At 45.1% G+C, this 144,179-nt stretch overlaps 1 protein-coding gene, 1 long non-coding RNA gene and 1 pseudogene across 6 annotated transcripts; 1 reads left to right on the forward strand and 2 right to left on the reverse strand.

The window, feature by feature from the left end:
* Positions 1-3,922: 3,922 nt before the first annotated feature.
* LOC129395175 (immunoglobulin kappa variable 1-39-like) lies at positions 3,923-6,956 on the reverse strand (annotated as a pseudogene).
* A 21,885-nt stretch (positions 6,957-28,841) lies between these two features.
* Positions 28,842-81,092, reverse strand: GAB4 (GRB2 associated binding protein family member 4). 5 transcript variants are annotated; one of them, XM_055105554.2, is made up of 11 exons: positions 80,823-80,996; positions 61,968-62,274; positions 58,060-58,267; positions 40,015-40,265; positions 38,369-38,454; positions 36,158-36,422; positions 35,244-35,334; positions 34,832-34,928; positions 33,791-33,895; positions 33,475-33,570; positions 28,842-32,941 (listed from the first exon to the last, which is right to left on the reverse strand). In XM_055105554.2, the coding sequence occupies exons 1-11, from the start codon at positions 80,994-80,996 to the stop codon at positions 32,798-32,800; spliced, it is 1,824 nt and encodes a 607-aa protein (XP_054961529.1). In that variant the 3' UTR covers positions 28,842-32,797. The 5 variants fall into 5 exon arrangements, with proteins under 5 accessions (XP_054961529.1, XP_054961528.1, XP_003804169.1 ...); XM_055105553.2 differs by having other exon boundaries at positions 33,791-33,898; XM_003804121.4 differs by lacking the exon at positions 33,475-33,570 and having other exon boundaries at positions 80,823-81,092.
* A 23,450-nt stretch (positions 81,093-104,542) lies between these two features.
* On the forward strand, positions 104,543-124,061 carry LOC100967745 (uncharacterized). Its single transcript, XR_004668601.3, has 3 exons — positions 104,543-105,411; positions 117,255-117,357; positions 118,272-124,061. It is a non-coding gene; the product is annotated as an uncharacterized LOC100967745 (long non-coding RNA).
* Positions 124,062-144,179: the final 20,118 nt, after the last annotated feature.

A 144,179-nucleotide genomic window follows, 5' to 3' on the forward strand; every position in this document is an offset into this window, starting at 1 on the left:
ACCCTTCACACTCTCAGATTATGGCTTCTGCAGGAAGCAAGTGTCTTTGCATCAGGGCAGAATCTTCCATCCAGAAAGGGTATTTTTGGTTGGGGACTTGTCACTGTAAGAAGCCAACTGAAGGGCTGCTGGCAGGAAAACACTCCAGCATCTTCAGCTTTCACTCCATGGATGGAGAGGGAGAAGCAAAAACCAGAAACTTCCCTGGAAACTGGAAGTGGTTCCAGCAGCCTGGGAAGAAGCCCCAAAGAGCAGCAGCCTGGAAGCCTCCTGGGATCTCTGCTTGTCCTAGGTGATGGAGGTGCCTACATCTGTGCTGTTTCTGCAGGTGATAGAGACAAAGTCACCTCCAGATGCTGCTAAGGTCTCCAGAGATGGAGTTAAGATAGTCTGTCCCCTGCATCCTGCAAGGACACCCTATTCAGGCAGCACAATGCATTACTTCTCTCAAAGGATTTCTAGAAACCTGTCCTGTTCCTTAGAAGACCCTGTCATGCTTAAACATGACAGAAATTAGTACTCCTGGGCCCTCACATCTTTGCATTTGATCAGAATCAAGATAGAATTGGCTGGGGAGGGGTTCTCAGGACAAGGGCACCTATGAAAGGGGATACAAGCATGGTAGAGCCCACCCTGAGGGGCTAATGGTCAGGTCCACTCTTCACAGCCTGACCAGAACCACAGTGAGCTGTGAAGAGAGGTGGACATGGGGTGTGAGCAGGGACAGAGGATCCATGGTCCTCAGGGAGGCTGGGAACAGGTTCAGGGCTGTATGCACCTCTGCCTCCTGGTTAGCCCTGGACTCTGTGCCTCAGTTTCCTAATGAGAGTTAAGGCAAATCACTTCTATATGTTACATTATAATTTCCAAAGCACATTTGAGCTCATTGTCCCCATGTCAAGGGCTAAAGCCCCTGCATGGTCTGCAGTGGGAAATGCACTCACCCTGAAAGCCCATCACCAAGAGGCAGAGGAGCAGGGCCAGGAAGAGCATCTTGGAGTGTCCAGGGAACCTGCTGCTTCTAGACCTAAGGGCAAGGGGAGTATGGATGGGCAGGTCATTCCTGTCATGGCTCTGTATAAACAGGTTGCACATCCCAAGATTTAAATAAGCACAGATTTCCTTGGAGTCAAGGCCCGATGACCTTAAGCAGAGCCCCTCTCCAGGAGTCTCCCAGGGCAGGCAGGCTCACTCCACCTGTGGCTGCCAGGAAGTGGTGGGGGTGATGTAGATGCCTCGGGTCCCATGGTGGCTGAGGCTGGACTGAGCAGGGCCAGTGATGCTGCCCCATTCCCAGGGTTCCACTCCAGAGGCTGGGACAGAGGTCACCCCAGAGCCAGCCAGATGTCTGCAGAGAGGCCTCTGGATGTTCTATTTTTATGCCACTAAATGTTTGGCAATTTGTTACAGCAGCCCTAGAAAAATAACACAAAAAGTGCTCAGGGAAAATCCAGACTAAAGATGCAATGGCCATTTCCGATCTTCTTGTTTAACTATCAACTCTATACATAAATGGATTGGTGGGGAATTTTATGGTAGAAAAACTTGGCAAATGTGATGAAGGATCTTGAGAACTGAATACTATCTTGGAGTATCTTTTGGACCCCATGTAATCATAATTGTCTGCCTAAGAGGGAGGAAGGAGGGTCAGATTTGGAGAGGAGATGTGACTATGAAGAAGCTGAGTGATGTGAGGGAAAGGCCATGGCCAAGGAAAGACAGCAGCCTCTAGAAGATGGAAAAGGCAAGAAAACACACTCTTTCCCACAGGGAAGCTTGATTTTAGCCCAAAGAGACCTGTGTGAGATTTCTCCCTTCCAGAATTGTGAAAGAATGATTCTATGCTATTTGAAGCCAGTAATGACATAGTGATTTGTTACAGCTGCTATAGGAAACTCACACAAGGTGAAAGAATGGCATTTGCCTCTCTGAGGAGATGTTTCTCTCTGATCTCTCAGCCTTTTCTAACTTGTTAGCCTTTGGTTTCAATTTGGACAAGAGACAGAGCACAGTTTACTATAAGGAGAGCTAGCACCAGAATTCCATGTAGGGAGAAAATCTCCTGGGTAAATCCCTAGATTGAGTTTTGTACACTGCAGGTGTCTGAGAGCCTAGGGGTCAGATCTCATTACTCCTGAGGAGGGTGGGATTCCCTAGTAGGAGGACAAATTAGATTTGCAGGACACAATCTAATTAGGAAGAAAGAGGGAAGGCTGGAGTCAGAGATGGAAACTAATGGAAGAGAGGAGGAAGGCTCAGGGCAAGGAAAGATGTGACCCTTCCCCCAAGTCTGAAATAAAGCTGTTCAGAGATTTAAAGTCTTTGAGAAAGTTGCATTTCTGTAGAAGAAACTGCAGAAGGGGCTGATTTTAAGTTCCTTTTGCCATATAAGGCTAATTTTATGGTTCCAGAGGGTAGAAGGTGAACATCTTTTCATGGGGGGATAGTAACTTACTCAGACTACCAAACCCCCTAGTTGTCTGCCAACTGCCTTCCTTAAAGAAGAATCCAAAGTCTCACGGCTGGGAGAAGGGAGAACAGGGAGCAGCCAGCAGCTTTATAAAGCAAAAGAGCTGAAGGGATCTGAGTCAGGGCCCTCTGGTCTGGGTGTTTCCTGGGCTGGAAGATTCTTCTCCTGCTGCTCTAATGTGGACCTCATAGTGTGGAGCTATTTGTTAGGGGCTCCTCTAATGTTGTGACCCAGAAGAAAGGAATTGCTATTTAATCAGAATCTATGAGAGACTGATAAAACAAATTAAATGTTTTAGACATTTTCTAAATTTCTCTATCCATTATAAGAGAAGAAGTATCAACAATTTGATGACACCTCCACTAATGAGGATTTGCCTACAGTCTTAGGTTGGGTTTCTAACGACAAGGATTCCCATGTGAGCACCATAATTACAAGCTGCAGGAAACCCTGAGACGGAAGGCAGAAAGTGAGGCAGGGAAGAGATGATGGACAGTGAAAGGCCTGTCAGCCAGCAGCTACCCATGAGGACCACAAGAGCTGAAGCCCACATGGAAACATAAGAGAATGCCTCTGGGCTATTCCACCTGAGAGGTGAGGGAGTTGGGGTATTTATACACCTCACCTGTTCTCACTGATTGAGGGCTGTTCTAGGTGATGCCCATTTCAGGCCCTGAGATCTGCCACATGTGCAGGCAGAGCTGCTTCCCCAGCTTCAGAGACAGCAGGGAGGCACAGACATGGCCATGAGGGGTCAGCAGAAGTACAGTGAATGAAAAAGGCTGCGGGAAAAGTCAAAGAGGGCAACGTCCATAAAGAAAAGGTGTGGTTGTTAAATCTGGATCATCTGCATGTGCTAGTTCCCTCTGGAATAAGATGCTGGCTGTTCACTTGTAAGCAAATGCTACAGAATTCAGGCAGGCCCTCCAAGCAGAGCATCAGCAGCCCTGAACCTGGGCTTCCCAGAAATGTCTGAAGACCACATGATTGGCAATTACACCTTCTGTGGAAGATGCACTCTGGATTCTTGAGGAGATCCAAATAATCTTTCTCTTGTAGTATTTGCATCTTTGACTACCATGCCCCCAAGCCTTTTAAAAGCTGTTGTTTAGACTCTCATTCCCTATATTTAGAAAAATAATCCTACTTGGAATTTCAAGAGTGGCTTATTCTTTGAGATATTAATTCCAACTGACACCATAACTCAGACTCCTCAAGTGTAATAATCTCTTCTTAATGAAATCAGGAGAGACATTGCCATGTCTGTGCTACTGGGGATGAGGAGAAGGAAAGACTGTTAAGGTATACAGGAGACTTCATAGACCCTTCTACCAAAACTTTCCAATGACCTTCAAAGTTTGACTGCAATTTGAGAATTGCTCTTAGCAGATGAGGGCACCAGGAGGAGCAGCAGGGGCAGCCCAGCCTCACACATCTGCTTCCCTGTGTGGTTTATGCTATCACTTGCAACACAGTAGGAGGGTAACTGTAATGCTGTTGATAGTAATAAGTGGCCAAATCATCACGCTGCAGGCTGCAGGCTGCTGATGGTGAGAGTGAAATCTGTCCCAGGTTGACTGCTACTGAACCAGGATGGGACCCCCGTCTGCAGTTTTGTTGCAGCATGAATTAGGAGAGTAGGGGCTTTCCCTGGTTTCTGCTGATACCAGACTAATTACTAATGCTGTGACTCACCTGGCAAGTGATAGTGACTCTGTCTCCTACAGATGCAGACAGGGAGGATGGAGACTGGGTCATCTGGATATCACGTCTGGTACCTGAGGTTGGAAACATAAAAACAAACATCTACACAATCAATCATTTATAAGAACCCCTCCCTGAAGAGCCAGGCTGTACTGAGCACACTGGCTGAGTAAATTCCTAGTGTTCTCCTTCCTTACCTGGCAGCCAGAGCCCCAGGAGCCCCAGGAGCTGAGTGGGGGCCCTCGTGTCCGTGCTGTGTCCTGACTGGGGCTGACTCCTGCACAGGGTGTGACCAGCCTATTAAGAAGTCTTCAGGGCAGGGGGCTGTGCTCTGGGAACATGCTAATCAGCAAGGGATGGAGCAGACTGGGCATAGCTGCAGGGCTGGCTCATCTCAGTAACTCAGCATAGGAACAATGTCCCTAGGGTCCCAGGTCAAACCAGGGCAGTACAGGTATGTCTGTAAATAACGTGTTTCTTCCTGGGGACCACTTTGTAACAGAGCACATTTTTTGATACTTCTCAAAATTTGAAATACTGCTGAGTACCTGATGAAATAATATATTCCATTGGTGTATTGGGATTATTTAGGAGAATATTCTTCTCTGTAGGAAAATGATAGTAAAGTTTTAGAGGGTGTGATCATCGGGTATTTGATATACTCTGAAAGGGAAGGGGATACATTGTGGTATACTTACAACATTTCTGTGAGTGTGAAATTGTTTCTTCCCTTTAAAAAAATTTATCAAGATAATGCTAAATATATTTCAGTATTTAAATACTTTCAGTATTTTGGAATGACTTTAATTCATTATTATGATTATCACTATCTGTTCAAGCAATTCCCTGCAGATGCACAAAGATGATACCCTCAACCTCAAAGCATGTATTGCTCACAGATCTAACATTATCCAAACCTATGGACCTCTTTAACGCCAGGGATTTTATGGAATGCATCTTATTTTTGGTTTCAGGGCCTCCATATTCTATTCCTGTTTCTGTCATTGGTTATTTCTTCCCAGGATTCATCAGCATGAAGGGCTGAGTAGTGATGCTAGACCTGACTACTTAAAAAATAAAAAAAAGTCACTTGTTTCTTCCTCCAATTATAGAAGCATGGATTAGGATAAACTTGAAATTATCCAGGGATCAATTGTCTCCAAAAAAAGACTAATGCCATATTCCCTGAGTAATGGTCTGGGCTGCACTGCCCACTAGCATGTTCCTGGGGACTCAGGAGGAGCTCCTCTGGAGCCTGGATTCCTGGAGATCAGGTGACGGGGAGAGCTTGGGAAAGACCAGGACAGTGAGTCCTCCCTCCTAGTGAGGGCAGCTGCTGCTCAGGGCATATCCCTGCCTTGCACTATCAATGCCACTTTCCTCTTTTACTCTTTAGCAGTGAGGGAAGGTCATCCTAACCCAGGTGCCAGCCTCCTGTCTCACATCTAGGACAGAGAGTCTCCATCTCCTTTCCAGTAAGTACCCATGTATATGGAGAAATCACTTGGATTTGGACAAAACTGAACACAGATTCGCATCCATTATATGTCACATCTTTAACAGGGGCCAAGGCATCTCAGCCTGGTGCAGTCGCAGAGGAAGTGGATTGAACTACATCAGCATCAGTGGGCTTCAGCCTGGGGTTCTGGGGAGTATTACTGATGCCTGACTAGGAGTGGTCAAATCACTGTAGTGGAGACTCTGCATACACCCTCCTGCTGCCTATTCAGGGGCCTGAACTTGGGGGAACATACTTGTTTTGAGGGAAAAATGGAAACTTCCTACATTTATATATATACGTATATATGTGTGTGTGTATATATATATATGTGTCTGTGTATATATGTGTGTGTGTATGTATGTGTGTATACGTATAAATCTCCTGTTAGTTCTGTCCCTCTAGATGTCACTGGCTAATACAGGAAGTTTATTAAGTATTAACTCACACAATCACAAGGTCTCCCAATAGGATGTCTGCAGGCTGTGGAGCAAGGAGAGCCAGCCAGAGTTCCAAAACTGAAGAACTAGGAGTCCATGTTCAAGGGCAGGAAGCATCCAGCACGGGAGAAAGCTGTAGGCTGGGAGGCGAGGCCCGTCTCTTTTCACATTTTTCTGCCTGTTTATAGTATGGCTGTGTTGGCAGCTGACTGGATTGTGCCCACACAGATTAAGGGCGGGTCTGCCTTTCCCAGCCCACTGACTCACATATTAATCTCCTTTGGCAACACCCTCACAAACACACCCAGGACCAATACTTTACCTCCTCAATCCAATCAAGTTGACACTCAGTATTAACCATCACAAGCCCACCCCTTGTCACCTTGAACACATACACATCTCCTGAGATCATACATAATCTTAAAATAAAGACAATAATGTGGTCGTAATTACACCTAACATAATTATCCTTCCTACAACCGGAAACGCACCAATCGCCAACCCAAATACTATTACATAAAGTGAACAATGCTTAAATGCTGATATGAAGTCAATAACTCTTATGTCACCTGATAAAAAGGAAATGAAATCAAGATATTTTCTTAGTACATGTGTATACATGCACAAACATGTTTTTAAGACAAGAAGAAAGAAATACTCATGACAGTTCCAGTCCTCATTTCTGCAGCTGGTCACATGGTCACAGCTGGTATTGATTACTACCTTCTTCCATTATTCATTCTGTATTTCCTTTGCCTTTAGCAAGCACCTCAGCAGGTTGTGACCCCGGAGGGATCTGGACCATTTATGGTCTTACCTGGGTTGGGCTGTTGTAGTTTCCCATTGACCTTAATCAGAGTGCATGATAATCCCAAGAGACGCCCTAATGGATCTCCTGTATTCCACGCATACTCTTCCTCACTTCCGTTGTGGAGTAGTGGACTGACTTCATCTTGATAGTCTGGGTCAATCACCGCAGCCAACACTGTAACTCCATTCTTATCCTGTTAACTTAAAGGTAGGAGGAGCCCAAAGTGCCCAGCTGGCCATCTTAACTTCCCATTTAATGGAATCATTATTTTGTCTCTTGGTGGCAGCATTCCTCCCTCTGGAACTAAGATGTCTAGTAAAGCAGGACGTAATGTCGCGGGAACAGAAAGCAAACATTTTGCTAGTGGATCACTAGGGGTGATAGTGAGTGGTTCCGCTTTCACTTCCACCCCTTGACTCCTGGACCTGTAAGTCCTGGCTATGGGAGAAACAGTACCATACATTGGGCGCTGATTCAGAGCCTACAAGGCCTTCTGGAGTACTTTGCCCCAGCCCTGCACAGTATTGTAATTTAGTTGGCATTGTAATTGTGACTTCAAAAGGCCATTCCACCATTCTATCAATCCAGCTGTTTCAGGATGATGGGGAACATAGTAAGACCAGTGAATTCCATGAGCATGAGCCCACTGCCCCACTTCTTTACCTGTAAAGTGAGTGCTTGGTCAGAGGCAATACTGTATGGAATACTGTGATGGTGGATAAGGCATTCCGTGAGTCTATGAATAGTAGTCTTGGCAGAAGCATTGCGTGCAGGTAGGCAAACCCATATCCGGAGTAAGTGTCTATTCCAGTGAGGACAAACCTATGCCCTTTCCATGATGGAAGAGGTCTGATATAATCAACCTGCCACCAGGTAGCTGGCCACTCACCACAGGGAATGGTGCCATACAAAGGGCTCAGTGTTGGTCTCTGCTGCTGCTGGCAAATTGGGCACTCAGCAGTGGCCACAGTTCAGCCTTGGTGAGTGGAAGTCCACACTGCTGAATCCATGCATAGCCTCCATCCCTGCCACCATGGCCACTATGTTCATGGGCTCATTGGACGATGACAGGGGTGTCTAGGGAAAGAGACTGAGTGGTATCCACAGAACGGGTCATCTTATCCACTTGATTATCAAAATCCTCCTCTGCTGAGGTCACCCGTTGGTGAACACTCACATGGGATACAAATATCTTCACAGTTTTTGACGACTCAGAGAGGTCCATCTACATACCTCTTCCCCAAACTTCTTTGTCACCAATTCTCCAATCATGCTTCTTCCAAGTCCCTCACCATCCAGCCAAACCATTGTCTACAGCCAATGAATCACTATATGAAAACACATCTCGTCATTTCTCCTTCCATGCAAAGTGCACAGCCAGGTGCACTGCTCAGTGTTCTGCCCACTGGGAAGATTTCCCTTCACCACTGTCCTTCAGAGATGTCCTGGAAAGGGGCTGTAGTGCTGCAGCTGACCGCTTTTGGTGGTGCCTGAATATCATGCAGAACCATCTGTGAACCAGGCCCTAGTCTTCTCTTCCTCCCTCAACTGATCATAGGGAGCTCCCCATGAGGCCATCGGTGCAGGCTGTGGGACAGAAGGAAGGGTGGCAGGAGTAGAGACCATCAGCATTTCAGCTACTTCCTCACGTAACTTACTTGTGCCCTCAGGACTTACTCAAGCCGAGTCACATATATACCACTTCCATTTGATGATGGAATACTGCTATGCATGACCCACTTTATGGCTAGATGGGTCAGAAAGCACCCACTTCATGATAGGCAGTTCAGGTCATGATGACTTGTTGACCCATAGTCAAATGATCAGTTTCCATCAAAGCCCAGTAACAGGCCAAGAGCTGTCTCTCAAAAGGAGAGCAGTTACCTGCAGAAGATGGCAGGGTCTTGCTCCAAAATCCTAGAGGCCCTCACGGTGATTCACATGTGGGGGTCTGCCAAAGGCTCAGAACAGCATTTCTATCTGCCACGGACACCTCAAGCACCATTGGATCTGGTGGGTCATATGTCCCAAGTAGCAGAGTGGCTTGCACAGCAGCCTGGACCTATTGCAGAGCCTTCTCTTTTTCTGAACCCCAATGAATATGGGCAACCTTTTGCGTCGCTCAATAAATGGGCGGGAGTAACACTCAAATGAGGAATGTGTTATCTCCAAAATCTAAATAGGCCCACTAGGTGTTGTGCCTCTTTCTTGGTTGTAAGAGGAGCCAAATGCAGCAGCTTGTTCTTCACCTTAGAAGGAATATCTCGACAGACCCCACACCACTGTACTCCTAGCAATTTTACTGAGGTAGAAGATCCCTAAATTTTAGTCAGATTTATTTCCCATCCTCTGGCACACAAATGTCTCACCAGTAAGTCTAGTGTGTTTGCTATTTCTTGCTCACAGGATCCAACCAGCATAATGTCATTAATGTAATGGACCAGTGTGATATCTTGTGGAAGCGAAAAGCGATCAAGTTCTCTTCAAATAACATTATGACACAAAGCCAGAGAATTGACACACCCGTGAGGTAGGTCAGTAAAGGCATATTGCTGGCCTTTCCTGCTGGAGACAACTTGCTTCTGGTGGCCCTTATGGACAGGAATGGAGAAAAAGGCATTTGCCAAGTCAATGGCTGCATACCAGGTACAAAGAGATGTGTTAATTTCCTCAAGCAATGAAACCACACCCGGTACATCAACTGCAATTTGAGTTACCATTTATGTAAGCTTACAATAATCCGCAGTCATTCTCCATGATCCAAGTGCCTTCTGCACAGTCCAAACAGGAGAGTTGAATGGGGATGTGGTAGGAATCCCCATCCCTGAATCTTTCAAGTCCTTGATGGTGGCACTAATCTCCGCAGTCCCTCAAGGGGTGTATTATTGTTTTTGATTTACTATCTTTCTAGGTAGAGGCAGCTCTAATGGCTCCCATTTGGCCTTTCCCACCATAAGAGCACTCACTCTACCAGTTAGGAAGCCAATGTGGGGGTTCTGCTAGCTGCTAAGTATGTCTATGCCAAATATGCATTCTGGAACTGGGGAAATGACCACAGGATGAGTCCAGAGACCCACTGTACCCACTATGTTGGACCTCAGCTAAAACTCCATTAATTACCTGACCTCCATAAGCCCCTACTTTAGCTGGAGGACTGCAATGACGTTGTGGGTGGAATGAACATCAGCTCAGAGCCAGTGTCCAGGAGTCCCTGAAATATCTTATCATTTCCCTTTCCCCAGTGCACAGTTACCCCAGTAAAAGGCCAGAAGTCTCTTTGGGGAAGGATGGGAGAAAGATTAACTTCATAAATGGTCAGTAATGTAGTGGGTTCCTTCCTCAAGGAGACCTGGCCTCCCCTTCATTCAAGGTGTTCTGGGTCTGTAAAACTTGGTGTTCCAAGCCTGGAAATTGATGGAGGGGCCATGAATCTCTGTTTTTATAATTCCAATTAGTCTTTTGTCTGTTTGACCTAGAAATCTTCTCCTTATATAAATTAAGTAGGACTGCATTAGACTTCCTATCAATTTCACTTCTAGGAACACAATGATTAATTAGCCAATGCCACAGCTCTACATGAGTCAGACTATTCTGATTGCTGCTTTATCTCTCCTGTCCATTACTGTAGCTATGTTCACCATGCCTTTGAGGGTTGAGTGCCACCACTTGGCCCCTGCCACCTCAGGGTCCAATTATTCCCAATTGTATTTAAATTTTGTAATTGAGTGACTGCAGTTCTCTCCATTAGATTTGACATACAGAGAAGAGCCATTATAGGGCTCTTCAAAGATGCAGGTGCTTCCTCACAAATCTATTTTGCAAAGTGTTTGTCAAGGGTAATAAGTATAGAGTCACTAAACTCCTTGCCTGTCATCAGTGATGATTCAGGAGTGTCAAATGTATTTATTTTGCATAACTCTCTAAACCGTTCATGTCAAGGACTATCAGTGTTCTCTATACTATTAGAAGTTCAATCCTTAGCATTTTGGGGTCTAATCATATTACACAGCCAACTCCAGAAACCCCACAACCAACGAAACTCCAGAAACACCAAAACTAACGAAAGAACTCCTTTCTTAATATTCTATTCCTATAGAACCACTCCTGGTACCAAAATCTGTATTAGTGAGGATTCTCTAGAGGGAGAGAACTAATAGGATGCGTGTGTGTGTGTGTGTGTGTGTGTGTGCATATATTTCTATATTATATATATGACATACATAAGTTAATATGTAATATAATCAATACATAATAAATTCATATGATATATGTGAGTCTACATATAACTCATATTATATATATGGATTTATATAGAACTCACATATATGAGTTTATTACTTATTAACTTACAGGATCACAAGGCCCCACAATAGGCTGTCTGCAGGCTTGAGGAACAAGGAGAGACAGTTTGAGTCTCCAAATTGAAGAACTTGGAGTCCAATGTTCAAGGGCAGGAAGCATCCAGCACAGGAGAAAGATGTAGAAAAGTTAGGCCAGCCTCACTTTTTCATCTTTTTCTGCCTCCTTTATATTCACTGTCAGCTGAATAGATGATGCCCACCAGATTAATTGGGGGGTCTGCCTTCCCAGCCTACTGACTCAAATAATAATCTCCTTTGGCAACACCCTCACAGACACAGCCAGGAACAATACTTAACATCCTTCAATCTAATCAAGTTGACACTGTATTAACTATCACAGGATTACAGGCCTGAGCCATCATATACAGCTTTGTTGTATATTTCATACAATTTCCTGATTTTCCCATTTTATCTATGACTTAATAAAGTTTCCTTGCTATGACCCCAAACATGCTGGTAATAGTTGAAAGCACATTCAAACATATTCTGGGATAAATCGTAACTGGCAAAATTTTGAGGCTTGTGGAAAGAGTCACCTTACTTGCCTGTCAGCTGTCAATTCCCCATCATTACTATCACTTCTAGGAGCACATTTTCCAAAATCCCTTTTCTCTCTATGGTTTCTTTAGTGTTGTTCAACGAGAGGTGCTCCCATGAGATTGGGAAGTCAGAGTGGTGGATTCATGTACACTGACACCTGAAGTAAAATACATGGAGTTACCGATCCCACAGAAATACAAACTATCATCAGAGAATAATATAAACACTTCTACGCAAATAAACTGGAAAATCTAGAAGAAATGGATAAATTCCTAGACACATACACCCTCCCAAGACTAAACAAGGAAGAAGTTGAATCCTTGAATAGACCAATAACAGGCTCTGAAATTGAGGCAATAATTAATAGCCTACCAACCAAAAAAAGTCCAGGACCAGATGGATTCACAGCCGAATTCTACCAGAGGTACAAAGAGGAGCTGGTACCATTCCTTCTGAAACTATTCCGGGTCAACAGAAAAAGAAGGAATCCTCCCTAACTCATTTGATGAGGCCAGCATCATCCTGAAACCAAAGCCTGGCAGAGACATAACAAAAAAGAGAATTTTTGGCCAATATCTCTGATGAACATCAATGTAAAAATCCTCAATAAAATACTGACAAATCGAATCCAGCAGCACATCAAAAAGCTTATCCACCATGATCAAGTCAGCTTCATCCCTGGGATGCAAGGCTGGTTCAACATACACAAATCTATAAACATAATAAATCACATAAACAAAACCAATGACAAAAAACACATGATTATCTCAATAGACGCAGAAAAGGCCTTTGACAAAATTCTACAGCCTTTCATGCTAAAAACTCTCAATAAACTAGGTATCAATGGAACGTATCTCAACATAATAAGAGCTATTTATGACAAGCCCACAGCCAATATTATACTGAATGTGCAAAAACTGGAAGCATTCCCTTTGAAAACTGGCACGAGACAGGGATGCCCTCTCTCACCACTCCTATTCAACATAGTATTGGAAGTTCTGGCCAGGGCAGTCAGCCAAAAGAAAGAAATAAGGGGTATTCAAATAGGAAGGGAGGGAGTCAAATTGTCTCTCTTTGCGGATGATGTGATTATATATTTAGAAAATCCCATAGTCTCAGCCCAAAATCTCCCTCAGCTGATAAGCAACTTCAGCAAAGTCTCAGGATACAAAATCAATGTGCAAAAATCACAAGCATTCCTATACACAATAATAGACAAACAGAGAACCAAATCATGAGTGAACTCCCATTCACAACTGCCACCAAGAGAATAAAATACCTAGGAATCCAACCTACAAGGGATGTGAAGGACCTCTTCAAGGAGAACTACAAACCACTGCTCAAGGAAATAAGAGAAGACACAAACAAATAGAAAAACATTCCATGCTTATGGACAGGAAGAATCAATACCGTGAAAATGGCCATACTGCACAAAGTAATTTATAGATTCAATGCAATCCCCATCAAGCCACCATTGACTTTCTTCACATAATTAGAAAAAAACTACTTTAAATTTCATATGGAACCAAAAAAGAGCCTGCATAGTCAAGAAAATCCTAAGCAAAAATAAACAAAGGTGGAAGCATCATGCTACCTGTCTTTAAACTATACTAAAAGGCAACAGTAGCCAAAACAAGATGGTACTGGTAGCAAAACAGATACATTGACAAATGGAACAGAACAGAGGCCTCAGAAATAACACCACACATCTACAACCATCTGATCATTGACAAACCTGACAAAAACAAACAATGGGGAAAGGATTCCCTAATTAATAAATGGTGTTGGGAAAACTAGCTAGCCATATGCAGAAAACTGAAACAGGACGTCTTCCTTACATGTTATACAAATTAAAGACTTAAATGTAAGACCTAAAACCATAAAAACCTGAGAAGAAAACCAAGGCAATACCATTCAGGACATAGGCATGGGCAAAGACTTTATGACTAAAACACCAAAAGCAATGGCAACAAAAACCAAAATGGAAAAATGGGATCTAATTAAACTAAAGAGCTTCTGCACAGCAAGAGAAACTATCGTCAGAGTGAACAGGCAACCTACAGAATGGGAGAAAATTTCTGCAATCTATCCATCTGACACAGAGCTAATATGCAGAATCTACAAAGAACTTAAACAAATTTACAAGAAAAAAACAAACAACCCCATCAAAAATAGGAGAAGGATATGAACAGACACTTCTCAAAAGAAAACATTTATGCAGCCAACAAACACATGAAAAAATGCTCATCATCACTTGTCATTAGAGAAATGCAATCAAAACCACAATGAGATACCATCTCATGCCAGTTAGAATGGCAATCATTAAAAAGTCAGGAAACAACAGATACTGGAGAGGATGTGGAGAAATAGGAACACTTTTACACTGTTGGTGAGAGTGTAAATTAGTTCAACCATTGTGAAAGACAGAGTGGAGATTCCTCAAGGATCTACAACCAGAAATACCATTTGACCCAGCCATCCCATTACTGGGTATAAACCCAAAGGATTATAAATTATTCTACTTAAAGACACATGCACATGTATGTTTATTATGGCACTGTTCACAATAGCAAAGACTTGGAACCAATCCAAATGCCCATCAATGATAGACTGGATAAAGAAAATGTGGCACATATACACCATGGAATATGATGCGGTCATAAAAAGGTTGAGTTCATGTCCTTTGCAGGGACATGGATGAAGCTGGAAATCATCATTCTCAGCAAACTAACTAGAACACAAAACCAAAACCGCAGGTTTTCACTCATAAGTGGGAGTTGAACAATGAGAACACATGGACACAGGTGACAGGAAGCAGCAGAAAGGCCCTGGGAGCTCGCTGGGTCCCCAGGCAGCCCATTCCTGCCTGGTACTACACACCAGGGCAGGTTTTCTCATTTGAAAACAAGATAAGCTAAAATGTATATTTTAAATGTATAACCAATAATTTGGCAAAGTAAAATTATAAATGCTGATTTTTACATGAATACTGAAACTTAATGTTGTGTTAATATACCTTCTCTTTAATTTTTCAATACTTTTCAGCTGCCTTCATGTTATAAGATACAGTAATCATTAAACATTAAAGTGTATATATAATTGCTAGATTTTTCCCTTTCACCTTGGGATGTGTCTCAGCCAGGCACATCCAGTGTCCCCAAATATTTAAAGGTCCTGATATACAGTATTTTCATTTTACAGCTGTGTGTCCCCTTTGCCTGGGTCTGCTCCGGGACTGCTCCTCAGAAATAATCTTGAATCTGCAACAACCACCACAGCTAGCATTTCCAGCCTGCAATACTGGAAGCGCAGTCCTTTGATAAACTGAGTCTTGCTCAGATATTACCTGATGGGGAAAAATTAAGCCCTATGGGAATAGTCCAGAGAATGTAGGATTCTTCTCATGTGGGAAGCCTTGCTGTGGAGGCCCTCCTCAGCAGAACTGGATGGGAAATTTGCCTGGATCCTCACTTTTGCTGTATTTTCCTTCCTCTGAACAGGTGCTTCCCCAGGAATGGAACACACGCGCACACCGCAGGGCCCACGTGCCCCCTGCTTGCTGCTAAGAGCAGTGTAATTTCATTGTTTAACAGAGACCCTGATCCTGAATCACAGTCACTCACTCAACTGTCAGATTATTCAATCATATAATTTTCAAAGTTCAAGTAGAAATGGAGCACAGTATTCTGGGAGTTGATGACAGTGGATGATTATAACAAGAATGAAAGTACCATGTCAAGATACAAAAGTCAATTAATTTCTTTTGTAGTGGAAATAAAATTTAAAATAAAGGAAAGTAGCCATCAGATGGAAAAATAATTAACACAGATGCAGTTTCCACCTTACACAATTTATGAAAAATATTCCACAGATGTAAATGTAAACTGCAAAACTATAACAATTCTAAAAACAATCAAAGGAGAAATCTATATAACCTTGAATTTGAGGATGAGATTTCATATGCAACATTGAAAGAATGAATCTTCAGAGAAAAAAAATATGGTGGACTTTGTCAGAATTAAAAAATTCTACTCTGTGAAAGACACTGCTGAGAGAAGGAAAAGACAAGCCCCAGACAATAAGAAAATATTTTCCAGACACATATCTAAGAAACGACTTGTATGAAAAGGACCTGTAAAATCAATAAGAAAACAAACTTAAAAATATATATAAATATATAAACAGACACCTCACTAATTAAGGTACATATATAATACAGGCATAAAAAGGTGCTCAATATTACTTAACATTAAAGAAAAGCAAATTAAAACAAAAATGAGAAACGATTACTTGCACAGCAATCCCAATTGCTGATCATGTTTGAAATAGCAGGAATTCTCATTCATTGCTGTTGTTCATGCATAGTGGCACAGCAACTTTGGAGGACATTTTGGCAGTTTCTTATAAAGCTAAACACAGTCTCAAAGCAAGATTCACCAAATATGCTCATAAATATTTACTTGTGTTTTGAAAACTAATATCAAGATAAAAGCCAGCACAAAAATATATATTGCACCTTTACTTATAATGGCCAGATAGTTGAATGAAACAAGATCATTAAGCTTGAATGATCCTGCAATAAATTGAAGTGTACCTAAATGTAGTATATCCATGTAATAGAATATTATTCAGTGATAAGAATGAAAAAGGTATCAAGACATACAAAGCCATGAATGAATTGCAAATTCATATGGCTAAGTTAAAGAAGTCAGTCTAGGGAGCGTTTAATCTCATATAAATGGCATTCTGAAGAGACAAAGCTATAAATTTGGTAAAGAGATCAGTTCAGTTTACCAGGGTTGTCAGGGGATGCTAGGGGTAGAGAGGAATGCACAAGCGAATAATTCTGTATACTTTAAGGGTGGATACTTGTCATTCTGCATTTGACAAAATCCACAGATTTTTACAGCATAGAGTAAATCATAAACCATACAAATTAAAACATTAATAATCTAGGAGATAGGTGGATCCTAGAATGGAATGCAAATATGACTAAAGAATCTGTCTTGCAAATACAAAAAACAAACTCATTGTGGTGGGACAGAATCATGTCATCATCCAGTAACTCTGGAAATTAGTGGAATTTACAAGATTAAAGGCAAAAGGAAGAGTGAATAAGAAGATTCCACTTGATAAAAAAAAATTTTCCAGTGGGGTACTGGTTAACAACTGTGAAACCCTTGAGATCACAGACTGGGATTGAACAAATAAATAGTTGTCAGATGGCAGGAGCGATTTCTCACTACTGCAATGGGAAGTGACAGGGAAGTCAGGGGAGGATAAAAGGGCCTGTGTGATAATGCATTCAAGTTTGAAAGCAGTAGTTTGTACTCATGTTTAGCCTAATATAAAAAGGGATGTCTCCCTATAGAAATATGTATAGACTTAAATATTTATAAATTTATGTTGGTATACTAAACTTAACCTGTGTATATGCAGGCTAAATCTAGTATACCAACATATATTTATTTATACTATCATTGAGAGGGCCAGGAAGAAGGACACCTCAGCAGCAACAAACACACTTGGCTTCTGAATCTAGGTTTTCGAGGCCTTTCTCCAATAAAAGCAAGCACTGCTCCTTGGAAAAATAGCTAATTCTAGGTTTGGGCTAGAAAACGTGCACAAGGAGACTGGAGAGTCTTGTACTATTGAAAAGTAAAGAAGTGTAACATCAACAACTAAAACATGCATGCACACTATTTTTTGAATTACTTTCATGTTACATGAAAAATTAACCATTACTAACGAATAAGATGTGTATATAGTTGCAAACATTTCCTGTCCACCCAAGGATTTGACTTGGTTCTACCAGGCACTGGCCTATTTCCATCTCATTTGACTGGAAAATCAATATTAACACAGTTAACTACACATCTTTTAAGTAACATTCTTAGGCTGAGTGTGGTGGTTCACACCTGTAATCCCAGCACTTTGGGAGGCCAAGAGGGAAGGAGTATTTGAGGCCAGGAGTTCAAGACCAGCCTGGAAAACATAGCTTTAAAAATTAATTAGCTGGGCATAGTGGTGTGTCCCTGTAGTCCCTGCTACTCAGGAGGCTGAGGTGGGAAGACTGCTAAAGCCCAGGCATACAAGACTGTAGTAAGTGAGCTATGGTCATATTGCTTTACTTTAGCCTTGGCCACAGAGCAAGACTATTTTAAAAAATAAATAATTTTAGATGCAGTTTTTGTTTGTTTTTTTATTATACTTTAAGTTTTAGGGTACATGTGCACAATGTGCAAGTTAGTTACATATGTATACATGTGCCGCGTTGGTGTGCGGAGGGATAGCATTTGGAGATATACCTAATGTTAGATTCAGTTTTAAACCTGTATCTACAAACCCTTCACTATATGTATTACATCCACTCATTGAAACAACTAAGCCTTTACAAGTATCCCTTTAACCGGCTTTGTTGGTTCTCAAGTGGTAAACACCTAAAATCAGTGAATTAACACAGTAATGATACAACTTTTCAGTAACATTTGTCGAAGTCAAAATAAAAGATGAATCTCTAAATTTAATGTTTTATTTTTGGAAGCAACAATTGCAATTCAGGGCATACAAACAAGCCAGGTGGTCTTTGGTATATCTGAAGAACAAAGAGAAGTTTGGGGGCTTTATTTTAAAAAGAAACATTATGTATTGTTTTGAAAGAAGGCTCATTGGCACTACAGAAGCTTTTGGGAGCTGCAAAGCTCTGATTGGTGAGTGATGGTGGCAGGTAAAACTAGTCTTGGTGTCAAAGCAGGAAGTTTTGTCAGTCACTAGGTAAAACTAGTCTTAGGCTGACAGTAGGCCATTTCAGCAGCTGGATTGTGGAAAATAAAATTCTTGGAGCAAGTGCTATGTTCCCTTAGTGCTTTTACCCCCTAGTCCCTAGAGTCTGATTTAGTTGAGTATGACAAGAATTACACAATTCATAAACTTTCACACATTCTTTGATTCTATTTTTAAACACCTATCTAAAAACACTTCACTGCACACATTATATACATGTGTTGAAATAACTTGATAAAGCTAAGCCTTTAACCTTAATGGTAAGTCATATGTTTAAAGAAGTATATGTAAACACTTGATTGTTTAGTTTACAGTTAGGTAATCATATAATCATTAAATAGGCACTGTTAACAAATCATTTTTAAGCAACACTATTATAATCATCTTTTATGTATGTATGTATGTATGTATGCACAAACACTTCACCATACATTACAATGCTCTAAAATACCACACTTCAACACATTCAAGCTTTAAGTCCATATGGCACCCAAAATGTTTAAAGCAGTATTTTCAAACACTTCTTTACCTAGTTTACAGTTTGGTACACACTTAAGTTCACTCACATACCCTACCACCCCATTCCAGAAAAAAAGAGCATCATTTCTGATTTACTGTTCTGGAATTCAGTTTTCTCTTCCTTTTTGGCCCCTGGTGATTCTCCCTTACTGTCTTGCAAGTTTAGCTACATACTAAAAATGAGTTTATAAAGCAAAAATTGCCAAATACACTAAGGGCCAATTCACCATGAATTGGCAGATGCAACAAACAAACAAAACATCTGGTATTTACTTGGAACTTCTCAGCTTTTCAAACTTAACATGAGACAGAGTTGTTTAATAGTCAGAGCTACTTAAAATGGAATAGGCTGCCTAGATACCTCCTGAGCTCCCTGTCACCACAGGTGGGTGAACAGAGGAGACAGGACTTCCATTTGTTGGAAATGTAACCCAAGGGTTTGGCACCAAAAAGGAGGAAAATAAAGAGCTCTGAGCTTCTGAGACTGTTACTGTTTGTTTCCTGGTAGACTGTGAGTTTCTGGTGGGCAGGGACCACATTGTTTTGAGCTCTTTGTCCTCTGTGCCCAGTACATGTCTGCAGTGAATGAGGGAATTCGCTGTAAGAGCACTGTAAGGGAATTAATGTAAGAGCATTAATGTAGTGTGGAGAATGCTATAATGTAAGTATGAACAAAGAGGAGGGAGCATGGCCCTGTACTGGGCAGAGGGAAACCCAAGATGAATGAGACACAGGCTTTGCACTCTGGGCACAGAAGGTCTGATCTAGGAGATAAGATAATCTGCAAATACCTATTACTAGCAGAAGCAGGCAGTTAAGCTTTATAATACAAGTACAGATAGGTTAGGGAGCCAACTTGAGAAGATTCTGGAAACCATCATAGAGAGGAGATCTAGGAGTTAGGCCTTGACAGATAGGAACTGGCAAGAGGAGGTCGCTCCAGATGAGTCAGAGGAAAAGGCACAGAAGTGGGAACATCCAATTTCAGTTTGGCAGTAGTGTGTTGGCAGAGCGTAGGGAAGATCAAAAAGATCAGCAGAGTGCAGTGCTTTGAAACTAGGCTGAGTCATTCTGCATCATCCAGCAGATCTGGGCATCTCCACGTTTCCACCAAACCACTTGATGTCAGAGAAGGGGACTTACCCAAAGCAGCCTGACATGAGCTCAGAGTCCCTCTACAATCTCATTGTACCTCAGAGACTCAGCTAAGCAAGGAGGTGAAAGATTACTTTATGGAGAATTACAAAACACTGCTGAAAGAAATCAGAAATGACACAAATAAATGGAAAAACATCACATGCTTATAGATTGGAAGAAACAACATCATTAAAATGATGATACTTCCCAAAGGAATTTACAGATTCAATGTTATTCCCATCAAACTACCAACATCATTTTTCACAGAATTAGAAAAATTATTCTAAAATCCATTTGGAACAACAACAAAAAAAAACCCTGAATAGTCAAAGTAAGCCTAAGCAAAAAAAAAAAGAATACAAAACAGAACAGAAAGCAAAACAAAACAGTGGGAGGCATCACACTACCCAACTTCAAACTACGCTACAGGGACACAGTAACCTAATACTGACTGGTACAAAAATGGACACATAGACCAATGGAACAAAATATAAAAGCCAGAAATAAAGCTGCATACCTACAACCACCTGATCTTCAACAAAGTCAACAAAAATAAGCAATGGGGAAAGGACTCTCTAGGTAATAAATGGTCCTGAGTAACTGGCTATGCATACGCAGAAGAATAAAACTGGACCCCTACTGTATTAGTCAGCGTTCTCTACAGGGACAGGACTAGTAGGATAGATGTACATATGAAACGGAGTTTATTACGGATTATTAAGTCACACAATAATGAGGTGAAGTTCCACAATAAGTCATCTGAAAGCTGAGAAGCAAAAATGCCAGCCCTAGTCCCCAAACCTAAAAAGTAGGGAAGCTGATGGGGCAGCCTTCAGTCTGTGGCTGAAGGCCCGAGAGCCCCTGGCAAACCACTGGTGTAAGTCCAAGAGTCCTAAAGCTGGAGAACTTGGAGTCCAGTGTTCAAGGACAGGAAGCAGCCAGCATGGGAGACAGATGAAGGCCAGAAGACTCAGCCAGTCTAGTCCTTCCATGTTCCTCTGCCTGCTTTTATCCTAGCTGCACTGGCAGCTGATTAGATGGTGCCCACCCAGATTGAGGGTGGGCCTGCCTCTTTCAGTCCACCGACTCAAATGTTAATCTTTTTTGGCAACACTCTCACAGGCACACTGAGAAACAATATTTTGCATCCTTCGATCCAGTCAAGTTGACACTCATTATTAAACATCACATCTACCTATCACCACATACAAAAATTAATTCAAGATGTATTAAAGACTTAAGTGAAAGATCGCAAACTAATCAAAATCCTATAAGAAAACCTAGGAAATATCCTTCTAAATATAAGCCTGGGCAAATAATTTGTGGCTATGTCCTCAAAAGCAATTGCTACAAAAACAAAAATTAACAAGTGAGACCTAATTAACTAAAGAGCTTCTCCACGGCAAAGGAAACTATCAAGGAAGTAAACAGACAACCTACATAATGGAAGAAAGTATTTGCAAACCATGCATTCAACAAAAGTCAAGTATCCAGAATCTATAAGTAATTTAAACAATTGAACAAGCAAAAAGCAAATAATCCCATTAAAAAGAAGGCAAAGGACATAAACAGCCACTTCTCAAAAAAAGACATACAAGAATATTTATGAAAAAAATGCTTATCATCACTAATTATCAGGGAAATGCAAATCAAAACCATAATGAGATGTCATCTCATACCAGTCAGAATGGCTATTACTAAAAAGTCAAAAAATAACACATTGATGAGGCTGTTGAAAAAGGAGTGGGTATACACTGTTGATGGGAATTTAAGTCAGTTCAACCACTGTGGAGAGCAGTGTGGAAGTTTCTCAGAGAACTTAAAACAGAACTACCATTCAATGGTAGTTTTTTTTCACAAAAGCAAAGACATGGAATGAACCCAGGTGCCCATCAATTATGGGTAGAATAAATAAAACATGGCACATATACACTATGAAGTACTACACACCTATAAAAAAAAGAATGAAATTAAGCCCTTTGCTGCCATGTGGATGCAGCTGGAAACCATCATCCTAAACAAACAAATGCAGAAACAGAAAATCAAATATCACATGTTCTCACTTATAAGTGGGAGCTAAACATTGGGTATGCATGGTAATAAAAATGGGAGCAATAGACTTTTGGGAATACAAGAGCGAGGAGAGAGGGAGGGGTGTAAGGGTTGATAAAAACTACCTACGGGTTTCTAGGCTCACTACCTGGGTGATGGATTCACTCATGCTCCGAACCTCAGCACCATACAATACACCCATGTAACAAACCTACACATATATCTTGATTGTAAATTAAAGTTGGACAAAAAGACTCAGGCATGTAGTTCATAAACACTTGTTTTAACATAAATGCATATTTTTCTTTGTTGAATATTAGAGAATATAGCTCCAGGAAAAAATGCTACATTTTTCCTGTGGCTTTGGATACCACTTGCCAACAAGCCGGTTTGAGAGTCAAGACAGAAAAGTATAGGATTTTATTGTTTATGAAATTCTTCCACATGTGTTCTATAAGCACATTATGGTTTGGATTTATGTTCCCTTGCACACAAGCTCTGGAAAGTGCTTGTACCAAGGCACATGCATCAGGCTACACCAGTTTCTCTGGGAGCAGCAGACCTTGCTCAGGGAGCCATCGTATGTAAATTTCCAGAAGCATTAGGAGCTTAAGAGTAATTTGGGGAATTGTTATTTTCCTAAGAGTATGAAGTTCCATTCTTTGGGAAAAAATGGCATTCTATGTTCTTTTTTCTGTTGTGAATATTTTTCCATCTCTCTCTCTCTCTCTGTATGTGTGTGTATGTGTGTGTGCATGGTAGGTTCTGTCCATCTGTCTGCCTTTTTGCCCCTATTTGTTTATTGTGTGTGGGGTGAGGAAGACTTGGATAGGGCAGAATTGCAAGAAAAAAGAGGGACTAAGAGAGAAGATGCTGTTATCTCCCTCTGGCAGCTCTTTTGATTTTTTTTAATCATCTGTGGGAGGTGATTGGCTAATCTGATATATTATCTAATACACGCTCCTGGGAAATGAGTGAGTTAAACCACTGCTCAAGCAACGTCTTCTGTGGTAGTCAGAGGACATGCACTGGGGAGATGAGGGTATTGGGTGCTAAGCCAGCTCGAAGCTCTGTGGAACCTTGTACAAATCTAGGGCACTGTACTCAGGATCTCGGGACAAGAACAGGGCTAGAGTAACTCTCATAAATGCTGCTTAAATCAATTAAGAAACACTACATTGTGCTTAGGTGTTTTCTTTAAAATATATCATTATTAGAACTAGTGCTTGGTAATATTGCTGCAGGTGCAGCTGTTTAATGTGATAAACGGTAATGAGGGGAAAGCTTGCTCGTGACCACACCACAGACCCCCAGCACCCTCCCATTGTCCTGACTGTAGGATCATGTTCCAAGGGGGTGACTAATTGTCTTGCAAGTTGACTCTGCAAATCTAAAAGTAGAAGATGAAAGCAGGAACATGATTGTGGGTAAGCACCATGGAAGTATAGAATGCCAAACTAATAGAAGGTAGACATATCCTCACCTGACACATGAGGAAATCCAGGCCCAGGGAGGTTTACAGGTTGAGTCAGAGAGGCTCACTGACCATGGCCAGAGAGCAAGTGAGGACGAGCGCTGGGGCTCACACTGAGGTCTTGATGCCACTGGATTTGGCCAATGGACCAGGGCTGTAGCTGCTGGGCTCCTGTAAGAACTTATGAATCCTTCATTCACTGCCATGTGACCTGGCCAATTATTTTCTCTATCTGAATCTTAGTCATTTAATCTATAAAATGGGCACACTTTAAGGTGGTATGAAGGGAAAGGTCACATAAAAGGCCCTCACCTCAAGATGAGAAGCTGGACTGTGTTTGCAGGCAGAAGCTGTTGGCACCATTTGTAGGCAGTCTCCCAGGACTCCAGCCAGGTTGGATGTAGTGAAGACGACTTCCCAGAGGAGATGACTGTTTTCTAGCCCAGTTACTGGGCTGATTCTGGTGCCCACTGCCTTGCCTTGTTTCCTCCTCAGGACTTTCATGTTCCCAGTGAGGATTACACTAAGCAGCAATTATGGCAGAAGGCCTGGATCTCACAGGAGAGCAAGCTGACTGGTTTCTGCCCTGAGCTCATGGCCAAGTCAGTTACGGGCAACACTGTTTTTAATCAATCTGGGTGCCCCATGCTGCGTGAACAGCATCCCTCAGGCCTTGCTCATGGCTTTTGAATAGATGCTGATTTTGCACTTCCTGTCTGCCCTTGGTTCTCTGCATTACGGTCAATGATAGATGGTAGAAAGGAGTGAGAATGTAGGCTGGAGAGAGTGGGTCTTGCTTTGCATTGCTGACATGATCCCCTGAGGTCTGTGGGCACATGAAGGCCCCAGACGGCCTCAAGCCATTGCCAAGGCAGTAGGTAGCAACGGGATGAGAACTCAAGATGGGCACAAGGGACGGGGCTGCAGTGGGAGGAGGGGTCCTCACTGGGCTGGTTGATATCACTGACTTTTCTCCATGAGTCCATGGTGGTGGATTGTGTCTTCCTGTGTGGAGCTCCCATTCATTCTGGTTTCAGACATGTTTTTGTTTAACGCAACAAATGCAGTATTTATTGTCTATGGCTACCTATTCACTTCATGGCTTGCTTAAAAATCACTCAAAATTTCAGCTTTGATTCTGTGAAAGTGAGCTTTGATCCAGGTTTATAGTATGACTTCAAGTCAGTCTCTCCTCTCTGAGCTTCAGGTTCAGCAGAGAAGGTTGGATGTGATCCTTAACTTCCTAAGCTGCTGCTACTTGTTCTTCTCAAACTTCCTGGTGAAGGACTTGTTTTTTTCTAATTTTGGTCTGCTGCAGACCATTACTTTTGTAAAATACAATAAAATGACTTACCAAAAAAAAAAAATGATCCTGTGCTTATATGGCCATGGTAATATCACAATGCTTTACAGGTTTCTAAATGCTTCCTCCATCTCTTGCCTTGCATTGCCTTGGACCAGCTAAGTGGCCCACACTTTGAGAAGTGCTATTCTATGCAGTGGGCTGTTTGGAGAAATGCATGAGTGATCTTTCCAGATTGTCTAGTGAGAAGAGAAACAAAGCTGGGATCTGGAAATCAGCTTGTTCCAGGGAATATGGGCATGAAGAGGATCTCCTTCCTGTCTGCCACAGGGCCACACCTCTGCCATCAGGAGCCAGTCTACACCACCGTGTCCTCTTCTGTCAGCATAATTCTCATACTGATGCCTGCCTTTCTCATTTGAAGGCAGGGGGATAACTTTGGGTGACTCTAGGGCCAGGGTGCTGAGCAGGGGCTGCAGGAGTGAACTGGGGCCGTGTGTTGGAGCCAGATGCACTGCCCTGCATAGGTCTGAATGCCCTGTTCCGGGGAAGCAGGGAGAAAGCGGTGTGGGTGGAATAACTCATGGTGGTTCTAGGGCCAGGACCCCGAACAGGGGCTGCAGCAGTGGACTGGGACAGAGGTGGAGCTTGCTGCTTTGCAGGGGTCTGTATGTTCTTTCCTGGGGAACCACGGAGAAAGGGGTGTGGGGGCTGCTGTGGGTGGGATGATGTTGACATGAACTCTGTGGCAGACCAGAGCCCCAGCCTTAGAACCCTGGCATCACAAGATGTTAGGACACACTAATTTTTGGCTCCTGGGGCTATGGGATGTCAGAGCTAGAAGGGACTTCGGGGGTTACCTTGCTATACCGCTTATTTTCCAAACCAAGGTCATTGCTGTGTTTCTGATCCCAAACACTCTGGGCCAAGTGTTCACCTTCTCTTCCTCCAGGTCCCATGCCTCCAGCCTCACCTTGAACTAGAAATGCCTGTTCTGCCTTCGGCCTGGAGGCCATGGGTGAGGAGAAGCTCCTTTGGGGCCTTTGCTTACCCTGGGCACTCCTGCTTTTTTATGAAGCTTCAAACACACTTGGCTTCATTTGAGAACAACTCACAGCCTTTTATTTCCAGGCTGCAGTGGCTCTTTGCCTTCCTGGATCACAGCCAAGTGTGTGCAGGGGGAGGAGTGGGTGGAAAGGAAGCTCTGGTCAGGCCTCCACATTGACACCCTCCCTGCCCCAGGACCTACCTGCATCTGACTACAAGAGCCTACTTCATGGAAGAAGCTATTGAGCCCTTGTCCATGCTAGCACAGGTTCATGACAGAGCCTGTGGGGCCATGGCAGGGCCCCCTCGAGCCCCATTCTGTACTGCTGCCCACATCTCTCTCTCCAGTGATTCCACCTACTGCATTAAGTCTGGGGCCTTCATGTGCTGTAAGTATCATTCATCTACTGTGAACTCTGAGCACCCACATTGCCAGGCATCCCTGGGCTGTTGAGGGTACAGAGGTGAATGAAGAAGGTGAACAAGAAGGGGGAGAATGGCCTGGGACCAGGGACCCACAGGGACACCACTACCCTCTCTGTGAAGGCGCTGTGTGGTCTCCAGCTTTGACTTGAACCTGGTCAACTACTTCCTGTTCCCTCAGGCTGACAGCAGAGAACCGCTGCTCCAGCGAGGTGGGTGCTGTCCTGAAGGGTGTTGAACAGGCAGGGGCCTGAGCCAGGGGCCACACTACCTCATCCAGAGATTGCTGTGCTTCCCCTTCAATGCAGGAACTGCAAGATCCTGGGTGACATCACTGCCCCACTTGCTGGTGCCAGGCCAGGATTGTGGACTAGCACTGAACCAGCACTCTCTGGAGTGTCCCAGGAGAGCCGTCCCAACCACTGCTAAGCCCGCAAGGGTGCTGCCGCCCAGGCCCTATGGGAACTGCCCACACAGGTGGCCTTCTCCTGCTGTCTATCTGCAATGTCCCCTCCCTTTTACCCAAGGAAGGTCTGTGTGCTCTTTTACCAGCAGTGGCCTAGGGAGGGGCCCAAGGCTGAGCCGGGCTCTCCCAGAGTCTGGACCATGTCCACCCTCCATAGGGCTGAACGGAAGCCATTTCCAAGGACAGCAGCATCCTCACCTGTGGGAGAGCAGACACACCAGGATCCTGGATTTGATCTCCTGGGTGGAGATGCATCCAGTCCCAGCCAAGCACTGGTTCGATACAGTATTTCCCTTCACTTTGAGCCTTTTAAAAAAATCCATCCATCCATTCATTCATTGCTCAGTGCTCGGAATATATTGGTGGCCCAGACACCTAACCCCTTACTTCAGAGGAACAGACATTGAATAATGAATTATGCAGTTGTTTAGTAAGTGTGCTGTTCTACAAGTGTGAATGGCCAAGTGTCAGTGGGAGGTTAGTTCTACCTCCTAACTGTGCCTGTGACTCCACCCTTTAGAGTTAAGGGTGGTATCAAAATATTTAACAACTGGAACAGCAAAGGCTTTGGCCAGCAGGATGAGTTTCAGCCATGGACAACCAGAGCAGTAGCTGAGGGCTGAGCGAGGGCAGTCCAGTGACCTTCTTGTGCCTTGACCATGCTATAGCCTCTTTTCTATGAAGAGAAAGACCCTTGTTCTCAAGCAGTATGAAACCAGCCTCTCTGAAGCCTTTGAAAGCTGTTGCTCTTCCTGTATGCTGTACCCTCGATTTCCTCACTGCATCTGGGCAGCATGATAGGGACCCATGCTGCTCCTTGGTAAGGAGAGGACATACCCCTGTCCCCATCACTTGAGGTACAGCATGGAGTGACAGCCCTGTGTGCTGAAGGACTTGCCTAGTTCTGAGGCTGGGAGGACCTAGAGGATGGAATGGAAGAGAGAGGAAGGGTGCACAGGATGGGGGGTCCCAGTGGAATACTGTGGAGGGGACTCACCTCTCAGGTGCACTTGAAACCCAAATAAATAACTGGAGATGTTTCAGACCCAAGAATTCTGGACTGCCCACAAACACCTGTTGCAGATGCCACATCCCTCTTTCCTTGCATCTGAGAAGCTGGGGAGGTTGAGAGGGGCTTGTCACATCTCCAGAGCTGGACTTGGCACGGGTCAGGGCTAGCTGGGAGGCAGCCCCCTGTTTCTCCAGAACTCGAACCCATCTCCTTCCCATGGACACCATCCCATCCAGGAGCTGGAGAGGAGCACATGAGCAGCCACACCGGCAGGGCCCAGGACCAGCTTGTCACCACAGGGCCATGGTGCACCTACCATGCCTACACCTAGCTCCTTACCACAGGCAACAACCCAGCCTGGAGCTAGAGAAACGCAGGAGCAGCCACACTCTCAGAGCCCAGATCAGCCCTCACCACAGGTTTCCCACTCCAGAGCCCGCACCCGGCTCCTTTCCTGGGCCCCACCCCATCCTGGAGTTGAAGCAGAGAAGTGGGGCATGTACGGGGCCTGGGAGCAGCCCTTACCACAGGGTCTGCAAGCACCATTCCTACAGTGCCATTTGGGAGAACATGGAAGGTAAAAAGGCACCAGGGACCTCAAGGGCTGCCCCACTTGTGCAGTGGGTGGAGCGGTGGAGGGGAGTTGTGAGATGTCAGACCTCAGGAACCTGTTGCCAGGGGCCCAGTGGACACAGACACAGATGAAGCCCTCTCAGAACCACCTCTAGACTCCCTTCTAAGAAAGACGGATTGGCAGGTGCTAGCACAATGTCCAGTTTACAGATTAGGAAAATAGATTCTGTGATAAAGAGAATTTATTTTCTCTCTGAGCCAGGAAAAGTACCTATTTCCTATTTAAGATGAAGTGAACAGACTGGCACAGTGGCCTTCCTGGGTCATTGGAGAAATGATTCTGAAATGGTTTTCTTGTTGACAGTGTGTGTCTGTGCCTGCCCAGGGCAGCCAGGTGCTCAGGCTCAGCCTAAGGTGAGACTTGAGTGAGTGTGGGCTCCACTCCCAGAAAGACCCAAGCAGCCCACCCTGGGCTGTATTCCTCATGAACTTCACTACCGTCCTGCTCCAGTGCCTCAGTACAAAGGAGCCTGCCAGCACGAGGCCTGTCCAGTGACCACAGCAGAAATGATAGCCACTTGAGCACACTCCTGTCACCCCCAGGTGTGCTCACAGGGTAAATACACATAACAAACATTTTAAAAGAAAATGGAATAACTTCAGTGATTAGGCACCAACAGTGATTTGAAAAATGAAATGTCAATTTTAAATGGTACCAAGACAAGAACTTAAGACTGGGCTTCTTGCCCATTTTCTCTTAATGAGAAACCAAACATTCTGTACAAAATGATTCTAAACAGCAAGACACAAGTAGCCAACAAATACACAAGGACACACACCGCTGGACCAAACATACCAGCCTGACTCTGCAGTGGGCTCTCAGCAGGCAGACGGCCATCGTCCCAGGCCTCAGGGGCCTGGTGTATCCCAGAATGATGCTCTTAGTGCTCTGCAGGTCAGCCTCCCCTCCCCCACACTTCCCAGATCAAGGCCCAGGCCCAGAACGGAAGTGCTCCCTTCCCTGTCCTGCATGTCCCTGGGGGTCACAGTCATGTGGGTGATGCTGTGCCAGGGCCTGGGACCGAGATGACAGCCTCACAGCACGTTGAAGGACCACAAGGCAGACTACAGCTGAGCCTATGTTCCCATAACCAGAATGGTTGTGCTTCTGCCGTAGGAATGTGGTCTATTTTAATAGTTTGAAATGAAGAAGTTGTCCATATCAAGCCAGAAAGGGACTAATTGGCCAAAGCTCTCGTGCTGCTCATCCCTTGCGATGCAGAGCCTCCTGAGAGAAGTAACAGAGCAAGGAGCTCCGAGACCAGCAGAGCCTCAGCCTAGGAAGGGGCCAGACAACATCGAATCCAACCACCCACTCCACAGATGGGAAAGCAAAGTCCTAGGGAGATGTCCTTGCCCGTTTCTCATTGTTCCCACCTGACTGCTCTAACTTTGCAGGTGGTGGGGGTGGGTGAAGACGGCTCCCCTGGAGAGCCCAGCAGGACAAGCCCCCATGTGAGCTGCATTGGCTGAGGTGTCCCTTTTTGGGCTCTCAGTCCTGGCCAGGCCACCAGGGGAGGTGGACTTTAACCTCAAGATAGGTCCAAGGACCCCTGTATTAAGCTGAGTTGACTTTTCCTTCTGGGATGGTGGGTGGAGGGGGGGACACATGCTAGACATGGCTGGAGTCCAGGCTTGGGAGTAGAGCTCTGCTTCCAATAGGCCAGTGTCCTCTTCTCTTGTCCTTCTTTCCATCTCCACCCCTACTTTCACCCTCAGGGTTTGGTGGTCACAGGAACCAAGAGCTGGAAGGAACCCCTCTGGAGATGGAACTTGAACACCTCAGTCTCTGAAGCCTCCACCAGGTTCATGCACACCATGCACACTCAGAACATGCAGCACTTTCTTAGCAGCCTGGGATCAACAGGGAAGGTGGCTGGGCTGGGAGCTGAGATCAATACTGGGCCCCACTGTAGTCAGCTGGGGACAGGGGATGGCAGTTAAGAGCTGTGCTGTATGGGACCCCTTGTAGAGGACCTTACAGGGACACAGTCAGGGCTGGGCCAGTGAGCCAGCACCCTGCACGCTCTGCCCAGTGTGGTCACACGGCCATCACCATTCCACCCGTGGGAGCACAAAGGCCCGGCCCCTGCAGTTCTGAGCAGCTGGACCTGCCCTCCAAAGCTCCTGTGGCCCCTCAGCACAGGCTTTTCCAGTCTGTCGTTCCTTCCTCCACTGCAGCCTGGCCCTGCCCTCCTTCCCTGCAAAAATCTGACCTAACCTCTCAAGACTAATTCAGGCACCCCTTGTCCTAAAAACCACCTTCTCTGCCTCCACTCCCTGAGGAGTTTTCACTTCCTGTGCACCCCATCAGCATCTTCAGCCTATCTTGGCCATCACCACTGTCTGTGTCCTTGTTCTTTCCCTCAATGATGGGACCTTGTCACGTTTGGGAAAAGGTCTAATAGATTCCCCGTGTCCTCAGTGCCTAAGCCCGGGGCCTTGCCACCTGAGCCTTTGAGCTGCCAGGGGAGAGGGCTCCTGCTGAGGGATGGATCCCCAGAAGCCAGCCAGGCCCCTGGTCTGGTGAAGTGTGGTGCTCACAGGTGCTGACAGGGTGTGGAGGCCGCCTCCATCAAACCCTGTGGGCAGTCATTTTTTGGAGGAGGAAAGTCTGTTCACCCCAAGGTAGGATGAAGTGTCCGCTCTGCCCTGTTCATTCTGAAACTCTTCGAAATTTTGGTCAAAAACTTTCAACAAAAAATTCAGATCCCTACCTGAACTTTGGCACAAGAAGCCCTGGGTGAGGGCCTACCTTCTGAACCTGCGATCTGAGAATCTCTCAAGTCACAGGAGGAGGAGACTGGCTTCTCCTGTCCCCATAGCCAAGTTTGAGTCCAATGTGGCACTGGAACGCCAAGGAAGAGGGCGAAGTGAGAGGGAAACACGGCCTGGCACAGCCCCAGCCCCACCCCAGGCCGTCCTCCCTGCAGGCTCTACCCACGTCCCAGATGCCCCTCCAGCTGGCCTCCCACACTGCTCCCATGCATAGCAGACCCCCCTTCACCTTCTGCTCCTGTATTCCTTTCACCACTTCTGGCATGCCCCCAGGGCCCCTGGCCACATTTCCCCACTTCTCCCTGGCTGTCTCCCCGGCCTTGCCTCTCATGGGTTCCCTCTGTGCCCTCCCCACTGCTCTGCCCCTTCACAGAAGGTCACGTGCTGCACCACCTGCACTGCGGAGTCCTGGGCCTTGCCTCGGGCCCCTGCCTGTCCCAGGACCCCCTCAGCCCTGAGCCATCTCCATCTGCACATGCTCCCTTCCTCCCTCGCTCCCTGCCCCATCCCACCCCTCACCCTGCAGGTATTTCCCCCATCAGTTGCTGCTTTGCCCAGCTCAGATCAAGCCTTCTTAGGCAGGCAAGGGCCCCCCAAGGGGCATCAGCAAAGAGCAGCAGAGCCAGCCTGCAGCTCCAGATTTCTGGGGCCCTGACCCTGGTCCTTGTCACCCCAGTCTCTGGAGCTCCAGCCCTGCTTCTTGTGGCTTTCGGCTGTTCGTCTTCATGTTTTCCCTTCCTTTTGCCCTTCCCTCTCTGCCTCTCCCACCCGGGAGCAGCTGCCATACTCTGGCCTCAGTCTGAAAGTGGGAGCCCTTGCAGGTATCAGCTGCCCTGCTGGTCTAAGGATCTAATTCCTTTGCTTCTCAAGACCACCTTTAACCTTCCTTCTCAACTATTCCAACGTTTGATGGCCTTGCCTCTCCCCTGACCAAAAAATGCCAGGGCTGAAAAGGTCCATGTCCACTGTGGCCTGTGGGCCTTGGGTCCCCGGGTCAGCAAGGTAGCTCCTCATGTTCCAGGATTGAGGGAAACAGCCCAGAGGCTAGAGGGAAGAGGCTGAGGACCATGAGTAAGTGTGAGAGTGGAAATCTGTTGGGAGCCCAGGTCTGAGGGGCAGGAAGAGACTGAGGATGCTTGCTGGCAACTGCTCCTAGCAAGGGGGTGAAGGTGGGGACCATGGCCAGCCAAAGGCACAGGTGGGCCCCAAGCAGGCAAAGGATGTATATTGATCAGGCCTCTGCTCTCTATGTAAGGGATGCGGTCCCTGATATTACAGAGCTTTACAGTGTGGAGGAGCAGCTCTGAGGCACTGTCCTGGCCCCACTCTGGTTTTGGTGGCCCGAGTCACAGCTTGGCGCCCCTGGAAGGCTCCGAGGACTGCCGCAGGCACATCTGTTCATGCATGGTCTTCTGCAGGGCCTGGGTCTTCTCCAGATCCACCTGGACATAGTCCACCTTCTTGCCGGACGTGACAGAGCCTATGGATGGCTGAGGGACAGAGGGTGGAAGTGGGAGTGGTAGTGTCTGTGAGTTCCTGGTGAGGAAGGGCAGGCCAAGGAGTGGGCTCTCTCAAACTTTCTCAGGGGGAAAGGAACCTCTGCCTCCTGCTCTCAGCAGCCTGGGGGGCCTGGGCTTTAAAGCCTCAACTCCAGGCTAACCTCTCCTCCTGCTGGATGCCATAGCCCCGGCCAGCACTTCTCATCTCCCACCTCGCAGGAAGAGCCAGGCCCTTCTCTGGCCCAAGGACTGGCCAAGGCCTTCCCCTCTAAACACTCATCCATGGCAGGAAATTTCCCAGGTGTCAACAAGCACCAGCCTAGGCCTTTCCAGGGGTGCCCTCGGTGAGCCCTATCTCCCCAAGGGGCGCAATGCACAGAGATGGAGCTCTCCACCCTGCTGTCTAGACAGGCTGGCTACATGTGCTTTCTCGGGAGGCTTTCCTGGACCCAGGAGTTCCTTCTGAGGTCCCCCGCATCAATGGCCGGGCTCTAGAACCCTCCCACACAGTGAGTTCTCCTCACAGAAGAGTTTGGCCTGGAGCCAGGTTGCCGGTCCTGGGTCTCTCCTGATTTATTCCACAACCTCCACAGATCAGGTCTCCACACAGTCATCTGTCTCTAATGGGGAGTCGGGGCAGGCTGATGAAGGCACCACGCTGAGAGGGAAGGAACAGGAGCCCCGAGATCCAGATCAGAGCACCACTGAGCATAAGAGCCAGGCACTGGGCTGGGAGTGGCAGCCCAGCAGCCCGGTGCTGCCGGTGCTGAAGGGCCTGGCCCCACAGTCTCTCCCCCAGGGCCCAAGGGCTCTCCCCAACCCCAGCTCCACCCCAGGCACCTTGCTCGGCTGGAAGTCCAGGGCCACGTAGTGGATGTTACCAGTGCTCCTCGGCGGGGCTGAACTGCTGGTGCCACCGGAAACAGGAAATGCAGATGCCGGGTTCTGCTGTCACAAGGAGGAAAATCCTGCAAATGAGTTCAGGACACAGACCCAGCACCCAGTGGAACACACCTGTGGGCGTAGCTACGAGCCCACTGGGTGCTACTCTGAGCCATGCACTGGGGCACTCTCTGCTCATTCAAACCCTCTCAGCAGTCCTGTGAGCCAGGTGTTACTACTGTGCCTCTCCTTCACACACTGGATGCTGCACCCAGTCAGTCATCTGAAACTCCCACCCATGGCCCAGAGTAGGTCCATCCTATGAAGCAGCTGCCTCCCCCTCCAGCTCCCAGAGATTGGCAGTGCCCACCACCTGAGGCTGCATGGAGCCTGCCCCCTTGGCAGCTCTCTAGGAGACACGCGGGGTCCCGCAGCCTCCTCTCTAGAAGGCTGCCACCTTGCTGGGACATTCCTGAAGTCTGGCTCTGGTGAGAAAAGTGGCCGCCCTGGGCTCTGGGTTTTGGCTGCTTTGCTGGCTGGCTCATTCTTCCAATATCTATGCAGCAACTATCAAATGTTGGTCATGATGCCCTCTTCAGTGCCAATCTAAGGGGCATCCTGTGTTCCACCTGCATCTCCACGTCTCTCACAGCCCTCACCAGGGTGAAGCACGTACATGTGTGTCTCCCCATGGCGAAGCAGACACCTCCAACTCTGCCTCTTCCAGGGCAGGGCACCACCTGTATCACCGTCATGAGGGCGAGGTGGGCTGCCTCTGCTCTTCAAGTTCCAGACTTCCTTGAGGGGAGACCATCATCTTCCTAACCCTAATGATTGCCTGATACACCTGTGCTCAAGAAGAGCTTGCAATAGGAGACCAAATCACACCTGACTGGGCTGGGGTGAGTCAGCTGAGGTAGCTAAGCTGGGAAGCGGGGACATGAGTGTGGGTCCCAGGGGACTCTGATAGGAGCCTTACAGTGACCCCCAAGGACTCACCGGGAAAAGATACCTCTCTCCACTGTCTTCTGAGTCTGTGTTGGTGATGCTCTGCGTGGAGATGGGGTGTTGGGAGGAGCTGGAGTCAAAGGTGTGGCTGTCATGGGAAGAAGGCAAGGAGTACATCCTGGGTGGGGCTCAGGGCTGCTGTCAGGGCTCCAGCCTCCAGCTGGGCCCTGACTTCAAGCATCCAGGCCTCACACTGTTACCAGATCAAGAACTGATAGGGACAGGGATCATTATTCCCCCTTTACAGATGAGAAGACCGTCACGCCTCATGAGACGGAGACAGGATCAGCCATGTCCACATCAACATCAGCATCCAGTTATCCTGACCACAAGCCAATGACCATCCCACTCACTCCTCCACCGGCCCAGTCCCAAGCTCCTGTTTCCACTGACAGACACTCACCTGGTCCCAGACCAGGGTTCTGTGACAGGTGGCTTGAAGGAGAGCTCATTGATGACCCTGTTGTTTCTCAGGTTGGGCGGTGTTGGGTTTGCTGGAGCAAGAAAAGAACCTTCAGTCATCAGCCAGTGATGACACCACACCCATGTCCACTTTGCTACAAGGCCCAGGTGTGCTTAGAAAGGCCCACCCAGTCCACCCAGCTGTGTGCGGGGGACTGAGGCTTGGCAAGGCTCTATCGGCTGGGTCATGCTGAAGGGCCTTAGAGTTCTGTTCTCAGATTCCAGATCATATGCTCCTCCCACTGTATCTATAGCCACTGTATTTTCAGAATCCAAAATGGGGACTCATAATCTGACAATAGATTTTTCTGCCTAAATTTGACTTGATATAAAAAACAGACACAATGTTTGAAATGGATTTAGTCCCCATGCCTGCCCCTGCTTGCCTTGGACAGGGCTGTGTAGCCCACCGTGGAAGCAGGTAGACACCATGAGGTGCTGAGGCTCCAGCGCCACTCGCTGGGTCTGGTTCCCTGTGGCCAGACCCACAGGACTGATCCCCACCCAGTTATCCCACTCCTTCCTTGAACCCCGTGCTGGGCCAAGGCCACAGGGTGAGGTCATGGCAGCCTGGAACCTGAGCTCTAGCTCTTCTTCCTGGTCTACATGTGGAGGCCCAGACCAAACTTCACTGGACACCTGCTGTGAGCCAGGGCCACTGTCCCAGACACTCTCCTTCCAAACAAACCCGGGAAGTAGGAGTTACTATCTCCATTTCACAGAGGAGAAAACTGAGGCTCAGAGAATTCACATGACTTGCCAAAGTCAGACGTTCCACATCCAGGATCCACCTGACACCTAAGCGAATGCAGAGTCCCTGGACATTGTCAAGAAATAGAATGGGGAAAGACTTACCTTTCTGGTTAGGCTTGAGGCTGCGGTTGACAGGGGGCAGCTGGACCTCATGTCCCTGGCTGAGGTCTTGGTGCATAGAAAGCTCTGTGAGTGGGTAGCCAAGCAGGTCAAAGCGAACAAGACATGAGCCCACAGGGATGCAGACACCCTGGGAATCATCGCCTGCTTGCTTCACAGCCGGCAGGGTCGGGGAGCCTGGGTTCATGGGCACACAGCTGTCCTCAGAAGCAATGCTGTCTGACAGGCCCACAAGTGTTTTTCCTGGCTAGGAAGAGGACAGTGAAAGAAACACAGCTATCACCAGCAAGAACAAGATAGGAATGAGAATTTCTAGACAAGGCCAAAAAGAGTCATGACGGGGTGTTTTGAAAGAAACTTTTGATCACCTTGGCTGGGGGCTGCTGTCTTCAGCAGCCACCTGCGGCCCAGATAGAAGTGCTCCAGCCAGGAACCCCATGCATGGGGCCCCTCTGGGCAGCCTCAGGGGTCAGACTTTGGAGCAGCTTCCATGACACAGTCAACATGTAAAAGTGGAAGAGTTTTCAGTTCTTACAGGTCCTGGGAGGTTAGGGAGTAAGAGGAGAGAGGGTGGCAACTGGAAGTGTATCTTGCAGAATGGGGTGTGGGATCACTTAATTAAGGTCGGAGTAAATGCCTGGATGGTCCATTTAAAGGGAGCAGCAAGAAAGTGGCGAGCCCAGTCTGCTGCATGGGGGAGGTAAGTCTAAATTCCTATCTCTGGCCACTGACTGAAGCCACATGGGTGTGGTGTAGAACTGGAAACCATCAGGGAGACTAAGTCCTCTGCCTCTGGTCTGAGAAAGTTAAACCTCCATTCGATGTGGATGCCAAGGCAGCATACAATTATAAGCCTTCACTACATGGGGAGGGCTACACTTTGAAGCTATCAGAGTGACCTTGGAAAGACTCTGAAATCAAAGTAGAGGCAAGAAAAAAATGAGATGTCTGGGCACTTCTAGCTCTCAGGACCCCTTGGGGTCCAACTACAATTTGTGACAAATCTATAGGATAAAATATCTTTAGTGGCTGGGTCCACTCAGGTTTCTGGATGCTGGGCCCAGGCAGAAGGCAGCACAGGCCGTGCACCATGCAGGTGTGGCTCAGCACCCAATGTCCACGTGGGTTTCCGGATACCGGAGCCAGGCAGAAGGCAGCACAGGCCGTGCACCATGCAGATGTGGCTCAGCACCCAATGTCCACTCAGGTTTCTGGATACCAGACCCAGGCAGAAGGCAGCACAGACCATGCACCATGCAGATGTGGCCTCGAGACCCACCATCCACCTCAAGTCCTGACTCGGCACTGGCAGGTCAGCATCTCAGGCCCTGATCAAGGCAAGGATCACATCAGATGTCTTGGCCCTGGAAGGTGACGTATGGGGTGAGGTGCAGACAAGGAGATTCCTTCCCCAGACAAGGAGATTCCTCTCCCCCAATGGCTGTGATTAGCAGACAAGGTATCAGGGAGGTATAGGGAGCCTGGGGCTCACTCGGGCTCCTGGGTGACCACCAAGCTGCAGGCAGAGCTGCCACAGAGTTGCGCAATGCAGCAGACCTAGGTACAGCCTTCCTCCAGCTCCTGCCTCATCCGCCCTCTGCCTTGGTTACCTAATTCCCACCATCTTTGTGAGAAGCCTGACGCCAGGCCTTGCTGCTTGTCTGACACCTTGGAGAACTGTGGTTACCCTTTCCAGGTGGCAGCCTGGAATCCATCCACCTCACCTGACTCTGAGTACTGCCCTTGCCTTGAGGCTCACACAGAAGCACCCCTGCTCCGGAGAATCTCCTGGATAAGGTTGCTGAATCAGATCACCCACCACCCCAGCAGCCTGTCCCCTCTGCCTACCCACACCAAAGGCTCACAGGGAAGCACTCCTGCTCCAGGGGACCTCATGGGTTAGGGCACCTGCTTAGAGCACCCAGAACCCCAGCATTCTGCACCCTCTGCTACCCACAGGGCTGATAAGACTTGTGATCCCATCTACTTAAGTACTCACTTTCTTCCAGACCTGGATACCTGTATCTCACTTATCCAAAAACTGAACCTATGGTTCTGAACTGAGGCAAGAACCTAGGCAGGCTCCTAGGAGGGAGATGCTGTCACCCTTTGGGGGATGTGCTTTTAGTTCCATGGAGTGTGACCTTTACCTCCCTGAGCCAGTCTGGGGACCCCTGGTTAAGCCATACTCACCAGGAAAGAACAGACTCCCTCATGCATGGACTCAGCAGGCCGGCTGGCATTCCCTCCACCATGCTGGGTGTACTTGCCGGAGGAAGCTACGACAGAGGAAGGAGATCCACATGCATCACAGCTGATCCATGTGTTGATGCCTCCCACGCCCTCCCCAGTGCTGCTTAGGGTCTCACTGATGCTCTAGAGGACACGACTCTCAACCCCAAATGACAAAGCGTTACCTCTAACACATCCCTGCTCCCTACCACAACTCCTCCTGGGCTTCCAGGTCCAGCTCCAGTGTTACCCACACAGTGTCCCTCCTGGACGCCTGCCCTCAGGACACACCTTTTCCTTCAACTCCTACAGCACCCACCACCCATCCCTTTCACCCACCTGCCACCTCCAGGAATAGTAAAGAGTGCTTATACTGACTTCTGCATGTCGGTTTCATTTTATTTTATACATAAATGTGAGCTCTGAACAGCAAACATGTTTTATATATACCTCTATCATTTCAATTTCACAGCACAAGGGCCTTGCTCAAATTGCTGAAACACTAAAAAGACTGCAAAGAACTCTAACCCAGGATCCAGGACCTCAGGGTGAGGCTCATCTTTACCACTTATGACTTTCAACCCTGAATAAGCCTAAGTACCATGGGCCTCATATAAAATGGAGAAAACAAGGCTTTGCCCCACCAGACTCTCTCATAACAGGAAGAATAAACAAAGGCTTTGCAAGGTATAAGAATGGATGCAAAAGGAAAGGAGTTACTATTGATCTATTTTTTTTTCATTGAGGAGAGGAGGTTATATGCAGATATAAAATACTCTCAGTGGAAAACAAACGAGAAAAGAATCTAGGTATTTCAAATACAAGTTTAGGCTTCAAACAAAGAGACCCAAATATAGGCTGGAAAATATTTTGAAGATCTCATTTTGTTTCAACAGTCTGTTAGTCCACACTGGTTTGGCTCTAGTTTTGGACTGATCTCCTAAACTTCTGTTTTAAGTCTTTACTCGGATTTAAACATACATACACTATGATGATTTAGAATTCCAAACCCATAATGTGCTGTACTGTAACTAAGAATGTTCTGTCTCCCTTAGTGGAGGCCAAGTCTGCCAGTCTTGCCACTGGGTGTCTATTAACAGCCTCCAGTGCTGGGGGACCCAGTGGTCAAGGTCCAGGCAGGAGATGAACTTGACTATCAGTGACCTGAGTGGCTCCCAAGTCTCCCTTGGCCATGGGAGACCAAGGACTAGCTAACCACTGAGAACCCGGTGCCACCTCCCCTCTCCCTCTGGGTCTCAGTGAGGGCTCATACTGACCTTGGTGACATCGGCTGTTGTCTACTGCAGGAAGGGTATTCCGCCTGGGGATGGCAGCAGCAACAGACCACCTGCTACTTTCACTGACTAAAGGTCTCTGCTGAGGGCTGCCCCACTGACATGCTTCTGCCTGACTTGCCTTGGGCAGGGGAAGGGAGGCTATGGGCCCAGGAGTGGCCACCACCATGGCATAGAGGTTCTTGTCTAACGTGACTGTCCTAGGAATCTGGTGCACTGAGAGTGGGGTGGCCGGAACACCACTATTGTTCACCAGGTGGCCCCCAAACTCCTGGAACAGGGTGCTTCTGGGTGCCTTGAAGGGGTACACACCCTCATTATCCACCTCAGAGCCTGTGAGGCTGCCTCTGGTGTGGCCATGGAATGCCAGGCTCCAGGGGATTCTGTGGGTGCTGCCTCTGAATTCTGTATTGTGCTGGCTCGGCTTGGAAAGGCTATGGAAGCCATGGATGTGACCGCTGACCCCATCAACACTGTATCCACTGTGCTGGGCAAGATTTTGCATGGCTGTGTTTCTCCTCATGATGAATGGGGCCTCAGAACCCTGGGAGAAGCTGGCACTCCTAAGAGAGAGAAAGAAGGGAAGGGGCAGGGGTGAGAGGAGGCCAGGACTGCCCCAGGGAGGCAGGCGGGGAAGTTCACAGCCCAATGTAGTGAGATGATATGGAGAAAACACAGGAAGAGGAATTGGGCAGACCTGAGGTTTGTCTAGTTTGGGAGTTTACCACCTTGTGGCCTTGAGTATTTTCCCTTTCTGAATTAGTTTCTCCATCTGTAAAATGGTGATTAAAAACTCACTTTGCAGGTTGCTTAGAAATCAGACTCTAGTATATCTAGAGTCTAATTCAATCAAGGCAAGACCTTATTCCTCTCCCCCAATGGCTGTGATTAGCAGGGTGGTCAGTTTCACCCCCACAAAACAGAGCAGCAAGCCAGGTACACTGGCTACTGGTTCCCTGCTGTGAGCATTGCAGAATGTGCACAACTGAATGCCCAGGCTGAGAGACGGTGGGGAGAGCTTTGAGGTGGGTGGCAGGAAGCAGCAAGCGAGTCATCTCATCTCTGAGTGTCAGTGTTCCCCTCTAAAGTAAACCAGCTCATGGGTGTCAATGGGTAAGTTATAAAGAACTATTCAGACATAAGCAACAGATCCATCTTCTACCAGGTTTTAGGGTGGTTAGAGAGGCAATTCGAAGGAAAAGTTTCTCTCCCCAGAAACCTAAACATCTATAGAAAAAATGGTTTCCTGTTTGGCAACTCTATTTGGATAGAAAAAGGTTTGAAGCCAGGCACGGTGGCCCACACCTGTATTCTCAGCACTTTAGGAAGCCCAGACAGGCAGATGGCTTGAGCTCAAGAGTTCGAGACCAGCCTGGACAACATGGTAAAAACCTGTCTCTTCCAAAAAAAAAAAAAAAAAAAAAATTAGCGGGGCATGGTGATGTAGTCCCAGTTACTTGGTTGGGAGGCTGAGGTGGGAGTATGGCTTGAGCCCAGGAGGCCGAGGCTGCAGTGAGCTGAGATCATGCTACTGTACTCCAACTTGGGCAACAGAGCCAGACCCTACCTCGGAAAAAGAAAAAAGAAAAAGTTTTGAATTATTAAAACGTAAGTTTTGGGAGATAAGGTAAGCAGTAAAAAGAGAATCAATGAATGAGGAGGGAGCTGTGGCAGGTTCCAGCGCTGCCACCGATAAGCTCTGTGTGCCTTCCTGATCACCCCAGACACGACCCAGCGTCACAGTGATTTCCAAGGGTCCATCTTGCTCTGCAACTCTACAGCCTTCGGCTTTATGAGAGTGGTTTTGGAACTGGGTTCTACGTTCTGTGTGGGCGCTCTAGGAAATTGCAGGATGTAGTTCTGAGCAAGTATGGATCTAGGTCTTCTTCCCTATCTTTTATATTATTATTCCTCCCAGGATTTAATGTGGGGAAAAAAGTAAGACTGGATCCTTATAGCAGCAGTTCTCAGCCTCTTGATGGCCACAGGCATCTTTGAAAAGCTGAGCAAAAGCTCTTGGGGTGTCTCCCCAGAATGAGGCATGTCTCACACACATGCACATTTGCATGCGGTTTCTAGGGGTCACAGCCCTCTGAGACCAATCCATGGAACTGCCTCACTGGTATGCTCTCAGCCTGTGGGGAGCTGTTCCTTGGGGACATGGCCACAGCTGGCCCAGAAGCTTAGAAAAATGAAGGGAAGCAGGTGTGCAGGCCAGGCTACCTCCTCTGCCAACATGGGCCACCGAGCTTCACAGCCTTCCTTCCTGGGCCTCTGCATTCCTTCTCCCTTTCTATTCCTCTCCACACACAAGACCAAGCCAACAGCATGGGCCTCCATAACTGAACACGTCTCTAGAGCATGCTGTGCTTCACCAGCAGACAGGAGAGCAGGGGAAGATGCAGGATCCTCGTGTTTATATTTGTCTTCGGTGCCTTTCACTTGGTCTTTTGGAGTTTCCAGCTCTCTGGTGGATATGCCACCTGGATTTGCTTCTGTGATGTTTGCTCATGCCCCACTTTCCATCTGGGCCAGGCACAGTGGACACAGACGCCACCTGCCCTGCAGGACAGGCGTCACAGCAGTGGAGGAGGTGTCATGAACACACACCACCACAATCAGGTGGGATGAGCACACGGCTGCAGACAGATCTGGAAGAGCCCTCCCTGGTGGTGGTCAAGAGTGCCAGTAAAGCCTTATGCAAAGCCTTCCATCTGAGTGAGCCCGGAAGGATCTGCAGCAGCTGGCCAGACAAAAGTTGAGACAAGGGAAAAGCTGTTCCACTTGGAAACAGCAAGATGCAGAACACAGCCTGGCAGTTCAAGGGGCTGCAAGCTGCTCAGGCTGAGAGATGACAGTGGAGGGGCCAGGCCAGCACTGAAGGGATCAAGAGCTTCGGAAGGATGTCAAGGTGGGGATGGGGTGGGGGAAAGCACCTCAGGTGTCCTGCGGTAATCTCACGCATATTCAGAATATGCCCATCATCTTCCTCCTGAAATCTACTTCTCCTGACTGTTCTGTCTTGGGATTGGCTCCAGCCTCTCAAGCCCAAAACATTGGAGTTACCCACACTCCCACTCACTCGCCAGTCAGCCTTAGTGAGCCCACCCTACTCATTTCCTCCTGATCCTTCCTCTGGACCACAAAAGGTCTCATAACACGTCTTCCTCACATCTTCCCAGGGCCTCTCCAGCTCTCTCCATCCTGCTATTACCTTCCTAACCTCCCAGCTTAAACATCTCCACCACTGTCACAGTGCTTTTAGGATGAAAAACCCCCAGCTTTATTCCATCCCATCTCTCCAGTCTTTTCTTCCTAGTTACCCTTCCCACCTAGGATCCACTCAAACCAGACGTCACTGTGTCCCCAGTGTGCTCCTCTCAGTGACACTTCTGGGCTTTGTCCTGTTGTCAGCTGTCCCTGGATGGCTTCTGAGGTCCCTCTGGCAAGCTCCTACTCCACTTATCCTTCAAATTCAGCTCAAAAGGCACATTTTTAAAAGCCTGTCTTAGATCCTCTATCTCCAAGCATAACCAATCACCTGCATAACTGTTCTTGGAGCAGCAGCAAACTGCTATCTGAGTCACACTCCATTGTTACTTATCTCCTCCACCAGACTATGATTTCCCTGAGGAAGGAAACCCTGTCTTATTCATCTTTCTTTCCTCAGCACCCAGGTTAGTGCTTGTCACATAGCAAATAATGAATAAATGTTTGCTGAAGGAACAAGCAAATGAATGAAAAAGTAAATAAAGAAAAGTGGGGTGCTGCCATCCTTTTTCCTGAGCTTGGCCCAAACACTTTGGACCAGCAGATCCAAACTCTTCCTCCTTAAACCCCACTTTCTTATGTCCAAACATCCGCCTGCCCCAGGTCCTTTACTCCAGCTCAGATACTCACCCCTGAGTACGTCCCACATGGTCTAAACCCCATCCCTGGGTGTGCATGCCTCACCTCGCCCTGGAATGCTTCTCTCTGATGCATCAAAATGTTACACCAAGTCCAAAAGACTTTCCATCTACAAAAGAATTACTGGTCCCTAATTCTCCCTCTCATCTTAAGCATACCCTTCTCTGTGCCCCCATAGAACCTGGGCTCCCATCAGCACATGCACTCACTCTGTCTGGTGTGTGTTATCAGTGTGAGTCTCCCCACTCCTAGCAGACCCTGTGCTCTTCCTCCCTGTTCCCACAGCACCTGGGCTCCCATCAGAACATGGACCTTGCTCTGTCTTGTGTTGGTTTCTGGGTCTGTGTCTCTCTACTCCTAGCCAACCATGTCCTCCAAGACAGCAGAGGGCCACATCCTGTCCCATGGAATTATGCCTGGCTTATGGTAGATGACACTGATGCATTTTGAGCAGGACTATATCAGGTAAAAGGTAATCAAGGGAAGCCAACATGCCTGAAATTACCTACTCAAAGAACAGGAGCACTGTGCCAACACCCAGGGCTCTGGACACCCTGCTCAATCCCTGCTGCAGTGTGCTCCCCTTGGGCAAGAATCAGGAGGAGAACTCTGAGGACTCAGAGGTCCTGGGGACTCCATTACTGCCATGCACACCCATGTGAGGCCAATGTTACTATGATGTCCTGCATTGCTTTTGTTGGACGGATAACTGGGAGCAGTGGATTTGGAGAGACGCTTGTCTTCCAGGACTGCAGGCTGACAGAAGCTGCATAAAACAGGTAAGACCCTGTGTCAGGTGCATGACATGTGATGCCACTTTAAATCTTCCTAATAGGTCTGAGAAACACATGTTACCCCTGCATAGCAGATGAGGAAGGCAGAAATGGCCAAGTTGGTACAGGGAGACACTAAAGCACTAGTGTGCAGGGTGCTTCCTGGAGTCAGCAAGCAGTTTGGGAGTAAACACTCACTCCAGCCAGCAGCGCAGTGCACCTGCCCTCCTGTCCTAGGCTTCTGGCTGCACAGAGGCTGGTGGCATGTGGGGCTGTCACACCACCTCCTCCATATTCTTTGGTGTCAATATCAACCCAGAGCTCTCCCTTGACTTTTAAAAATGGTTTCCTAGGTTTTGTAGCCACTTCCTTTTGCACTTGGTCACTGCATTTAAATAAATAAACACTTTAAAAATCTAAATGATGGGTGGCTGGCAAGATGGCCAAATAGGAACAGCTCTGGTCTGCAGCTCCCAGCGAGATCAAAGCAGAAGGTGGGTGATTTCCACATTTCCAACTGAGATACCTGGCTCATCTCACTGGGACTGGTTAGACAGTGGGTGCAGCCCACAGAGGGTGAGCCGAAGCAGGGTGGGGCGTCACCTCACCAGGGAAGCACAAAGTGTTGGGGAACTCCCTCCCTTAGCCAAGGGAAGCCGAGAGGGACTGTGCTGTGAGGAATGGTGCATTCTGGCCCAGATACACTTTTCCCACGGTCTTCACAACTCACGACCAGGAGATTCCCTCGGGTGCCTACACCACCAGGGCCCTGGGTTTCAAGCACAAAACTGGGCAGCTTTTTGGGCAGACTCCGAGCTAGCTGTAGGAGTTTTTTTCCATACCCTAGTGGCGCCTGGAATGCCAGAGTGACAGAACTGTTCATTCCCCTGAAAATGGGGCTGAAGCTAGGGAGCCAAGTGGTTTAGCTCAGGGGATCCCACCCCCATGGAGACCAGCAAGCTAAGATCCACTGGCTTGAAATTCTCGCTGCCAGCACAACAGTCTGAAGTCAACCAGGGACACTGAAGCTTGGTGGGGGTGGGGCATCCGCCATTACTGAGGCATGAATAGGCGGTTTTCCCCTCACAGTGTAAACAAACCCTCCAGGAAGTTCTAACTGGGCAAAGCCCACCACAGCTCAGCAAAGCCACTGTGGCCAGACTGCCTCTCTAGATTCTTCCTCTCTGGGCAGGGCATCTCTGAAAAAAAGGCTACAGTCCGAGTCAGGGGCTTATAGATAAAACCCCATCTGCCTGGGACAGAGCACCTGGGGGAAGGGGCAGCTGTGGGCGCAGTTTCAGCAGACTTAAACGTTCTGCCTGTGGCTCTGAAGAAAGCAGCATATCTCCCAGCACAATGCCCGAGCCCTGCTAAGGGACAGACTGCCTCCTCAAGCAGGTCCCTGACCCCTGTCCCTCCTGACTGGAGAAACCTCCCAGCAGGCATCGACAGACACCTCATACAGGAGAGCTCCAGCTGGCATCTGGCAGGTGCCACTCTGGGATGAAGCTTCCAGAGCAAGGAACAGGCATCTATCTTTGCTGTTCTGTAGTCTCCACTGGTGATACTCCACTGGTGATATCTGCTGGTGATACAGAGTCTGGAGTGGACCTCCAGCAAACTCCAGTAGAGCTGCAGCAGAGGGGTCTGACTGTTAGGAGGAAAACTAACAAACGGAAAGGAATAGCATCAACAACAACAAAAAAAAAAATCCACACAAAAACCCTATCCGAAGATCACCAACATCAAAGATCAAAGGTAGACAAATTGACGAAGATGAGGAAAAAACAGTGCAAAAAGGCTGAAAAGCCAGAACACCTCTTCTCCTCCAGAGGATCACAACTCCTCACCAGAAAGGGAACAAAACTGCACAGAGAATGAGTTTGACCAACTGACGGAAGTAGGCTTCAGAAGGTGGGTAATAACTCCTCTGAGCTAAAGGAGCATGTTCTAACCCAATGCAAGGAAGCTAAAGACCTTGATAAAAGGTTACAGGAATTGCTAACTAGAATAACCAGTTCAGAGAAGAATATAAATGACCTAATGGAGCTGAAAAACACAGCATGAGAACTTCATGAAGAATACACAAGTATCAATAGACAAGTCCATCAGGCAGAAGAAAGGATATCAGAGATTGAAGATCAACTTAATGAAATAAAGCATGAAGACAAGATTAGAGAAAAAAGAATTAAAAGAAATGAGCAAAGCCTCAAGGAAATATGGGACTATGTGAAAAGACCAAGCTACGTTTGATTGGTGTATGTGAAAATGACAGGGAAAATGGAACCAAGTTGGAAAACACTCTTCAGGATATCATGCAGGAGAACCTCCCCAACCTAGCAAGAGAAGCCAACATTCAAATTCAGGAAATACAGAGAACACCACCAAGATACTCCTTGAGAAGAGCAAACCCCAAGACACATAATTGTCAGATTCAGCAAGGGTGAAATGAAGGAAAAAATGCTAAGAGCAGCCAGAGAGAAAGGTTGGGTTATCCACAAAGGGCAGCCCATCAGACTAAGAGCAGATCTCTCTGCAGAAACCCTACAACTCAGAAGAGAGAAGGGGCCAATATTCAACATTCTTAAAGAAAAGAATTTTCAACCCAGAATTTCATATCCAGCCAAACAAAGCTTCGTAAGTGAAGGAGAAATAAATTTCTTTACAGACAAGCAAATGCTGAGAGATTTTTGTCACCACCATGCCTGCCTTACAAGATCTCCTGAAGGAAGCACTAAACATGGGAAGGAAAAACCAGTACCAGCCACTGCAAAACCATACCAAAATGTAGAGACCATCGATGCTAGGAAGAAACTGCATCAACTAGCAGTCAAAATAACCAGCTAGCATTGTAATGACAGGATCAAATTCACACATAACAATATTAACCTTAAATGTAAACGGGCTAAATGCCGCAATTAAAAGACACATACTGGCAAATTGGATAAAGAGTCAAGACCCATCGGTGTGCTGTATTCAGGAGACCCATCTCACGTGCAAAGACACAGATAGGCTCAAAATAATAGGATGAAGGAAGATTTACCAAGCAAATGGAAAGCAAAAAAAAACAAAGCAGGGGTTGCAATCCTAGTCTCTGATAAAACACACTTTAAACCAAGAAAGATCAAAAGAGACAAAGAGGGCTTTACATAATGGTAAAGGGATCAATTCAACAAGAAGAGTTAACTATCCTAAATATATATGTGCCTAATACAGGCACACCCAGATTCATAAAGCAAGTTCTTCTAGACTACAAAGAGACTTAGACTCCCACACAATAATAATGGGAGACTTTAACACCCCACTGTCAATATTAGACTGATCAATGAGACAGAAAATTAACAAGGATATTCAGGACTGGAACTCAGTTCTGGAACAAGCAGACCTAACAGACATCTACAGAATTCTCCATCCCAAATCAACAGAATATACATTCTTCTGAGCACCACATAGCACTCACTTATTCTAAAATTGACCACATAATTGGAAGTAAAACACTCCTCAGCAAATGCAAATGACGGGAAATCACAACAAACAGTCTCTCAGACCACAGTGCAATCAAATTCGAACTCAGGATTAAGAAACTCACTCAAAAATGCACAACTACATGGAAACTGAACAACCTGTTCCTGAATTTATTTACTGGGTAAATAACGAAAATAAGGCAGAAATAAATAAGTTATTTGAAACCAATGAGATCAAAGACACAATGTACCACAATCTCTGGGACACAGCTAAAGCAATGTTCAGAGGGAAATTTACAGCACTAAAGGCCCATAAGAGAAAGCAGGGAAGATCTAAAATCAACACCCTTAAAAGAACTAGAGAAGTAAGAGCAAACAAATTCAAAAGCTAGCAGAAGACAAAAAATAACTAAGATCAGAGCAGAGCTAAAGGATATAGAGACACAAAAAAACCTTCAAAAAATCGATGAATCCACGAGCTGTCTTTTCGAAAAGATTAACAAATTAGATAGACCACTAGCCAGACTAATAAAGAAGAAAAGAGAGAAGAATCAAATAGACACAATAAAAAACGATAAAGTGGATATTACCACTGACCCCACAGAAATACAAACTAGCATCAGAGGATACTATAAACACCTCTATGCAAATAAACTAGAAAATCTAGAAGAAATGGGCAAATACCTGGACACATACACCCTCCTAAGACTAAACCAGAAGGAAGTCGAATCCCTGAATAGGCCAATAACAAGTTCTGAAATTGAGGCAGTAATTAATCGCCTACCAACCAAAAAGAGCCCAGGACCAGATGGATTCACAGCCGAATTCTCGCAGAGGCACAAAGAGGAGCTGATATCATTATTTCTGAAACTATTCCAAAAAATAGAAAAAGATGGACTCCTCCCTAACTCATTTTGTGAGGCCAGCATCATCCTGACACCAAAACCTGGCAAAGACACACAAAGAAAGAAAATTTCAGGCCAATATCCCTGATGAACATCGATGCGAAAATCCTCAATAAAATACTGGCAAATTGAATCTAGCAGCACATTAAAAAGCTTATCCACCATGATCAAACTGGCTTCTTTCCTGGGATGCAAGGCTGGTTCAACATACGAAAATCAATAAATGTAATCCATCATATAAACAGAACCAATGACAAAAACCACATGATTATCTCAATAGATGCAGAAAAGGCCTTCAATAAAATTCAACACCCCTTCGTGCTAAAAAATCTCAATAAACTAGGTATTGATGGGATGTATCTCAAAATAATAGGAGCTATTTATGACAAACTGACAGCCAATATCATACTGAATGGGCAAAAGCTGGAAGCATTCCCTTTGAAAACTGGCACAAGACAAGGATGCCCTCTCTCACCACTCCTATTCAACATAGTATTGGAAGTTCTGGCCAGGGCAATCAGGCAAGAGAAAGAAATAAAGGGTATTCAATTTGGAAAAAAGGAAGTCAAGTTGTCTCTGTTTGCAGATGACATGATTGTATACTTAGAAAACCCCATTGTCTCAGCCCCAAATCTCCTTAAGCTGATAAACAACTTCAGTGAAGTCTCAGAATAAAAAATCCATGTGCAAAAATCACAAGTATTCCTATAAACCAGTAACAGCCAAATCCTGAGTGAACTCCCAATCACAATTGCTTCAAAGAGAATAAAATGCCTAGGAATAGAACTTACAAGGGATGGGAAGGACCTCTTTAAGGAGAACTACACACCACTGCTCAAGGAAATAAGAGAGGACATAAACAAATGGAAAAACATTCCATGCTCATGGATAGGAAGAATCAATATCGTGAAAATGGCCATACTGCCCAAAGAAATTAACAAATTCAATGCTATTCCCATCAAGCTACCATTGACTTCACAGAATTAGAAAAATCTACTCTAAATTTCATAAGGAAACAAAGAAGAGCCCATATCGCCAAGACAGTCCTAAGCAAAAAGAACAAACATGGAGGCATCATGCTACCTGACTTAAAACTATACTATGAGGCCACAGGCACCAAAACATGGGACTGGTACCAAAACAGATATATTGACCAATGGAACAGAACAGAGGCCTCAGAAATCACCACACATCTACAACCATCTGACTTTTGACAAGGCTGACAAAAACAAGCAATGGGGAAAGGATTCCCTATTTAATAAATGGTGTTGGGAAAACTGGGTAGCCATATGCAGGGAACTGAAACTGGACCGCTTCCTTACACCTTATACAAAAATTAACTCAAGATGGATTAAAGTCTTAAACGTAAGACCTAAAACCACAAAAACTGTGGAAAAAAACCTAGGCAATACCATTAAGCACACAGGCATGGGCAAAGACTTCATGAATAAAACACCAAAAGCAATGGCAACAAAAGCCAAAATAGACAAATAGGATCTAATTAAGCTAAACAGCTTCTGCACAGCAAAAGAAACTATCATCAGAGTGAACAGGCAAACAGAATGGGAGAATATTTCTGCAATCTATCCATCTGACAAAGGGTTAATATCCAGAATCTACAAGGAACTTAAACAAATTTACAAGAAAAATCCAAACAATCCCATCAAAAAGGTGCCAAAGGATAATAGACACTTCTCAAAAGAAGACATTTATGCAGCCAACAAACATGAAAAAAAGCTCATCATCACTGGTCATTACAGAAATGCAAATCAAAACCACAATGAGATACCATCTCATGCCAGTTAGAATAGTGATCATTAAAAAGTCAGGAAACAACAGATGCTGGAGAGGATGTGGAGAAATAGGAACACTTTTACACTGTTGGTGGGAGTGTAAATTAGTTCAACCATTGTGAAAGACAGTGTGGCGATTCCTCGAGGATCTAGAACCAGAAATACCATTTGACCCAGCAATCCCATTACTGGGTATATACCCAAAGGATTATAAATCATTCTACTATAAAGACAAGAACACCCGTATGTTTATTGCAGCACTATTCACAATAGCAAAGACTTGGAACCAACCTGGATGCCCCTCAATGATAGACTGGATAAAGACAATGTGGCACGTATGCACCGTGGAATACTATGCAGCCATAAAAAAGAATGAGTTCACATCCTTTGCAGGGACATGAATGAAGCTGGAAACCATCATTGTCAGCAAACTTACCCTAGAACCGAAAACCAAACACCACATGTTCTCACTCATAAGTAGGAGGTGAACAATGAGACCACATGGACACAGGGAGGGAAACATCACACATCGGGGCCTGTCAAGGGGTGGGGAGATAGGGGAGGGATAGCATTAGGAGAAATACTTAATGTAGATGATGGGTTGATGGATGCAGCAAACCACTATGGTGCGTGTATACCTATGTAACAAACCTGCACGTTCTGCACATGTATCCCAGAATTTAAAGTATAATAAAAATAAATAAATAAATATAAAATATAGTAAGGAGTAGAAAAAAACTAAATGATGCCCCTTAAAAAAGTTGAAAAGTAAGAAAAAACCAAACCCCAAATTAGAAGGAAATAAATATTACAGTTCATAGCAGAAATAAATAAAATTTAGAGTGAAAAAAATAAAATATCAATGAAACAAAAACTTTACTTTTTTGAAAAGATAAACAAAATTGATAATCCTTTAGCTAGATTAACAAAAAATGAGTCAAGCCTTAAATAAAATCAGAGCCAAAAAAGGAGACATTACATCTGATAAGACAAAAATTCAAAGGACCATCAGAGACTATTATGAGCAACAATATGCCAAAAATTGGAAAACCTGGAAGATACAGATTAATTCCCACACAAATACAACCTAGCAAGGTTGAATCATGAAGAAATAGAAAACCTGAACAGACCAAGAAGTCACAAGATAGACACAGTAATAAACTCCCATCAAAGAAAAACCCAAGACCTGATGGCTTCCCTGCTGATTTCTACCAAACATATGAAGAACTAACATCAATTCTTCTCAAACTATTCCAAAATGTTGAGGAGGATGGAATACTTCTAAACTCATCCTATGAAGCACTATCCTGATACCAAAAACAGACAAAGATACAACAAAAGAAGAAAACATCCCTGATGTTTATAACAATATATTATAAAGATAATTAATCTTGATCAAGTGAGATTCATTTCAGGGATGCAAGGAGGGTTCAACATATGCAAAGAAATGAACATGATACACCACATTAATAGATTCAAAAACAAAAACCATATGATCATTTCAAAATATGACAAAAAGTTATTTGATAAAATGCCACATCCCTTGACAATAAAAACTCTCAACAAACTGGGTATAGAAGGAACATACCTCAAAACAATAAAGGCTTTACATGCAAAACCCACAGCTAGCATCATACTGAACAGGGAAAAATGAAAAGCCTTTCCTCTAAAATCTGGAACAAGACAAGAATGCCCACTTTCACACGGTTATTCAACATGGTACTAGAAGTCCTAGCCAGAGTAATGAGAAGGGAGAAAGAAAGGGCATCCAAATTGAAAAGGAAGAAGTAAAATTGTCCTTGTTTGCAGACAATATAATCTTATATTTAGGAAAACTTAAAAATGCCAAAAGGCTGTTGGAACAGATAAATAAATTCAGAAAAGATGCAGGATACAAAATCAATATGTAAAAATCAGTAGTATTTCTATATGTCAACAACAAACAGTCTAAAAAAAGAAATTAAGAAAGCAATCCCATTTACAGTAGCTACAAAAAATACTTAGAAATAATCTTAAAGAAGTAAAAGATCTCAACAATGAAACTATAAAATATTTATTAAAGAAATTAAAAAGGACATGAAAATGGAACAATATCTCATGATCATGATTGCAAAAATTAATATTGTTAAAATGTCCACACCACCTAAAGAAATCTGCAGAATCAATGCCTATCAAAATACATTCAGTATTCTCTACAGAAATAGAAACAAAAATTCTAAAATTTATATGAAACCACACAAGAATCAGAACAGCCAAAGCAACCCTGAGCAAAAAGAACAAAACTGGAGGAATCATATTACCTGACTTCTGTTGGGGAAAAGCTGAGTGTTGGGAAAAAAGCTGAGGCAGGGCTTGCATGTCTGACATAATGTAAAAGAGTCTCGGAACATGTCCAGGGTCCAGGGTCTAAAACCCCTCTTGGCCTTTGGAACACCAAATTCTGTGCCAAAGGGTGGAAGGCTGCCCTGCCGCACCATAATCTAAGCCCAGGACATAAAATCCCTCGTGGCGTGGATGGAATCCAGGGCTCAGGGCATAAAACCCCTAGTGGCCTCTGGAATGTGTCTAGACTTGCTGGCTCCTTGTTTCTAGCATTCCCAGGATCATAGGTTGATTGTATCTTAAACTAGAAGAACATGTTTCCATTATCTCAAGTAGCAGAACATGTTCCATATGCTTCAAAGAAAATGCTAAACCGTCACAGGTGTAGATCATGGGCTTGATGTGTCACTACCTTTCAACCCCACATCCTCACCACCTGTTTCTTTGATCACCAATAAATAGCATGGGCTCCCAGAGCTCAGAGCCTTCACAGCCTCCATACTAGCATTGGCCCCCTGGTCCCACTTTCACTCTTAACTTGTCTTTTCTCATTCCTTTCAGTCCACCAGACTTCATAGCCCTCATGGTCTGGTGTTGCATCTGATCACCCCAGCACTATCTAAAGAAATCTGCAGAGTCAATGCCTATCAAAATACCATTCTGTATTTTCTACAGAAATAGAAATAAAAACTCTAAAATTTATATGAAACCACACTAGAATCAGAACAGCCAAAGCAACCCTGAGCAAAAAAGAACAAAACTGGAGGACTCATATTACCTGACTTCAAAATATACTACAAAGCTATAACCAAAACAGCATGGCACTGACTTAAAAATGGACACACAGGCCAATGGAACAGAATACAGATCTCAGAAATAAATTCATGCATTTACAGTCAACTCATTTCCAACAAAGATGCCAAGAGTATACACTGGGGAAAGAACGGTCTCTTCAATAAATGGTGCTGGGAAAAATAAATATCCATATGAATGTATGAATGAAACTAGAGCCCTATCTCTCACCCTATACAAAAATCAACTCAAAATTGATTAAACATGTAAATGTAAGACCTGAAACCATGAAACATGTAGAAGAAAACATTGAGAAAACACTTCAAAACATTGGTCTAGCCATATGTTCTTGAATAGCACCTCAAATGCACAGGTAATCAAAGCAAAAACTGACAAATGGGATTACATCAAGCTAAAAAGCTTTGCTGTATAGCAAAGGAAAAAATTAATAAGGTAAAGAAACAATCTACGCAATAGGAGAAAGTATTTTCAAACTATTCATCCAATAAGAAATTAATAGAATATATAAGGAACTCTAACAACTCAATGGACAAAAAAATCAAACAATCAGATTACAAAATGGACAAAAGATCTGGATAGACATTTCTCCAAAGAAGACATCCAAATGGCCAACAGGTAAATGAAAAAATGATCAACATCACTAGTCATTAGGAAAATGCAAATCAAAACCACATGAGATATCTCCCCCAGTTAAAATGGCTATTATCAAAAAGATAATAACAAATGCTGATAAGGGCATGGAGAAATGGGAATGCTCTATATACTCTTTGTAGGAATGTAAATTAGCACAGCCACTATGGAAAACAATATGGAGGTTCCTCAAAAAACTAAAACTAGAACTACCATATGATCCAGCAATCTCACTGCTGGGTATATAGCCAACATCTGTATTATCTTGAGGTTCACATCTGTGTCTTCCAATTAAAACTGGTTAAATTCTGCTGGTTCTCCGTAAGCTGAGAAAATGTGAATTACATCCTGAATGTTGTGCATGTTGTGTTTTGTGTAGACTGTGGGTTGCCATAATCCTTGGGAGAATGTTGATGTTTTGGTTTCTGCAGGAAATCAAGCTGGTTAAGGTTGAGACTGCAAGTTCCATCTCTCCTATGTGTGGTAGTTCCAAGCTGTGCTCAGTTCATATAGCTCTGTTACACTGGTTTGGGACTTTCTACACACATGTAGCTCAAGGTGAGCATAAGACTTGGGTGGTTTCGTGCTCAGAATTAGCAGATCCCTTCTCCAGCTCACTCTGCTCTAGAATCCTTTCCAGCTCCATTGGGCTCTTTCCTGGTTCCTCTACCTAGAAAGATGGAGTTTCCAGGAAAGTTTTAACCACTGGCCCCACTGTGCTGCTTTGTGTGGGTGCACCCTGGAGGCAAATCCATGGAAGACAGAAAATTGACCTCTGTGTATTTGCTGCTCCAAGTTTTTCTCCAGTCCACACCCTGCCTCCTTTCATTTACCTCCCAGGGTCTTTGGGTAATTGTACTTTGTATGTGTCCAGAGTTTTAAGCTGTGATCTGGGAATGATATCCTGCAGTGGGTCTGCCACCACAGTGGAGCTGGAACTCCTAAGTCCTTTACCAGGGTCCCTGTATCTCTCCCAAAATCCATCATCTCTTCACCCATTACATACATTTTTTGCCCACAGATTTAAAAAGTTAACATACTTATTTTAAAGCCTTTGTAGGCTAGCTCCAAAATCTGGGTCTATTCTGGTCGGTTTCTATGTACTGAGTTCTCTAAACTGTGGGTCAACTTTTACCATTTACTCATACGGCTAGTAATTTTTCATTGGATACTGAATATCTGGGATCTGTTCTAGGAAAAGCCACGGAAATTGAATCTCAGTTCTTTCAAGAGTCAAATCTGTTCCAGAGTTTTGATTGTTCTTCAGTGCCTTCAAACAATTGTTTTCTAATGTCTCAGTTTCTAACTGTTCAGTAGGTTTAGTATGATGCAAGCTATGCCACTACCATCAGAAACAATATCATCTTTCAGGACTTAAGAAAGCTTCCTTCCTATTCTCCATCTCCCCTTGGAATTTGGCAAACAGTGTCTAACTTTTCTGTAGAAACTACACTGAGATATTGCTAATTGTTCTCTCACTCCCTCATCCACACAAGCGAAAACAAAGAGGACAGCACAGCTTGGCCAAGGGCCCATGGCAGTGCTGTTCCTAAGCTTTAGACAGTTCTTTCTCCTCAAATGTGCCATCTCACTACAGCACACGACCATCAAACGCTGATCATGTACTGCTAAAGACATACTATATGCCCTGCCTTGTGTCCTCAGAGCATCTTAACACAGAAATCCATAACACGACCTCCATAACATCCAGAACATCTTAACACAGAAATCCATTAACATGAGGCAGACAGCCCCAAATGCTGGGAGAGAGAACATAAAAAACTGCTGTGGTGATTCAAAGAAACCAACTCCTGCTGGTAAGACTAACAGGAATTTCACAGAGGAGGAAGGAATACAGAAAGTGGACCCTCACTGCTCATGCAAGCAGACATTTACCTGTCTGTCTCCTTTTGCTTCAGCTGTGTCATGGGAGTACAGGTGGTGGTGGCTGTTAGTATACCAAGCCTTCTACATAAAGTGTGTCCTGCAGATGAGCTGCACTGGTATCCTCAGTCTGTGTCAGCAAGGCAGGACTGTAGGACCCATCCTAGGTTCGCTGATGAAAACAAGCATCTCAGCAAGCTCCTCAGGTGTTCCACGTGCATGTGAAAGTATGAAGGGCACCAACATGAAGCACTGTGTCTTTTACAAGAACAACGACTGGAAGACCTCAGTTCTCTCTGTCCAGGCATTCATACATGCAATAGAGGGAAAGGGGCACAGGGAGAACCACAGGTAACATGGACTGGGCATCTGCCACTGTGCACTTCATGTGTGTTCTGCCACCTTATACCCGTCAGCCTTTGAGTTAGTCGTTTCCATTCTGAAGGTAAGTTGAAGGTCAAAGAGGTTAAATAAGTGGCCTAAGATTCCAAGAAAAGTGGCAGAACCTCAATTTGAAACCATATCTGGCCGATGCCAAGCCTGTGCCATGCTTTCCATTGCACTGTACTGCCTATCCCTGGTCTGGGACTCAGGAGAGGCAGGTACTGGTGTGGTTCTGCCACTAACTAGTTTAGTGATCTTGGTTAATTCGTTCTATCTTTCTAGAACACAGATCTTCATGTATCAGTTGATGAAGGTGGAACTGCTGAAAGTTCACAAACGAAGGAATTGCATTGCTTCAGGAAAATGGGTGATGGAACTAGCCTTCAGATTGAGTGCTGGAGCCCCTGCCATGTTACAGAAAAAGGATTAGAAAACCAGGAGTGCAGCAAAGTGTGGGGCAAAGAGTTCAGGACAGATGTGAGGACACCTGGGTTCTAGTCCCGCCTCTACCATTTGATAGCTGTGAGCCTCAGGTGCTTCACCTATAAAATGGAGATAAATGATCTTCCTAGCTATCTCTCATATGTTTGACTGGTTCAAGTGAGATTATGTATGAAAATATTCTCACAGATGTCATGAAGTCATCTATTAACACAGCCATTTATCTGTCTGCCTTCATTTTCACAGCATGATTTAGGTATTTCTAAACTAACAAACCAAGGAATGTGACTGTGATCTGAGTGCCACAGTAGCAACTGAGCACCAGCTCTGGCCAAGCCCATCCCCTCTGCACATTTGCCTGACCTTACACTGGGAATAACAGGTGATAAAACTGGTGCAGGCCCTGCCCCTGTGAGAGAGCCAGTGGTGTCAGAGAAGCAGAGGTCATGGTTCCAGAGCAAGGAGTCCCTTGTGAAACCATCTGTGGTGATGGACATGCTGCCTATCTTTGCTAGTCACTTTGGTGGCTACTGAGCATTTGACGTGTGGCTACTATAACTGAGAAACTGAACTAGAAATTTAATTTAATTTTAATTAGCTTAAATTTAAATAGCCATGACTGCAGCTACTGTGGAGCAGCACAGCTTAGAATTCAACTGAGCTATGGATCTGGTCATCAATCTTAAGGTTTCATAGCTGTCCTCTTAAGGCCAACACATAAACCAACTTTGTTATTTGCAGTTCTGAAACTCTAGCCTCTAATGCTTTTTTCCCCACAATCAAACAAAATTTTCATGGCATGGTTTTTTTATAATGGTAGGTTTCTTAGGAATCCAATTATCACTTTGTAGCAACATAAATAAAACAAATAAAATGTGAAGGCTACATAAACAAAAAATTAAATGTTGTTATATATGTTTGCTTACCTGGAAAGATATAATATTTTATGTCCTTCTCTTTGAAATTTAAAAAAATCAGGGACTGAATAGAACAAGACCTTGTGGGGTCACTGCCCCCACTGGCCATAGTAGCCCCCTACCTTGCATGTTCTGCTCTCTGGCTGGCGTGCTGGTGCGAGCGGAGACACCCCCGAGGTGCAGGGATGGGCCAGGTGGGCGGCACACAGTGAGACACCAGGGGCTCAGATGTGGGTTCTTGTTCTTGGGGGAGGTGCTGATGGGAGCGGCTGGGCTCAGCTGGAGAAGAGCAGGGGCCGTGACTGGCCAAGGAAATGTTTCCCAGGAAGCCTGTGAATGAAACAGGAAGGAAGGGCATCCTTGTCCTAAAGTGGGCTGCTAGAGGCAGAAACACATGAAGACAGTGGCGGTAATCCAACACCAGCACTCTTCCACTCACATGCCTGCCTCCTCTGTCCTCCCAGAGGAGGGCTGGGGCCTCCTGGCTATCCTGGCTGAGGAGCAGACGCTCTGCTTCTTTCCTACCCTGGAGCAGCCTGGAGGCCTCATAGTGCCCTGGGCCCTGACTGCTCCACTCCCAGACGGCGTGGTTCCCCACAGTCCAGGATTGTGGTCCGGGCCCCCAGGCAAGACAGCCTCTGCAGTGGTGAGTGCTGCCACCTCCCTCCTCCATGGTGGCTCCTCTGTCATGGCCTCCCTCAAAGCTAAGGCTGTCTGGGTGAAGCGAGGCTTGCCAACTGAAGCCGCATTCTTGGAAACCCAGCTTTCCTGCCTGTCCTTCCATGGCATCTCAGACTCTCCTGTGGTGTTGGCAAGGAAGAGAGGTATCATGGACAGGTGGTACTTTGCTGCACCCCAAGCCCAGCACACTGTTCATCTGGCTTGCTCTCCAGGACCTGTCCACACTACTCAGCAGAACCTACAAGGCCTTTCACAGTCTGACCTGTTTCCTGCTTTCTATACCCACGACCAAGGTATATGGCAGCATCAGCCATCCTGCACACACCGGCCTCTTTCAGGCTTGTTTGCTTTGGCTTATGCTGTTCCTTCTGCCTGGATTTCACTTCTACTCAAACTCACATGCAGACTTTAAGACCCTGCTCAAATATCATATTCTCTCTGAAACTTCAGGGACCGACTTTCTTCTGGGTGTCACAGCACTTGGCCCATGTTCCCGTTACATGCGTGATCCCATCATAGGCACTTCCTTGCCCAGTCCATGGGTTTTTGAGAACCGCTACTGATGTTGTTACCTCCACAGCCCAAGCATTTACCCAACAGAAGCCAGGTACATAGATAGTTTTTAGTTTGTGTTTGCAGAATAAATAAAAACATACTTTCAGCAATCAAAAACCCCAACAGCAAAACTTCTTGTTCAAAAGAAATGAAGGTCTACAGGTGTAATTTCAAATGATGTGATCGCTAAGTGGGGTTATGTTTGGGTGGTGCTGATGGTGGCTTTCTAAGGGTTCTTCAAGTCATATCAGAGGGGGCAGAGTTCTCTTTCTGACCCCTGATATCTGGCCTATTTCTGGCTGTGCCACCTCACGGCCTGAGGCAGGAACCCCAGCTGGCTAATGCCCCTGAGTGTCTGCTCCTCTCCAGCTGTTTCTGATGCTAGGCAAGACACGTTCTGCCAGTGAGCAACAAAAACATATGGCAGGACTCTGGGAAAGATGGCTCCACTTACAGCTATGTGCACTCCAAGATGAGCTCCCATGCAGGTCTCCTGGTGAGTGGGATGTCTGCTAACAGAATCAATGGCCTTGTAGCTCCAAAAGATCTGCAAGATGAATGCTCTACCAGTGGAGGATCAAGGGTCTATGCTAGGGGGCCAAGCAGCCACGGCACCAAGGATGAACACAGCTGCTGCCCAGGGAGGGTGCAGCCTGGGAAGCTCTGCTGAGCCTCTGCTCCTGCCATCTTGTTGGATCTGTTTCCTCTGCCTTCAATGGAGCTATTCTTCAGGGTTCTGCTCTAGACCCTCCTCAGCCTCACCCTGACTCCGGATACGGCAGGGTGATTCTGTCCTCCCACAGCCCCCAGGACCACCTAAGTGATGGCAACTCTAAAATCTGAACCTGCAGCTCAGGCCTTTCTGGGGCTCCCTGCCGCAAGGCAGACACCCCACAAGCAGGTGTCCCCGATGCTCCAAGTGAGCCCCTCGCATGCCTGTGTTCCCTCTCGGTGAGGCACATCAGCATGACTGTCCACTGCACTCTCTAAGCCAGAGCCCAGGCATCACTGCGACTCTTCACTCTTTCTCACCAACCATGTCCTGTCCTTACGGCATTGCTCATGGAAAGCTCTTCCACAATGCGCTGCATCCTTAAGATGACTCACAAAGCACTCTCTCTCTTTCTAAAACCATATTTCTGTTTATTTCTTCAACCAGTTTCTTGCCAGTAATTCCTCGTGTTTCAAATGGAATTCTAGTAAAATACCAACCTCTTTCTCATCACCCCATACATTCAGCTCAAAACTCAGTGAGGGCAGAGATTTCATCTCTTTTGAAATGGTTTTGTTCTCAGAATCAAGCCCAGTGTGTAACACAGTAAGTATGTGTTGATCAAACAAAGGATGTAGTATAGTAAGGAACTACTCCCCTGGTGACAGTCACTGCTCCTCATTGCCCTCCCAATAAAGTCCAGGCTCCTCAGTCTGGTAGGAAAGGCCACTTTTCCACAACCCACTAACCCTGTCCTGTCACCCCACGCATCCTTCATGCCCCCAGTTGTATGTGTGGGCTGTGAGGATGAAAGAGTGACTCACCCTCACCTCCACAGCCCCTGTCTAGCACTCGGGCAGTAGAGTCCTATCCATGACCCAGAGTCCATTTATATGCAGACCTGGGGGTCTATCAGCACCAAGCCATGGCTATAAAACTGGTCAGCTCTCTCAAATGGGCTATAGCTCCAGAAACATCCTTTCAAAGCAGTTCTGGCAATAAACATTGCCTGGAGAGTTCTTAAAACCAGACTGCTGTGTTTTGTCCCAGAGTTTCTGATTCAGTAAGTCTGGAGTGGGGTGCAGACTGACTTACAAGAGTAAATTACTTACTTTCTTACGAGAACGTGCAGGTCTAACAAGTTCCCAGGTGATGCTGATGCTGATGAGCTGAGAATGGTTTTTACATTTTCAAAGGATTGTAACATTTAAAAAAATAGGAATATAAAATAGAGACTATCTGTGGCCTTCAAAATCTAAAATATTTACAGGAAGTATCTGCTGAGCCCTGGACCCTTGCTACTCAAAATGAAGCTTTACTTTTTCAATTTTATCCTCCCAAAAAAAGTGGGAAGGAGTGGAGCTTCCAAAAGACACTAATGCCTGGGTCCGCCACCCAAGAGATTCCTGGGTAACTCACTTGGCACAGGTCCTTGGCATCAACATTTTAAAAATGTCCCTCCTTAATTCTGATGTGCAACCAGGTTCAAGAATGGCCAATTTAGACCATACATCTGCCTCAGGAAAAAAAAAAAAAAAAAAGCCTGCTCCTCAACCTTCCTGGTGAGTAGAGGATGAGCCTGAACAAACGTGAAGGAGCATTTCTGCAACTTACAACTCATTTTAAAAAGCTGAACTACTCTTTTGTGAAGGTTATTAAAACCCAAGCATAAGTCTGTATTTGCTCCTCTCACCTATCCCCTCCTAAGTGATTATAAATCAGTAAGAATCAAAAAGCAACCCCAAACAAACCCACCAAGGGTCAAGTGCAACTGTGCCAGGTGGTCTGAAGTAGGGCCAGAACAGCCAGAGATGGATCAGTAGAAGGCAAAGGAGAGGTCTTCCCTACAGGTGGCTGAGAGGTGACAGGGCAAAGTGCAGAGAGCTCAGGGAAGGGGGAGAGGTGGAGGACTGAGGATGGTAGTGGTATCGAGGTGTCTGAAGAAACACCAAAAATGCCTTTAGCTTCATCACGAGCCCAACACTTCTTGGCAGTGTTGGCAGCTAGAGCTGCCCTCCTTGCTGGAGATTGGAGGGCCTCATCTCAGCCCCTCATGAGACAGGGCTGTGTGTGCTCCCATACCTGTGCTTTCCTCAACCTGCCTGAAGCCACAGATCTGACAGATGCTCTGGACCCACTCGTTCATGTCCTCCCTGGTCTCAGCCACCAGGTAAAAGGTACGCTCACTGGTCTTGATGTCAAACATATAGCCCTTCTGAATCTCCTTCTTGTTGAAGTTCAGAGTCACACCAACATCCAGCTGCTCACAGAGGTTCAGGTTGATGGTGCGCAGGGGCTTCTTGGAGCCATCATTCTTGTAGTATTCCAGAACATCTGGGTCACTGCTAGTCTGGCCCCTCTGCAGGATAAACCAGCGTTTCCTCCAGGCCTAAGGAAGGAGTAAGAAGAGGGGAAGCATTCATTTGTTATTACAAAGCTTTTAACAGGTCTGAGACATCACTAAGTTAAGGATGGGACTCGGACCTGCACTCAGCCTATGTCTCCCTTTCGGATTTCCCCAGTTTCAAAGGTGGAGAGTGACTTTGAATGCATTTTACTGCAGCATCTCACTATGTCAACAGAGTCTCATCACTACAAAATAAGATGTGCATTTCCACACTTTAGAGCAGGAGGTTGGGTGAGGACACTTTATAGCAACAATTTCATTAGGCTAGAACACTGACCTCAATGCATAGCACTTTTAGACAGAGTAGAACTCTCAAAGCCACAACACCTTAGTTTATAGATGGGGACCTCCACTAAGCATGGTGAGTTGAAGCAACAATGTCAGAAGCAGAAGTAGTAGCAGTAAACAAGTAGCAGAAAAACATGTTTCCCAACTTTTAGTAAAATGTGCTTTTTATCATATCATGATGCTTTAGAAGAGTCACAGAGAAACCCTTCTAAAACTTCTCTGAAGCACAGGACTTCAGGATGCTTCTTTTTTAAGGGACACAGTCTTACTCTGTCACTCAGGCTGGAGTGCAATGGTGGCACACTCACAGTTCACTGCAGCCTCTAATTCCTGAACTTAGGTAATCATCCCACTTCAGCCTCCTAAGTAGCTGGGACTAGAGCATACACCACCATACCTAGCTAATTCTTTAATACATTTTTTTGCAGAGATGGGGTCTCACTATGTTGCCTAGGCTCATCTTCAACTCCTGGTCTCATATGATCCTCCTGCTTCTGCCTCCCAAAGCACTGAGAGACCTTTTTTCTATCTTGTTCACTGCTATATCCCTAGTACTTATAATAGTATTACTGATCAGATAAACTCCTTATAGTACTCCATCCCATAGAATTGAATGCATTATTACATTTTGTCTTAGGCTGTCTTCTACCTTCCACCTCTTCAACAAGACTGAGTGATCCATGAGCAGACACCACACACAGGGATAAAAGACTACCCATGGTAGAGAACTGTGGATGAGTCTATGCTTCTCCACTGACTCCAGGTGTGACTTTCCAGTAAGCCATTTACCTCTTTGGAGCTTGTCTCGGCTACTGGAATCACCACCACCACCACCTGCCCTAAGTACCTCATAGTTTTATTATGCAAACAAACTCGAACCACTTGGTATACAACCCTGAAGGACTACAGATGCCAAGCATTGGGTTATTATCGCAACTCTTCAGAACCCAAGAGAGTCCTACACTCTAGGACTCCTACCACCTTTTCCCACTCACCTTTTATCCCTGTTATTTTCCCCCTTATCAAACTTCCTTTCCATGGCTCTATTATAATCATACCTTTGCTTCTTTCTCCATTCCTCTTATTTATCTGGCAAAACCACAGCCCCTGGCTAAGCCTAATGCTTTGCCTACTCCACCTGTTCCCATTCAGCTGTGAACAGCTGGAGAGAAATACACAACCATGCTGCCTGGTCTCACTTTAACTTCAAGGGGCCTTCATGTGGCCCAATGTCCTACCATATTTACCTAGTTCATGGTTTTCTCCTAGTGTTTTGCAACAATTTCTCAACTTCTCTCCCTTTAAACCTCCAACACCCCTATTTCTTTGTTTCTTATTCCATGAGAAAATATAAGCAATGCAAAGAGAATCTGCACCTGATCCGCCTCCACACCCACCAGCCTGCCTGTGCCTATAGCCCTGGACCTTGTCACTGGGGAGCACAGAGAGTTCATCCATTCTAAGGCCAACCTTCTTGCATTTGTGAACACCCTCTCACTCACAAACGGACATCACTTCAACAGTTCTCCACCTCTACTAGGATCATTCCCATCAAGACACAAATTTCTCCCATCTTAGAAAAAAAAATTAAAAATTTGGTTTCAGCCCGCATTCTCTTCCAACTATGGCCCAGTTTTTCTACCCTCTTTACCTTAAAACTCTGAAGAGTTTCCTCACTGCTAATCTTCATTTCCTCCTCTCCTGTTTTGTGAAATCACTCTAATCAGGCTGTTCCCCTTCTGCACCACTAAAATGACTCATGGAAGGTCTCAAAGACTTCATTGCTGCTATATCAACTCCTGGGCCTCACTTAATCTCCCAGCATAACCCGTACCCAATAAGCCTTGGATTGAAAAAGATTGAAGATTGAGGCATAGCCAGACAGGATAGAGCTGAGGAACATAAAAATAAGTGCTACTTATTTACAGTCACCTGAAGTCTTGCCGAGGCTGCTGCCTTCACGATTCTGTGTGTGCATGGTGCAGGTGTTATGTATATACATGTAGTGTGAGCATAGCAGGTGTACTGTTACTACTCTAGCTGGTGTTTACTCTCATATATTGTAAGGGTTTTTATGCTACTGCATTATTTCAATTTTGTGTAAATTATGCAGCTGTATTTCCATATATTAAGTTTATATGTTCACCCTAAATTCTGTGATCTTGCTATATTCGCCTAGCTCTGGGAGGGTTTTTTGAAGTACATTTCTTAGAAGTTCCTGTATATCCAATCATGTCTTTTGAGAATAAAGACAATTTTACTTCATCTTTTACAATCTGTATGACTTTCATTTCTTTTTAATGCTTGTTACACTGACTAGACCCTTTGGTACAACACTGCATAAAAGTCATACGCACAGACATCCTTGCTTTGTTCATGATCTTAGGGTAAAACGTTCAGTATTTTATGATTAAGAATGTTGTTAGCTGTAGGTTTTTCATAGATATGACTAATTTTCTATGGTTTGTTGAAATTTGGTCAAATACTTTTTTGCATCTATTCAGATGAGCAGGTGATTTTTCTTCTTTATTCTCTTAATGTGATGAATTGCACTGGCCTGTTTTTAAACGTTAAGCCAACTTTGCATTCATCCTATAAACGCCTTGGTCATAAAGTGGCAGAGCAAGACTTCAAGCCCAGGAGCCTGGTTTCACGGGCTCTGCTTGTTCTCTCACCAATATTGCTTTACGTGTAGAATTTGGGCTGAGGGTAGAGGAGAGGGAACAGTGATGAGGATGACTCTGCAAAGATAGTTGGGCGGAAAATGGAATACGGTTTCCCAAATCTGTAAGCAGATCCTTGAAAGCTGTGGATTGCTCGGCTCTAGTCTTCATCCTCCCAACACTTTCTTCCAGTGCCTGTAATTTACTGGAAATCCTTCTGCATCCATGTTGTGTATCAATATCATTACACTCCCTAGAAGCATACTGCTGAAGTATTTCTTTTAGCATTTTTCATATTGTGGGTTGTCTGGTAACATATTGTCTTAGTTTGCTGTGCTGTTGCTGTTTTCTATCTGATGCTCTGACAGTGTGTTTCTTTGGCCTTCATATTTTAAAACAGAATTTTCCACTGGACAGAGAATCTAGGATGATGGCACCACTGACTGTGTCATGGCCTGTGTTCTTCATGTCTTCATTTCCTCACCTGAGAAATGAGGACAATACTGTGCCTATGCTATCAGGCTGTTCTAAGGATATGAAGTGACTCAGATAAAAGCCTTGGTACTGTGCTTCACACCTAGCAAGTATTCAATGAACACTTAAAGAAAAACAAATGCATGCCTACAGTGATCAGATTCTGCTAGGCAGACTATATATAGGATAAAAGCCACAGCTCATGGTTTCCAGGAGCCTGAAATATTTCTTTTAGCATTTCTTATATTGCAAGCTTTCTGATAACACCCTTCTTAGCTTTTTAAAAAATGTGACAATGTTTTTATAGTGTCTTCACTTAAAAAGAAAATTGCACTGGGTGCAGAATCTCAGATGACGGTTTTCTTCCTCCAGGGCTGTTGACACGTCAGTGCACTGTCTTCTGGCCTCCACTGTTTCTGATAAAAGCTGGCTGTCATTCTGGTACAGTGTGTATTACCCCCTTGGCTGCTTTTTTATTTTTACACAGAGTCTTGCTCTGTTGCCCAGGCTGGAGTGCAGTGGTGCAATCTTGGCTCACTGCAACCTCCACCTCCCAGGCTCAAGCGATTCTCCTGCCTTGTTTTCCTTATCTTTGTCTTTAGCGATTTGATTATGATGAGCTTAGGTATATTCTCCTTTGTGTTTATCCTGCTTGGAATTAGCTGAACTTCTAGGAGCTGTGGACTACTGTTTATGACCAAATTTGGCAAAACTTCAGCTAAAATTTCTTCAAGTATTTTTTCTCTCCTCTCCCTCATCCTCTTTCTGGAACTTCAGTTATACATATATTCAATTTCATGATACCATCTCACAAAGTGCCTATTCATCTTTCAATTCATTTTTTTTCAAGCAAGATAAATAGCATGAAATAAGATAACAGAAATATACCCAACAATGTCAGTAGTTACATATCCAAATATGACAGTAATCACAGCAGTTTGGGGGAGACTGCTAGATGACCTGGGCAAGGAAGGTCTCTCCGAGGTAGTGACATTTTATAATAGCAATCACTTCTACAGAGCCTTACTACACACCGAGCACCATTCTAAATGCTAAATATGTGTGTGTATGTACACATATATATGAATTTATTTAATCCTCACAACGACCTAGTCAAATAGATATTACAACTCCAAAGAACAGTTTACAAATTGGGGTGCAGAGAAGTAACTTGCTCAAAGTCACAGAGCCAGTGAGTGGTAGAGCCAAAATTTGAAGCCAGAGCACATGCTCTCAATCACCTTACAACACTGCTTGAAAATACCCGCCGATACTAGAAGAATGAGAAGGAGCCAGGCATGTGAAAGTGGTGGAGGAAGCTGCTGTGTTCCAGGAAGAGGGAACTGCAAGTGCAAAGGCCCTAAGTGGGGAAGAACTTGGCTCTTTCCAGTGAGAGATGCGACAGTGTGGTATGGGAAATTTGGAAGGTAGCACATGCCACACCAAGCAGTTTATTTGATGGCTAACTCTACCTCAGGGATTGAGCTCAATGCCTTGTATCAACCTTACGTTATACAATTTCTTAATACAACAGTCACCTGTGATACTTATTTGCCCCCCACATTTTATAGAAAGTGAAGCTTCATTCACTAAGTAAATCTACCTATGATACACAGCTATTAGGTAGAGCCACGATTCAAACCAGGTGGACTGCCTGCAAAATTCAGGCCATAACCATACATTACCTCAGGTCAGGCTAAATACAATCATTTGTCCAAGAATCATCTCCACCTCCCTGGAGAAGCACCTGGCTATGAACAGAAGATGCACCCAGACTTCTAAGAGACTCTTCTGAATAAGGTGACTGTGAGGGAAATGTTTTGCGCTATGGGACTTCAGATCAGGATTACCTTTATTCTGAACTCGGCTTTGTCCCAGAAAGCCAGAGTTTCTTGTTAATTTCTTCCTTTGTCTAGTAGCTCTTGGTTCTAAAACTGCATCTGTATTTCAGATTTATGTCAATGTTTAATATATTTAACATTTATTTAATACAAATATTTATATAATTATATATTTATATATTTACATAATTATATATTTATATATTTATATAATTATATAATTATATATTTATATAATTATATAATTATATAAATATATAATTATATAATTATATAAATATATAAATATATAATTATATATATAATTATATATTTATATTTATTAAATAATTATATAATTATATATAAATATATATTAAATAATTATATAATTATATATAAATATATATTTTTTATATTTTTATATTTTTATTTTATATATATTTGTATATATTATATATTTATATTTAATATATTAATATAAATATAAATATATAAATATATTTAATATTTATTTATTAATATATTTAATATTTACTGCTGCTGGAGTTGCCTCCTTTCAGGGCCTCAGTTGAGCCCTGGTACCCTGTGTTGACCTGTGGTGCTCGTCTCTACATCAGGCCAGCAGAATGCAGTCTAATGGCTAAGGATCCTCATAAAAAGGGACAATGGCCAGCCCAAGGTAAAAACAGAGAAAGAGGTCACTGGGAAGTTTGAACACAGTGCAGAACCCACCATAGCACAGGAAAGCTGCTGTAGCCAGACTGCCTCTCTAGATTCTGCCTCTCTGGGCAGGGTATCTCTGAAAGAAAGGCAGCATCCCCAGTCAGGGGCTTATAGATAAAACTCCCATCTCCCTGGGACAGAGCACCTGGAGGAACGGGTAGCTGTTGGCGCAGCTTCAGCAGACTTAAACGTTCTGCCTGTGGCTTTGAAGAGCACAGCGTATCTCCCAGCACAGCACCTGAGCTCTGCTAAGGGACAGACTGCCTCCTCAAGTGGGTCCCTGACCCCTGTCCCTCCTGACTAGGAGACATCTCCCAGCAGGGGTTGACAGACAACTCATACAGGAGAGCTCCAGCTGGCATCTGGCAGGTGCCCCTCTGGGATGACGCTTCCAGAGGAAGGAGCAGGCAGCAATCTTTGCTGTTCTGCAGCCTCCACTGGTGATACACAGGCAAACAGTGTCTGGAGTGGACTTCCAGCAAACTCCAGCAGACCTGCAGAAGAGGAGCCTGTCAGAAGGAAAACTAACAAACAGAAAGCAATAGCACCAACATCAACAAAAAGGACACCCACGCAAAAACCCCATCCAAAGATCACCAACATCAAAGACCAATAACAGACAAATTCACAAAGATGAGGAAAAACCAGGGCAAAAAGGCTGAAAATTCCAAAATCCAGAATGCCTCTTCTCCAAAAGATCACAACTCCTTGCCAGCAAGGGAACAAAATTGGATGGAGAATGAGTTTGACAAACTGACAGAAGTAGGCTTCAGAAGATGGGTAAAAACAAACTCCTCCGAGCTAAAGGAGCATGTTCTAACCCAATGCAAGGAAGCTAAGAACCTTGATAAATGGTTACAGGAACTGCTAACTAGGATAACCAGTTTAGAGAAGAACATAAATGACTTCATGAAGCCGAAAGAGACAGTACGAGAACTTCGTGAAAAATAAACAAGTATCAATAGCCGAATTGATCAAGCAGAAGACAGGATATCAGAGATTGAAGACGAACTTAATGAAACAAAGCATGAAGACAAGATTAGAGAGAAAAAAACTTAAGGAATGAACAAAGCCTCAAAGAAATATGGGACTATGTGAAAAGGTCAAATCTATGTTTGATTGGTATATGTGAAAATGACAGGGAGAATGGAACCAAATTGGAAAACATTCTTAAGGATATTATCCAGGAGAACTTCCCCAACCAAGCAAGACAAGCCAACATTCAAATTCAAGAAATACAAAGACCACCACCATGATACTCCTCGAGAAAAGCAACCCCAAGACATGTAATTGTCAGATTGACAAAGGTTGAAATGAAGGGAAAAAATGGTAAAGGCAGCCAGAGAGAAAGGTCGGGCTACCCACAAAGAGAAGCCCATCAGACTAAGAGCAGATCTCTCTGCAGAAACCCTACAAGCCAAAAGAGAGTGAGGGCCAATATTCAACATTCTTTTTTATTATTATTATACTTTAAGTTTTATGGTACATGCGCAAAACGTGCAGGTTTGTTACATATGTAAACATGTGCCATGTTGGTGTGCTGCATCCGTTAACTCACCATTTACATTATGTGTATCTCCTAATGCTATCCCTCCCCCCTCCCCCCACCCCACAACAGGCCCTGGTGTGTGATGTTCCCCATCCTGTGTCCAAGTGTTCTCATTGTTCAATTCCCACCTATGAGTGAGAACATGCGGTGTTTGGTTTTCTGTCCTTGCAATAGTTTGCTGAGAATGATGGATTCCAGCTTCCCCATGGCCCTACAAAGGACATGAACTCATCATTCTTTATGGCTGCATAGTATTCCATGGTGTATATGTGCCACATTTTCTTCATCCAGTCTGGTTGGTTCCAAGTCTTTGCTATTGTGAATAGTGCCGCAACAAACATACGTGTGCATGTGTCTTTATAATACAATGATTTATAATCCTTTGGGTATATACCCAGTAATGGGATTGCTGGGTCAAATGGTATTTCTAGTTCTAGATCCTTGAGGAGTCGCCACACTGTCTTCCACAATGGTTGAAATAGTTTACACTCCCACCAACAGTGTAAAAGCCTTCCTATTTCTCCACATCCTCTCCAGCACCTGTTGTTTCCTGACTTTTTAATGACTGCCATTCTAACTGGTATGAGATGGTATCTCCTTGTGGTTTTGATTTGCATTTCTCTGATGCCCAGTGATGATGAGCATTTTTTCATGTGTCTGTTGGCTGCATAAATGTCTTCTTCTGATAAGTGTCTGTTCATATCCTTTGCCCACTTTTTGATGGGGTTGATTTTTTCTTGTAAATTTGTTTAAGTTCTTTGTAGATTCTGGATATTAGCCCTTTGTCAGATGGGTAGATTGTAAAAATTTTCTCCCATTCTGTAGGTTGCCTGTTCACTCTGATGGTAGTTTCTTTTGCTGTGCAGAAGTTCTTTAGTTTAATTAGATCCCATTTGGCTATTTTGGCTTTTGTTGTCATTACTTTGGTGTTTTAGCCATGAAGTCCTTGCCCTTGCCCATGCCTATGTCCTGAATGGTATTGCCTAGGTTTTCTTCTAGGGTTTTTATGGTTTTAGGTCTAACATTTAAGTTTTTAATCCATCTTGAATTAATTTTTGTATAAGGTACAAGGAAGGGATCCAGTTTCAGCTTTCTACATATGGCTAACCAGTTTTCCCTGCACCATTTATTAAATAGGGAATCCTTTCCCCATTTCTTGTTTTTCTCAGGTTTGTCAAAGATCAGATGGTTGTAAATGTGTGGTATTATTTCTGAGGGCTCTGTTCTGTTCCATTGGATTATATCTCTGTTTTGGTACCAGTACCATGCTGTTTTGGTTACTGTAGCCTTGTAGTATAGTTTGAAGTCAGGTAGCGTGATGCCTCCATCTTTGTTCTTTTGGCTTAGGATTGTCTTAGCAATGCAGCTCTTTTGTGGTTCCATATGAACTTTAAAGTAGTTTTTTCCAATTCTGTGAAGAAAGGTCATTGGTAGCTTCATGGGGATGGCACTGAATCTATAAATTACCTTGGGCAGTGTGGCCATTTTCACAATATTGATTCTTCCTACCCATGAGCATGGAATGTTCTTCCATTTGTTTGTGTCCTCTTTTAATTTGCTGAGCAGTGTTCTGTAGTTCTCCTGGAAGAGGTCCTTCCTATCCCTTGTAAGTTGGATTCCTAGGTATTTTATTCTCTTTGAAGCAATTGTGAATGGGAGTTCACTCTTGATTTGGCTCTCTGTTTGTCTGTTATTGGTGTAGAGGAATGCTTGTGATTTTTGCACATTGATTTTGTATCCTAAGACTTGGCTGAAGTTGCTTATCAGCTTAAGGAGATTTTGGGCTGAGACGATGGGGTTTTCTAAATATACAGTTATGTCATCTGCAAACAGAGACAATTTGATTTCCTCTTTTTCTAATTGAATACCCTTTATTTCTTTCTCTTGCCTGACTGTGCTGGCCAGAACTTCCAATGCTATGTTGAATAGGAGTGGTGAGAGAGGGCATCCCTGTCTTGTGCCAGTTTTCAAAGGGAATGCTTCCAGTTTTTGCCCATTCGGTATGATATTGGCTGTTGGTTTGTCATAAATAGCTCTTATTAATTTGAGGTACGTCCCATCAATAAATACCTAGTTCATTGAGAGTTTTTAGCATGAAGGGCTGTTGAATTTTGTCGAAGGCCTTTTCTGCATCTATTGAGATAATCACGTGCTTTTTGTCTCTGGTTCTCTTTACATGATGGATTACATTTATTGATTTGCGTATGTTGAACCAGCCTTGCATCCCAGGGATGAAGCCAACTTGATCGTGGTGAATAAGCGTTTTGATCTGCTGCTGGGTTCGGTTTGCCACTATTTTATTGAGCATTTTTGCATGGATGTTCATCAGGGATATTGGTCTAAAATTCTCTTTTTTTTGTTGTGTCTCTGCCAGGCTTTGGTAACAGGATGATGTTGGCTTCATAAAACGAATTAGGGAGGATTCCCTCTTTTTCTATTGATTGGAATAGTTTCAGAAGGAATGGTACCAGCTCCTCTTGGTACCTCTGATAGAATTCAGCCGTGAATCCATCTGGTCCTGGACTTTCTTTGGTTGGTAGGCTATTAACTATAGCCTCAATTTCAGAACCTGTTATTGGTCTATTCAGGGATTCAACTTCTTCCTGGTTTAGTCTTGGGAGGGTGCATGTGCCCAGGAATTTATCCATTTCTTCTAGATTTTCTAGTTTATTTGCATAAAGGTGTTTATAATATTCTCTGGTGGTAGTTTGTATTTCTGTGGGATTGGTGGTGATATCCCCTTTATCACTTTTTATTGCATCTATTTGATTCTTCTCTCTTTTCTTCTTTATTAGTCTTGCTAGAGGTCTATCAATTCTGTTGATCTTTTCAAAAAACCAGCTCCTGGATTAATTGATTTTTGAAGGGTTTTTGGTGTCTCTACCTCCTTCAGTTCTGCTCTGATCTTAGACATTTCTTGCCTTCTGCTAGCTTTGGAATGTGTTTGCTCTTGCTTGTCTAGTTCCTTTAATTGTGACGTTAGGGTGTTGATTTTAGATCTTTCCTGCTTTCTCTTGTGGGCATTTAGTGCTATAAATTTCCCTCTACACACTGCTTTGAATGTGTCCCAGAGCTTCTGGTATGTTGTGTCTTTGTTCTCATTGGTTTCAAAGAACATCTTTATTTCTGCCTTCTTTTTGTTATGTACCCAGTAGTCATTCAGGAGCAGGTTGTTCAGTTTCCATATAGTTGAGCAGGTTTGAGTGAGTTTCTTAATCCTGAGTACTAGTTTGATTGCACTGTGGTCTGAGACATGGTTTGTTATCATTTCTGTTTTTCTACATTTGCTGAGGAGTGCTTTACTTCCAACTATGTGGTCAATTTTGGAATAAGTGTGATGTGGTGCTTAGAAGAATGTATATTCTGTTGATTTGGGGTGGAGAGTTCTGTAGATGTCTATTAGGTCTGCTTGGTGTAGAGCTGAGTTCAATTCCTGGATATCTTTGTTAATTTTCTGTCTTGTTGATCTGTCTAATGTTGACAGTGGGGTGTTAAAGTCTCCCATTATTATTGTGTGGGAGTCTAAGTCTCTTTCTAGGTCTCTAAGTATAGGCTTTATGAATCTGGGTGCTCCTGTATTGGGTGCATATATATTTAGGATAGTTAGCTCTTCTTGTTGAATTGATCCCTTTACCATTATGTAATGGCCTTGTCTCTTTTGATCTTTGTTGGTTTAAAGTCTGTTGTATCAGAGACTAGGATTGCAACCCCTGCTTTTTTTTGTTTTCTATTTGCTTCGTAGATCTTCCTCCATCCCTTTATTTTGAGCCTATGTGTGTCTCTGCACGTGAGATGGGTCTCCTGAAAACAGCACACTGATGGGTCTTGACTCTTTATCCAATTTGCCAGTCTGTGTCTTTTAATTGGAGCTTTTAGCCCATTTACGTTTAAGGTTAATATTGTTATGTGTGAATTTGATCCTGTCATTATGATGTTAGCTGGTTATTTTGCTCGTTAGTTGATGTAGTTTCTTCCTAGCATCAAGGGTCTTTACAATTTGGGATGTTTTTGCAGTGGCTGTGCAAAGGTTGTCCTTTCCATGTTTAGTGCTTCCTTCAGGAGCTCTTGTAAGGAAGGCCTGGTGGTGACAAAATCACTCAGCATTTTTTTGTCTGTAAAGGATTTTATTTCTCCTTCACTTATGAAGCTTAGTTTGGCTGGATATGAAATTCTGGGTTGAAAATTCTTTTCTTTAAGAATGTTGAATATTGGCCTCCACTCTCTTCTGGCTTGTAGAGTTTCAGCTGAGAGATCAGTTGTTAGTCTGATGGGCTTCCCTTTGTGGGTAATCTGACCTTTCTCTCTGGCTGACCTCAACATTTTTTCCTTCATTTCAACTTTGGTGAATCTGACAATTATGTGTCTTGGAGTTGCTCTTCTCGAAGATTATCTTTGCAGCATTCTCTGTATTTCCTGAATTTGAATTTTGGCCTGCCTTGCTAGGTTGGGGAAATTCTCCTGGATAATATCCTGCAGAGTGTTTTCCAACTTGGTTCCATTCTGCCCGTCACTTTCAGGTACACCAATCAGACGTAGATTTGGTCTTTTCACATAGTCCCATGTTTCTTGGATGCTTTGTTTGTTTCTTTTTACTCTTTTTTCTCTAAACTTCTCTTCTTGCTTCATTTCATTCATTTGATCTTCAATCACTGATACCCTTTCTTCCTCTTGATCAAATTGACTACTGAAGCTTGTGCATGTGTCATGTAGTTCTCGTGCCATGATTTTCAGCTCCATCAGGTCATTTAAGGACTCCTCTATACTGTTTATTCTAGTTAGCCATTTGCATAATCTTTTTTCAAGATTTTTAGCTTCTTTGCGATGGGTTCAAATATCCTCCTTTAGCTCGGAGAAGTTCATTATTACTGATCGTCTGAAGCCTTCTTCTGTCAACTTGTCAAAGTCATTCTCTGTCCAGCTTTGGTCCGTTGCTGTAGAGGAGCTGCTTTCCTTTGGAGGAGAAGAGGCGCTCTGATTTTCAGAATTTTCAGCTTTTCCCTGCCCCTAGAGGTGGAGTCTACAGAGGCAGGTAGGCCTCCTTGAACTGAGGTGGGTTCCACCCAGTTCAAGCTTCCAGGCCGCTTTGTTTACCTACTCAAGCCTCAGCAATGGCGGGCGCCCCTCCCTCAGCCTGGCTGCCGCCTCGCAGTTTGATCTCAGACTGCTGTGCTAGCAGTGAGCGAGGCTCCATGGGCATGGGACCCCCCGAGCCAGGCGTGGGATACATTCTCCTGGTGTGCTGTTTGTTAAGGCCATTGGAAAAGTGCAGTATTAGGGTGGGAGTGTCCCGATTTTCCAGGTACCATCTGTTATGGCTTCCCTTTGCCAGGAAAGGGAATTCCCTGACCCCTTGTGCTTCCCGGGTGAGGCAATGTCCCACCCTGCTCCGTGGGCTGCACCCACTGTCTGACAAGCCCCTGTGAGATGAACCCAGTGCCTCAGTTGGAAATGCAGAAATAACCCATCTTCTGCATTGCTCATGCTGGGAGCTGTAGACTGGAGCTGTTCCTATTTGGCCATCTTGGAACCTCCATTTTCAACATTCTTAAAGAAAAGAATTTTCAACCCATAATTTCATATCCAGCCAAACAAAGGTTCATAAGCGAAGGAGAAATAAAATCCTTTACAGACCAGCAAATGCTAAGGGATTCTGTCACCACCAGGCCTGCCTTACAAGAGCTCCTGAGGAAGCACTAAATATGCAAAGGAAAAACTGGTACCAGCAACTGCAAAAACATACCAAAATGTAAAGACCACCGACAGGATGAAGATACTGCACCAACAGGCAAAATAACCAGCTAGCATCATAATGACAGGATCAAATTCACACATAACAATATTAACCTTATGTTCTCACTCATAGGTGGGAATTGAACAATGAGAACACATGGTCACAGGAAGGGGAACGTCACACCCTGGGGCCTGTTGTTGGGGGCGAGGCGGGAGGGATAGCATTAGGAGATATACCTAATGTTAAATGAGGAGTTAATGGGTGCAGCACACCAACATGGCACATGTATACATATGTAACAGACCTGTACATTGTGCACACGTACCCTAAAACTTAAAGTATAATAAAAAAAAATTAACCTTAAATGTAAATGGGCTAAATGCCCCAATTAAAAGACACAGACTGGCAAATTGGATAGAGTCAAGACGCATCAGTATGCTGTATTCAGGAGACCCATCTGATGTGCAAAGACACACATAGGCTCAAAATAAAGGGATGGAAGAACATTTACCAAGCAAATGGAAACCAAAAGAAAGCAGGGTTTGCAATCCTAGTCTCTGATAAAACACACTTTAAACCAACAAACATCAAAAACGAAAAGAAGGGCATTAAATAATGGTAAAGGGATCAATGCAACAAGAAGAGCTAACTACCCTAAATATATATGCACCCAAGACAGGGGCACCCAGATTCATAAGCAAGTTCTTAGAGACCTAGAAAGAGACTTAGACTCCCACACAGTAATAGTGGGAGACTTTAACACCCCACTGTCAATATTAGGCAGATTAACAAGACAGAAATGAAACAAGGATATTCAGAACTTGAACTCAGCTCTGGACCAAGTGGACCTAATAGACATCTACAGAGCTCCCCACCCCAAATCAACAGAATATACATTCTTCCGAGCACCACATAGCACTCACTTATTCTAAAATTGACTACAAAATTGGAAGTAAAACACTCCTCAGCAAATGGAAATGAATGGAAATCTTAACAGTTTCTTAGACCCCAGTACAATCAAATTAGAACTCAGGATTAAGAAACTCACTCAAAAATGCACAACTACATGGAAACTGAAAAACCTGCTCCTGAATGATTACTGGGTAAATAACAAAATCAAGGCAGAAATAAAGATTTTTTTTAAACCAATGAAAACAAAGACACAATGTACCACAATCTGTGGGACACAGCTAAAGCAGTGTTTAGAGGGAAATGTATAGCACTAAATGCCCACAAAAGAAAGCAGGAAAGATCTAAAATTGACACTCTAACATCAAAATTAAAAGAACTAGAGAAGCAAGAGCAAACAAATTCAAAAGCTAGCAGAACACAAACTAAGATCAGAGCAGAGCTAAAGGAGATAGAGACACAAAAAAACCCTTCAAAAAATCAGTAAGTTTAGGAGTTGTTTTTTAAAAAATTAGATAGACCGCTAGCCAGACTAATAAAGAATCAAATAGACACAACAAAGAAGAATCAAATAGACACAACAAAAAATGATAGAGGGGTATCACCGCTGATCCCACAGAAATACAAACTACTATCAGAGAATACTATAAACACCTCTATGCAAATAAACTAGGAAATTCATAAGAAATGGATAAATTCCTGGACACATACACCCTCCCAAGACTAAACCAGGAAGAAGTCAAATATCTGAATAAACCAATAATAAATTCTGAAATTGAAGCAATAATTAATAGCCTATCAACAACAACAAGAAAAGCCCAGGACCAGACCGATTCACAGCCGATTTCTACCAGAGGTACAAAAACGAGCTGGTACCATTCCTTCTGAAACTATTCCAAACAATGCAAAAAGAGGGACTCCTCCCTAACTCATTTTATGAGGCCAGCATCATCCTGATACAAAACCCTAGCAGAGACACAACAAAAAAATAAAATTTCAGGCCAATATCCCTAATGAACATCAATGCAAAAACCCTCAATAAAATACTGGCAAACCGAACCCAGGCACATCAAAAAGCTTATCGATCACGATCAAGTTGACTTCATTCCTGGGATGCAAGGCTGGTTCAACATATGCAAATCAATAAACGTAATCCATCACATAAAAAGAACCAATGACAAAAACCACATGATTATCTCAATAGATGCAGAACAGGCCTTCGATAAAATTCAACACCCCTTCGTGCTAAAAACTCTCAACTAACTAAGTATTGATGGAACATATCTCAAAATAATACGTTATTTATGACAAACCCACAGCTAATATCATACTGAATGGGCAAAAGCTAGAAGGATTCCCTTTGAAAACTGGCACAAAACAAGGATGCCCTCTCTCATCACTCCTATTCAACATAGTATTGGAAGTTCTGGCCAGGACAATCAGGCAAGAGAAAGAAATAAACGGCATTCAAACAGGAAGAGAGGAGGTTAAATTGTCTCTGTTTGCAGATGACATGATTGTATATTTAGAAAACCCCATCATCTCAGCCCAAAAACTCCTGAAGCTGATAAGCAACTTCAGTAAAGTCTCAGGATACAAAATCCATGTGCAAAAATCACAAGCATTCCTATACACCAATAATAGACAAATGGAGAGCCAAATCATGAGTGAACTCCCATTCACAATTGCTACCAAAAGAATAAAATACCTAGGAATACAACCTATAAGAGATGTGAAGGACTTCTTCAAGGAGAACTACAAACCACTGCTCAAGGAAATAAGAGAGGACACAAACAAATGGAAGAACATTCCATGCTCATGGATAGGAAGAATCAATATTGTGAAAACGGCCATACTGCCCAAAGCAATTTACAGATTCAATGCTATTCCAATCAAGCTACCATTGACTTTCTTCACAGAATTAGAAAAATCCACTTTAAATTTCACATGTAACCAAAAAAGAGCCCGTATAGCCAAGACAATCCTAAGCAAAAATAACAAAGCTGGAAGCATCACACTACCTGACTTCAAACTGTACTACAAGGTTACAGTAACCAAAACATGTTACTGGTACCAAGACAGATATATAGACCAATGGAACAGAACAGAGGCCTCAGAAATAACACCACACATCTACAACCATCTGATCTTTGACAAACCTGACAAAAACTAGCAATGGGGAAAGGATTCCCTATTTAATAAATGGTGTTGGGAAAAGTGGCTAGCCATGTGCAGAAAACTGAAAGTGGACCCCTTCCTTATATCTTATACAAAAATTAACTCAGTTCTGAAGGAGGTCGGGGTCAAGATGGATTAAAGACTTAAACGTAAGACCTAAAACCATAGAAACCTTAGAAGAAAACCTAGGCAATATCATCCAGGACATAGGCATGGGCAAAGACTTCATAACTAAAACAGCAAAAGCAATGGTAACAAAAGCCAAAATTGACAAATGGGATCTATTTAAACTAAAGAGCTTCTGCATAGCAAAAGAAACTATCATCAGTGTGAACAGGCAACCTACCGAATGGGAGAATTTTTTTCCAATCTACCCATCTGACAAAGGGCTAATATCCAGAATGTATAAGGAATTTAAACAAATTTACAAGAAAAAAACAACAACACTATCAAGAAGTGGGCAAAGGATATGAACAGACACTTAACAGAAGAAGATATTTATGTGGCCAACAAACATGAAAAAATGCTCATCATCACTGGTCATTAGAGAAATGCAACGAGATACCATCTCACGCCAGTTAGAATGGCCATCGTTAAGAAGTCAGGAAACAACAGATGCTGGAGAAGATGTGGAGAAATAGGAATGTTTTTACACTGTTGGTTGGAGTATAAATTAGTTCAACCATTGTCAAAGACAGTGTGGCATCTCCTCAAGGATCAAGAACTAGAAATACCATTTGACCCAGCCATCCCATTACTGGGTATATACCCAAAGGATTATAAATCATTCTACTATAAAGACAAGTGCACCCATATGTTTATTGCAGCACTATTCACGACAGCAAAGACTTGGAACCAACCCAAATGCCCATCAATAATAGACTGGATAAAGAAAATATGGCACATATACACTATGGAATATTATGCAGCCATAAAAAAGAATGAGTTCATGTTCTTTGCAGGGACATGGATGAAGCTGGAAATCATCATTCTCAGCAAACTTACACTGGAACAGAAAACTAAACACCCCATGTTCTCACTCATAAGTGGCAGCTGAACAATGAGAACATACGATCACAGGGACGGGAGCATTACACAATGTGGCCTATTGGGGTTGGGGGGCAAGGGAAGGGATAGCATTACGAGAAATACCTAATGTAGATGATGGGTTGATGGGTGCAGCAAACCACCATGACACGTGTATATGTATGTAACAAACCTCCACGTTCTGCACATGTATCCCAGAACTTAAAGTATAATAAAAAATTGAAAAAACAAATGGAGAAAGACAAGAACGCAGAATTGATCATACCCCATACCTCAGGGAAGCAGAGGAAAGGGAAGATGACTATAGGATCAGCTTACTCTGGAATAGATTCTTGAAGGGGTGGACCTGGGGCTAAGGAACAGGAGAGAAAAGCCTCTTCTATGTACCTTGGTATAATCATAGTGACTCCTAACAATTACCACTTCCTCAGTAAAATTGTTGAAATTTAGAACAACACTCTTCAAATTAGCCACTAGGGGAAAGGGCAACCAATCTTCTTTTTTTCTAAATCGTTTAACCACATGAATTAATATATAGAAAACTACACTGCAGTGCACACTGTCCCTCAGCAGGCGTGGTGGCATGGAAGGACGCGAACGACCCCGGGAGTGGCGGGTGAGGAGGGAAGGGGAGCGGGTGCGAGGTGCCCGCGTTTTCTTGGGGCCCAGGAGAGAAAGGGAGAGGGTGTGAGGTGCCTGCCTTCTCGGGGCTTGGGAGGGAAGGTGAGCAGGTTTAAGGCGCCTGCCTTCCTTGGGGCCTGGGAGGGAAGGAGAGAGGGTGCGAGGTGCCCGCCATTCTCAGGGCCTGGGAGGGAAGGGGAGCGGGTGCGAGGTTCCTGCCGTTTTGCGAGGCTGCGGAGCCTGCTGTGTCCCCTTTCCCGCCCACTCTCCGACCTGCAGGCCCACGGCGCTCAAGGTAATAGGGTCCCCAGCCCTGGAATCAACTCCCTGGGTCTCGGAACGCAACCCACACAAACCTGGACCCTGTCTCTCGCTGGCGGGGAGTCGCCTTCGCATGCAGACGTGGAGAAGTCGCCTCCACCCGCAGCTCCTCCCGTGGACCCAGGCCGCCTCCCCCACGCCCCTCCCGGAGCCCCCAGACCCTCCGTGGCGCTCATGGTACCGCCCCCACTGCCCGCACTCACAAAGAGCCTCAGCTTCTTCTCGGGGGGCGACTTCCTCAGCCAGCCGCTGTACAGCACGTGGCCACTTCTCGTGCTTCCGCCGGCGGGGCCACTTCCGGGCCACGAAGACAAAGGCGCAAATGCCGGGTCAGGTGGACACAGCTCCTGGGAGGGTGAGGGGGACGGCAGGGACATGGGGGCTGCAGCTCACAGTGAAGGTGGGGGAGACAGGGCGTGGAGGTGGGGTGTGAGGGACGGCTTGCGATACCCTGGGACTGCGGGGTAGAAAGCGCAGTTCTAGGGGAGGTCGGGGTCAGAGGTGAAGCTCGTGGGGAGGGCTGGACCCGGGCGCAGCCGCTCACAGGCGAGGGCGGGGTTCAGGTTCCACCTGGGCTTTGAGTTCCGGTTCAGGCTTCCATCTGTGGTTCCGGTTCCAATTTGAGGTGGAGTTTGGGATTAAAGTTTAGACGAGGCCTCTGGTTCAGGGTTTGCGTTGGGGATTGGGGTGGGGATTTGCACCCTGGGTCAGCCTGGGTGCATCTCATCGGGACCACCGGGGCGGGGGACATGGGCTGGGTGGCTCCTTGGGAGAGGAGGGACAGGGAGCGCAGCTGGTGGGGAGGACAAGAACGAGGGGCGCAGCTCATTCAGAGGGCCACAACAGAGTCTCAGGTGCTGAGTCCCATGCGCCAGATGAGGAAAGACAATGGAAGAGTTCAGGTTCCTGCTGGGGTTTGAGTTCCAGTTCGGGATTCGGCCCATGGTTTACCTTCTGACTTGAGGTGGGGTTTGGGGTCAAGGTTCAGGCTAGGACTTGAGTTCCGGGTTGCAGTTTGGGGGTGGGGTTAGGTTTCAGAGTGAGGGTTTGGGCCTGTTTGTGTTGTGTATGTTTGTGAATGTATTGGGATGTCACCATGTGTACTTATGTCACGTGTGTGCACGCATCAGTGTGTGCATGTGTGAGTGTTCGTTGAGTGTGGCACCGACAGCCAACCCCTCTCCTCCCATTTATGCCCCACTGTCTTATCCTGGTTGGGGTGGGCTTTACAAGTTCCTTCCCTGGGCCAGTTGGAGGTTCTCGTGTTGCCTGGGGAGAGAAGGGAAGGAGAGAACAGGTCAAAGATGAGGGCAGCTTGGCCTCAACCAGACCCGGTGTCACGGGGACCAAGAAGCCGGAGGTCCTTGTCTCCTGCCTCTGGAGGAGCTTGGTTTGCTTCTTTGTTCACACATTGTGTGAAAGCACAGTTGGGGGCATCTGATATGCACAGGATCTGTTCTTGCCTCAGCAGATATCTTAGAGAACAGGACAGACAAGGGGCCTCTTCAGTAAGCCATCCCCAATGTGCACTGCACGTCAGCTTCAAGAGGGGCACAGGGGCCCCATCAGGTAGCAGGGAGGATGCAAGGAAGAGTGTGTGGGGATGGGGGTGCTGGGTGGGGCCAGGTGAGTGGGTGCCTGGCTTCTCAGAGCAAAGGAAAGTGCTGAAGAGTGTGAAACTGTGTGACATGTTATGCTTTATGTTTTGAGAATGGATTGCAGGAACAAGCAGACATGGGGGACCTGATGAGGGCCAATGGGATGTCCATAGAGATAAGATTTGGCTTGAGCTGGTGGGAAAAGTGGAGATGGAGCCACATGGAGGAAATTGCAGAGTCTTCAGACTGAGGAGACATGTGGGTGGATGAGATATGAGTAGTGACCCGACCCTGAGGTGGGGAATGGGGGGACAGCCCCGAGGGGAGGTTGGTGAGGTGTATTTGGACCTATTGGGTTGGAGCCCTAGGCAGCATCCTCATGGGAGGACCACTGGGTCCTGGTCAGGCAGACATGGTGCTCAGGGAGACACTGGATGAGGTGGGAGCCATAGACCCTCTGCTGATGGCAAGAATGGGGTTCCTGGAGGTGCTGGCTCCCTCTGCAGGCTGCAGTCATGGCGAGTCAATTCTAAACTCACCATCACAGCTCACACTGTAAAAGACACATACCTTAGTATAAATCAGTTAGCCAACGAGGCCACAGGGTACCCAGTTGGATCCTGCCATGAGAGTAGGTTTGGATGGGGTGAGACGGGAGAGAGGCAGTGGCAGGAATGAGGCAGATGAGCTCTTCCTGGATGGAAGGGAGCTCAGCCCCTGCAGTGACCTCATGCCGACTGGGGCCTCAGCAGGAGCCCCGACCTGGGTCCCCGTGGGCCTCTGACTGTCTTCTCCTGGCCTCAGGGTGGAAAGAACCCTCTTCCAGAATATGTCCTCTCCAGCAACATTCTTCCAGCCCCCTACAGTGCGCACAATGGGAACTTCAGGAGAGTGCAGAGACTGCCACAGGGCATGGAAGGCAGGTGTTGCCCCAAGGTCTAGCCTGCCCAGGATATTGGCTTTGATGACGGTTGGGGGCCACTGTGGGCAACTTATGAGTGTTCTGAGCCTTTTTGTGTGTGTATACAGTGAATTTAAATTTATCCTCTGTGTTTCAAGTGGACAAAAAAAAACCACTTTATTTTCCATTGATGATTTATTTTTCTTGTGTCTTCCATTCCATGGTTGATGGAAAAAATATATAAGTTTCTCATAACTTATCTCTGTTTCCTCTGCTTTGCAGCTATCTGTGCCCACCATGGGTCTCACCTCCTCCTTCTGTGAATGTCTGTCCGGTGGCTGTGGGGGAGGGTCTCCAGCACTTGTGCTGCCCTTGGGACCCTCACTGACCCTGGGCTCCTGGTCTGCCCACCCCTTCGATTCCCCTGGAGTCACACATTGGCACCAGAGTCAGGAATGGGCTCTGCATTTCCCCCTCTGTGGGCCTCGTCTGGCTCCCACAGCCCATGTATCAGCGAACTACTTGGGGGTCACATAGGACCCTCCCCTCCCTGCTGAGCTGGCAGTTCATGCCCCGTGGGTAGGAGGAAGGGCAGAGGGAGAGCTCCAGGGGTGGGCTCCAGTGTACTCCCTCAGGCTTCTCACTTTGGGCAAAGGACACAGGGCATGAGGGCCTCTCCCTGGGGTCTGGACCAAGCTGACCTGGGTCTTTACCAGTCAGGAAAATAAAATAACTTTTATCTGAGAAATGCAAGTGCTTTAATTATCAGGCCCAGAAAGAGGCATTAAAATGAGACCACAGTCATGTCCTACTGCCTCACATTGAGCTGTGTATTCATTTCTTGATACTGCTGTTGCCAGAAGTAGCTATGAATTTACCTCATAATGCCACACCAGACGCCATACCCCACACCCTATAGCTTAACAGTGTACGGCCCATCACTAAGCAGTGTTATTGCTATGAACCAACTAAAATTCCTGAGGAATTGTATCTGCCCCTTCCCTGCCCCCCTTGTTTTGCCTTTAAAAATCAGCTCATAACTGCTGCTAATTGCAATGTATATTCAGGATAACTTGAATCTATGCTCCAGAGTTGCAATCCTGAAGTTTGTCTCAAATAAACTCTCTACTAAGATTAACTTTGTCTCAGCTTCTTCCTTGTAGGGTGACACCAGGATCTCCTTTCCTGGTGCTGCAGGGCTTCCCTGGACCCTGTGCGGCAGAGATATCCCCTCCACACAGTATTGCCAGCATATTATGTAGAAAAATCATTTTCCCTTTCAACAGGAAGCCCAGTTCTTAGGATTGTTGTTCAAAAATATAATTTAAAGCTTAAAACTGAGCACTTGGGTCTTGGCAGATTTCCCGTCTTTCCTCACAGTGGCAGATGTGACTGTCAAGAGCCTGGGCAGCTGAGGACAAGTCTGAGCGGGGCAGAGGTTGTGATCGTACCCTGGCCTGTGTCATCCCCTTGCAGGCACCAGCCCTTCTCTATAGAACCAGGGCATCTGCCAGAGATTATTTAGGCCTTGGGTGAGGGTCTGGCAGGGAGCAGTGCAGTGATGGAGGGTGTGGTGTGTGTGTGGCGTGTTGGATGGATACTTCTGGTCCCACCTAGGGAAGAGCTTCCTTTTGGAAGCAGAGGTCTCCTGTGTCCCCACAGAAGGATTCAGATCTGCTGGCCTTTCCCAAGCACCTTGAAAGTCACCAGTCTTCGTGTCACCTGTCCGTCATGCTATGTGTGTGTGAGAGAGAGAGAGACAGAGAAAATTGTTCAGGTGGGGGTACCCAGTCTCTGTAGCTGCTGAAAGGCCCTGGGACACATGCTGCATGCTGCCAGGTGTTTGTTTTTTCCTCAGCACATGTCACCATCTGTACCCTGGTGCAGGCTGCTGTGAGCACCAGGCTCTGTGCTAGGGGAGCAGTGAGGGAACTGAAGAGACTCAGGGTCCCATGTTGAGGCTGAGCTGGCACATAGTAAGGAAGACAGAATGCTCCTGGCACAGGTGCTGCTTGGCCTCTGGGTGTGGACATCAGGAGGGCTTCTTGGAGGAGGAGGGAGGGCTTGCTGAGGAGGAGGCTGCCACTCCCAGGGTGAGTTCTGATCATGCTGCCTGATCCCTTTCCTCATCCCATACTCTGCTTCTGACCTGGATGGGGGCCCACAGGGCCAGCGTGCAGCCGAGCCAGGACTGTGCCAGCACCTCACAAGGAGCCTTGGAATTCAGTGTGCAAGAGACCACTGCAGTACTCACCTGTGACTCAGCATGTCCCTGGAAATCTGTGAGCCTGGAGGAGAGCAGGAGGGCATGGGGACACCTCCTAGGGGCCCCAAGTTTGGAGGATATGCTGCCAGCAGAGTGTGAGGAGTGAGAGGCACCGCTGCCTGCCTACCTGCCACTGGAGGACCAGGCCCCTACATCCCCGACAAGCCTGCTCACCGAGACTGAGTGGGGTAGCAGTGGCTACTATGCCTTGGGCTGCTCTGGGGGGAATGCAACCCTTCAGCCCTCTCAGGAAGCACATGGAGCCCTGAACCCATCCCAGCCCTGCCCCGTTGCCTTTCACATGACCAGTGGGGCTTGGAGACCTAGCGAGGAGGTACCTGGGCAGTGAATGGTCCAAGCTAGAGGCATAGGCTGCACAGGGACATCCAGGGCCCACAATCCCCTCCTGTCTTCACCATGACTCAGTCCTGAAATTTCTAGGGCCCAGACACAGCCACCTGCATCGTGTCCATCTTAGGGAAGATGGACAAAAGTCTCTGGAGCTGGCCCTTGGCTGGGACAGGACCTCCTGAGAAGGGGCCTCTAGCAGTGGTCAGAAGTCCTGCCTGGATGGAGGCTGGAAGCTCCTCCTTGCCCGACCTGCTCAGCACCTGTGGGGAGGGGCCTCTGCCCTCAGCATCCTGCCCACAGCACCACATTCTCCTGTCCCCTTTCTGGCTTTATCTATGGCCACTCTGAGAAAAGAGGTGTAGTCTCCCAGCCTGTTCTGCTCTTACCCCTTAAAGGGCCAGCATGGGGCCAGTGGACACAGGTGAGATACCATAACCTGGAAGTGGTGACCTCTCCATGCCTTCCTGAGGCACCTTTCATAGATATTAAAAGGTACATAATGGCTTTTCCAAAGTGCTGATGCCTGGGAGGAGAGACCAAGGGAGGGGTGGAGTTTGGCCAGCCCTGGTGGGCTTTCTAGGCTCCAAGAACAGCAGGGTGCAGACTCAGACCAGCTCCAAGATAGTAGGGTGGAACATCAATGACAGCTCTGGGGACAGCGGAGTGGAGGCACAAGGACAACTGCAGACAGTGGGTTGGAGGCTCACATGATCCAGCACTTCCCTTCTGGGTGTCTACACAAAGAAATTCAAAGCAGAGTCAAAGAAGTATTTGTACATCTATGGTCATAGCAGAATTATTCACTAATAGCTTAAATGTGGAGACAACTCTAATGTCCATGACAGATGAATGGATATGTGGTCTATACACATAATGGAATATTCTTCATTTCTCAAAAGGAAGGTAATTCTGACAAATAATATTAAAATAACCCTGAAGATATTAGAGTAAGTGAAATAAGTCAGAAAAGACAAATACCATAGATTCTGCTGTTATAAGGTCCCAAGAATAGTCAAATGCATAGAGACAGAAAGTAGAATGGTGCTTGCCTGGGGCTGGGTGGAAGGGAGAACAGAGAGCTATTGTTTAATGACAGAGGGTTTCAGTTTTACAAGTTGAAAAGAATTCTGGAGATGGATGGTGGTAATGGTTGCACAACCATATGAATGTTAATATTACTGAACTGTTCACTTAAGCAAGGTTAAACTACTATAGTTTATGTTATGTGTATTTTAACACAATTTTAAAAATTGGAAAATAAAACAAAACACCTAGAGCCGTGATCTCTAAGGCCATATGTGTTCTGCCCCTATTACTCCTCACTCACTCCATTCCAGCCCCACTGGCCTTTTTCTGGCTCCTCAGACATGCCAAGCACTCCCTGCCTCGGGGCCTTTGCAGTGTCTGTTGCCCTCACGTGGAATGCTCTTCCCACAGATCTCTCTATGACTCTCTCTCTCTCACTTGCTCTGCTCTAATATCTCTTTTTCAGTGAGGCCTTTCCTGATCACCCTACAGAAAAGCACCCAGCAATATTCTCTATTCCTTTTCCTTGCCTTGTCTTGGTAGCACTTGCTCCTTGCTGACATATAGAAAAAATATGTGTTTATGCAATGGTGAATGTGATGACCACAGATTTTTCCCCAGCCCTGTTCTAGGCAGAGACTGGGAAATGGGTCACTCCTGTCCCCTATTCCAATTCTCTCCTTCTATAATGGCTTATTTTTCCTTTTTAATGTTCTAACCTAATGTTGAGCAATTTCAGTTGATTTTTTCATAAGCTGGAAGGTCCATGAAATCTCTTTCTATGGCCATTATTTTCTCAAACACTGCAGTGTCTTTTTTCAGTGTTTTCCATATATAATGATATTCCTAGGAATATCTCCTTGGCATTCCTATCTAAATTCACCCAATGTGGTGGTCTTCATATTTCAAGTGAATTCAATACTGCCTTCATAATTGTTGGCACCTTTAAACTTTTATTGTCCCTGATAGGTAGGTGCTCATCTTATTGGTTAAATGAATGATTTCAGCAATTTCGCTTTTTAAATTATTTTTATTTTTATTTTGAGACAGGGTCTCAGTCTGTTGCCCAGGCTGGAGTGCAGTGACGTGATCTCAGCTCACTGCAGCCTCGACATCCCAGGCTCAAGCAATCTTCCCACCTCAGCCTCCCAAGTAGTTGGGATTACAGACATGTGCCACAGCACTCCACTGATTTTTTTCTATTTTTGTAGAGACAGGATCTTGTTATGTTTCCCAGGCTGGTCTGTAACTCATACACTCAAGTAATCAGCCCATCTGGGTCTCCCAATGTGCTGGGATTACAGGCATCAGCCACAATGCCCAGCCTAAAATGTCTTTTTGATAGAGTGATTTTGAAGATTAAGCAGGCTAGTGGGTCAAGCACGTAGTACAACATTTGAAGCCCAAAGGCAGGGAGTGTGAGCCCCAGGTGGTGGTGGCGGGGATGAAAGGAGAAGCAGGAGGCAATGGGGAACGAGACACTTGAGACTGGAACTCAGGGCTCTTCAGAGAGAGAAGCTTCCAGGTCCTGGAGAAGGGGCGAGACCCATGCGAGTCCCCTGGATGCTCAAAAGGAAGGGCCAGTTTTCCCTGACACAGTGGGCTCCGTGGTCTCCTCCCCTCCTTTTCACCTCAGGAGGGAGAGAAAGAGGGGAAGAGAAGGTCCTGCAGAGGAGGCAGGATGGCCGGTTGAGGGGGGCCTTGGGCGCTTTTTCCCAAGGGCTGCCTCCTGTGACAGCCCCAGGGGCTTCCTTGAACAAGAACTCCCTGCTCTCCCGCTGAGAGCCAGGGTGGGTCCTCTGTCCCTCACCATGAAGTTCAATGAGTATTGGAGAGTCCGCATGAGGCGAAGGGGCTTCAGCCCAACCGCTGGTCCCTGCTGCACTCACTCTTCAAGAAGGACCACCAGCTGCCTGATGGTGAGCATGGAGCAGGTCTGAGTGGACCAGACTAGGGCCAAGAAACACACCAAAATTGAAACACAAAGAAATACAAAACATGAACAGACCAATAACAAATAATGAGATCAAAGCTGTAATAAAAAGTCTCCCAGTAAAGAAAAGCCCCAATATTCTATGGCTTCACTACTGAATTCTAACAAACATTTAAAGAACTAACACCAATCCTACTGAAACTATTCCACAAAATAGAGATGGGGAACACTTCCAAACTCATTCCATAACACCAGAATTACCTTTATACCAAAATCAAAGACACTTTAAAAAAAGAAAACTACAATATCTCCAATTAATATTGATGCAAAAATCCTCAAGAAAATGCTAACAAACCTTTAAGCAATACATTAAAAATATCATTCTTCATGATCATGTGTGATTTATCACACCCTTGTGATTTATCACAAGGATGCAAGAATGGTTGCAAATCAATCCAAATGATACATCACATCAACAAAATGAAGGAAAAGATTATATAATCATTTAAATTAAGACATTAACAAAACATTTGATAAAATTCAACATCCCATCATGATTAAAAACCCTCAAAAACCTGGGTAGAGAAAGAACATTATTAACATAATAAAAGCCATATATGACATACCCACAGCTAGTATCATACTGACAGGGGAAACACTGAAATCCCCTTCTCTAAGATCTGGAACATGACCAGGATGCCCACTTTCACCACTGTTATTCTCCATAGTACTGGAAGTCCTAGCAAAAGCAATCAGACAAGAGAGAGAAACAAAGGGCATCTAAAGGGAAGAAGACAAATTATCCTTGTTTTGCAGATGATATAATCTTATATTTGTAAAAAACCTGAAGACTCCACAAAAACTACTAGAACTGATAAATTCAGTAGAGTTTCTGGATACAAATCAATATATAAAAATCAGTAGCTTTTTTTTTTTTTTTTTAAGACAGAGTCTCGCTCTGTCACCCAGGCTGGAGTGCAGTGGTGCAATCTTGGCTCACTGCAAGCTCCGCCTCCTGGGTTCACACCGTTCTCCTGCCTCAGCCTCCCGAGGAGCTGGGGCTACAGGCACCCACCATCACGCCTGGCTAATTTTTTTTGTATTTTTAGTAGAGACGGGGTTTCATCGTGTTAGCCAGTATGGTCTCGATCTCCTGACCTCGTGATCTGCCCACCTCGGCTTCCCAAAGTGCTGGGATTACAGGCGTGAGCCACTGCGCCCAGCAGGAATCAGTAGCATTTCTATATGCCAAGAGTGAACAATCTGAAAAAGAATTTAAAAAGAAATACCATTTATCATAGCCACAAATAGAACTAAATACATAGAAATCAACCAAAGAAGTAAAGGATTTCTACAACAAAAACTATAACACAATCATAAAATAAATTGAAGACACAAAAATTGAAAGATATTCCATGTTCATGGATTGATAGTGTTAGTATGTTAAAATCTCTATATTACCCAAAGCAATTCACAGATTAAATGCAGGAATCACATTAACTGACTTCAAATTATATTACAAAGCTATAGTAACTGTAGCAGCCTGGTACTGGCATAAAAATAGACACATAAACCAATGGAATTGAACAGATAACCCAGAAAAAAATTTTATACATTTTCACTGAACTCATTTTCAACAAAGGTGCCAAGAACTTAAATTAGGGAAAAGACAATCTCTTCAATAAATCGTGCTTTGAAAACTGGATATCTACATGCAAAAGAATGAAATTATAACCCCAACTCTTGCCATATACAAAAGTCAAATCAAAATGGATTAAATACTTAAATCTAAGACCTCAAATTAAAAAACTACTGCAAGAAAACATTGGGGAAAGTCTCTCCAGGTCTTGGCAAAAATGTCTTGAGTAATACCCCACAAGCACACGCAACCAAAGCAAATATGGACAAATGAAGTTACATCAAGTTAAAAATCTTCTGCATGTCAAAGGAAATGATCAATAAAGTGAGGAGACAACCCACAGAATAGGAGAACATATTTGCAAACTATTCACCTGACAAAGGATTAATAACTAGAACAGATAAGCAGCTCAAACTACTGTATAGGAAAAAAATCTAGTAATCTGATCTTTAAAATGGGCAAAATATTTCAATAAACATTTCTTAAAAGAAGACATATGAATTGCAAGCAGTTATATTATCAGAAACAGAATATAATTATTACTCTCTATATATAATGAATACATTTACAATCATGCCTGTATAGGGTGCACACTATCTATATTCCTAATGCCCTTTGCCCTCCATCTTTAGAAATCAATTTTTGTTATTTTGTGTTCTCTCATTTTATTTTTAGCACCCAATTCAGTGACAGGCATATAAAATGAATCACATTTGCACAGTCGAATTGAATAAAATGTATGCTAAAGTGGAAAGACTCACTAAAGCAAACAATTAAAAATATATCCAATTGAGTCTTTCTCATGATCTATCACTTTGATACGGTTTATTCTTCACTCTTCCATGGTTTTTGATGCTTATGATTCTACTAGGCCCACCATGATAATTCATAATAGTCTTCTTATTTTTCATCAGCATATCAGCAATTTTGATCCCATTTGCAACCTTATATTCTCTTTGCCATGAATTGTAATGTATGTCCAGTATCTAAGAACTTGGATGTAAATATCTTTTTTAGGGAGTGGGGAACATTATTCTGTTTATCCAAACCCTAATTAACTGTATGTCTTAGAAATGGTCCTGGTGCTTTCCCAGTTTAGTTCACATCCCAGAGACTTATCATGTGAACTCTCTTCATCTCAGAACAAAATTTTTAATATTTGCTTCTCAGTTATCAACAAGATAAACGCTACTTTTAATCATTTTATTTCAACCAAGAGGTTGCATTAAAATAGTCACACATAGTTCTTTTTCCTGAGACTTTACTTGATACAGGAATATCAGTCTCCAATGAGAAAGATAATGCCTCTCAAGTTTTCTTGGGATATCCTCAATACCATAATACCTTGTAAAATTTTGCAGAACAATTTTGCAGTTGCCATTTCATGTTATTTGGCCAGGATTCAGGTATCATTGTATCATTTTGCTTTAACCCATGGGTAAAAACAATTTAGCTTCATGCATGAAATATAAAAAACAGTAAATTAGCACAGATTTGGGGGGGGATGAAGGTGTGTCTGGTTATATATTCAAAGTCATTTATCATTACACTGTCCCCTAAATAAAAATATGAAAGGCAATGCAAACATCTTGACACTTAGTATTCTTGTCTAATAAACACAAGTGACTGAGGTAAAAAATATTGCTCTAAAACCACCAGATATGTTTGATTTTATAAAGGAAATATCATCTAGGTGATTAAATGGTTATTACTCTCTCTACAAAACTTTAGTAAGTGAATCCATTTATCATAAATGTCAGAATCAAACAATGAAAAGTTCCCACCAACATGCGTCTGCACCATCAGCATGGTTGAGTTCTGCTGTCAAGTTGAAATCAGAAAAAAAAAAAAACAAGGGGAGGCACCAAGATGGCCAAATAGGAACAGCTCTGTTCTACAGCTCCAGCACTATCAACACAGAAGACAGATGATTTCTGCATTTCCAACTGAAGTACCTGGAACTGGTTGGACAGTGGGTGTAGCCCATGGAGAGGGTGAGCTGAAGCAGGGTGGGGCATCACCTCATCCAGGAAGTACAAGGGGTTGGGGGATTTCCCTTTCCTAGCCAAGGGAAGCCATGAGAGATGGTACCTGGAAAATCGGGACACTTGCACCCTAATACTGTGCTTTTCCAACAGTCTTAGCAAATGGCACACCAGGAGATTATATCCCGCACCTGGCTCAGAGGATCACATGCCCATGGAGGCTTGCTCACTGCTAGCGCAGTGGTCTGAGATCGAACTGGGAGGCAGCAGACAGACTGGGGGAGGGGCATCCGCCATTGCTGAGGCTTGACTAGGTAAACAAAGCCACCGGGAAGCTTGAACTGGGTGAAGCCCACCACAACTCAACGAGGACTGCCTGCCTCTGTAGACTCCACCTCTAGGGGCAGGGCATAGCTGAACAAAAGGCAGCAGAAACTTTCTACAGCAGAAGTTTCTACAGCCTTAAACTTCCCTGTCTGACAGCTCTGAAGAGAGCAGTGGTTCCCACAGAATGGAGTTTAAGCTCTGAGAATGGACAGACTGCCTCCTCAAGTGTGTCCCTGACCCCCAAGTAGCCTAACTGAGAGACACCTCCCAGTAGGGGTCAACTGACCCCTCATACAGCCAGGTGCCCCTCTGAGACAAAGCTTCCAGAGGAAAGATCAGGCAGCAACATTTGCTGTTCTGCAATATTTGCTGTTTTGAAGCCTCTGCCAGTGATACCCAGGCAAACAGGGTCTGCAGTAGACCTCCAGCAAACTCCAACAGACCTGCAGCTGAGGAATCTGTTAGAAGGAAAACTAACAAACAAAAGCAATAGCATCAACATCAACAAAAAGGACATCCACACCAAAACCCCATCTGTAGGTCACCATCATCAAAGACCAAAGGTAGATAAAATGACAAAGATGGAGAGAAACCAGAGCAGAGAAGCTGAAAAGTCTAAAAACCACTGCACCTCTTCTCCTCCAAAGTGTCACAGCTCCTCCACAGCAATGGAACAAAGCTGGATGGAGAATGACTTTGATGAGTTGACAGAAGTAGGCTTCAGAAGGTTGGTAATAACAAACTTCTCCAGGCTAAAGGAGGATGTTCGAACCCATCGCAAGGAAGCTAAAAACCTTGAAAAAAGATTAGATGAATGGCTAACTGGAATAAACGGCATAGAGAAGACCTTAAATGACCAGATGGAGGTGAAAACAATGGCACAAGAACTACATGACGCATGCACAAGCTTCAGTAGCCGATTTGATCAAGTGGAAGAAAGGGGATCAGTGATTGAAGGTCAAATGAATGAAATGAAGTGAGAAGAGAAGTTTAGAGAAAAAAGAGCAAAAAGAAATGGACAAAGCCTCCAAGAAATATGGGGCTATGTGAAAAGACCAAATCTACTTCTGATTGGTGTACCTGAAATTGACGGGGAGAATGGAACTAAGTTGGAAAACACTCTTCAGGATATTATCTAGGAAAACTTCCACAACTTAGCAAGGCAGGCCAACATTCAAATTCGGGAAATACAGAGAACACCAAAAAGATACTCTATGAGAAGAGCAACCCTGAGACACAGAATTGTCAGATTCACCAAGGTTGAAATGAAGGAAAAAAGGTTAAGGGCAGCCAGAGGGAAAGGTCGGGTTACCCACAAAGGGAAGCCCATCAGACTAACAGCGGATCTCTCAGCAGAAACTCTACAAGCCAGAAGAGAGTGGGGGCCAATATTCAACATTCTTAATGAAAAGAAGTTTCAACACAGAACTTCATATCCAGCCAAACTAAGCTTCATAAGTGAAGGAGAAAGAAAATCCTTTATAGACAAGCAAATGCTGAGAGATTTTGTCACCACCAGGCCTGCCTTACAAGAGCTCCTGAAGGAAGCAGTAAACACAGAAAGAACAACCAGTACCAGCCACTGCAAAAACATGCCAAATTGTAAAGGCCATCGATGCTAGGAAGAAACTGCATCAACTAATGGGCAAAATAACCAGCTAACATCATAATGACAGGATCAAATTCACATGTAACAATATTAACCTTAAATGTAAATGGGCTAAATGTTCCAATTAAAAGACACAGACTGGCAAATTGGATAAAGAGTCAAGACCCATCAGTGTGCTGTATTCAGGAGACCCATCTGACATGCAGAGACACATATAGGTTCAAAATAAAGGGATGGAGGAAGATCTACCAAGCAAATGGAAAACAAAAAAAAGCAGGGGTTGCAATCCTAGTCTCAGGAAAAACAGACTTTAAGCCAACAAAGATCAAAAGAGACATAGAAGGCCATTACATAATGGTAAAGGGATCAATTCAACAAGAAGAGCTAACTAGCCTAAATATATATGCACCCAATACAGGAGCACACAGATTCACAAAGCCAATCCTTAGAGATGTACAAAGAGACTTAGACTCCCACACAATAATAATGGGTGACTTTAACACCCCATTGTCAACATTAGACAGATCAACGAGACAGAAAGTTAACAAGGATATCCAGGATTTGAACTCAGCTCTGCACCAAGTGGACCTAACAGACATCTACAGAACTCTGTACCCCAAATCAACAGAATATACATTCTTCTCAGCACCCCATCTCACTTATACTTAAATTGACCACATAGTTGGAAGTAAAGCACTACTCACCAAATGTAAAAGAACAGAAATCACAACAAACTGTCTCTCAGACAACAGTGCAATCAAATTAGAACTCAGGATTAAGAAACTCACTCAAAACTGCACAACTACACGGAAACTGAACAACCTGCTCCTGAATGACTACTGGGTACATAATGAAATGAAGGCAGAAATAAAGATGTTCTTTGAAACCAAAGAGAGCAAAGACACAACATACCAGAATCTCTGGGACACCTATAAAGCAGTGTGTAGAGGGAAATTTATAGCACTAAATGCCCACAAGAGAGATCAGGAAAGATCTAAAATCGATACCCTAACATCACAATTAAAAGAACTAGAGAAGCAAGAGCAAACACATTCAAAAGCTAGCAGAAGGCAAGAAATAACTAAGATCAGAGCAGAACTGAAGGAAATAGAGACACAAAAAGCCTTCAAAAAATCAATGAATCCAGGAGCTGGTTTTTTGCAAAGATCAGCAAAATAGATAGACCGCTAGCAACACTAATAAAGAAGGAAAGAGAGAAGAATCAAATAAACACAATAAAAAATGATAAAGGGGATATCACCACCGATCCCACAGAAATACAAACTATCATCAGAGAATACTATAAACACCTCTATGCAATAAACTAGAAAATCTAGAAGAAATGGATAAATTCCTCGACACATACACCCTCACAAGACTAAACAAGGAAGAATTTGAATCCTTGAATAGACCAATAACAGGCTCTGAAATTGAGGCAATAATTAATAGCCTACCAACCAAAAAATGTCCAGGACCAGATGGATTCACAGCCGAATTTTACCAGAGGTACAAAGAGGAGCTGGTACCATTCCTTCTGAAACTATTCCAATCAATAGAAAAAGAAGGAATCCTCCCTAACTCATTTTATGAGGCCAGCATCATCCTGATACCAAAGCCTGACAGAGACACAACAAAAAAAGAGAATTTCAGACCAATATCCCTGATGAACATCGATGCAAAAATCCTCAATAAAATACTGGCAAACCAAATCCAGCATCACATCAAAAAGCTTATCCACCAAGATCAAGTGGGCTTCATCCCTGGGATGCAAGGCTGGTTCAGCATACACAAATCAACACACATAATCCAGCATATATACAGAACCAATGAAAAAACCACATGATTATCTCAATAGATGCAGAAAAGGCCTTTGACAAAATTCAACAACGCATCATGCCAAAAACTCTCAATAAATTAGGTATTGATGGGACGTATCTCAAAATAATAAGAGCTATCTATGACAAACCCACAGCCAATACCATACTGAATGGACAAAAACTGGAAGCATTCCCTTTGAAAACTGGCACAAGACAGGGATGCCCTCTCTCACCACTCTTATTCAACATAGTGTTGCAAGTTCTGGCCAGGGCAATCAGGCAGGAGAAAGAAATAAAGGGCATTCAATTAGGAAAAGAGGAAGTCAAATTGTCCCTGTTTGCAGATGACATGACTGTATATCTAGAAAACCCCATTGTCTCAGCCCAAAATCTCCTTAAACTGATAAGCAACTTCAGCAGTCTCAGGATACAAAATCAATGTGCAAAAATCACAAGCATTCTTATACACCAATAACAGACAAACAGCGAGCCAAATCATGAGTGAACTCCCATTCACAATTGCTTCAAAGAGAATAAAATACCTAGGAATCCAACTTACAAGGGACGTGAAGGATCTCTTCAAGGAGAACTACGAAGTACTGCTCAATGAAATAAAAGAGGATACAAACAAATGGAAGAACATTCCATGCTCATGGGTAGGAAGAATCAATATCATGAAAATGGCCATACTGCCCAAGGTAATTTATAGATTCAATGCCATCCCCATCATGCTACCAATGACTTTCTTCACAGAATTGGAAAAAATTACTTTAAAGTTTGTATGGAACCAAAAAAGAGCCTGCATTGCCAAGTCAATCTTAAGCCAAAAGAACAAAGGTGGAAGCATCACGCTACCTGACTTCAAACTATACTACAAGGCTACAGTAACCAAAACAGCATGGTACTGGTACCAAAACAGAGATATAATCCAATGGAACAGAACAGAGCCCTCAGAATTAATGCCGCATATCTACAACCATCTGACCTTTGACAAACCTGACAAAAACAAGCAATGGGGAAAGGATTCCCTATTTAATAAATGGTGCAGGGAAAACTGGCTAGCCATATGTAGAAAGCTGAAACTGGATCCCTTCCTTACACCTTATACAAAAATTAATTCAAGATGGATTAAAGACTTACATGTTAGACCTAAAACCATAAAAACCCTAGAAGAAAACCTAGGCAATACCATTCAGGACATAGGCGTGGGCAAGGACTTCACGTCTAAAACACCAAAAGCAATGGCAACAAAAGCCAAAATTGACAAATGGGATCTAATTAAACTAAAGAACTTCTGCACAGCAAAAGAAACCACCATCAGAGTGAACAAGCAACCTACAGAATGGGAGAAAATTTTTGCAACCTACTCATCTGACAAAGGGCTAATATCCGGAATCTACAATGAACTCCAACAAATTTACAAGAAAAAGCAAACAACCCCATCAACAAGTGGGTGAAGGATATGAACAGACACTTCTCAAAAGAAGACATTTATGCAGCCAAAAAACACATGAAAAAATGCTCATCATCACTGGCCATCAGAGAAATGCAAATCAAAACCACAATGAGATACCATCTCACACCAGTTAGAATGGCGATCATTAAAAAGTCAGGAAACAACAGGTGCTGGAGAGGATGTGGAGAAATAGGAACACTTTTACACTGTTGGTGGGACTGTAAACTAGTTCAACCATTGTGGAAGTCAGTGTGGCCATTCCTCAGGGATCTAGAACTAGAAATACCATTTGACCCAGCCATCCCATTACTGGGTATATACCCAAAGGATTATAAATCATGCTGCTATAAAGACACATGCAGACGTATGTTTATTGTGGCACTATTCACAATAGCAAAGACTTGGAACCAACCCAAATGTCCAACAATGATAGACTGGATTAAGAAAATGTGGCACATATACACCATGGAATACTATGCAGCCATAAAAAATGATGAGTTCATGTCCTTTGTAGGGACATGGATGAAGCTGGAAACCATCATTCTCAGCAAACTATCGTAAGGACAAAAAACCAAACACCACATGTTCTCACTCATAGGTGGGAATTGAACAATGAGAACACATGGACACAGGAAGGGGAACATGACACACCCGGGACTGTTGTGCGGTGGGGGGAGGGGGGAGGGATAGCATTAGGAGATATACCTAATGCTAAATGACAAGTTAATGGGTGCAGCACACCAACATGCCACATGTATACATATGTAACAAACCTGCATGTCGGGCACATGTACCCTAAAACTTAAAGTATAATAATAATAATAATAGTAATACATTTTAAAAAAAGAGAATTTCTTTGTTAGTTTTCATCACAATGATTGATCTGTCTAAAGCTGTCAGTGGGATGTTCAAATTCCCCACTATTTTTTTTTTAATTATACTTTAAATTTTAGGGTACATGTGCACAACGTGCAGGTTAGTTACATATGTATACACGTGCCATGTTGGTGTGCTGCACCCAGTAACTCGCCCCCACTATTATTGTGTGGCTGTCTAAGTCTTTTTGCAGGTTTAGAAGTATTTGTTTTATGAATCAGAGTGCCCTAATGTTGGATGCCTATATTTTCAGGATTTTTAAGTCTTCTTGTTGAACTAAATGCTTCATCATTATGTAATGCTTTTTATTTATTTATTTATTTTTTTACTGTTGTTGGTTTAAAGTCTGTTCTATATGACATAGCAATAGCAACGTCTGGTCTTTTTGTTTTTCATTTGTATGAGAGATCTTTCTCCAACCCTTTCCTTTCATCCCATGGATGGCATTACATATTAGATAGGTCTCTTGAAGACAGTATATGGTTGAGTCTTCCAACTTACCACTCTGTCCCTCTTAAGTGGGGTGTTTGGACCATTTACATTCAAGGTTAATATCGATATGTGAGATTTGTATCTTGTCATTGTTTTGTTAGCTGGTTGTTTTGTAGATTCAACTGTGTAGCTGCTTTACATTGTCTTTGGGCTATGTATTTAAGTGTGTTTTATATTAGCAGGTTTTATTTTTCATTTCCCTAAAGAACCTCTTGTAAGGCTAGTGTAATGGTAACAAATTCTCTTAGCATTTGCTTGCCGGGAAAGGATTTTATTTCTTCTTTGCTTATGAAGCTTAATTTGGCAGGATATGAAATTATTGGTTGGAATTTATTTTCTTTAAGGATGCTGAAAATAGGCTCCTAAGATTTTAAGGATTGTAAGGTTTCTGCTGATAGGTCTACTGTTAGCCTAATAGAGTTCCCTTCGTAAGTGACCTGACCCTTTCCTCTAACTCCTGTTAAGGCTTTTATTTTCATGTTGACCTTGCAGAATCTGATAACTGTGTCTTGGTGATTGTTGTCCTGTATAGTACTTCACAAAGGTACTCTAAATTTCTTGAATTGGCATGTTGGCCACTCTAATGTGATTGAGGATATTTTTGTGTGGATTATATTCCCAACAATTTTCCAATTTTTTTTTTTTTTTTAGATGGAGTCTCTCTCTGTCCCCCAGGCTGGAGTTCAATGGCACAACCTTGGCTCACTGCAACCTCCACCTCCCAGGTTCAAGCACTTATGCTGCCTCAGCCTCCCAAGTAGTTGGGACTACAGGCATGCACCACCACACCTGGCTAATTACGTATTTTTAGTGAGACTGGGTTTCTACATGTTGGTCAGGCTGGTCTCGAACTCCCAACCTCAGGTGATCAGCCTGCCTCAGCCTCCCAAAGTGCTGGGATTAGAGGCATGAGCCACCACGCCCAGCCTGTTTTAACTCTTTGATTATCTGAATCTTCCAATTCCCCCCAGCCACCAGTGAATTATTTCTGCTAATTTTTTTTTTTTTTTTTAAAAGAGAATGATGGAAACCCCACCCTGTTCCAGTGGGAGAGTACAGGGATTCCCTGGAAAGACTCTGGCTTGGAGCCCTCAAACCAGAGTTTAAGTCCAGGGGTCCACTTGGTGACTCAGGAGAAACCCTGGACCCCACCTCAAGGAATCTTGGATCCCCCGGTGGGGGTCTCAGAAGCAGGAGGCTGCTGGGCCACGGCAGGGACAAGGCTTTCTCTGGCACCCCCATGCAAGGTTCCTCAATAGAAAGAAATCATGTTGCCCATTCCGCAGCAGGCATGCCATCCCAGGCCCCTGAGTCCCCCAGGGGACATCCCCGCTCTGCCAACTGTGTGAACACACTCCACCTCCCAGCCTCTGCCATGTCACAGATGACTTGAGGCTTCAGATGAGTGACTCCCCAGAGTCACATGGGCCTATGCTTGGGTCCCAGCCTCTTCTATGACCCTTGAGGTGGCTCTCAGCATAGGAGGCTGATTTCTAGGCCTCTATGTGCTGTTCTGTGAATGGGACAGGTAACAGACCTCTATGACAGGCATGAAATGCCAAGCGCCCACCACAAGGCCTGGCAACAAACTCTCAGGAAATTCAGGTCATTCTCTGGGAGTGGCCACAGATGCTTCTCAGAACCCCAACCCCTGGCACTGCTCCAGCCCATGCTGGACCCTTCATCATCCAGATGTCCCAGGCCCACAAGTATCTGACACCTCAGGTGGCACTTGTGGCCCACTGTGTGACCCCAAGCATACCTCCATGTTCTCTGGGCTGAGTCTCTGAGCCGCCACAGCTCTGCAGAGCCCAGGCTGTGGGCTCCAGCCCCTGACTTCCAGCTTGACTTACTAAATGTAATCTCCAGGGCTAATTTTAATCCTGGGAAGGAATTGGACACATTCCCATGGCTAGGATGGGTCCCTGGAGGCTGGAGGTGACACCATCCCACAGGACCCAGTGCCAAGATAATCCCCCAAATGACCCCTATGCCTGTGGTCTCATGAGAGCAGGGACTGGGGCTGAGCTTGGGCCTGAGTCTCTTGAGCATAGAAGGCTCAACTAAGCTCCTTCTCAATCTGTCTCAATTTTAGTTATAGGGACACTATGGCTAGTGCAGAGGTCACGAGACAGGGGAACCCCGAGAGGCAGGAAGTTGGGGGCCTTTCTGGACTGATGTCCTAGAGCTGAGACAGGAAGTGAATTCCATGCAGAAGAAACAGCAGGTACAAGGATCCCAAGGGGGAGAGAAACAGCAGTGAGGTTGGAGTGGGTGGGGAGGGCCAGAGGCCACAGATGCTGGGCCACACTGGGCCTTCTGAGCTGCAGGAGGCTCTGGGTTTTAGTCTAAGAGCAAAGACGAGCTATGAGAGGGTTTTGAGGAGAGAAGGGATGGGGCTGACTTATCATTTTAACACGCAGCTCATGGCTACCATGGAAAGCAGGACTATCAGGGCTGGGGTGGAGATGGCAGGAGGCTGCAGATGAGGTCAGGGCTGTGTCCATCTGAGCAGAGCCTGGGGCGGTACCCTCTCTGTGCTGGTCTGTACCTCACACTGTAAGTCACTGGATCCCACGGCTTATTTGGCCCTCCAGAACATCAGGAGGTCCCCCACCAACTCTGGTGCGAGGTGACAGGTGCAGATGAGTTGATGCGGGGCTTAACTCTCCCAACCCCCCATGACACTGGAACTCTCCTGATCCCATCACCAAAGAACCAAGCTGTCCCCCACTCTGCCCCTGAGAGATCAAGCTCTAATCATGGCCTCCCTTGCTCACACATTCTCCATGGTTCCACACTGGCCTTGTGAGAAAATTTCTGCATCCAGCCTGATGTTCAAACACCTTGCCCTAATCAGCTCCTGCCTACTTCTCTCTATCTTTGACAAATATTTCTGTCTAGAAGGTCCTTTTTTCCCTTCCTCACCTAGCCAACTCCTATTCACACTTCAGAACTCAGCTCAGGTCAGATGAGGTGGTTCATGCCTGTAATTCCAGCACTCTGAGAGGCCAAGACAGGAGGATTACTTGAACCCAGGAGTTTGAGACCAGCCTGAACAACATGATGTAACCCCATCTCTACAAAAAATACAAAAATTAGCTGTGTGTGGTGGCATGTGCCTGTAGTCCCACCCTGAAGTAGGAGGATCAATTGAGCACGGAAGGTCAAGGCTGCAGTGAGCAGTGATTGTGCCACTGCATTTCAGACTGAGCTGCAGAGAAAAAAAAACTCAGCTCAAGAACAAGCATTCCTCCAAGAAGCCCTCCCTGTTGTTCCTCTGGAATCCCACAGTCCCCATCCTTCCCCTGTAGTTCTGACCCCATGGGGCTGGCAGTAGATACATCCAACTTTGTCTCCCCTAGACTAGACAGCCCTCTAGATCAGGCCTGGGAGTGGACAGTAAAATTTAGAGAGTGCAACAGGTGAAGAGAGACGTGACTGACTCCCTCCTCTTTAGCTTCCCTTGACAGCTTCCTCTCAGACTGCCCCAGCTGATATCCTGCCCAGAAACACACCTGCTTGCAAATCTAGCCACTAACCATTGACCTGTCTTGGACTCAAGTGTGAAGAGCCAGCCAAGGAATGCAGACCCAGAAGCCTAGGGTGTGTGTGTGTGTATTTGTAGTCAAGTGAAAATCCCACCCAAGCTCCAGACAGACCCTGGCGGCCCATTCTGCAGATGTTGGTGAGGTTGGTATTTCTGCGGAGGTGTCAGCAAAGGTTGAATGTGCCAGGCATGAGGCAAAGGCCAAGGTTTAGGGGGACTTCTACACACACACCTGCCCCCTTGCCTTGTCCAGCCAGAAAGCAGAGAGCAGTGGCATCTGCCCAGCACAGAGGCAGATGGGTGGATCCACTCACCCGAGGATAGAGCAGGGAAGACAGGACAGGAGAAATCCAAGAGGGCTTCTCAGGGGAGGAGGCGTGTAGTTTGGCTTAGATGCAGAGGCTAGACAGGGGCCTGAGCAGATGAGTAGGGGACTGGGCATTTGAAGCCAAGAGTCTTGCACCTCCCTACCCCTTTCTTTGCACCCTCATACTTGAGCATTTATTAGCAACTTGTGCTAACCACTGAGCTAAGCTGACCTCCAAGTAATTAGAAAGCTTAAGTAAACCAACATCTGTAGATGAGAAAGGTGACTGAGGACCTACTGTTACAAAGGCAAGGTAATTTGAGGCTGCAATGAGCTATGAGCAACTGTGTTCCAGCCTGGGAGACAGAATGTAAAAAAAATAGTAATAACAGAAAGTATGCATCAATCTCAATTTTTTTAAAAAAAAGGCAGATGATTTTACAGTTGTTTTATCAAAACTCAAAGAACAGGAAAGCCCAAATTATTTCAACAAAGTCAGACCTTTTAAACAGATGATAGCTGCCCAAGTCATTTTTATGAAACTTCTTTATATCAAAACCTAAGTCTAAAAAGAGAAAAGTGTTGACCTTGATACAGGCTGTGTTAGGCAGAGATTTCAAGGAAATCCTCTCTGAAGAGGTGACATTTGATCTGAGACCTGAAGCACCAGAAAGAGGCAGCCAAGCCAGGAAGAGGCAGGAATGGGAAGGTCTAGGGAAAGACTGGTCCTGGCAGGCGGAACTGCGGTGGCAAAGGCCCAGCGGTAATCAGGAGCTTGGCATTTGGAAAAATAGAGTGTGTGTGACTGGACAGCGTGATCAAGTGGGCAGAGGAGGAGATTGTGATAGGGTGTGCACTGGTCAGGCCACCTAGGTCCTGGAGCCCACAGTGAGAAGCATGGGCTTGACTCTGAGGGCAAAGGAGAGCCACGGAGAGTTTGGGTAAAGGGGAAAGTTGGCATTTAATTTTATAGCTTTTTGAAGTTTGTTTTGTTTTCTTAGAAACAGGGTCTCAGTCTGTTACCCAAACTGGAGTGCAGCTCAAAATATTTTCCAATTTATCTTGTGATTTTTTTTTGATCCAATGATTTAGAGGTGGGTTGTTAAATTTTCACATATTTTCAGATGTCCAATATTTCTTACTGTTGTTAGTTTCTAATTCTGTTTCAGTCAGATAACTTATTTGTTTTCCCTGTCTCTCCTGTCTTCTGATCCTGTTTTTCCATTGACTACCATTTTAAAAATAAACTTATTTCAGTGTGTCATTTACAATCCTATTTTAATTTTTTGCTCTATCTCTGACGTGGTTGTTCCAGGGATTATAATGTGCTTTTAAATTTTTCCAACGAATGAAGAACGAAGTGATCGACTTCTTGCCTCTGCCGGGGCTCTGAAGCGCTGCCCCGAGGCGGTGGACGGAGGGTGCCAGGCGTGACATCAAGAGCTCTGCAGCCAGGGCCTGGGGCAACCTCCCGCTCCACCTCCCGGGAGCCTCGCAGCCAGCATCCCCAGCGGCTCGTGCTCCCCGGCCAGGCGGGACCTCAGCGCTGTGGCGGCCGCAGACCTCACCTGGGCAGGCCCCGGGCCGCATGCGGACCCTAGAGGCAACCAGCGGGCTGGATCCGCACAGCGGCCCTGGGGAATGGATCGTGTACAGGGGACAAAGCTACACATGTCTTTCATTTTGGAGGGGGGAAAAAAAGAAAAAACGGAAATGAAAGATTGAAAATGCGTGGGCTCTCCGTCCTTTCCTTTGCTCCTGCGCGCTCTCTGGGGTGGGGGGCTCAGCGAGCTTCAAGAGGTGGCCGAGATTCCCCCACCTCGCCCCCAGATCCCCGGGAGAGGTCAGCACGGCCCCTCCCGTGGGTGTCACAGAGACCGATGCGGGTCCCGCTCCCCGGGAAGGAGTGGGTCTGGGTCCAGTCCGCAGCCTCGCGGATGCTGACGCAGAATGGAGTTGAGGTGGGGGCAGCGCTGGACCCTAGGGCCCCTGCCTGCCTCCTGGGGAGCCCGGTGACCCAGGCAGCCCTGGTGAGGCCGCAGGAGTCTGGGCCCTAGCGACGCCCCCGGGCTCCCACAGGACGAATGTAGACGGTGAGGCCAAGGACGCCCTGCTGCCCTCGGGACTGTCCCTCCAGCCCCCAGCTTTCCGTGGTTATTGGGCCCCCTCTGCAGAGGGGCAGGGGAGCCCACCCTGGATCCTGAGGCGCCGAGCTTGAGGGACCCCAGAGCTCCAGCCAGGCTGCTTTCTTTGCGGATGGTGAAGCTGAGGTCCCGAGGAGGGCAGGGGCAGGTCCCGGGCGCTCCTCAGGCAAAGGGAGCCGATTTAGGGGCTGGGGTCACAGGAGGCGCTTCTGCGACCTCTAGGGCCCTAGAGCCCGGGAGGATGAGAGACTGGGGGCCTTTCGTCCAACCCCGGGGCTGGGCAGACGCTCAGCCTGTGCAACCCGAAGCTGCTTCTGCCCAGTCCAAGCTGCGGCCCCTTTAAGAGGGGGTGGTGCTTCAGCCTGGCGCCAGGGAGGCTGCCAGCATGCAGGCCCCGACGGAAGCCGAGACTGCGCTTCGTGCGAGGCCCGGGCAGCATCGGCGGCGTGGTCAGAGCGAGTCTCGGAGAAGATGTGGCTTCCGTTTGTTGGTGGAGGAGGTGGCAGGTCTCGGCGGTAAGTGGAGGGGGATGAACCCCACTGGGAACCCTCTGGGTCTCCCTACTCCTTCTCGGCCGCTCCCTGCTTTCGGGCCCTGACTTCTAAGTGGGCGTCGGGGCCCGAGTCGTCAGCGTCGGGGCGGTTGTGGGATCCTGGCCTCGGCAGCGTCCACACCCCCGCCGGGAAGGCTATGCCCCTGTCCGACCCGCGTCCAGCCTATAGGAGCGCCCTGTCCCAGAGCCGGCGGCGAAGCTCTGGACTGGGTCCCTCCGAGCCCCACGGGCCTCTGAGCTGGGGCCTAGGGTTATTTTTTATGCCTCGGCACCTTTAGAAAGAGACCTCGCTGGAGCAGGGGACATCTGTAGTTTCAGTTCTTTGAGGAGTTTCCAGCTATTTAGCTGTTTTCCATGGTGTGTACCCTAATTTTCATTTCCACCTACAGTGTATGAGCTCCCCTTTCTCCAAAACCAAACCCCCATTCCAATTTGTTTTTGTTTTTGTTTTTGTTTTTTTTTTTTTATTATACTTTAAGTTTTAGGGTACAAGTGCACATTGTGCAGGTTAGTTACATATGTATACATGTGCCATGCTGGTGCGCTGCACCCACTAACTCGTCATCTAGCATTAGGTATATCTCCCAATGCTATCCCTCCCCCCTCCCCACCACAGTCCCCAGAGTGTGTTATTCCCCTTCCTGTGTCCATGTGATCTCATTGTTCAATTCCCACCTATGAGTGAGAATATGCAGTGTTTGGTTTTTTGTTCTTGCGATAGTTTACTGAGAATGATGGTTTCCAATTTCATCCATGTCCCTACAAAGGACATGAACTCATCATTTTTTATGGCTGCATAGTATTCCATGGTGTATATGTGCCACATTTTCTTGATCCAGTCTATCATTGTTGGACATTTGGGTTGGTTCCAAGTCTTTGCTATTGTGAATAATGCCGCAATAAACATACGTGTGCATGTGTCTTTATAGCAGCATGATTTATAGTCATTTGGGTATATACCCAGTAATGGGATGGCTGGGTCAAATGGTATTTCTAGTTCTAGATCCCTGAGGAATCGGCACACTGACTTCCACAATGGTTGAACTAGTTTACAGTCCCACCAACAGTGTAAAAGTGTTCCTATTTCTCCACATCCTCTCCAGCACCTGTTGTTTCCTGACTTTTTAATGATTGCCATTCTAACTGGTGTGAGATGATATCTCAAGCATTCCTATACACCAACAACAGACAAACAGAGAGCCAAATCATGAGTGAACTCCCATTCACAATTGCTTCAAAGAGAATAAAATACCTAGGAATCCAACTTACAAGGGATGTGAAGGACCTCTTCAAGGAGAACTACAAACCACTGCGCAAGGAAATAAAAGAGGATACAAACAAATGGAAGAACATTCCATGCTCATGGGTAGGAAGAATCAATATCGTGAAAATGGCCATACTGCCCAAGGTAATTTACAGATTCAATGCCATCCCCATCAAGCTACCAATGACTTTCTTCACAGAATTGGAAAAAACTACTTTAAAGTTCATATGGAACCAAAAAAGAGCCCGCATCGCCAAGTCAATCCTAAGCCAAAAGAACAAAGCTGGAGGCATCACACTACCTGACTTCAAACTATACTACAAGGCTACAGTAACCAAAACAGCATGGTACTGGTACCAAAACAGAGATATAGATCAATGGAACAGAACAGAGCCCTCAGAAATAATGCCACTTACCTACAACTATCTGATCTTTGACAAACCTGAGAAAAACAAGCAATGGGGAAAGGATTCCCTATTTAATAAATGGTGCTGGGAAAACTGGCTAGCCATATGTAGAAAGCTGAAACTGGATCCCTTCCTTACACCTTATACAAAAATCAATTCAAGATGGATTAAAGATTTAAACGTTAGACCTAAAACCATAAAAACCCTAGAAGAAAACCTAGGCATTACCATTCAGGACATAGGCGTGGGCAAGGACTTCATGTCCAAAACACCAAAAGCAATGGCAACAAAAGCCAAAATTGACAAATGGGATCTAATTAAACTAAAGAGCTTCTGCACAGCAAAAGAAACTACCATCAGAGTGAACAGGCAACCTACCACATGGGAGAAAATTTTTGCAACCTACTCATCTGACAAAGGGCTAATATCCAGAATCTACAATGAACTCAAACAAATTTACAAGAAAAAAACAAACAACCCCATCAAAAAGTGGGCGAGGGACATGAACAGACACTTCTCAAAAGAAGACATTTATGCAGCCAAAAAACACATGAAAAAATGCTCATCATCACTGGCCATCAGAGAAATGCAAATCAAAACCACTATGTTTTTGTTTTTTTGAGACGGAGTCTCGCTCTGTCTCCAAGGCTGGAGTGCAGTGGCGCCATCTCGGCTCACTGCAACCTCCACCTCCCAGTTTCAAGCAATTCTCCTGTCTCAGCCTCCTGTGTAGCTGGGACTACAGGCGCCCGCCACCACGCCTGGCTAATTTTTGTATTTTTATTTTTAGTAGAGACGGGGTTTCACGATATTTGTCAGGCTGGTCTGAAACTCTTGACCTCAGGTGATCCGCCCGCCTCGGCCTCCCAAAGTGCTGGGATTACAGGCATGAGCCTCGGCTCCCAGCCCCTCTTATTTTTAAAATTTTTTTCTAGGAATATTCAATAACTGTGAGATTATCTGCGTGTGGTTTTGAATTACAGTATTCTAATGAATAGTTAATTTTGAGGACCTTATCTCTTATCTGTTGTTCGATTTTATATCTGTGCAGAATTGTCCGTTCAGGTTCTTTGTGAAATATTAGATTGGATTCTTTTTCTACTTTGTAGTGTTTTTTGTGTACACGTTAGTTGACAACTCCTCGTGAATTACATGATTGCCTGAAATTTTTGCGTAATCTATAGGATGCTTTTTTATTTGGAAAGTAGTTTTCTTTGCTATGCAGAAACTTTTCACGTTGATGTAGTCCCATATGTTGTTGGTTTTTTTTTGCGTTTTATGCGTGTCATTGTGGTCACCCATATTAGAAAATATGCATCAGTAACAAAGCATTTAATTGTCAATGAGGTTTTTCTTCACAATTATCTAAGGTATTCGTTTTCTATAAGAATTGTTTTAAAATATTTTTGTTACCAGAGCAGTTGTATTATATTTCAAAATGTAAGATGATTTTTAAAAGCCTGAGTACCTAAGATGCAATTATATGAACTCTACTCTGGAGGGAGAGAAGGATGTCAGTGGACATTGTAAGACTTTTATGTTTTTGTGCCATCAAATATAGGTAAAAATATCAATAGTGCAATTCTGCTGTTTAAACAGGAACTATTGGCCTCCCTGGCCCTAAATGGAAGGGCTGATATTTTATGGTTGATTATTTTATGGTAAATTAATCCAACCTAATTCTTTTTAATTTGGTTGAATGTTTTTCTTGTTAAGTAATGTTTAGAAAATAAAAACTGGAAGTTCTTGGCTTGATTTAAAAAAAAAAGAGAGATTCTGGTTGAGCTGAAATGGGAGTAGTCCAAAGCAATTATTATTATTATTCTTTTTAGACAGGGTCTTGCTCTGTCACCCAGGCTAGAGTGCAGTAGTGTGTTTAAAGCTCACTGAAGCCTGGACCTCCTGGGCTCAAGTGATCCTCCCACCTCAGCCTCACAAGTAGCTGGGACCCAGGCGTGCACCACCACACCCAGCTAATTTTTTATTTTTTGTAGAGATAAGGTCTCACTATGTTGCCCAGGCTGGTTTCAAACTCCCGGGCTCAAGCAGTCCCCCTGCCTCAGTCTCTGAAAGTGCTGGGATTACAAGCCTGAGCCACTGCAGCAGCTAATTTTTTTTTTCTGATTGAGTATAACGTATTTTTTTTCCAAAGATGTCCTAACATATACCCATACCTATGTATCCATGAAATGTTGGCATGCCTCCATTGACACTTGTTTTGTCTCCTTATTTATGTAAAATATAAAATGTACTATTTTTACCATTTTTGAGTGTACAATTCAGTGGTATCAAGTAAAGTCACAGAGCATACGATATTTGGTTTTCCATTCTGGAGTTACTTCACTTAGAATAATGGCCTCTAGCTCCATCCAAGTTGCTGCAAAAGACGTTATTTCATCAGTTTTTATGGCTGAGTAGTATCCCATGGTGTATATATACCACATTTTCTGTATCCACTCATTGGTTGATGGGCACTTAAGTTGTTTCCATATCTTTGCAATTGCAAATTATGCTATAAACATGCATGTGCATGTGTCTTTGTGTCTTTTTCATATAACTACTTCTTTTCCTTTGGGTAGATACCCAGTAATGGGATTGCTGGATAGAATGGTAGTTCTACTTTTAGTTCTTTAAGGACTCTCCATACTGTTTTCCATACTGGTTGTACTAATTTACATTCCCACCAGCAGCGTAAAAGTGATCCCTCTTCACTACATTCAAGCCAACATCTATTGTCTTTTTACTGTTTAATTGTAACAATTCTTGCAGGAGTAAGGTCATAGCTCATTGTGGTTTTAATTTGCATTTCCTTGGTGATTAGTGATGTTAGTGCCCTTTAAATAGAGACTCCAATAGTTTCTTTGTTCCATTCTCCATATGAGGCCATAAGACAGGTATCTTTTTATTTTATTTTATTTATTTATTTATTTATTTATTTATTTATTTATTTATTTGAGATGGAGTCTCACTCTGTCACCCAGGCTGGAGTGCAGTGGCTCTATCTCGGCTCACTGCAAGCTCCGCCTCCCGGGTTCATGCCACTCTCCTGTCTCAGCCTCCCAAGCAGCTGGGACTACAGGCACCTGCCACCACACCTGGCTAATTTTTTGTATTTTTAGTAGAGACAGGGTTTCACCGTGTTAGCCAGGATGGTCTCGATCTCCTTACCTTGTGATCCGCCCACCTCAGCCTCCCAAAGTGTTTTTCTTTTTTATTTTTTTGAGACGGAGTCTCAAAAATTGAGCACAATTTCAGCTCACTGCAACCTCCGCCTCCTGGGTTCAAGCAATTCTTCTGTCTCAGCCTACGGAGTAGCTGGGACTACAGGTGCCCACCACCACAGCCGGCTAATTTTTGTATTTTTAGTAGACATGGGGTTTCATCATATTGGTCAGGTCAGTCTCAAACTCCTGATCTCAGGTGATCCACTCACCTCGGCCTCCCAAAGTGCTGGGATTACAGGTGTGAGTCACCGTGCCCGGCCGAGGCCCCAACAAGACAGCTATCTATGAACCCTTGCCAGACACCAAATTTGTTGGTGACTTGATGTTAAATTCCCAGCCTCCAGAACTCTAATAATGTCTGTTGTTTATAACCCACCCAGTTTATGGCATTTAGTTACAGCAGCCTGAATGGGCTAAGACAGTATGTGTGTAAATTACTTTCTTAGCACTGTGTTTGCTGCAATCTGTAAGTTTTGGTATGTTATGTTTTTTATTTCTTTTATCTCAAGATAATTTCTAACTTCCCTTGTGATTTCTTTTTTGATCCATTGGTTAGTTACGAGTATGTCGTTTAATTTTTCTTTTTCTTTTTTTTTCTTTTTGAAACAGGGTATCACTCTGTCACCCAGGCTGGAGGGCAGTGGTGCGATCTCTGCTCACTGCAACCTCCCTCTGACTCCCAGGTTCAAGCAATTCTCCTGCCTCAGCCTCCCAAGTAGCTGGGATTACAGGTGCCTGCCACCATGCCCAGCTAATTTTTGTATTTTTAATAGAGACAGGGTTTCACGATGTTGGCCAGGCTGGTCCCGAACTCCCAACCTCAAGTGATCTGCCTGCCTCGGCCTCCCAAAGTGCTGGGATTACAGGTGTGAGCCACCACACCTGGTCTAATTTTTCAAACATTAGAAAATTTTGTGATTTTTTAAAAAGTTTTCTTCTGTTAATTCATTTCATATGACTGAATATATGCCTTGTATAATTTCTCTCTTTTAAAGTTGATTAATTCTTCTCCTCTGGCCTAATATATGATCCATCCTTGAGAATGTTCCATGTGCACTTGAGAAAAATGTGTGTTCTTCTGCCGTTGGATGGAGTGTTCTATATATGTCTGCTAAGTCCAATTGGTTTATGATGTTGTTCAAGTTCTTTATTTTCTTGGGGATCTTCAGTCTAGTTTTTCTACTCACTGTTAAAAGTGGCATATTAGAGCCGGGCTCAGTGGCTCACACCTGTAATCCTAGCGCTTTGGGAGGCCAAGGTGGGTGGATCACCTGATATCAGGAGTTCAAGACCAGCCTGGCCAACAAGGCAAAACCCTATCTCTACTAAAAATACAAAAAAAATAGCCAGGCATGGTGGCAGGCACCTGTAATCCCAGCTACTTAGGAGGCTGAGGCAGGAGAATCACTTGAACCTGGGAGGCAGAGGTTGCAGTGAGCCAAGATGACACCATTGCACTCCAGCCTGGATGACAGAGCAAGACTTTGTCTCAAAAAAAAAAAAAAAGTGCCGTATTAAAGTCTCCAACTATTTTGTAGAACTGTATATTTCTTCCTGAAATTCTGTCAATGTTTGCTTCATGTATTTTGGAGCTCTGAAGTTTATTGCATATATGTTTATGATTATTATATTTCCTTGATGAACTGACCCTTCTGTTAATATATAATATCCTTCTTTATCTTTTGCAATTGTTTTTGACATAAAGTTTATTTTGTCTGATATTAGTATAACAACCCAAGCTCTCTTTTGGTTACTATTTGTGGGGAATATATTTTGCAACCTCTAACTTTCAACCTATTCATGTCTTTAAATCTAAAATGAGGCTCTTGTAGACAGTGCATATTTGGATCATGTTTTATTATTCATTTAGCCAATTCCTGCCTTTGGACTGGAGAGTTTACTCCACTTAACTATTGATAAGAAAGAACCTCTGCCATTTTGTTATTTGTCTTTCGTATGGCTTAATATTTTCTGGCCCTCATTTCCTTTATAACTGCCTTCTTTTATGTTTAGTTTCTTTTTTTCCCCAAGACCAAGTCTCACTCTGTCACCCAGGCTAGAGTGCAGTGGCACGATCCCAGCTCACTGCAACCTCCGCCTCCTGCGTTCAAGTGATTCTCCTGCCTCAGCCTCCCATGTAGCTGGGAGTACACAGTACCATACCCAGCTAATTTTATGTATTTAGTAGAAACGGGGTTTCACCTGTTAGCCAGGCTGATCTCAAACTCTCAACCTCTGGTGATCTGCCCACCTCGGCCTCCCAAAGTGCTAGGATTACAGGCGTGAGCCACTGCAACTGGCCTATGTTTAGTATTCTGTTTTTTTGTTTGTTTGTTTTTTGTAGTGACATATTTTGTTCCCCTCTCATTTCCTTTTGTTTATATTCTATAAATATTTTCTTCATAGTTACTATGAATATTACATACAACATCCTATGGTTGTAACAATCTAATTTGAATTAATACCTACTTAACTTCAACTGCATACAAAAACTTATGGTGGCTTATACCTATAATCCCAGCACTTTGGGAGGCCAAGGTGGGCGAATCACCTGAGGTCAAGGGCTCAAGACCAGCCTGGCCAACATGGTGAAACCCCATTGCTATTAAAAATACAAAAATTAGCCAGGCGTGGTGGCATGCGCCTGTAATCCCCGCTACTCAGGAGGCTGGGGCAGGAGAATCACTTGAAACCAGGATTGAACCCAGGATTGAACCCAGGTTTCAGTGAACCAAGATCTCACCACTGCACTCCAGCCTGGGTGACAGAGTGAGACTCTGTCTCAAAAAACAACAAACAAACAAAAAAAAAACTCTACTCATGTACAGTCTTCCATTTATATTGTTGATGTAATCTTGTGCCTACCAACTTAGTCCACAAAGGCACTCACGTTGATCTAGTATCACAAGTGGAAAACAGTATTACTTGCCATAAACAGAAGGCAATTATAACTATAGGTTTTTTTAAAAAAACAAACAATTTTCTCATATTCTACCTAAATCCTATTCCCATTGAAAGCTCTGATCCTGAAGTGTATCTTCCTCTTGGGACTTCCAGAGAGTTCAAAGCATGTCAGCACTAGACTGAGAGTCAACTTGATATACTCAGAACAATTGGAAGTGAATCCAAAAAGGGAGGTGATTCAATGTTTTTAAAATGATTTTTCAGATAGCTCTTAAAACCATTTCATGTTCCACAAGAGATATTGCTTATGGTTCAAGTGAATAGGTTGTGAAGCAAGAATTAAATTTAAATACCAACCCTCTCAGTGAGCAGCTGAGTGACTTTGAGGAAGTGAATGTGCCTCTCTGAGCATGAAGTTTTTCTTATTTAAAATGGGCTACAAAAAAGTGCCAGCTTCACACAAAAACATGTATGCAAATGTACATAGCAGCTTTACTCAAAATAACCAAAACCTGGAGACAACCCAGGTTTTGAAAGGCTTGGAGATGCCTTTCAGTAGGTAAATGGTTAAACAAAAACTGAGGTACACCCACAACATGGAATACTGTTCTGCAATAAAAAGGATCAAACCATTGATGCACACAACTTGGATGAGTCTCTAGAGAATTATGCTAAAAAAAAACCAACAATCCCAAACAGTTGTACACTATTAAATTATATTTATATAACACGCTTGAAACAACAAAATTATAAAAATAGAGAACAGAGTAGTTGTTAGCAAGGGGTTAGGGATGGGGAGAGGAGAGGAAAAGAGAAGAAAAAGGAGGTGGATATGGTTATAAAAGAGCAACATCAGAGATCTTCCTGATGTGCTGGTGAATGCACAAACCTACATATGTGATAAAACTGCGTAAAAATAAATAGACCCATACACACACACAAGTACAAGTGAAATGGGAGATCTGAAGATTGGTGGATTGTATCAACATCAGGATTCTGGCTGAGATACTGAACTATAGTTTGCAAGACGTTGCCACTATGGAAAACTACTAAAGAGTACAGGGGCATCAATCTGTATTATTTTTTATAACTGCATGCAAGTCCACAATTATCTTAAAATGAAAAGTTAACTTTAAAAATACCACCCTCATAGGCTCTCTGTGAGGATCAAATGAGATAGTATTTAGGGAAGAAAATTCACTCAGCAAATGTTTATTGACCCCTCTCATCTGTCCAGACACTGTGTGAATGCTGAGCTTACAGCAGGGAACAAAGTTCACACTATAATAGAAATTTTATTCTAGTATAGTGTCACATAAAAGCGAATTGATATTTTTTAATTTGTCATTGAAATTGGTATAATCACGACCACTCATAGAACAGTAGCATGCATCGTGTGCCTACGTGTAATGAAAATAGACTCAGAGAGATGGCAAAATTTGCCCAGGTACCAGGTAGAACCAGAGGCAGAATTGAAACCCAGATTGGAACCCGAGGTTGTGGCTCATCATCTCTAAATTCACTGCCTTCAACAAAGAAGCTCTCTCCCCTTTGTAGGGTAACCCAGAGAACACAGCCGAAGTGGAATGTGGGAAAGTCTGCGACACTGGGGACAGAGCAACTGTGGATGAAGAGGGCAACATCTGGTTCCTGGGGAGGAGTCATGACACTATCAATGCCTCTGGGTAGGTGTGACTGATGCCAGGCTGGCTGTTGTCATCCTCATATGCCTCCTGGGATCTTGCTTGCCCAGACAGTCTTTCGTGCATTGGTGACAGGACCCTCAGCCCAATTTGAATAGAGCCATGTCTACAATGCCCTGATCCCAGGTTTTGGTGCACCTCCCTAACCCCTGCATACAGAAGAATCAATCAAAATGAAATTCAAGAGGGTCTTGGAGACATAATAAGACACTGTGCAATTTAGAGAAGGGCCTTGGAATGAGATGGAGAAGGAAGACTCTGTCTTGGTCCCCAAAGGTTCAGGGAGCTTATTTCATGTGTGTGCTCCTCTAATGCAGCACAGGATGTCACAGAACAAACATAGTAATAATAACAACTAACCTTCAGCTATTGTTTATTTTTTATTTATTATTATTAATCTATTATAAATCTATGAATACAACAAATCTATTAAGATAGATTATTATAAATCTATTATTTGTTATAATTATTTAGCTAACCTGGAGTACTTACTATGTGAAAGCACTGTTCTTAATGCTTTATATAACTCACCTCTCAATGCTGGAAGGGAGATGCAATTATTACCCCTATTTTACTGATGAGGAAACTGGGTGGCTGACCAGTGAAGAAATTTGCCTGAAGTCTCAAAGATAGCACAGGGTGCAATCCAGATTTGAACTGAGGCAGGCTGGCTCTGAGACCCTGTCTGTAACCCCTACATGATTTTTTAAAAAGATACATTACACTACAGTAACAATTTCTCTTGGATATTTTAGAGAAATGGATGTGATTTTTTTTTAAATTTCTGAAATGTGATGTACTGGAAATTTGCAGAGAGTAGATTTTAAATGCTCTTACCACAAAAGAAAAAAAAGAGGTAATTATGTGAGATAATGGATATATGAGAGCCTGAGTGTAGTAATCGTGCTACTATGTATATGTACATCAAAACATCATGTTTTATGCCTTGAATATATTTAATAAATGCCAAAAATCATGCTGATTCAATGGGAAATAGTGTGCAGAATTTGCACAAATGTTTAAGACCAAGTTTGAGGCTTCCAAGAGATTTCGTGTCTGGCGAAGCTGCATGGGCCAAGGGCCCAGGGAACTAAGCATTCGCCCTTCTTTGTCAATAAAGGCAGTGAGGCGAGAAGCCCTGGGAGCACCTACAATGTCCAGGTCTTCAAATTTTGGGCCCGTGGCACAGACAGATCAGGAGTCTCTGGGTCCCTATGACCTCTGCCCTCTGTGCCAAGGGAAGCTGTGACTCTCCAAAGCAGGAGATTTGAGGACTTGGTTCACCCCAGCCCTGGCATCTACCCCAGAACCCTTCATCCTCCAGGTACAGCATTGGGCCTACAGAGGTGCAGCATGCTTTGGTGGACCACCCAGTGGTGGCAGAGTCAGCCACGGTGAGCAGCCCAGACCCGATTCAAGGGGAAGTGAGGAGGGCACAGAGATCATTGTGTCTGTACATGGGCACTAGGAAAGCAAACGCCCGGGAAACTTCCAGGCCTTACCTGGGCAACCTTGGGGGAAGGAGGGCATAGTGTGCCTGTGCACTTACACAGTATAGTGACTTGGGGGCACTGCGGCCTCTCTGTGGCTCTGAAGATAAAGATGACAGATTATATTTAGTGAGCACTTAATACATGCCAAATAATTTAACTCTCACAAAATGGAATAATCTAAGAGCTCTTCTACTCTTTGTAGATGAGGAAAGAGGAGCAGAAGGAAGTTAAGTAATCTGTCCACATCACACAGCTACTAAGGGGTGGAGCCAGAATGGCATTTCAGCAACGTGGCTGAAGAACATACGTGCATTTGTTTATTAAAAAGTGTTTATTGAGCACCTTCTATATGCAAGGCCTTGTACAATAAAATGGGGATAACACTACTAATGTATGAATAATAAATTGTCAATAATTATCAAATACCCATTGGGTTACAGGCACAGGGTGGTATATATAATAATAGTAAAAATAATGATGAAAGTACTGATGACAGGGATAATAATGTAAACTACCTGGATGTTTTATATGTATTATCTCATGGAAGCTTTAAAGAAACCAAATGAGGAATGGAATCTTTATTATTCCCATTTCACAGAGAAGGAAACTGAGGTTAAGGAGAGGTCAAGTAACTTTTCAAGGCATGGAGTGGACATTGGAAGTACAGGCATTTGCACCTGGTCCTCTTCTTTTCCAAAACTACTGTAGGGTCCAACGTCACCTTGTTTTTCCACTCATTCAATAAATACTGACTTTTTATGCTATGTAATAGGTTCACACTCATCATGAGCCTCTGCCCTCGTTCTGCAGGTGGTGAAGGCATTGATTGTCCTGACCCCACAGTTTCTGTCCCATGACAAGGACCAGCTGACTAAGGAGCTGCAGCAGCATGTAAAGTCAGTGACAGCCCCATGTAAGTACCCGAGGAAGCTAAGTGAGGGCAGATGGAAGGGGTCAGTTCCCAGTACTCCTGCCCCATGTCTCCTAGGGTGGCTGTGCAGGGGGAAGCTTGGAGACTCATAGTAGTGGCTTTTATTTCTGCATAAGAAGCAATTTGGCTTAGGGATGGGGTGTTCTCTTAAAAATGTATTTAAACTGACAAATTAGAAAATGATCTATTAAAAGCAAGGAGACATAGATAAATCCTAATTCAGGTGATTACAACAAATATTTCTTAAGCACTTTCTATATGCTGGCAATTTATAAGAGTGTTTAAGATAAATCTAGTATAAATGCTGAACTCAGGAGAGTAAGAAAATGACAAATACTTATAGGACAGCCCATGCGATATTACAAGCACATGCAATGTTCTGAAATAACACAGAGGAGGGCATAATTAACTCTACAAGAGTTAGGAGGAGGTTCAAAGAGGAGGGCCTAGTGAGTAGGCATTTTCAAGATGTAAAGGAATAGAGGGGATGATGTGGAAAGAGGAAGAACCTCTCAAAACAAGACAGGGCTGGGCTTGGTGCCTCACACCTGTAATCCCAGCACTTTGAGAGGCTGAGGCAGGATGATCAGTTGAGCCCAGGAATTTGAGACCAGCCTGAGCAACACAGCAAGAACCCTGTTTCTATTTAAATAAGTTTAATATATTTAAAAAAGACGCTCCCTCTCCCTCTCCCTCTCCCTCTCCCCACGGTCTCCCTCTCCCTCTCTTTCCACCGTCTCCCACTGATGCCGAGCCAAAGCTGGACTGTACTGCTGCCATCTCGGCTCACTGCAGCCTCCCTGCCTGATTCTCCTGCCTCAGCCTGCCGAGTGCCTGCGATTGCAGGCGCGCGCCGCCACGCCTGACTGGTTTTCATATTTTTTTGGTGGAGACAGGGTTTCGCTGTGTTGGCCGGGCTGGTCTCCAGCTCCTAACTGCGAGTGATCCGCCAGCCTCGGCCTCCCGAGGTGCCGGGATTGCAGACGGAGTCTGGTTCACTCAGTGCTCAATGGTGCCCAGGCTGGAGTGCAGTGGCGTGATCTCGGCTCGCTACAACCTCCACCTCCCAGCTGCCTGCCTTGGCCTCCCAAAGTGCCGAGATTGCAGCCTCTGCCCAGCCGCCACCCCGTCTGGGAAGTGAGGAGCGTCTCTGCCTGGCCGCCCATCGTCTGGGATGTGAGGAGCCCCTCTGCCTGGCTGCCCAGTCTGGAAAGTGAGGAGCGTCTCTGCCTGGCTACCCAGTCTGGAAAATGAGGAGCGTCTCTGCCCGGCCGCCATCCCATCTAGGAAGTGAGGCGCGTCTCTGCCTGGCCGCCCATCATCTGAGATGTGGGGAGCGCCTCTGCCCCGCCACCCCATCTGGGATGTGGGGAGCGCCTCTACCCGGCCGCGACCCCGTCTGGGAGGTGAGGAGCATCTCTGCCCAGCCGCTCCGTCTGAGAAGTGAGGAGACCCTCCGCCTGGCAACCGCCCCATATGAGAAGTGAGGAGCCCCTCCGCCCGGCAGCCACCCAGTCTGGGAAGTGAGGAGCGTCTCTGCCCGGCAGCCACCCCATCCGGGAGGGAGGTGGGGGGATCAGCCCCCCACCCGGCCAGCCGCCCCGTCCGGGAGGGAAGTGGGGGGGTCAGCCCCCCGCCCGGCCAGCCGCCCCATCCAGGAGGGAGGTGGGGGGGTCAGCCCCCCGCCTGGCCAGCCGCCCCGTCCGGGAGGTGAGGGGCGCCTCTGCCCGGCCGCCCCTACTGGGACGTGAGGAGCCCCTCTGCCCGGCCAGCCGCCCCGTCTGGGAAGGAGGTGGGGGGGTCAGCCCCCCGCCCGGCCAGCCGCCCCATCCGGGAGGGAGGTGGGGGTGTGAGCCCCCCGCCCGGCCAGCTGCCCTGTCCGGGAGGGAGGTGGGGGAGTCAGCCCCCCGCCTGGCCAACTGCCCCGTCGGGGAGGTGAGGGGCGCCTCTGCCCGGCCGCCCCTACTGGGAAGTGAGGAGCCCCTCTGCCCGGCCAGCCGCCCCGTCCGGGAGGGAGGTGGGGGGGTCAGCCCCCCGCCCGGCCAGCCGCCCCGTCCTGGAGGGAGGTGGGGGGTTCAGCCCCCAGCTTGGCCAGCCGCCCCGTCCGGGAGGGAGGTGGGGGTGTGAGCCCCCTGCCCGACCAGCCGCCCCGTCCGGGAGGGAGGTGGGGGGGGTCAGCCCCCCACCCGGCCAGCCGCCCCATCCGGGAGGTGAGGGGCGCCTCTGCCTGGCCACCCCTACTGGGAAGTGAGGAGCCCCTCTGCCTGGCCAGCCGCCCCGTCTGGGAGGGAGGTGGGGGGTTCAGCCCCCCACCCGGCCAGCCGCCCCGTCCAGGAGGGAAGTGGGGGTGTGAGCCCCCCGCCCAGCCAGCCGCCCCGTCCGGGAGGGAGGTGGGGGGGGTCAGCCCCCCGCCCGGCCAGCCGCCCCATCTGGGAGGTGAGGGGCGCCTCTGCCCGGCCGCCCCTACTGGGAATTGAGGAGCCCCTCTGCCCAGCCACCACCCCATCTGGGAGGTGTACCCAGCAGCTCATTGAGAACGGGCCATGATGACAATGGCGGTTTTGTGGAATAGAAAGGCGGGGAAAGGATTGAGAAATCGGATGGTTGCCATGTCTGTGTAGAAAGAGGTAGACACGGGAGACTTTTCATTTTGTTCTGTACTAAGAAAAATTCTTCTGCCTTGTGATCCTGTTGATCGGTGACCTTACCCCCAACCCTGTGCTCTCTGAAACATGTGCTGTGTCCACTCAGGGTTAAATGGATTAAGGGTGGTGCAAGATGTGCTTTGTTAAACAGATGCTTGAAGGCAGCATGCTCGTTAAGAGTCATCACCACTCCCTAATCTCAAGTACCCAGGGACACAAACACTGCGGAAGGCCGCAGGGTCCTCTGCATAGGAAAACCAGAGACCTTTGTTCACTTGTTTATCTGCTGACCCTCCCTCCACTATTGTCCTATGACCCTGCCAAATCTCCCTCTTTGAGAAACACCCAAGAATGATCAATAAAAATAAATAAATAAATAAATAAATAAATAAAAATTAAAAAAATAAAAAATAAAAGACAACAGAGTAAACAAGAAGCACTGAGGTATGAGACGACATGCAAAAGACAGTAAAGTTGAACTAGTAACATAATTTCTAATGTCTCCAAATGATGCAAGTAGCATACAGCTCTTAAAACTGACATGAGAAAGTGCATTTAGTGACTTCAGTCTTTGGTGGAAGTTCCTAGTGTATGAAATGGAACAGAAGAGAAAAGGCCTTGGTTCCCATGCTGTGGGAATAGGGAGCTGGTGAAGGGCTAAGTATCAGAGGACCTGTAATTCAGATAAATCACTCTGTTGGTTACCTGGAGGGTGAATTTGAGGAGAATGAGACTGGAGGCAGGAGCAAGGAAGTACCAGTGCAGGTGAAAAAAGAACATAGGTAGAACTTGGCCACCAATTAGAAAAGGTGAGAGGAGGAGCCAAGGAGAGGGAAACGTGTGGGATCACGGCCAGGTTTCAGGCTGGAACAGGACAAATGGCAGAAGCATCCAATATTGAAAATAGAGTCAGAGGAGCCTTCTTGAGTGGAGAGGGATAACAGGGCATTCTAGGACAGGATGGGTTTGAGATTTCTTGACATATCCGAGTGGAAAAGTCTTGGAAGCATGAGGCCACACCAGAACTCAGTGAGGGCAAGAAGATAGGGAGTGTGGAGTCATCAGCTTGCAGGTGACAGCTGAAGCCATTCTCCCACTTCAGGAGAGAAGCACATGAGCAAAGAGCTGAGATTCCTGGAGAACACCAACATTCCCAAGTGAGCTGAAAGATAGAATTCAGAGGAGGGCCAGAGGGAAAATTAAATGGAAGAGTGTGCTGTAGAGATAGCACTGTGATCCAGGGCTTGATCTTTGAAGGCAGACTGCCTGAATGACAGTTTCCTTTTCTGTAAATGAGAGTAAAATTATCTACCCATGCATGAAAAAAAACCCTCAACAAACTAGAAACAGGAGGGAACTTCATCAACATGATGAAAAGCATCTGTGAAAACCTAACAGTTAACAGATTTAATGGTGCAAGACTGAATGCTTTCCCCTAAGATTGGGAACAAGACAAGGATGGCCATGTTCAGCAGGTCTATTCAGCCTTGGTTCTGACCAGGACGATTAGGCGATTGGTATATAAAAGGATCCAGATTAGAAAGGAAAAAGTAAAACTGTCTTACTCCCAAATGTCATGATCTTGTATACAGAAAATCCTAAGGCATCCAGTTTAAAAAAAAAAACAAAACTAGAACTAGTTCAGCAAGTTCACAAAATCAGCATACAAAAATCAATTGTATTTCTGTACACTAGCAATGAAAAATCCAAAAATGAAATTCAGAAAATTATTCCATTCACAATAGCATCCCAAAGAATAAAGTACTCACTGTGGGAAGAAACTAAAAAAGAACTAAATAAATGAAAGATATTCCATGTTCATGGATCAGAATACTAAATATTATTGTCAGTACTCATCAAATTAGTCTACAGGATCAACCTGATTCCTATCAAAATCCCAGCTACCTTTTCTGCAGAAATTGACAAGGTGATCCTAAAATTCATATGGAAATGCAAAGGACACAGAATAAGCAAAATAATCCTGAAAAAGAAGAACAAGATTGGAGGACTTATCTTCCTAATTTCAAAACTTGCTACAAAGTAATCAAGAGGGTATGGTACTGTCTTAAGGACAGATGTATAGGTCACTGGAATATAGTTGAAAGCTCAGGCTGGGCACTCATGCCTGTAATTGCAGCACTTTGGGAGGCTGAGGTTGGGGGATCCTTTGAGGTCAGGAATTCAAGACCAGCTTGGGCAACATAGACAGTGAGACCTGTCTAAAAAAATAAAAATTAAAGACAAATTTGATTAGCCAGGCATGGTGGTATAGGCCTGCTGTCCCATCTAGTCAGGAAGCTGAGGTGGGAGGATCTCTTGAGCCTAGGAATCTGAGAATGCAGTGAGCTATGATTGGCTACTACGCTCCAACCTGGGGAAGAGAGAGAAGACGTATCTGTAAAAGAAAATAAAGCTAAGTGTGGTGTCTTAAGCCTGTAATCCCAAAACTTTAAAGGGCCAAGGAGAGAGGATCCCTTGAAACTAGGAGTTTGACACCAGCCTGGGCAACATAACAAGACTCTGTAACTATGAAAATTAAATTAAATTTAATTTAAAACTATGGCTGGGTGTGGTGGCTCATGCCTGTAATCCCAGTACTTTGGGAGGCTGAAGTGGGTGGATCACCTGAGGTCAGGAGTTCGAGACCAGCCTGGCCAACATGGCAAAACCCTGTCTCTACTAAAAATACAAAATTAGCCAGGCGTGGTGGTGTGTGCCTGTAACACCAGCTACTCCAGAGGCTGAGGCAGGAGAATCACTTAGAACCTGGGAGGCAGAGGTTGCAGTGAGCTGAGATCACACCACTGCACTCCAGCCTGGGTGATGGAGGGAGACTCTGTCTCAAAAAGAAAAAAAAAAAATTAGCCAGGTATGGTGGCACACACTTGTCGTCCCAGCTACTTAAGAGACTGAGGCAGGAGGATGAATTGAGCTCAGGAGTTTGAGGCTGCAGTGAGCTATGATCACACCACTGCACTCCAGACTGGGCAACACAATAAGACCCTGTCTCGAAAAAAAATGAATTGATTAACTGAAAAATAATTGAAATCCCGGAAAGAAACCATTACATTTAAAGTCAATTGATTTGACAAAGGGGTCAAGAAACTTCATTTGGAAAGGAATAGTCTTTTCTTTTTTTGTTGTTTTTCATTTTGTAGAGACACATGTCTCACCATGTTGCCCAAGCTTATCTTAAACTTCTGGACTCAAGCAATACTCCTGCCTTGGTCTCCCAAAGTGCTGGGATTACAGGTATGATCCACTATGTCCAACCATGAATAGTCTTTTCAACAAATGGTGGTGGGGCAATTGGATATTCATGTGCAAATAAATTAATTTGGGTCTCTGCCTAACACCATACACAAAAATTAACTGAAAATGGATCACAGACCTAAACGTAAAAACTAAAACTATAAAACTCTTAGAAAAAAACATAGGAGTAAATCCTTGTGATCTTGTGTAAGGCACTGATGTCTTAGATGCAATGTCAAAAGCACAGTTCAAGACCAGCTGGGGCTAAATAATGAGACCTGGAAAAGGAGGAAAGGGGAAAAGTGAGAAAATGAAAAATGGCAAATTGAACATCAGCCAAATTTAAAACTTTGGCACATCAAAAGATACAATCAAAAAAGGGAAAGACAGCCCACAGAATGAGAGAAAATATTTATAAATCATATGTCTAATAAGTGATATATCCAGAAGAACTCTTACAACTCAATATTAAAAGACAATCCAGCTTAAAAATGGGAAAAGAACATGAATAGACATTTCTCCAAAGATGATATATTAATGTCCAATAAGCACATTAAAAAGTGTTTAACATCAGTCACTAGGAAAATGCAAATCAATCCACAATGGGATGTCGCTTTACACCCACTAGAATGAATACAACCAATCAAGACAGATAATGCCAAGTGCTGGAGAGGAGGTGGAGAAATCGAAACCCTCATACACTGCCAGTGGGAATATAAAATGGTGGAGCCACTTTTTTGGAAGATAGTATGTCAGTTTCTTAAAATGTTAAAAATAAAACTGCTTTAAACCCAGCAACTTTACTTCTAGGTATCTACCCAGGGAAAATAAAAATGTATGTCGACACAAAGACTTGTATGTGAATATTCACAACACCATTCACAAGAATCAAAAGGTGGAGACAACCCAAATGCCCATCTACTGACAAAGGGATTAAAATGTGGGATATACAAAGGAATGCTACTCAACAATCAAAAGGAAGTTCTGAGGCACACTACCACAGTGACCAACCTCAACAACACAATGCTTCATGAAAGAAGCCAGATGCAAAAGAACACACATTGCATGATTCAGTTTATATGAAATGTCCAGAACAGCCTCATATAGGGACAGAAAGCAGATTACTGGTTGTCAAGGGCTGGGAATAAGACTGAAAAGTGACTCTGATAGGCACAAGTTTCTTTCTTGGGATGACAAAATGTTCTAAAACTAGATTTCGGTGATGGTTACATAATTCCATAAATATACTAAAAGTCGTTGAATTGGACCAGGCACAGTGGCTCACACCTGTAATCCCAGCACTTTGGGAGGCCAAGGCAAGAGGATCACTTGAGCCCAGGAGTTCAAGACCTGTCTGGGAAACATAGAGACTCCATCTCTACGAATAGTTTTTTTAAAATTAAACAGGTGTGGTGGCACAAGCCTGTAGTCTCAACTACTCAAGAAGCTGAGGCAGGAGGATCACCTGATCCCAGGAGGTTGAGGGTGCAGTGAGCCATGATAGCACCATTATGCTCCAGCCTTGGTATCAAGAGTGAGATCTTGTCTCTCACACACACACACACACAAAAATCATTGAATTGTACACTTAAAATGGGTGAATTTTAGTATGTAAATTAGACCTCTCTAAAGCTGTTAATTTTCTTAAGGTTTTTTTTTTCTTTTTTTCTTTTCTTTTTTTTTTTGAGACAGAGTTTTGCTCTTGTTGCCCAGGCTGGAGTGCAACGGCACGATCTCAGCTCACTGAAACCTCCGCCTCCCAGGTTCAAGCGATTCTCCTGCCTCAGACTCCCAAGTAGCTGGGATTACAGGCTCCTGCCATGAAGCCCAGCTAATTTTTTGTATTTTTAGTACAGACAGGGTTTCACCATGTTGGCCAGGCTGGTCTCGAACTCCTGACCTCAGGTGATCCACACACCTCAGCCTCCCAAACTGCTGGGATTACAGGCGTGAGCCACTGCACCGGGCAATTTTTTTAAGTTTTAAAATTACAATATTTACCCCTAGCACCAAGATTGTCTCAAAATACCACTAAAAGAAAACAAGCCTTCCTGGAGAGAGTGCTGATTCCAGGTCTAGGCCAGAAATGTGTAAGATAAGCCTGGAACACTGTCACTCTGGATAGCAAGGAATCTATTAAAGATTAGGATGCTTTCAACACGTCTGAAGAGCCAATCTGAAGGGACTCCTTCTAACCAAAGATAGGACATTTTATACATCAATAAGGATAATAATTGCAGTGGATTGAAATACATCAAATGTGTTTGAATGTCTGCATTCATAATGATTCTTTATAAAAAATAAAAGTGGGTTGGCCAGCCACAAGGGCTCATGCCTGTAATCCCAGCACTTAGGGAGGCCAAGGCAGGAAGATCACCCGAGGTCAGGAGTTCGCAACCAGCCTGGCCAACCTGGTGAAACCGCATCTCTACTAAAAGTACAAAATTAGCTGGGTGTAGTGGTGCATGCCTGTAATCCCAGCTACTCAGGAGGGTGAGGCAGGAGTATCACTTGAACCCAGGAGGTGGAGGTTGCAGTAAGCCGAGACCTCGCCATTGCGCTCCAGCCTGGGCAACAGAGCAAAACTCCATCTCAAAAAAAAAGAATAAATAAATAAATAAATAAATAAATGTGGGCTGGGGACAGTGGCTCATGCCTTTGGGAGGCCGAGGCAGGAGAATCACTTCAGCCCAGGAGTTCAAGACGAGCCTGGACAACACAGGGGGACCCTGTCTCTACAAAAAATGTTTTAAATTACTCAGGCTTAAGGGCCCATGTCTTTGGTCCCAGGTACTCAGGAGGCTGAGATGGGAGGATTGCCTGAGCACAGAAGTTTGAGGCTGTGGTGGCATGATTGTCCCACTGCATGCCAGCCTGAGCAACAGAGCTAGACCATCCCTGTCTAAATAAATAAACAAATAAAAGTGGTCACCATCAAAGGATATAAATGAAACAGACCGTCATTTTGAAAAATGGTAAACAAAAAGAACAAATCAAGCCACTAACTGGCCTTTTCTATATAAATTGTACAACTGGGTAGCACAATAATTTATAAGAAGCTGCATCTCTTTTTTATATTTACTTTTTTTTCTTCATGGAACGCCCTTCTCAGGGTAGCAATATCTCTTTCTGGAAGTATGGCAGCTCATAAATGAAGAAGGAATGATATAACAATACCATCATTGTTCAATCCATAATTGATCACTGGCTGTTAACATTATAAAAAAAAAAAAAAAAATGTGGCCAGAGAGTACACACCTCCTGCTGGAAGAACTTAGCACAGTCTTTTTGCCTTGACCCCTCAAATCCAACATGAATCTGATCAAGCTTTCAGATCAAACTACTAATTTATCAAAACTAGAACAAAGTGAAGAACAAGTTAATCAACATCACAAGGATACAATTAGCCAAATTCAAACTATCAGAAACAGCATAATGAGAATACAGTTAGCATAATCCAAACTATGGGGAAACTGCCTAATTTATTAAATAAACTGCAAGAGACAAAAAAGAGATCAAATGGGGAAGCTTTCAGGATCAAAAAAAAGCTAAGATACGAATGAAGCAATCCAAAAGAGAGACTTTATTTGGATTCTGATTCAAACAAACAAAAAAAATATGAAATTACTGGAAATTTGGAGCTAGCAGGGGAGTTGACAATATTAAAGAGCAATGGTGTGGGATGGTTGGTTGACCATGGTATTGGGATTATGTTTTTAAAAGAGTTCTTGTCACCAGGAAAGTGGTTCATACCTGTAATCTCAGTATTTTGGGAGGCCGAGGCAGGAAGATCATTTGAAGCTGGGAATTCTAGACCAGCCCGGGCAACATAGCAAGACCCTGTCTCTACTAAAACAAAAATTAAAAATTAGCTGGGCATGGGGGCGTGGGTCTATAGTCCCAGCTACTTAGGAAGCTGAGGCAGGAGAGGTCAAGGCCACAGTGAGCCATAATCGTGCCACTGAATTCCAGCCCGGGCGACAGAGGCCTTGTCTTGAAAGAACAAAACAAGAATCCTTATCTTTTACAGACATATACCAAGACATTCAGGGAGAAAATTATATGATATGTGGGATTTGCTATAAAATAACGAGAGGAAGAGGAGAAGCATGCAGGAGTGTACGTGAAACAACATTGGCCACGAGATGACAAATATCTGAATCCGCTGATGAGTAGGTGAAAGCTCACTACACTAGCCTCTTGTTTAAAATGCTCCAGAATAGAAAGTGTGTCTGAAAATCCACTTCATGGGTTTGTAGCAAGCATTGAATAAGGTCATGTATACAGAGTGCTTTATAACCATGGCTTACAGGTAGTCAGCACACATTGTTTTTAGTTTTGTATACTCCCCGTCCATTAATCACATCCAAAAAAGGTATGTTATTCACACTAAGAGCTCTGGCCCATGGACCTTTGTCCACTTGGTGGTAATTTTTTGAAATTTGGGGTTTAGAATGAGGAAATGCCAGCCTTCACAGCCCCAGGCTTACTATGCAGCAGCAAAGCCAACAGTCCCAAATGCCTTCCTAGCACACCTAGTAAGTAGGATCACTTTCCTCTCACCTTGTAGGCATACTTGAGTTCATTCACTCATTCATTCACTATTTTTCATTCATTTCTTATGTGCCAGGTATTGGGTGTTAGGGATCCATAATACAGTGAACCCATAATTGACTGCAAGCATCACTTTCAAAGCATCATATCAGGATGAGAATTTAAGTGCCAAGTGAATTCAAGGAACAGTGCAAAGGATCCATGGCCTCAGTCACCATGAAGACCCTCCCAAGAGCCAGCCCTACTGGGCACATATAAATGAGTGGAGACCTGGAATTCACCCTTACAAAGCCTAGAACCTGACAGAGCACACAAGACAAAAGCCCAAATAACCAAGAACAGGGAGCAGAATGTGAGAGGTTGGCCCCAAAGGATTCAGCCACCAAGGTGGAGAAAGTAATGTGTGCAGAGTGGGGAGTAGTCAGGTTTGGCTGAAGCAAGCAGGCATTTGGGGAGAGGTGGAAACTGAGGCTGGAATGGTCTCCTAGGGCCCTGTATGGAGAAGGTCAGGTTCAGGCATCTGAATCCCATTCAGTAGCAAGAGAGTCACTCCATGGTGCCAAGCAAGGGCTAACAGGCTTAGGACAAGATTCAGGAAGAGGCCTCTTGCAGCAAGTGGCCAAGCCGAGGGACCACTCATGGAAGGCCTATCCCCGCCTGGCACTGCACCTTCAAGTTCACATCACATGGCCATGTGCACATTCATACACAACCATGTGCATGTTCATACACAACCATGTGCATGTTCACACAACCATGTGCACGTTTACACGTGGCCACATGCATGCTAATGCACAGTCATATGCATGTTCACACATCACCATGTGCACATTGAAACATGACCATATGCATTTTCACATGCTCAGTGACTCACAGATTCATAAGACCTGAGACGGACGTGCATTTTGGGAGATCCAACTTTAGGATATGGGCTCACTGTCTCAGCACATGCAGACCAGGCCTGAACTCTATTCAAGAAAGCTGCCTGCCAGTTTATAGCAGGGGTTAGCAAACCTTTTCCATGAAGAGCCAGTTAGGAAATGTTTGAGGCTTTGCAGAACATGTGGTCTCTTGCAACTACTCAACTCACTAAAGCAACAATGGACAACACATCCGTGAAGAAGCATGGCCGTGTTCTGGTAAAAGAAAACTTGGCTGCAGTTTGCCCATGCCTAGCCTAGAGTTTGTAGCCTCTTCCCAGAGAGAGGGAATCTGACAGATTCCCAAATCTGTCAGAGACTAGGAAGTCTCCTTCAGAAGGACACCCCTCCAAGCCTGAGGATCCATCCACCCACAGGAGGCCTGGCACAACTCATTCCCCACTCAGCTTGGTGCAAGCTAACCCTATCAGGCCCTGCCACTGTTATCCTTGCTGACCACCCCCAGTGTCCTCTCAAGTGGAGGCTGCCTGCTTCTCATGTCCTCCGCCGCAGGGTCAGGCACTGCACCCACCCCTTCCAGCCCCACAGGAGCCCCTCTCCCCAGCCCTGGCCTGCTGCCACCCGACCCCCTCACCGGGGAGCCCCTGCACATCCAGTTGAGCCCAGATGGCATTCCTTTAGGAAACCTCCTCGACACTCCGAAGTCCAGATCGCAGGCCCCACCTGGAATGTTCTCCTTGCAGCCTGTTCTTCACTCATGAGACCGTGCTGCACACTGGACACTGAACCATGAGCTTCACCGTCTGTCTCTTCCTTCACTACCTTCGCTCTGCACTAGGCCATAAGCTCTGTGGGAGAAGGAACTCATCACAGTGCCTGCCCCAGACAGGTTGTTCATAAGCACGTATTGAAATATAGAATTCCCAGGCACCTCCAACAGGGAGACTGGACCTTGTGAGACCCAACAAGAAGCCAGTATTTCAGAACTGATGAAAAATAGCAAGGATCTAGATTAGGGGGTATAGTGGGAATGAAATGGGGGACTGGGTGATGCCCCATATTTGTCAATGACTCATAGTCTTTCTCCAGAGATGTGTTCCTCCCCTGTGTTCTTTGTCTCATCAGCTGCCACCAGCACTCACTCCAGCCACTAAAGCCAGAAAGTTGAAAGACCTCTGCCCTCATCTGGCCCAGCCCCCATCCAGCCAAAGACCTGTCATTTCAACCTCACGCCCACCCCGCTTTCCACTCCCACTGCTCCTGCCTTAGTTCAGACCACCACCGTCGCTCTCCTACCCAGTTCAAGCCAAGCTGACCTGGCCAGTGGCCTTCAGGCCTTCCCTTCTCCATCCTGCCATGTCCATCCTCCACAGGCAGAACAGGAAGCTGTCATGTAACAGTGCAGGTCTGCTTTGGTCCTTCTCCTAAACCCTTCAGTGGCTTCCCGGTTCCCTTTGGGTCCTGGTACAGATTCCTTAGCATGGCCAGGGAGGACAGCCCTCCATGATCCTCCCCTCCCTGAGATGCTCCTCCTGCCCCAGCACCCTGTGTTTGAGCCCAAGCCCGCCCTGTGGTGTCGCGGGAGGCCCAGCTCCTCTGCCTGGGGTGCCTTGCCTGGCCTAGGAACTGGGAAAACTTACCTGCTTCCAAGACTCAGCTCTAGCACCTCTTCCTGCTGGGTGTTTTCCGATGCCCCCCCTCTCGCCACCTCATGGGGACCCCACAGTCCCCTGAAGAGCCTTCTGCCCCAGTGCCTCACCCCACTCTTTAGACCTGTTTCTGTTTCCATGGCTGCCTTGCCTTCTTAGACCACGGGCTCCTGCAGAGCGGGACCCCATATCTCAGTCGACTTTGCATTCCCAGTGCCTGGCCGAAACTGAGGCTGGAATGGTCTCCTATTCCATAAGCTCTCAATAACTCTTGAAAAATGACTGGAATCCTGGACAGCGCCAAGGCAGCAACTGGGATGGGAGAGTGATCTGCTGCCCTCTCCTGGCAATGTGAGGAATTGTCCTGAGCACAGACAACTCCCTCCCTGCCTTGCACAAGTGCAGGATGGGGGAAACTGGAAAAGGAGCTGATGGAGGACTGGGGAGGTGGATGCTGTCTAAGGAGACAAACTGAATTGAGGGGTTGCTGGGACTCTGCCGGCTCACACGCTATTCCCATGTCATGGGCCCAGGGGCCAAGTCAGTGCTTCCAAAGGAGGGTGCATCCTGAGAGAGGCTCTGGCTCCCCCAACAAAACCCTAAACTCTTGAAGGACATCTTCCTTCTCAGTATACCCTATTGCTGTGTTGTTGTAACTATCACTGTAACTTTTATTCACTTCAGTGGGTGATCACTGAGTTTTTCCTCCATTGTTGTAAAACATGTATTTTGCTCTTGTGTGTAAAATGACTGTGAATGTAGCCACTGCCTTCTCCTGATTTTAACTCAGCTTTCTACTGCTAGGAGGTTATCTCTGTTCTGGGTTTCTCAGCTTTCTATCAAAACCCAAATACTGTCATTCCTCGGTATCCGTAGGGGATTGGTTCCAGGAGCCTCCCTTGAAGATACCAACATTGCAGGTGCCCAAGTCGCTGATAGAGAACAGCGCAGCATTTGCAGACAACCTATGTACACACTGCATGCACTTTCAATCAGCTCTAGATTACTTCTGATACCTAATTCAATGTAAATGCTATGTCAGTAGTTGTCTAGGGAATAATGACAAGAAGAAAATTTTGTACATGTTTAGTATGTAGGGAAAAGAAAGAGAGATCAGACTGTCACTGTGTCTATGTAGAAAGGGAAGACATAAGAGATTCCATTTTGAAAGAGACCTGTACTTTAAACAGTTGCTTTGCTGAGATGTTGTTAATTTGTAGCTTTGCCCCAGCCACTTTGCCCTAGCCACTTTGACCCAACCTGGAGCTCACAAAAATATGTGTTGTATAAAATCAAGGTTTAAGGGATCTAGGGCTGTGCAGGATGTGCCTTGTTAACAAAATGTTTACAAGCAGTATACTTGGTAAAGGTCATCGCCATTCTCTAGTCTCAATAAAACAGGAGCACAATGCACTGCAGAAAGCCGCAGGGACCTCTGCCCTTGAAAGTGGGGTATTGTCCAAGGTTTCTTCCCATGTGATAGTCTGAAATATGGCCTCGTGGGATGAGAAAGACCTGACTGTGCCCCAGCCCGACACCCATAAAGGGTCTGTGCTGAGGTGGATTAGTAAAAGAGGAAGGCCTCTTGCAGTTGAGATAGAGGAAGGCCACTGTCTCCTGCCTGCCCCTGGGAACTGAATGTCTCGGTGTAAAACCCGATTGTACATTTGTTCAATTCTGAGATAGGAGAAAAACCGCCCTATGGTGGGAGGCGAGACATGTTTGCAGCAATGCTGCCTTGTTATTCTTTACTCCGCTGAGATGTTTGGGTGGAGAGAAACAAACATCTGCCCTATGTGCACATCCGGGCATAGTACCTTCCCTTGAACTTAATCATGACACAGATTCTTTTGCTCACATGTTTGTTGCTGACCTTCTCCTTATTATCACCCTGTTCTCCTACTACGTTCCTTTTTGCTGAAATAATGAAAATAATAGTCAATAAAAACTGAGGGAACTCAAAGGCCGGTGCCGGTGCAGGTCCTTGGTGTGCTGAGCGCCGGTCCCCTGGACCCACTGTTGTTTCTCTATACTTTGTCCCTGTGTCTTATTTATTTTCTCAGTCCCTCATCCCACCCGACTAGAAATACCCACAGGTATTTCTAGGGAGGGGCAGACCACCCCTTCACAGTAAAGCCACAATATTTTTCAAATATTTTTACCCCAGGTGGTTGAATCCCCAGTTGAATCCAGAACCCACAGATGTGGAATCCACGGGTGAGGAGGGCCAGCTGTGCCTGTTAGCATCCCCCGACCCCCACGGTGCCCACTGCTTCAATGGGTCAGGTGATGTCATGCACCCCTCCTGGCAAAGAGAAGCATTACCGCAGCTCCTCTTGGGGCTGCAGGTCTAACCGTCTGCATCTTAACGTTTGCAAAGGTTGCCTAACCCCTAAAATAGGAAATAGATTTGGGGAGGGAGCTTGAGTCTGTAGCTGGAGATTTGTGACTGATGTTCACAGAGATAGTTAAAGTCTTGGAGTGGCTAAGGTAGCCACCTGCAGAGAAAAATCACCTGTCATTCACCATTGAATCCTCCATCTCTATTGCACAGGGCATTGTATAAACATCAGGTGTCTATGGAACAAATGCAAAGAGAGTACACAAAAGAAGCAAAAGGGACTGTCTTTGCACGATGCAGAAAATTAGACCTGCATGGCACGTTTAGCCCTAAATTTAGGAATCTACCCCACTAGACAGGAATTATCTTTTCAATTAACAAATGGCCTTTCCACTCCTTCTTTCCTTGGAAAGTTTACTGAACAATGATTGGGCACCGTAAACTTTGTTTTCGTGTCAAACAGTACCTGCCCTCCAGTGGTTTATCATCTATTTTGTGGGACATGGCACAAAGGAAGAAAAACTGTTCGGTCCTCAGGAAGTCTGTAACCTCACCAGACGAGGCATCCATCTCACACTTGCTTCTCCAGGACCACTAGAGAGCCACATGAGACCATGTGCAATGAAATGCTGAATTCACAACCACTTACCACTGAAAATGAGCAGCACAGAAAATCAGTGTTTTTAGTTAGGTGGCGCTATCAGGGCAGGCTTCCTGAAAGAAGCTGGCTTTGAACTGCCCTAGGCTGGGAAGAAGTAGAAAACAGAACGGAAAATTCATTGTCCCATGGTCTGGAGGCATCCTGAATCCTTGGACCAGCATCAGCCAGAGATCCCAGTGGCGAGACAGGGGAGTGAAGCCATTGACAATCCTGCCCATGTTCTCACTCTTGAGAGTGTGGCACTGGGGCAGAAGCAGCAAAGACGACCACTGCATACTTTGCAGCTCCCAGACAGAGGCGCACTTGGCTTCCAATACACAAGGCCCCCTTCGATAACACCTTTTCAGGGTGCAAGATAATAAAGTGTGGGTGGACTGGAGTGAAGTGCAGCCCAGGATGATAGCACCAGCTCAGAACGTCCTCAGCGAGGCCAGCAACAATTTGGAGAATATTGAGAGATGGAGCTGTCCAATGAGCCAGAGGGTCCCTGAGAGATGAGATGGCCTTGGCCTGGATTCCCCACCCCTCACTCACAAAAGCAGCTTGGTCCATGGAGCTGGGGAGCGCTGTTCAATAATGATGAACAGCCCACCAGGCATGCCTCCCATCAGAGCCCAGTGAGGGGGCAGGCGAGCGCTGTCTCCCCAGCACCTGCTCCTGCCTGGGCCAGTGGCCCTGAGCCTTCTGACAAATCCCTAAGTGCACCAACTGCTACGTGGTTTCTCACCATCTGCAGCCCAAACTCTGCCTCCAAAGCCTAGTGGATCCACCCAATGGGCCTTACCTCCCACTCTCCCCGCACATTCTGCCGTAACTGAGACCCGCCTGCTCCCTGGGCTGCAACGCTCATGTGTACCTGGACTTCCTCACACCGTCCCTACCACCTGAATTATCCTGCTCCTTTCCACCCCGAACAATGGTAGGAACAGAAGCAGCACAGAAGAGATAGCTTCAAGTCTTCCACTAAACAGAGAGTGCCTGCATAATCCCACAAACTAACATAAAGTTAACCATCTTACAGTTACAGAGGCCCGACGTCCACAGTTAGCCTCAGCCAGGCTGAAGTCACAGTGTCAGCACGGCTGGCTCGTTCTGGAGCTCCTGGGAGATGTCGCTCCCTTGCCTTTCCCAGCTCCTAGAGGCATCATGAGTTCCTTGGCTTATGGTCCCATAGCACATGGACTTCTGCTTCTGTGGCCACATCTCCATCTTTGACTCTGGCCCTCCAGAGTCCCTCTTTTGAGGACTCCTGTGATTACATTACCAGAGCCACGTAAGTAATGCAGGATAATCTCCCCCCTCAAGATCCTTAGTTGAATCACATTTGCAAAGTCCCTTTTGCCAGGTAAGGTCAGAAATTCACAGGTTGTGGAGATTAGGATGTGAACATCTTTGGGGGACCATCATTCAGCCTGGCACAGTGAGATATACATGCATTTTTAAATTTTTTGTTTATCTTTTATACACAGAGTCTCACTATGTTGCCCAGGCTGACCTTACACTCCTGAGCTCAAGTTTCAAGCAATCCTCCTGCCTTGGCCTCCCAAGTAGCTGGGACAAGAGGCACACACCACTACAGCTGGCTTATATCTTCTAAATCAATAAGAAAACAGTTTAACTTTTTTTTTTTAAGACTCAGTTTTGCTCTGTCGCCCAGGCTTGAGTAGAGTGGTGCAATCTTGGCTCACTGCAGCCTCCACCTCCTGGGTTCAGGTGATTCTCCTGCCTCAGCCTCCCAAGTAGCTGGGACTACAAGCACGTGCCACCACAACCGGCTAATTTTTGTATTTTTAGTGGAGACAGGGTTTCGCCATGTTGACCAGGCTGGTCTTGATCTCCTGACCTAAAGTGATCCACCTGTCTAGGCCTCCCAAAGTTCTCAGATTACAGCTGTGAGCCACCGCACCCAGCCCAGTTAAACTTTTTTTTTTTTTTTTTTTTTTTTTGAGGTGGAGTCTCGCTCTGTTGCCCAGGCTGGAGTGCAATGGTGTGATGTCAGCTCACTGCAACCTCCGCCTCCCAGGTTCAAGCGATTCTCCTGCCTCAGCCTCCGGAGTAGCTGGGATTACAGGCATGCACCACCACACCTGGCTAATTTTGTATTTTTAGTAGAGATGGGGTTTCAACATGTTGGTCAGGTTGGTCTCGAACTCCCAACCTCAGGTGATCCACCCGCCTCGGCCTCCCAAAGTGCTGGGATTACAGGAGTGAGCCACCGCACCTGGCCCCAGTTAAACTTTTTTAATGGTAAAAGGTTTGAGCAGACACTTGACCAGAGAAGACAGACAAAATGGCAAAAAAGTTCATGAAAAGATGTGGAACATCGTACTTCATTAAGGAAATGCAAATTGAAACCACGATGATAAAATAACTGCATCCCCACTAGAAGAGGTGAAATCAAAAGATTTCTGGTAAGGCTGCAGGGCAGGCGGAACTGTCATGTGCTGCTGGCAGACACACAAAATGGCCCAGCTACTGTGGAAAGCAGTTTAACAGTTCCTTATAAAGTCAAACATAGGACCTAGTAATACTTCCCCTAGGTGTTTATCCAAGACAAATGAAAGCAGATTTCTACAATACAATGTGTACAAGAATGTTCCAGCAGCTTCCTGTTGGGAGAAAAGCTGAGTGTTGGGAGAGAAGCTAAGGCAGGGCTTGCATGTCTGCTAGACTTGCTGGCTCCTTGCTTCTAGCACTCCCATTATCTCGAGCAGTCATATGTTTCTCATTCACTTGATACACTGTTTCCTTTCAACCTCCACATTCTCACCACCTGTTTCTTTGTTTGAGCACCAATAAATAGCCTGGGCTCCCAGAGCTCGAGGCCTTTGCAGCTTCCACCCTCACGATGGCTCCCTGGTCCTACTTTGTCTCTCAAACTTTTTCTCATTCCTTTGACTTGATTCAAGATTTCAAAATCTTGAAATCCAGCCCTGCCAAGGGAAGGATGGGGGGACATGTCAATGACAAACAACGCCGGACACTAGTAAATGACAAGGACAGATTTTTGCCAGTAATGCACTATTGCAATCAGGAAAGGAGTCCAGCACGAGCTGATTTTGATTTGTGCAGAGGTGACTGGGTGCTTTCAAGGGAGAATGAGGGGACCAGGTGTGGTGGCTCATGCATGCCTGTAATCCCAGCACTTTGGGAGGCCAATGTGGTCGGATCACTTGAGATCAAGAGTTTGAGACCAGCCTGGCTAACATTTTTTTTCCCATCTCTACCAAAAAAACAAAAAACAAAAATTAGCCAGCTGTGGTGACACAGCCTGTAGTCCCAGCTACTCAGGAGGCTGAGGTGGGAGAATCGCTTGAACCTGGGAGGCAGAGGTTGCAGTGAGCCGAGATCCCACCACTGCACTCCAGTCTGGGCAACAGAGCAAGACTCCATCTCTAAATAAACAAAGAAAGAAAGAATGAGGGGATAGGGAGAGGGTAAGCAAGTCATGGAAGTGAGAAATTACAGAATGTGGGGAGAGGGCTTTGTCCATGGGAAACCCATCTGGGCTTGCTGACGGGCTTATTGAAGTTAGGCTCCTGTATTTCCACAGAGACTGGAAGACAGGGGCCCTGTCTTCAGTTGTTGGCTGGAACAAACAGTAAATTCTTCTGACAGCCTTGAGTTTTCTCAAGTAGGCACTTCAAGCAGGCGGTGACAGGGGCCCTCAGGTCATCACAGGGGTGAGCTGTTAGAGACTATGATAGTGTTTGTTCAAGTCCTTATAAGCCAAGGTTGAGGCCTAATAGAGAAGGGGGCTCAGAGGAGCCCGGCCGAAGTTTGGACAAGGAGAGAATCTTTGGCAGAGGAGATGTCACCAGGCTCTCGGGAGGAGGCAGTAATATTTTTGCACAACCAGAGGGAAGCCTGCAAGCCCAACCTATGGAAACAGAGGTCCTGAGAGCACAGCCCAACACTACGGAACTGGCCTGTGGCAGAGACTAGAATGATTAGGTGGGCACCTGCTCCCCTGAATAAGACCACACTTCCCACTCTCTCTCACAGACAGAAACATTCCTCAATGGGATGTGAACATAAGTGCTTCGCATCACTTCCAGGTCACACACTCACAGGGAAAGTGTTCTCCTTCTCTTTTTCTTTCCCCTTCCCACTGGCTGGAATACCACCCCCACACACAGACAAGGACATGACCCTGGAAAGGTGGAATGGAAAGATAGAAGGAGCCTGGCCCACTGATGGCTCTGTGAAGCAGAGCCTCCATACCAACTCAAACTTCTACACACAGAAGAAAACCAGTTCTCTTGTTTTAAACCAATTTATTCTGGGTCTCTTTTGCCCCAGCCAAATTTACATCCAGCTAATGTAATGCCTATCCTCACCAAAGGTTGGGCAGCCTGACAGGTCATTTCAGAGCATCCAGAGAACAGAGTGGGTGGCAGAAAGAGATCAAGGACAAGGCCAGGCACAGTGGCTCATGCCTCTGATCCCAGCACTTTGGGAGGCTGAGGCAGGCAGATCGCTTGAGGCCAGGAGTTCATGACTAGCCTGTCAGCATGGCAAAACATCGTCTCTAAAAATAGAGGGAGATCAAGGACAATACAAATTGCAATCTAATGATGATATTGCTGCAAGGGGAGTAGACGGTCATCCGTTGGCCTCTGCAATCAAATATTTCCCCAGAGAATCAATCAGGGAGGGAGGAGTCTCATGCTGGGTGCCGGCCCTGTGCCACTGCTGAAAATCTCACTGCCACAGCGTCCTGAGCTGGCAGTGGCTTCCACGGTATCTGGGAGCCAGGAGAGCGTGAACCTGCGAGCCCCACCCATGAGGGCTGATTAGGAACACTCGAAGAACTGCAAGAGGGGCTGGGCTCGGTGGCTCACACCTGTAATCCCAGCACTTTGGGAGGCCGAGGCGGGTGGATCATCTGAGGTCAGGAGTTCGAGACCAGCCTGACCAACATGGTGAAACCCCATCTCTACTAAATAAAAAATTATTGGACGTGGTGGTGCATGCCTATAGTCCCAGCTACTTGGGAGGCTGAGGCAGGAGAATCGCTTGAACCTGGGAGGCGGAGGTTGCAGTGAGCCAAGATGGTGCCATTGCACTCCACCTAGGCAACAAAAGCGAAACCCTGTCAAAGAAAAGAAAGAAAAAAAAAGAACCGCAAGGGGATGAAAAAACTTGCTAAGAGACATGATAAGGAAACTGTCAGTCAGATATAAAGGCAGACCACATAGCTGTCACCCCATAGTCAGACACTCTGAGGGGAACCACACCTGTGCGTCCCACCCATCTGGAGAGCTGCAGGATGGCATGCATCAGGTTGGGGAAGGTTTGGTCCCCACAGCCCTGACTGATAAGTACATTCACTAGAGATTTGTACAAAATAGAAGGCTCTGGGTTTCTGGTACCTGTTAGCCTAAAAAAAAGTGTGTGAAAGGCAGCAGGCCTATGCTTCTGGTTCCCTGGCCTGGAAGATTTCTTGCTCTGTACAGACTGCATATAATAATGAATTTCATTCAAGACCAGCCTGGCCAACATGGTGAAAACTCGTCTCTACTAAAAATATTAAAAAATTAACTGGGTGTTGTGGTGGGCACCTGTAACCCCATCTACTCAGGAGGCTGAGGCAGGAGACTCGCTTGAGCCAGGGAGGCAGAGGTTGCAGTGAGCCGAGATCGTGCCACTGCACGCCAGCCTGGGCAACAGAGCGAGACTCCGTCAAAAAAAAAAAACAAAAACAAAAAAAACAGAAAAGGAGAATGAACTTCAGCTGTGCTTCTGTAAGGAGCAAGGATGCACCAGGCAGCCAGGTCCTATCATGTAGGCCATAGCCTTGATCTCACATATGTCCTTTCCACATCTTGTTTACTGGTTCCAGAAAGAAAGAGAGAGAGAGAGAGAGGAAGGAAGGAAGGAAGGGAAGGAAGGAGAAAAAGGAAGAAGGAAGGAAGGCAAGAAAGAAAAGAAAACGGGGAAGGGGAAAGGAAGAGGGAAGGAAGGGAGGGAGGGAAGGAAGAAGGAAAGAGTCTTGGCAGGGACCTGGCCTACAGGGGCTTAGGCTGTAAACTGAATAACGCCAGGAGATGCCATTCACATGGACTACATCAGTGATGGCATTTTCTGGAATTGTGCACTGTGGAACCGCTGACCCCAAGGGCTCCCAGTGGGCGTTGTCACAGCCCCAAGCCCCGGTCAGCAGAGGTGGTCTGCCTGGTTTAACACTGGTGAGAGTCCCTGTCACCAACCTTGAATTTAGGCTGGGTAGAAAAGGAAAAGAGGCCAAAGCGGGCAGTAAGACTGGGAGGGGAAAAAAAAAGGAGGGTTCAAGGAACTGAAGACCTCCAGCAGATCCAAGAATAGGAGTAGTGCAGGTGTGGGAAAGCGGGAAGAACTTTGCCATCTTCCTCAAAACATGACCTTGGGCAAATTACAGTCCCACTCTGTGTTTTGGTCAATGAGGGACCCATCTGGTGGTCCCAGAAGGTGATAATACCGTATTTTGTTTTTTGTTTTTTGAGACACAGTCTCACTCTGTCGCCCAGGCTGGAGTGCAGTGACATTATCTCTGTTCACTGCAACGTCTGCCTCCTGGGTTCAAATGATTCTCCTGCCTCAGCCTCCCGAGTAGCTGGACTACAAGCATGCGCCACCACGCCCAGCTAATTTTTGTAACTTTAGTAGAGATGGGGTTTCGCCATGTTGGCTAGGCTGGTTTCAAACTCCTAACCTCAAGTGATCCACCCGCCTCGGCCTCCCAGAGTGCTGGGAGGCGTGAGCCACTGGCCTAGAACCGTATTTTGACTGTGCCTTTTCTATGTTTAGCTATGCTTAGATACCTGAATACTTACCACTGTGTTGCAGCGGCCTACAGTATTCAGCACAGTCCCATACCGTACAGGTTTGCCACCCAGGAGCAGTAGGCTATGCTGTCTAGCCGGGGTGGAGTAGGCTCTACCATCTAAGTTTGTGAAGTACATGCTGATATTCCCACAACAGCAATGCATTTTTCAGAACCTATCCCCGCCGTTAAGCAATGCATGACAGCACTTCAACTCCTCTGGCCTGTTTGCTCTTCTATAACATGCCCACCTCACAGGGGGTTGTAAGGATTAAACAAGACAACCAGGACCTGGCATTTGGTCGGTGCTCAGCAAATACTGGGTTCCTCTCCTCCCCTGTCACCTGGGCTTCAGGTTTCCTGAGCTTATCTGCAAACCTGTGCTGAACAAACAGAGCTACAGCCTGAGGGGCTAAAAAACATGAAGAGAGGACAAGAATGTGATGTGTGGGAGGCAGAGGAAAGGGTCATGGCCATGCAAAACTCTACTCAGAATTGCAAGGGGGTTCCTCTGCTGCCCCTTCGAGCCCCCACACTGAAACTGGCTTTTCTGCTATTTTTAAGATTTGTTAAGTCAGGCCTGCTTTGCATGGGAGCTCCACCTCCACAATAGCCACTTTCTCCTTGGGATCTGACTTGGATCCCCACCTCAGCATTGTCAAAGGCCCCGTGGAGCCTCTGAAGCTCTCCCTCCTGTGGCCTTTTGAGTCTAGTGCCTGTGCTGTGCATGGCTCATCAAGCTCCATAAGTATTTGTGAAATCAAAATGTCTCCTTCTTGCCCAACACACACCCATGGCTCCTCACAGCCCAACTCCCCTGCTGTAACCCATCAGCCAATCCAGTCACATTAGACCTCTTGCATCCCCTGAAAAAACTCTATGCCTTTCCTTTGCCTAAAATGCCCTTCTCCCCCTCCACCCACTGTCTCATTCCTCAGGACCCTTCTCAAAAGTCACTCCATCAAAAAGCCTTTCAGATTCCAGCAAACACAAGGGAACTTCCGCTTATCCCCATTCCTCAAATCACTTTGATTGTGAAATTATTTATTTATTTATTTATTTATTTATTTATTTATTTTGAGACGGAGTCTTACTCTGTTGCTCAGGCTGGAGTGCAGTGGCATGATCTCAGCTCACTGCAACCTCCACCTCTAGGGTTCAACAGCTAATTATTGTATTTTTAGTAGAGATGGGATTTCACCATGTTGCCCAGTCTGGTCTCAAACTTCTGACCTCAGGTGATCCAGCCACCTTGGCCTCCCAAAGTGCTGGGGTTACAGGCATGAGCCACCACACTCAGCCTGAAAATTTTTAAGTTTTTAACCTTAGCAGCTAACAGCAGAGTTCTTTAAAAGGTATTTAACATCTGTTTTTGGAAGATATGTTAATGAAATTGGATAATTGGGTTTCCTGGGCACGTCAAACCATAGTCATCAACATAATGTACCCTACCTTCTCATCAAAGTCCTAATAAGACAAGTTTTCATTTCTTTATGACAGAACCACCCTAAGCGTTTAAATTCCTTACCCAGAACTTAAGTCTTAATTTAAAATTTTCATAAATCAAATTATTTGGAAAAATCTCAATACTGATTACAAAATAATCAAATTATTTTACACATTAAAAAATATTCGAATCTATTATCATTCAACTTTTTTAATATTTCAAAATAAGTCACAAGATGAATATCAAATCCTCTTAACTATTTCAAATTAATATCACAACCATAATATGCCAGATTCTCTAACATGACATTCTCCAAAATATTTCAGATGCCTTAAGAAACAAATAATACATACAAATTACCATGATGATTTCAGTTTTTTTCTAAACCTAATGCAAAGTAGTAATATCACGGATTTGGTAGACATTTTTCTTATCACAATGCTTATTTCTACACCTTCACAGCATTTTCCTATGCTTACCACTTTAAGGAGATCAGAGTTACTGTCTCAATTTGGCTGGGGCTGCTCAGTCCAAAATTTGGAACTGAGATGAGTTACAGATTTCAGTTTAGTTAAGAGTTTCTGAATTGCATCAGAACAGCTGGGTCTACTTCCAGAGTGGTCCCTCTTGAGGTTTATTTTGACTCATGGTTCTACAGGTTGTAAGGGAAGCATGGCACCAGCATCTGCTTCTGATGAGGGCCTCAGGAAGCTTCCCATCATGGCATATGGCAAAGAGGGAGCAAGCAAATCATGGTGAGAAAGGAAGCAAGAGTGAGCGGGAGGAAATGCCAGGCTCTTTTGAACAACCGGATCTCGCATGAAGTCATAGAGTGAGAACTCATTCATTACTGCAGGACAACACCAAGTCATTTGTGAAGATTCCATCCCCGTGACCCAAACACCTCCCGGTAGGCCCACCTCTAACACTGGAGGTCACATTTCAACATGAGATTTGGAGGGGACAAACATCTAAACCATATCAAGATTTTTCATTTATTTGTCTTAATTGATTCCTATGTATTTCATATTTTTGTAGCTATTGTAAATGAGATTGCTTTCTTGATTTCTTTTTTCAGATTATTCTCCATTGACATATATAAATGCTACTAATTTCTGTATGTTGAGTTTGTATCCAGCAACTTACTGAATTAGTTTACCAGTTCTAGCAGTTTTTTGGTGGAGTCTTTAGGTTTTTCTAAGTGTAAGTTCATGTCATCTGTGAACAAGGCTATGATTTCTTCCTTTCCAATTTTAGTACTCTTTATTTTTTTCCCTTGCCTAATTGCTCTGCCAGGACTTCCAATATTATGTTAAATAAAAGTGGTGAAAAGTGAGCATCCTTGTCTTATTCCAGATGTTAGAAGAAAGGCTTTCAATATACAATGTTAGCTGTGTGTTTGTCATCTACGGCCTATGTTATTTTGAGGTATGTTTCTTCTATACCCAGTTTGCTGAGGATTTTTACTATAAAGGTATGTTGAATTTTATTGGATGATTTTTCAATATCTATTGAAATGGTCATATGGCTTCTGTTCTTGGTTCTGTTAATGTGATGTATCACATTTATTGATTTGTGTATGTCGAATCATCCTTGAATTCCTGGGATGAATTTTACTTGATCATGGTGAATTATTTTTTAACATGTTGTTGAAGTTCACTAGTATTTTGTTGAGAATTTTTGCATCTATGTTTATGCTTGATATTGGCCTGTGGTTTTCTTTTTTGTGTGTCTTTGTCTGGTTTTGGTATCAGAGTAATGCTGACTTTCTAGAATAAGTTTAGAAGTATTCCCTCCTCTTCAATTTTTTGAAGCACTTTCTTGAATAGAATTAGTATTATTTCTTTTTTTTTGAGACAGAGTCTCACTCCATCGCCCAGGCTGGAGTGCAACGGCGCCATCTGGGCTCACTGCAACCTCCACCTCCTGGGTTCTAGGGATTCTCATGCCTCAGCCTCCTGAGTAGCTGGGACTACAGGCGTCCGCCACCACACCCAGCTAATTTTTGCATTTTTAGTAGAGACAGGGTTTCAACATGGTGGCCAGGCTGGCCTTGAACTCCTGACCTGAAGTGATCCACTTGCCTCAGCCTCCCAAAATGCTGGGATTACAGGTGTGAGCCACTGTGCCTGGCAGGATATTATTTCTTCTTTAAATGTTTGGTAGAATTCAGCAGTGAAGCCATCAGGTTCTGGGCTTTATTAATTAATTAATTAATTAATTTGACAAAGTCTTGCTCTATCACCCAGGCTGGAGTGCAGTGGGGCAATCTCGGCTCACTGCAACCTCTGCCTCCCAGGTTCAAGTTATTCTTGTGCTCAGCCTCCTGAGTAGCTAGGATTACAGGCATGTGCCACCACGCCCAGCTAATTTTTATATTTTTAGTAGAGATAGGGTTTTGCTATTTGGCCATGCTTGTCTCGAACTCCTGTCCTCAAGTGATCTGCTTACCTCGGCCTCCCAAAGTGCTGGGATTACAGGCGTGAGTCCCCATGCTCACCTGGCTTTTCTTTGGTGAGAGAGTTTTTATTACTGCTTCGATCTCGTTACTCATTATTGATTTGTTGAA

Source organism: Pan paniscus, chromosome 23, assembly GCF_029289425.2.
Source record: "Pan paniscus chromosome 23, NHGRI_mPanPan1-v2.0_pri, whole genome shotgun sequence".
In the NCBI taxonomy this organism is placed as follows: Eukaryota; Metazoa; Chordata; class Mammalia; order Primates; family Hominidae; genus Pan; species Pan paniscus.

Excerpts from the sequence above, each read along its gene's own strand:
- GAB4 (XM_034948971.3), bottom strand. The coding sequence starts at position 80,996 with ATGTCCCTGCCGTCCCCCTCACCCTCCCAGGAGCTGTGTCCACCTGAC. Across the intron at positions 36,423-38,368 it reads AGGGAGTCTGTTCTTTCCTG|CCAGGAAAAACACTTGTGGG; the intron begins GTGAGTATGGCT and ends TCCTCTTCCTAG. Across the intron at positions 35,335-36,157 it reads CCTCAAGCCTAACCAGAAAG|CAAACCCAACACCGCCCAAC; the intron begins GTAAGTCTTTCC and ends TTCTTGCTCCAG.